This window comes from Asterias rubens, chromosome 13 (assembly GCF_902459465.1).
Source record: "Asterias rubens chromosome 13, eAstRub1.3, whole genome shotgun sequence".
Classification (NCBI taxonomy): Eukaryota; Metazoa; Echinodermata; class Asteroidea; order Forcipulatida; family Asteriidae; genus Asterias; species Asterias rubens.
Window position 1 is genome coordinate 9,418,669 of NC_047074.1, and position 121,896 is coordinate 9,540,564.

General features: G+C 39.2%; 3 protein-coding genes across 8 annotated transcripts; 2 read left to right on the forward strand and 1 right to left on the reverse strand.

The window, feature by feature from the left end:
• Positions 1-20,542: 20,542 nt before the first annotated feature.
• Positions 20,543-30,435, forward strand: LOC117298461 (trichohyalin-like). The gene is made up of 5 exons (XM_033781731.1): positions 20,543-20,868; positions 25,550-25,630; positions 26,161-26,279; positions 26,526-26,748; positions 28,478-30,435. The coding sequence occupies exons 1-5, from the start codon at positions 20,776-20,778 to the stop codon at positions 28,814-28,816; spliced, it is 855 nt and encodes a 284-aa protein (XP_033637622.1). The 5' UTR covers positions 20,543-20,775; the 3' UTR covers positions 28,817-30,435.
• Positions 30,436-31,610: 1,175 nt separating this feature from the next.
• LOC117298462 lies at positions 31,611-48,497 on the forward strand. Its single transcript, XM_033781733.1, has 10 exons — positions 31,611-31,761; positions 33,987-34,159; positions 35,097-35,900; positions 36,877-37,087; positions 38,149-38,390; positions 39,752-40,882; positions 41,207-41,408; positions 43,343-43,572; positions 44,442-44,657; positions 45,834-48,497. The coding sequence occupies exons 2-10, from the start codon at positions 34,008-34,010 to the stop codon at positions 46,498-46,500; spliced, it is 3,855 nt and encodes a 1,284-aa protein (XP_033637624.1). The 5' UTR covers positions 31,611-31,761; positions 33,987-34,007; the 3' UTR covers positions 46,501-48,497.
• An 8,794-nt stretch (positions 48,498-57,291) lies between these two features.
• LOC117298463 (leucine-rich repeat and calponin homology domain-containing protein 1-like) lies at positions 57,292-121,341 on the reverse strand. 6 transcript variants are annotated; one of them, XM_033781734.1, is made up of 19 exons: positions 121,151-121,341; positions 102,199-102,343; positions 91,060-91,186; positions 90,396-90,501; positions 89,197-89,333; positions 87,851-87,972; positions 85,461-85,655; positions 79,812-79,923; positions 77,098-77,310; positions 73,935-74,161; positions 72,265-72,336; positions 70,365-70,421; positions 67,798-68,065; positions 66,804-66,948; positions 64,957-65,069; positions 63,777-63,845; positions 60,674-60,811; positions 58,548-58,625; positions 57,292-57,719 (listed from the first exon to the last, which is right to left on the reverse strand). In XM_033781734.1, the coding sequence occupies exons 1-19, from the start codon at positions 121,314-121,316 to the stop codon at positions 57,603-57,605; spliced, it is 2,607 nt and encodes an 868-aa protein (XP_033637625.1). In that variant the 5' UTR covers positions 121,317-121,341; the 3' UTR covers positions 57,292-57,602. The 6 variants fall into 6 exon arrangements, with proteins under 6 accessions (XP_033637625.1, XP_033637630.1, XP_033637629.1 ...); XM_033781739.1 differs by lacking the exon at positions 85,461-85,655; XM_033781738.1 differs by lacking the exon at positions 85,461-85,655 and having other exon boundaries at positions 79,812-79,926.
• Between the last annotated feature and the right edge of the window lie 555 nt (positions 121,342-121,896).

A 121,896-nucleotide genomic window follows, 5' to 3' on the forward strand; every position in this document is an offset into this window, starting at 1 on the left:
TGCCCGTATGGGTAAACAAAGTTCCACCAATTTATAGGAAATTCCAAGAGAATGTTCACACGATGTCATGTGTTTGTGCACGGAAAGTGTGGTTTTACATGCCCTCATTCTAATGATTTTCCAAAAATCTCATTATGAAGCTGCAAATCCCTTTATTTTCACCCTCAAATATTTGATTGGAAAGGGTAGCTGTCAGCTATGAGTCGGACAACTTCGCGATCTCCCTTATCACAGCCCAACTTCACGCCGTGCACAACGCAAAATCCACGGCGCGTGAGGAGCTCGCTCAAACCTCAGTAATTTACGTAGTCTAACCATATTCTCAACATAAACCTCTTTTGTAGTAGAATACTGGAAACATCAAACAGCAAATGTCATTTAAATCAATGTCACCATATTCAACTTTATAAAAAGGGCTCCGTTTTTAGTCAAAAGTTGTATTTATTGCAAATACAGCCAATTGTGAGCCATCGGTACGAGTCTTCCCATATCTTTACTGTGTAGCTGTGTTTTTCTATACCAACGTTTTTTTATAGTGCACGTGATCACATGTAAACATTGGTAGCGCAATCGGTCTGTCTATTAGAGCCCATGTCATAGGCATACACTACCGCCATCTTGGGAAACCGAGGAGGCCTAGAGTTAAACACAAACATTCAACCTGCCAATCTGGACGCCATGTAGAAGTTTTCATTAAATATAAATATGCCAGGTTGTGTACCGGCCACATTGCTTCAAAATGGTGGTTCGGGCGGTTCTGATCATGCGCATCGGGACATGCATAATATGGGCTATTCCATCTCACGGCCGTACCGAAGAAAGGTTTACCCTCTTGGATATGGGTTAGGTCAACTGGGAACCGGAATCCGGATCAAATTTCAGTTTTTGTTTTGTATTTGAGCTGCTTAAATAAGCAGGAGAAGGCGTTACATTTTTATAAAATGTTTGGGTCCATTTTAATAATAACGCCTTCCTATGTATGACTTTATTATAGTCTGTCCTTAAGATTATAGGTCTAGACCTAAACAGAAACATGGTAACTTTGGCTCTGGTTTCGGTTCCAACTTAAATCTTGTTAGGTCTTATGAAGCCACTATGCAGACAACGCTGGTTTTAAGAAGCATCTACTGTGAGTCAGAGTCTGCAAAAGCCGTTTTTTGAAAAGACCAGCCAGTAGATTGAGCCCTCTCAATTCTATGGGTGCGTTCGTTTAGCTTCCCTGGGTCGACCCCGGTGTGTGGCGGGTTTTTTTTCCAGGACGAACGTGTGCAAATAATTACCCACGTTCGTCCTGGAAAAAAACACCACACACCGGGGTCGACCCAGGGAAGCTAAACGAACGCACCCAATGATTGTAGGCAATAGTATACAGGGTACCCGTCCAAGTGATCTCATTTATGGAAGGCATGACATGCCCCATATAGGGGCAGAGGGTACCCCCCCCCCCCAACCAATCCCCATTGTTCCCGATTTTACCACCAGCACACTTTTGTCCTCTTGAACATAAGTACCCACCCACTCCCCCACCAATTCTCTAAAGAATTCCTGATTTTCCAAGCACACATTGAAGGCAAGATAAATGGGCATCAATGCTGGAAGTCGCCGTTGACTATAATTATGTACGATTTGTATTAACGTATTATGTGTTATTTTAGTCCTCAACTATTGTAAACTGTTTTTTTTTAACTTTAATAAAGTGAAGAGACACGGGGCTGGCTGTCAGTTTTTAGAGTTAACAATAGACCGATTGCGTCACATGACCTACGTGTATAGTGAGGATTGGATGTAAACAAACACGGCGCACTGCAAATTCAGAACTAATTGGGGAGGAAAGTGTGTGTGTCTAAGTGAAAACCACATCTAGAATTGTAGCGCGTCTTGCGAGAGAGATAGATAGAATTTGATTTTCCCAATCTCAGTTTTATTCCCGTCTTCATTGAAACAAATTCTTTAAGTGAATCACAACAAATGTTGGAACACCCAGTTGAGATCAGATACCAGTCCTACTAGTATGCGTGATAAATAATAACAACATACAATAATAAATATATAAAGAAAATTAAATTTGTTTTTTACCCATACACCGATGTGTGTTAGCACTGTTTACTCAGTACTTTCCCGAGTCCTGTGCAAAAAATTATAACAGCCATGTTACTCGGGTGGGATTCGAACACAGGACCCTTGCTATTCTAGAGCAGTGTCTTACCAACTAGACTACCGAGGGTGCCCGAACTACGTCAAGAAATTTAGTAATACAAATTATTTAATCTGGTGGAAAAATATAAAAGGTTACGCTCCGGAAGTGTCAGGCATTCAGGCGCCGGTTCAGTTAATGGCACACACTGGCCCCTCCCCATTGCCATATAGAACCCTTCAGGACTTGCATCCGACCCAGAGCACATCCCCCCCTGCCTCGAACCCTAGCCACTACGCGGGCCCTGTCCCTTTAGGGGAGAAAGCAAGGCAGATCCCAATCACACTGTCCCATCAGGGGCAGCAAAAAGCCTTGAATCTATATTAGAGACAGACGGTATTCGAACCCGGACCGGATGATCCGAGTTACTGAGACAGTCCCATCACCTTGCGCACTGCGCTACAGTGTTGGTGCTTAAAAACTGGTGTTTTCATGGTCATAATCAATAGACCGATTGCGCTCCGTGCCTCACAATACATAGTGGGTAATAAAATGTAAACAAACACGGCGTGCTGCATATAAACGTGCTATGTATAAGAAGACGTCGGATTTACTGTTGCCATTTTTGGCTCAATAAAGACTCAATTCTGGAAATCACTGAAGAATATTCCGGAGTTTGTCATAATATGAGACCTTACCGATGGCTTAACAATGCCCGTATGGGTAAACAAAGTTCCACCAATTTATAGGAAATTCCAAGAGAATGTTCACACGATGTCATGTGTTTGTGCACGGAAAGTGTGGTTTTACATGCCCTCATTCTAATGATTTTCCAAAAATCTCATTATGAAGCTGCAAATCCCTTTATTTTCACCCTCAAATATTTGATTGGAAAGGGTAGCTGTCAGCTATGAGTCGGACAACTTCGCGATCTCCCTTATCACAGCCCAACTTCACGCCGTGCACAACGCAAAATCCACGGCGCGTGAGGAGCTCGCTCAAACCTCAGTAATTTACGTAGTCTAACCATATTCTCAACATAAACCTCTTTTGTAGTAGAATACTGGAAACATCAAACAGCAAATGTCATTTAAATCAATGTCACCATATTCAACTTTATAAAAAGGGCTCCGTTTTTAGTCAAAAGTTTTATTTATTGCAAATACAGCCAATTGTGAGCCATCGGTACGAGTCTTCCCATATCTTTACTGTGTAGCTGTGTTTTTCTATACCAACGTTTTTTTATAGTGCACGTGATCACATGTAAACATTGGTAGCGCAATCGGTCTGTCTATTAGAGCCCATGTCATAGGCATACACTACCGCCATCTTGGGAAACCGAGGAGGCCTAGAGTTAAACACAAACATTCAACCTGCCAATCTGGACGCCATGTAGAAGTTTTCATTAAATATAAATATGCCAGGTTGTGTACCGGCCACATTGCTTCAAAATGGTGGTTCGGGCGGTTCTGATCATGCGCATCAGGACATGCATAATATGGGCTATTCCATCTCACGGCCGTACCGAAGAAAGGTTTACCCTCTCGGATATGGGTTAGGTCAACTGGGAACCGGAATCCGGGTCAAATTTCAGTTTTTGTTTTGTATTTGAGCTGCTTAAATAAAGTATGTCAATTTGTGCCTTACCTTGCCGGCTGGACTTTTAAAGTTGCATTCACCTTGTCATAGGCCGTGTCCGAATCAGCCAACGCGGCTCCTCCTTTGATTTGATCTTCAGTTATGTCCATAACAACACCTTAGAAACAGACGGAGCCATAGCCGCAGCTGCTAATTTCAGGGACGGCCATATTGAATCAACAAAGCTTAAAGGCATAGACACTATTGGTAAGTGTCAAAGACCAGTCTTCTCACTTGCTGTATCCCAACATAAGCGAGATAATAATGAAAGAAAAAACACCCTCGTCGCACAAAGTTGTGTGCTTTCAGATGCTTGATTTCGAAACCTCAAATTCTAAATCAAGTGGAAATACCAATTACTTCTTTCTCGAAAACTACGTCACTTCAGAGGGAGCCGTTTCTCACAATGTTAAATATACTATCAACAGCTCCCCATTACTCGTTACCAAGAAGGTTTTATGCTAATAATTATTTTGAGTAATTACCAATAGTGTCCACTGCCTTGAAGTCCAACCTCTGCTAAACATTCATGGATATGATTTTTCCAGAAGTTGAGATTATCTGTATAAATTTATTTTAACGATTTTCGCCTTAAAGGCAGTGGACACTATTGGTAATTACTCAAAATAATTATTAGCATAAAACCTTTCTTGGTGACGAGTAATGGGGAGAGGTTGACGGTATAAAACATTGTGAGAAACAGCTCCCTCTGAAGTGCCATAGTTTTCGAGAAAGAAGTAATATTCCACAAATTTGATTTCGAGACCTCAGATTTAGAACTTGAGGTCTCGAAATCAAGCATCTAAACGCACACACCTTCGTGTGACAAGGTTGTTTTTTTCTTTCATTATTATCTCGCAAGTTCGATGACCGATTGAGCTCAAATTTTCACAGGTTTATTATTTTATGCATATGTTGAGATACACCAACTGTGGAGGCTAGTCTTTGACAATTACCAATAGTGTCCACTGCCTTTAAGTCGATTTGTAAACAATACTGAATTTACAATTGATGTTTTTTATAACTGTAGAGTATAATGTTTATAACTTATTACAATTTTCTGTTTAGCTGGTATAAAAAGCTATTCATAAATACAGTTTCGCTATTCCTATTGGGGGAGAGCGCGTCACGTGGGTGTGTATAAACCTTTGTTTATAACCAGTAAAAACTGTTGGAACATGGGCGTGGCACGCGAGCTTGCACCATCTGTGCTTAAGACAGTTTCTTCATTCCTAACGGGCGAGAGCAACGGCCGGGACAGTTGACCACTATAGTGCACTAGTTGAAAACCTCTTCACCACACGATTGATACCCTTAGTTACAATTGGTGGAGAGCAAGTCACGTGGGGGTGTTTAAACGGTTGATAATGACCATCTGGAGCTGGTTATAACCGGTTGTTTTCGGATAGCATTTGTGCGGGTTAGCCCACAACCTCGTTCCCAGGGTTGATCGATCTCGCCGTGCCATTTTAGCCCATGGATACGAGGACGCAACAGTTGCTTGAAATCGTAAAGAACCACATACACGTTGTGTTTAATTTCACGATGTCAAAGTGTGTTTAAAAATGTACTTATTTTCAATTCAATAAAAAATTATCTACCAAACGTAATTGTTTTAAGTAAGGTATTGTAGTAAGTGTAAAGTTTAATGTATAGTATGCATGCAATTAGCCAACCGTATAGCAAGTGATGAAATATTCTGGGAGAGAACAATATAGTTAGGTATGTTTGCTTGTTACGTTACGTTTTGATTTCAATTACACAAGTGTACAGAGCTTTCCCCTACTACTTTGTGGACATGAATACTATCCTCGGTCGTAAATTCATGAAGCGTCAGACTTGTTTCTTCTTCTCACTCAGCGATGTTGTTATCACTGTGTTCAAGTGAATTACAGGCACTGGACACTATTGATAAGTACTCAAAATAATTGTCAGCATAAAAACTTACTTGGTAACAAGCAATGGAGAGCTGTTGATGGTGTAACGGCTTCCTCTGAAGTAACGTAGTTTTTGAGAAGGAAGTAATTTCTCACTTAAATATTTAATAATTGAATTCGAGAGCTCAGCCGAGGTCTCGAATTCAAACATCTGAAAGCACACAACTTGTGCGACCACAAGGGTGTTTTTTTCTTCGAGTATTCTCTTGCAACTTCAACGACCAATTGAGTCCAGATTTTCACAGATTTGTTGTTTTATGCATTTGTTGAGATACACCAAGTGAGAAGACATGGTCTTTGACAATTATTACCAAAGGTGTCCAGTGCCTTTATAGACGCTGTTTTTCCAGTACTTCCCCAAATGCTTCAAAGTTATTATGCTTTGTTTTAGAGTGCAATGCCCTACTTGAGCTTTTTTTCTATCAAGAAGTGTGCAAGTCGCCCTAAACCTTTAAAAAATTGACACAGGAACATGCCAGGATGACTAAGGTACAAACTGCATCTCCCTAGCATTTTTTGTTCCAGAGTTATTCCAGAGCATTGCTGAAAGTTTTTAATTGTCCGGGCCTATTTTTTGAATGACCCCCTTATTGTTGGTTGGAATCATGACTGTGCCGTGTCTTTGTATACGTTGTATACACGCACAGTGTACGTCAATTGCTAATGGGTGCCTGCTCGCGCCGTCGCATCTGGCTCCGCCTTAAAAATCGTCAGAGCATTAAGTTTTGTACGATGAAAAAGCCCTTGAACATGGCAATCCTGTGGTGGTAAAATTTTGAAGATTGAGCATGATACTGGGATCGAAATTACCCGTTGTACATTTTGTTTTTCTCTCCGAAAGCTCTGTGCACAAAACTCCCATAGTGGAGGTTGTTGAAATCGTTTCTGAGCAACCCCGCCTACTTGAGCTTTTTTCTATCAAGAAGTGTGCAAGTCGCCCTGAACCTTAAAAAAATGGACGCAGGAACATGCCAGGATGACTAAGGTACAAACTGCATCTCCCTAGCATTTTTTGTTCCAGAGTTATTCCAGAGCGTTGCTGAAAGTTTTTAATTGTCCGGGCCTATTTTTTGAATGACCCCCTTATTGTTGGTTGGAATCCTGACTGCGCCGTGTCTTTGTATACGTTGTATACACGCACAGTGTACGTCAATTTCTAATGGGTGCCTGCTCGCGCCGTCGCATCTGGCCCCGCCTTAAAAATCGTCAGAGCATTAAGTTTTGTACGAGAGGAAAGCCCTTGAACATGGCAATCCTGTGGTGGTAAAATTTTGAAGATTGAGCATGATACTGGGATCGAAATTACCCGTTGTACATTTTGTTTTTCTCTCCGACAGCTCTGTGCACAAAACTCCCATAGTGGAGGTTGTTGAAATCGTTTCTGAGCAACCCCGCCTACTTGAGTTTTTTCTATCAAGAAGTGTGCAAGTCGCCCTAAACCTTTAAAAAATGGACGCAGGAACATGCCAGGATGACTAAGGTACAAACTGCATCTCCCTAGCATTTTTTGTTCCAGAGTTATTCCAGAGCGTTGCTGAAAGTTTTTAATTGTCCGGGCCTATTTTTTGAATGACCCCCTTATTGTTGGTTGGAATCCTGACTGCGCCGTGTCTTTGTATACGTTGTATACACGCACAGTGTACGTCAATTTCTAATGGGTGCCTGCTCGCGCCGTCGCATCTGGCCCCGCCTTAAAAATCGTCAGAGCATTAAGTTTTGTACGAGAGGAAAGCCCTTGAACATGGCAATCCTGTGGTGGTAAAATTTTGAAGATTGAGCATGATACTGGGATCGAAATTACCCGTTGTACATTTTGTTTTTCTCTCCGACAGCTCTGTGCACAAAACTCCCATAGTGGAGGTTGTTGAAATCGTTTCTGAGCAACCCCGCCTACTTGAGCTTTTTTCTATCAAGAAGTGTGCAAGTCGCCCTAAACTTTTAAAAAATGGACGCAGGAACATGCCAGGATGACTAAGGTACAAACTGCATCTCCCTAGCATTTTTTGTTCCAGAGTTATTCCAGAGCGTTGCTGAAAGTTTTTAATTGTCCGGGCCTATTTTTTGAATGACCCCCTTATTGTTGGTTGGAATCCTGACTGCGCCGTGTCTTTGTATACGTTGTATACACGCACAGTGTACGTCAATTTCTAATGGGTGCCTGCTCGCGCCGTCGCATCTGGCCCCGCCTTAAAAATCGTCAGAGCATTAAGTTTTGTACGAGAGGAAAGCCCTTGAACATGGCAATCCTGTGGTGGTAAAATTTTGAAGATTGAGCATGATACTGGGATCGAAATTACCCGTTGTACATTTTGTTTTTCTCTCCGACAGCTCTGTGCACAAAACTCCCATAGTGGAGGTTGTTGAAATCGTTTCTGAGCAACCCCGCCTACTTGAGCTTTTTTCTATCAAGAAGTGTGCAAGTCGCCCTAAACCTTTAAAAAATGGACGCAGGAACATGCCAGGATGACTAAGGTACAAACTGCATCTTCCCTAGCATTTTTTGTTCCAGAGTTATTCCAGAGCGTTGCTGAAAGTTTTAATTGTCCGGCCTATTTTTTGAATGACCCCCTTATTGTTGGTTGGAATCCTGACTGCGCCGTGTCTTTGTATACGTTGTATACACGCACAGTGTACGTCAATTTCTAATGGGTGCCTGCTCGCGCCGTCGCATCTGGCCCCGCCTTAAAAATCGTCAGAGCATTAAGTTTTGTACGAGAGGAAAGCCCTTGAACATGGCAATCCTGTGGTGGTAAAATTTTGAAGATTGAGCATGATACTGGGATCGAAATTACCCGTTGTACATTTTGTTTTTCTCTCCGACAGCTCTGTGCACAAAACTCCCATAGTGGAGGTTGTTGAAATCGTTTCTGAGCAACCCCGCCAGCAACCCCGCCTACTTGAGCTTTTTTTCTATCAAGAAGTGTGCAAGTCGCCCTAAACCTTTAAAAAATGGACGCAGGAACATGCCAGGATGACTAAGGTACAAACTGCATCTCCCTAGCATTTTTTGTTCCAGAGTTATTCCAGAGCGTTGCTGAAAGTTTTGAATTGTCCGGCCTATTTTTTGAATGACCCCCTTATTGTTGGTTGGAATCTGACTGCGCCGTGTCTTTGTATACTTTGTATACACGCACAGTCTACGTCAATTTCTAATGGTGCCTGCTCGCGCCGTCGCATCTGGCCCCGCCTTAAAAATCGTCAGAGCATTAAGGTTTTGTACGAGAGGAAAGCCCTTGAACATGGCACATCCTTGTGGTTGGTAACATTTTGAAGATTGAGCATGATACTGGGATCGAAATTACCCGTTGTACATTTTGTTTTTCTCTCCGACAGCTCTGTGCACAAAACTCCCATAGTGGAGGTTGTTGAAATCGTTTCTGAGCAACCCCGCCTACTTGAGCTTTTTTCTATCAAGAAGTGTGCAAGTCGCCCTAAACCTTTAAAAAATGGACGCAGGAACATGCCAGGATGACTAAGGTACAAACTGCATCTCCCTAGCATTTTTTGTTCCAGAGTTATTCCAGAGCGTTGCTGAAAGTTTTTAATTGTCCGGGCCTATTTTTTGAATGACCCCCTTATTGTTGGTTGGAATCCTGACTGCGCCGTGTCTTTGTATACGTTGTATACACGCACAGTCGTACGTCAATTTCTAATGGGTGCCTGCTCGCGCCGTCGCATCTGGCCCCGCCTTAAAAATCGTCAGAGCATTAAGTTTTGTACGAGAGGAAAGCCCTTGAACATGGCAATCCTGTGGTGGTAAAATTTTGAAGATTGAGCATGATACTGGGATCGAAATTACCCGTTGTACATTTTGTTTTTCTCTCCGACAGCTCTGTGCACAAAACTCCCATAGTGGAGGTTGTTGAAATCGTTTCTGAGCAACCCCGCCTACTTGAGCTTTTTTCTATCAAGAAGTGTGCAAGTCGCCCTAAACCTTTAAAAAATGGACGCAGGAACATGCCAGGATGACTAAGGTACAAACTGCATCTCCCTAAGCATTTTTTGTTCCAGAGTTATTCCAGAGCGTTGCTGAAAGTTTTTAATTGTCCGGGCCTATTTTTTGAATGACCCCCTTATTGTTGGTTGGAATCCTGACTGCGCCGTGTCTTTGTATACGTTGTATACACGCACAGTGTACGTCAATTTCTAATGGTTGCCTGCACGCGCCGTCGCATCTGGTCCCGCCTTAAAAATCGTCAGAGCATTAAGTTTGTACGAGAGGAAAGCCCTTGAACATGGCAATCCTGTGGTGGTAAAATTTTGAAGATTGAGCATGATACTGGGATCGAAATTACCCGTTGTACATTTTGTTTTTCTCTCCGACAGCTCTGTGCACAAAACTCCCATAGTGGAGGTTGTTGAAATCGTTTCTGAGCAACCCCGCCTACTTGAGCTTTTTTCTATCAAGAAGTGTGCAAGTCGCCCTAAACCTTTAAAAAATGGACGCAGGAACATGCCAGGATGACTAAGGTACAAACTGCATCTCCCTAAGATTTTTTGTTCCATAGTTATTCCAGAGCGTTGCTGAAAGTTTGTAATTTTTTTTGAATGACCCCCTTATTGTTGGTTGGAATCCTGACTGCGGCGTGTCTTTGTATACGTTGTATACACGCACAGTGTACGTCAATTTCTGATGGGTGCCTGCTCGCGCCGTCGCATCTGGCCCCGCCTTAAAAATCGTCAGAGCATTAAGTTTTGTACGAGAGGAAAGCCCTTGAACATGGCAATCCTGTGGTGGTAAAATTTTAAAGATTGAGCATGATACTGGGATCGAAATTACCCGTTGTACATTTTGTTTTTCTCTCCGACAGCTCTGTGCTCAAAACTCCCATAGTGGAGGTTGTTGAAATCGTTTCTGAGCAACCCCGCCTACTTGAGCTTTTTCTATCAAGAAGTGTGCAAGTCGCCCTAAACCTTTGAAAAATGGACGCAGGAACATGCCAGGATGACTAAGGTACAAACTGCATCTCCCTAGCATTTTTTGTTCCATAGTTATTCCAGAGCGTTGCTGAAAGTTTGTAATTGTCCGGGCCTATTTTTTGAATGACCCCCTTATTGTTGGTTGGAATCCTGACTGCGCCGTATCTTTGTATACGTTGTAAACACGCACAGTGTACGTCAATTTCTGATGGGTGCCTGCTCGCGCCGTCAGAGCATTAAGTATTGTACGAGAGGAAAGCCCTTGAACATGGCAATCCTGTGGTGGTAAAATTTTGAAGATTGAGCATGATACGGGGATCGAAATTACCCGTTGTACATTTTGTTTTTCTCTCCGACAGCTCTGTGCACAAAACTCCCATAGTGGAGGTTGTTGAAATCGTTTCTGAGCAACCCCGTCTAATTGAGCTTTTTTTCTACTAAGGTACAAACTGCATCTTCCTAGCATTTTTTGTTCGAGAGTTATTCCAGAGCGTTGCTGAACATTTTTAATTGTCCGGGCCTATTTTTTGAATGACCCCAATTCTATGGGTGCGTTCGTTTAGCTTCCCTGGGTCGACCCCGGTGTGTGGCGGTTTTTTTTTCCAGGACGAAAGTGTGCAGATAATTACCCACGTTCGTCCTGGAAAAAAAACACCACACACCGGGGTCGACCCAGGGAAGCTAAACGAACGCACCCAATGATTGTAGGCAATAGTATACAGGGTACCCGTCCAAGTGATCTCATTTCTGGAAAGCATGACATGCCCCATATAGGGGCAGAGGGTACCCCCCCCCACCCCCCCCCCCCACAACCAATCCCCATTGTTCCCGATTTTACCAGCACACTATTGTCCTCTTGTACATAAGTACCCACCCCCCCCCCCCCCCCAATTCTCTAAAGAATTCCTGATTTTCCAAGCACACATTGAAGGCACGATAAATGGGCATCAATGCTGGAAGTCGCCGTTGACTATAATTATGTACGATTTGTATTAATGTATTATGTGTTATTTTAGTCCTCAACTATTGTAAACTGTTTTTTAGAATTTTAAAGAAGTGAAGAGACGCACGGGGCTGGCTGTCAGTTTTTAGAGTTAACAATAGACCGATTGCGTCACTTGACCTATGTGTATAGTGAGGATTGGATGTAAACAAACACGGCGCACTGCAAATTCAGAACTAATTGGGGAGGAAAGTGTGTGTGTCTAAGTGAAAACCACATCTAGAATTGTAGCGCGTCTTGCGAGAGAGATAGATAGAATTTGATTTTCCCAATCTCAGTTTTATTCTCGTCTTCATTGAAACAAATTCTTTAAGTGAATCACAACAAATGTTGGAACACCCAGTTGAGATCAGATACCAGTCCTACTAGTATGCGTGATAAATAATAACAACATACAATAATAAATATATAAAGAAAATTAAATTTGTTTTTTACCCATACACCGATGTGTGTTAGCACTGTTTACTCAGTACTTTCCCCGAGTCCTGTGCAAAAAATTATAACAGCCATGTTACTCGGGTGGGCTTCGAACCCAGGACCCTTGCTATTCTAGAGCAGTGTCTTACCAACTAGACTACCGAGGGTGCCCGAACTACGTCAAGAAATTTAGTAATACAAATTATTTAATCTGGTGGAAAAATATAAAAGGTTACGCTCCGGAAGTGTCAGGCATTCAGGCGCCGGTTCAGTTAATGGCACACACTGGCCCCTCCCCATTGCCATATAGAACCCTTCAGGATTTGCATCCGACCCAGAGCACATCCCCCCCTGCCTCGAACCCTAGCCACTACGCGGGCCCTGTCCCTTTAGGGGAGAAAGCAAGGCAGATCCCAATCACACTGTCCCATCAGGGGCAGCAAAAAGCCTTGAATCTATATTAGAGACAGACGGTATTCGAACCCGGACCGGATGATCCGAGTTACTGAGACAGTCCCATCACCTTGCGCACTGCGCTACAGTGTTGGTGCTTAAAAACTGGTGTTTTCATGGCCATAATCAATAGACCGATTGCGCTCCGTGCCTCACGTGACATAGTGGGTAATAAAATGTAAACAAACACGGCGTGCTGCATATAAACGTGCTATGTATAAGAAGACGTCAGATTTACTGTGCCATTTTTGGCTCAATAAAGACTCAATTCTGGAAATCACTGAAGAATATTCCGGAGTTTGTCATAATATGAGACCTTACCGATGGCTTAACAATGCCAGTATGGGTAAACAAAGTTCCACCAATTTATAGGAAATTCCAAGAGAATGTTCACACGATGTCATGTGTTTGTGCACGGAAAGTGTGGTTTTACATGCCCTCATTCTAATGATTTTCCAAAAATCTCATTATGAAGCTGCAAATCCCTTTATTTTCACCCTCAAATATTTGATTGGAAAGGGTAGCTGTCAGCTATGAGTCGGACAACTTCGCGATCTCCCTTATCACAGCCCAACTTCACGCCGTGCACAATGCAAAATCCACGGCGCGTGAGGAGCTCGCTCAAACCTCAGTAATTTACGTAGTCTAACCATATTCTCAACATAAACCTCTTTTGTAGTAGAATACTGGAAACATCAAACAGCAAATGTCATTTAAATCAATGTCACCATATTCAACTTTATAAAAAGGGCTCCGTTTTTAGTCAAAAGTTTTATTTATTGCAAATACAGCCAATTGTGAGCCATCGGTACGAGTCTTCCCATATCTTTACTGTGTAGCTGTGTTTTTCTATACCAACGTTTTTTATAGTGCACGTGATCACATGTAAACATTGGTAGCGCAATCGGTCTGTCTATTAGAGCCCATGTCATAGGCATACACTACCGCCATCTTGGGAAACCGAGGAGGCCTAGAGTTAAACACAAACATTCAACCTGCCAATCTGGACGCCATGTAGAAGTTTTCATTAAATATAAATATGCCAGGTTGTGTACCGGCCACATTGCTTCAAAATGATGGTTCGGGCGGTTCTGATCATGCGCATCGGGACATGCATAATATGGGCTATTCCATCTCACGGCCGTACCGAAGAAAGGTTTACCCTCTCGGATATGGGTTAGGTCAACTGGGAACCGGAATCCGGGTCAAATTTCAGTTTTTGTTTTGTATTTGAGCTGCTTAAATAAAGTATGTCAATTTGTGCCTTACCTTGCCGGCTGGACTTTTAAAGTTGCATTCACCTTGTCATAGGCCGTGTCCGAATCAGCCAACGCGGCTCCTCCTTTGATTTGATCTTCAGTTATGTCCATAACAACACCTTAGAAACAGACGGAGCCATAGCCGCAGCTGCTAATTTCAGGGACGGCCATATTGAATCAACAAAGCTTAAAGGCATAGACACTATTGGTAAGTGTCAAAGACCAGTCTTCTCACTTGCTGTATCCCAACATAAGCGAGATAATAATGAAAGAAAAAACACCCTCGTCGCACAAAGTTGTGTGCTTTCAGATGCTTGATTTCGAAACCTCAAATTCTAAATCAAGTGGAAATACCAATTACTTCTTTCTCGAAAACTACGTCACTTCAGAGGGAGCCGTTTCTCACAATGTTAAATATACTATCAACAGCTCCCCATTACTCGTTACCAAGAAGGTTTTATGCTAATAATTATTTTGAGTAATTACCAATAGTGTCCACTGCCTTGAAGTCCAACCTCTGCTAAACATTCATGGATATGATTTTTCCAGAAGTTGAGATTATCTGTATAAATTTATTTTAACGATTTTCGCCTTAAAGGCAGTGGACACTATTGGTAATTACTCAAAATAATTATTAGCATAAAACCTTTCTTGGTGACGAGTAATGGGGAGAGGTTGACGGTATAAAACATTGTGAGAAACAGCTCCCTCTGAAGTGCCATAGTTTTCGAGAAAGAAGTAATATTCCACAAATTTGATTTCGAGACCTCAGATTTAGAACTTGAGGTCTCGAAATCAAGCATCTAAACGCACACACCTTCGTGTGACAAGGTTGTTTTTTTCTTTCATTATTATCTCGCAAGTTCGATGACCGATTGAGCTCAAATTTTCACAGGTTTATTATTTTATGCATATGTTGAGATACACCAACTGTGGAGGCTAGTCTTTGACAATTACCAATAGTGTCCACTGCCTTTAAGTCGATTTGTAAACAATACTGAATTTACAATTGATGTTTTTTATAACTGTAGAGTATAATGTTTATAACTTATTACAATTTTCTGTTTAGCTGGTATAAAAAGCTATTCATAAATACAGTTTCGCTATTCCTATTGGGGGAGAGCGCGTCACGTGGGTGTGTATAAACCTTTGTTTATAACCAGTAAAAACTGTTGGAACATGGGCGTGGCACGCGAGCTTGCACCATCTGTGCTTAAGACAGTTTCTTCATTCCTAACGGGCGAGAGCAACGGCCGGGACAGTTGACCACTATAGTGCACTAGTTGAAAACCTCTTCACCACACGATTGATACCCTTAGTTACAATTGGTGGAGAGCAAGTCACGTGGGGGTGTTTAAACGGTTGATAATGACCATCTGGAGCTGGTTATAACCGGTTGTTTTCGGATAGCATTTGTGCGGGTTAGCCCACAACCTCGTTCCCAGGGTTGATCGATCTCGCCGTGCCATTTTAGCCCATGGATACGAGGACGCAACAGTTGCTTGAAATCGTAAAGAACCACATACACGTTGTGTTTAATTTCACGATGTCAAAGTGTGTTTAAAAATGTACTTATTTTCAATTCAATAAAAAATTATCTACCAAACGTAATTGTTTTAAGTAAGGTATTGTAGTAAGTGTAAAGTTTAATGTATAGTATGCATGCAATTAGCCAACCGTATAGCAAGTGATGAAATATTCTGGGAGAGAACAATATAGTTAGGTATGTTTGCTTGTTACGTTACGTTTTGATTTCAATTACACAAGTGTACAGAGCTTTCCCCTACTACTTTGTGGACATGAATACTATCCTCGGTCGTAAATTCATGAAGCGTCAGACTTGTTTCTTCTTCTCACTCAGCGATGTTGTTATCACTGTGTTCAAGTGAATTACAGGCACTGGACACTATTGATAAGTACTCAAAATAATTGTCAGCATAAAAACTTACTTGGTAACAAGCAATGGAGAGCTGTTGATGGTGTAACGGCTTCCTCTGAAGTAACGTAGTTTTTGAGAAGGAAGTAATTTCTCACTAAAATATTTATGAATTGAATTCGAGAGCTCAGCCGAGGTCTCGAATTCAAACATCTGAAAGCACACAACTTGTGCGACCACAAGGGTGTTTTTTTCTTCGAGTATTCTCTTGCAACTTCAACGACCAATTGAGTCCAGATTTTCACAGATTTGTTGTTTTATGCATTTGTTGAGATACACCAAGTGAGAAGACATGGTCTTTGACAATTATTACCAAAGGTGTCCAGTGCCTTTATAGACGCTGTTTTTCCAGTACTTCCCCAAATGCTTCAAAGTTATTATGCTTTGTTTTAGAGTGCAATGCCCTACTTGAGCTTTTTTTCTATCAAGAAGTGTGCAAGTCGCCCTAAACCTTTAAAAAATTGACACAGGAACATGCCAGGATGACTAAGGTACAAACTGCATCTCCCTAGCATCTTTTGTTCCAGAGTTATTCCATAGCATTGCTGAAAGTTTTTAATTGTCCGGGCCTATTTTTTGAATGACCCCCTTATTGTTGGTTGGAATCATGACTGTGCCGTGTCTTTGTATACGTTGTATACACGCACAGTGTACGTCAATTGCTAATGGGTGCCTGCTCGCGCCGTCGCATCTGGCTCCGCCTTAGAAATCGTCAGAGCATTAAGTTTTGTACGATGAAAAAGCCCTTGAACATGGCAATCCTGTGGTGGTAAAATTTTGAAGATTGAGCATGATACTGGGATCGAAATTACCCGTTGTACATTTTGTTTTTCTCTCCGAAAGCTCTGTGCACAAAACTCCCATAGTGGAGGTTGTTGAAATCGTTTCTGAGCAACCCCGCCTACTTGAGCTTTTTTCTATCAAAAGTGTGCAAGTCGCCCTGAACCTTAAAAAAATGGACGCAGGAACATGCCAGGATGACTAAGGTACAAACTGCATCTCCCTAGCATTTTTTGTTCCAGAGTTATTCCAGAGCGTTGCTGAAAGTTTTTAATTGTCCGGGCCTATTTTTTGAATGACCCCCTTATTGTTGGTTGGAATCCTGACTGCGCCGTGTCTTTGTATACGTTGTATACACGCACAGTGTACGTCAATTTCTAATGGGTGCCTGCTCGCGCCGTCGCATCTGGCCCCGCCTTAAAAATCGTCAGAGCATTAAGTTTTGTACGAGAGGAAAGCCCTTGAACATGGCAATCCTGTGGTGGTAAAATTTTGAAGATTGAGCATGATACTGGGATCGAAATTACCCGTTGTACATTTTGTTTTTCTCTCCGACAGCTCTGTGCACAAAACTCCCATAGTGGAGGTTGTTGAAATCGTTTCTGAGCAACCCCGCCTACTTGAGCTTTTTTCTATCAAGAAGTGTGCAAGTCGCCCTAAACCTTTAAAAAATGGACGCAGGAACATGCCAGGATGACTAAGGTACAAACTGCATCTCCCTAGCATTTTTTGTTCCAGAGTTATTCCAGAGCGTTGCTGAAAGTTTTTAATTGTCCGGGCCTATTTTTTGAATGACCCCCTTATTGTTGGTTGGAATCCTGACTGCGCCGTGTCTTTGTATACGTTGTATACACGCACAGTGTACGTCAATTTCTAATGGGTGCCTGCTCGCGCCGTCGCATCTGGCCCCGCCTTAAAAATCGTCAGAGCATTAAGTTTTGTACGAGAGGAAAGCCCTTGAACATGGCAATCCTGTGGTGGTAAAATTTTGAAGATTGAGCATGATACTGGGATCGAAATTACCCGTTGTACATTTTGTTTTTCTCTCCGACAGCTCTGTGCACAAAACTCCCATAGCGGAGGTTGTTGAAATCGTTTCTGAGCAACCCCGCCTACTTGAGCTTTTTTCTATCAAGAAGTGTGCAAGTCGCCCTAAACCTTTGAAAAATGGACGCAGGAACATGCCAGGATGACTAAGGTACAAACTGCATCTCCCTAGCATTTTTTGTTCCATAGTTATTCCAGAGCGTTGCTGAAAGTTTGTAATTGCCCGGGCCTATTTTTTGAATGACCCCCTTATTGTTGGTTGGAATCCTGACTGCGGCGTGTCTTTGTATACGTTGTATACACGCACAGTGTACGTCAATTTCTGATGGGTGCCTGCTCGCGCCGTCGCATCTGGCCCCGCCTTAAAAATCGTCAGAGCATTAAGTTTTGTACGAGAGGAAAGCCCTTGAACATGGCAATCCTGTGGTGGTAAATTTTTAAGGTTGAGCATGAGCAACCCCGCAATACGAAGGCGGGTCAGTTTTTGTAGTAAATCTTGTAGGTGACTCTTGTCTTCTTTGTGTATAGAATAGTATCCTTCTTGTTTAGATCAAAAAGGGGGCCATTGTATTAAAATTCACAATGGTTAAATTGTTTGTTTTGGGGAATATTGATAAAAAAAACATGACTCTTGTCTATTTGTGTACAAAGGGACAATTTCATGTCGACAAAAAATACACAGTTTTGATGATGGTGTATAATAGTGTCCAGTGTCTTTAAACGTGTTCTCCCCATTTACATTGCCGCGCCGCTTTAGTGTGTGGACTAGACCGATTGCGTCATATCAATGTTCACATGTGATCTATAGTGGGTATAGAAAGTTAAATCTACACAATAAAGACATAAATAACCATTTGTGACCCGCTCTAACGAAATGAGGAATGTCTAGTGAATTTCACATTTGCATATTTCATAATATTCCAAACAAGCAAATCTTAATATTTTAAATGAAATAAAAATCAAGATCATACGACCTTCCTGTCTGAACCAATGTGGAATTTTCGACGCCCTTGACGCTTAATTTTACGACCCGTTTTGGAAAACACAAACTCCATAAAAATTAATTTGAAAAAACGCGACGTCTCACACACTCATTAAAATAATATTAATATTTTTGTTTACGATAATGAAAACATCAATTTTTAACCCCCCGTAGTCAGGCAAACAAAATTACCAAAATGAACAAACAACTCAACGAGAAGTTAGATTATAATGTGTAGACAATTTCACCAATAAGTTTGACAATGTTTACCTGAAATTTTAGAGCAATTTGCGTTGATATTTCCAACTTGAAATGCGAGTTTTGTTCCGTCAAGTCAAAACATTGTAAAGACAGCTGTCACTCAGCGCATAGCATCAATCCCCACGGGTATACTCGGCTTGAAGACCCGGGAACATTCGCAATTTCCCCGTGCATGTTTCTCATGATTTTAGCGAAATTTCTTACCCAGCATGAAGTTTAACTGAAAGATTATTCCTTTAACATTCAGAATTATTTTGGTTTGGAACAATTCAACCTTGAAAAACCACAAAACAATGATGGAAATTAGACACTGTTTTCCCAACGTTCGATAAACATTCCACTGTTCCATACGTCGTACGTGTAGCAAAGTTTGTGCATGGTACCCGCGCAGTCTTCGTGTGTACATTGTCGTATTACCAGCGCTGCAACTAGCTATGGCAACAAGACCGGGTCGGGTGATCGGACTCTCACGCTGCATGGATAAACAACGCCTCGGTCTGTGAGCCATACTAAATCTCGCGACGCGGATTTATGAATGGGAGATGTCATCGCTGATAAAACAGGGTTTGCCTTTGGTGACCTTTGAACCCCTTTCAGTGTTGACACATGTTTTTGGTGGCTATATTTAGACACCTCTAATCTTTGGCTTTCCAATGGTACTCTTGGTGGCGCTATGCAAGTTGTGTGAAAAGTTTTGCGACGCTCGCCAAATTTGGTGTTTTCAATGAATGTTCGCTGTCTGTCCCGTGGGATTTGGAACATTTTTGGATAATTACGTCAAGAACATGGCTCAGAAATCGTCTGTTTTTACATCTTTAGTAATCTTTTGACGAAAAGGTAAGACCATTGTAAGTTTAATCAAGATTTAGGCAACCTAAAAGTGTAGTAATAAAAAAATTAAAAAATTCAATAATTTTCATTTATTGTTTGTTATGATTATGTTCGGTGTCAAATTACACGAAATGAAACTTTACTAGACATTCCTCATTTCGTTGGAGCGGGTCACATTTTAACTGAAAACGAAGCCCTTGTTCAAAAGTTGAATGTTGTGATGTTGATTTAAATCACAATTTGCTGTTTGATATTTCACTGAGTTTTCTACTACATAAAAATGATTATTTTGAGAGTATTGTTAGACTATACGAACGTTTTTACTGAGGTTTGAGTAAGCTCATGCGCCGTGGACTTTGCGCCGTGCACATACAGACTACATCGTGTGAACATTCTCGTGGAATTTCCTAGTTGTTGGACTGTTGATTCAACCCATTAATGGCCTTGTTCAGCCACGGGTAAGGTCTCATGTTACAAACTCCTGAATACTCTCCAGTGATTTCAAGAATTTAGGGTTTATTGAACACACAATTGTTACAGTAATCATGCCATCCTAACGCACGTTTACATGCAGTACGCCGTGTTTGTTTACATCTAATACCAACTATAGGTCACGTGACAGACAGAGCGCAATCGGTCTATTGTCCCTCGAGGGCTTAATGTGCAGACACGTTTTGCATTTGGAACGGGTACGTTTGTTCTAACCTTATATATAACCTTACGGTTGTTTTGTGTTAGCATTTTAAATGACACACACAGCGGAACGTTCAAACTGTGTCCCTCGTATTTCTCAGACATGAATCAGCCGTCGGTTGGGACCAACAGTGGCCCCCATGTATGTCCAGTCTGTCGCGTTTTGGTGGTAACCACCTTGGTAACACTTCCGCGTCACGTGATCAAACAGAAGCTTGCACTGCACACACACTGCACAGACCGCTTTTAGGGTACACATAATTGATTGCTTGGTTACGGAGCGCGTAAGCAACCAACACGCTAACACTGTTACAGGTGCCCATGGCAGGTGTATCAAGTTTTCATTCAAGTATCTAGGCCGAACCAAAATAGATCAGTATCATTTTCATTAGCGGTTTTCTCGCCAACGATTTCACGCTTTAGTTGTTGGAGTTTGTGTCCCCTTTCCGAGCCGTCCAGCGACTACAGGGTTTATTTTAGCATCATGCATAAATCTTACCAGTCCACGTTGCCGTGCCAAAGTAGAATTCTCAAGCAGCGATGGGACAAGAAATATTACGATGAGCATATGCAAAAGGTGGGTGAAGTTTTTGTTGTTGTTGTTACAAACAAGTTGAGAAGGGCAACAATTATAATGATGGTGACTTAGCCACCACGAAAGTGAGAAATTTTTATAAATAGTAATAATTTGTTTTTTATATGTTATTGTCGTGTTCAAGATGGTATTGGTATCTTGTACAACAGTTCTTGGACAACAATTCTTAACCATATTAGAGGCTGATTGAATTGAATTAACTGCCCTCTTTCATTGTGGGTTCAAGCCTTGGTACAATGTTAGAACTTGATTTAATTTTACCCAAACAGTTTTCCTTGTGTATGGTTTAATGTTGGAATGTATTTGGGGCTCTGTACTCCTTTTTTTCTGAACTTAGTCATGAATGGGCGCAAATATGACCGATTATGACAAATTTTTTAAAGGAGTACAGCGGCCCAGTTACTGGGTCTATAGCTGATGTAATAAATTGTGTTCTCTGAAGTGGGTGCCGCCTTTCTACTATGACTCGTTCTAGTAGTAGGAAGTATGATGTTCGTCCCACTATCATCTCCAATATCTTGTGGAGACGATAGCGGAACAAACCTCAACCTCAGTTCTAGGAGTAGCCGCTTCCCACCTAGGTTGTATAGTAAACTATGTATTTTATATGGATTCTGAATGGCAACATCCCACCCCCCCCCCCCCCCCCCCCCCCGACAGAGATATTGACGAAAAAGCCAACTGCCAACATAAGGTCGATACCTCAGTTGGCCGGCCAAGGTCAATGGTTAAAATCCCGCTCTAGTCAATATTTCTGCATTCAACAGCAAAATTGAAGAAAAAAAAATTTACACGGTCAGTTTCCCTTGTGGTTTATTATTTGATATCATCCCAAAACAAATAAGAGCGAAAAAAGTTCAGAGAAAAAATTATACCATTACCAAAGTCTACTCCTAGAACTATGAGGTTCATTCCGCTATCGTTAGTGGAGACGATAGCGGAACGAACCTCATAGTTCTAGGAGTAACCAAAGTCTGTACCGGTCTACAAAATATAACAAAATGCTCACGACACTGTGTATATTGGTGTTTGAAGTAATGAAGCTATTTAATATGTGGAAAATAAGGAACAATTAACAGCAATCTTGCCAGTTCAAATGTGTATGAAATATATTTTTGTGGGAGTTTTGGCTTTGAAAAGAGGTGATGTGGTCGCAACATTAGTATAGTCCTACTCTACTCATCTTCAGGAGAAGTTAGAGGAGCAGTACTCCTAGAACTATTTCGGTTTCGTCCGGCTATCGTCTCCCGTAACCTCTCCCGTTACGGGAGACGATAGCCGAACGAAACCAAAATAGTTCTAGGAGTCACGTAGAGGAGCAGAGGATACTGTCCGAAACAGCAAGACCACACACCGCCTCTTTTGAGAGCCAACTCCCACAAAAGAGATTTAAAGTAATTACACTTTCGGTACAGAACAAAAATTAAAAGTTCACAGATTTACAAATAATTTACAGGGTTTAAAGAAGGTAATGGTGAAAGACTTCTCTTGAAATATTATTCCATGCAATGCTTTACTTTTTGAGAAAACATTAAAACAATATCAATTCACGATTGTCATGACACTGCGAAACGTGGGGAAACGAGGGTGGTTTTGTCCTTTATTTTCTCCCGATTCCGATGACCGATTGAGCCTAAATTTTCACAGGTTTGTTATTTTTTATATAAGTTGTAGTACACGATGTGGGCCTTCGACAATACTGTTTACCGAAAGTGGCCAATGGCTTTAATGCGTGGTTGTACCCACAAGTTTACTATTTAGATGGATAATATATTGTTGATTAAAGACACTGGACTCTATTGGTAATTGTCAAAGAAAAGTAATCTCACTTGGTGTATCTCAACATGCATAAAAACACAAACCTGTAAAAATTTGAACTCAATTGGTTGTCGAAGTTGCGAGATAATAATAGAAGAGAAAACACCCTTGTGTGCTTTCAGGTGCTTGATTTCGGGACCTCAAAAATTTGTGGAAAATTACTTCTTTCTCGAAAACTAGGTTACTTCATAGGGAGCCTTTTCTCACAAGGTTTTATAATATCAACAGCTCCCTATTACTCATTACCAATTAAGGTTTTCTGCTAATAATTATTTCGAGTAATTACCAATAGTGTTCAATGTCTTTGAAGTCACCTGGAAGTGGTATTTTTTCAAAATAAAGCTTTTGTCACTAATATATGTGTTTTGATGAGTGGAATGTGAATAAACAGTTAACTAAGGTTTTAAAAAATCAGTTCTTATGTTATTTACAAATTTGTACAAATTTAAGAGTAGACCCCGACCCAAGAGGGCGCTGTTCGTGACGTCAATCGAGGCAGACTTTGCCTGTAATGCGTAGAGTAAACACAATTGCAAAGTACATGTACGGACCATGTCGTGAGTTTGTACGTTTCAAAAACCGACCAGGTGTATTGCTGCTGAATGCAGAAAAACACTTTTGAAATGTACCAACTCACGACTTGGACATACATGTACTTTGCAAGTGTCTTTACTATATGCATTGCAGGCAAAGTCTGCCTCGATTGAGGTCACAAAAGGGGTAGACGGAGTCAGCCCCCCAAACAACTTTATATATTTTTTAAACATATAAATCGTGACAAACAATTACTAAAAAAATTGTTTTATTGTTCGTAAGCATATACTCTTGAAATGTTTGAAAGGAAAAAAATTATATTTCCAGGTGACTTTAAGTGCTGTATTTTGTGCATGTACAGTACCTCTTCAGACTGTACAGCAGCACTTCATCCCCAAACCAATGTCCACATACTCAAAAAGTGCGTGTAAAAATGTTTATGCTTAATAATTTACTTTGTCTGGCTTGGATGGGTTTTGAGTATCCGTATGATCTGAAGGACCCTTTAGCATAGACTTGGCTAACACAATGAAAAGGGAAAGTTGTCGTTAAACTTGCATGTTTGGGATATTGAAATAGTATGTATGGGTTTGTTTTACTCTGAAATGCTTTGGGTAGAACAGGCCTGATACTTCACGGAGGCAACGGAGGCGATTGCCTCCGTTGCCCCTTGTCATTGCCTTGGTGCCCTTGAAATGCTCCAGTAGAAATTTACAATTTCCTCATAGGGTGCCCTTTGCCAAAGAGAAAATGCCTTGGTGCCCTTGCCCTTTCAAAAACGAAGCATACAGCCCTGGTAGAACCATACATAAGTAGGGAATTTATTGATGCTATACACAAACTCAAGTGACAGCTAGACAACACCTTCTGGTTTACACCCTAACTGTGTAAAACATGAACAGTTTTGAGCAGGTGGTGAGAGCTATTAGGTTTTTTCCACCAGGCACATCTTGATTTTTTTCTTAATAACTGTTCGTCACGTTGGTTCTGTTATACTTTCTACTCAATTATGGAGAAAAAAACTGAAAAATAAATACTTATTTTAATTACTTTAGTGCACCTTCTTCTGGCAAAACAGCTACAAGTCAAAGATACATTTATGTTATATATTTTTTACTTTCTAAATAATAACCAACCAAGTGGTTAAGACTGGTGGTTAACCATTGATTAAACAAAACCATTAAAAAAAAAGACAAACAGAAAATAAATCTAAATGACACATCCTGATACAAATAAAACGAGGTGAAAAGGCGGGAAGAAAAAGGTGATTTTTGTAACAAAAAATTAAAATGAACTATAATCAGCATAACTTTTTTGGTTTTCTTTATCGAAAATTTAGATAGGTGTAGATTTACATAATTTATCTTTAAAAATCATATTAACCCTACCATCTTTTGGCTAACAGTAACCAAGGCTGAACAATCAATTGTCGCACAATGTAGGCCTGTATACTACTTGTGTACTACCCAATATGGTACACCAAACCTAATCCATGTTGCCAAGCATTTTATTATTGAAGTGATAATGTAGTGTATGTTTATCTGGCCGCCAAAAGTGTTATCAATTTGCATTCGCCCCCAATAAACCTACCAACATGGCAACGAGAATAAGAACAGCTAAAATACAAACACCCTGTGAAGGCACTGGTCATGATTTGTAATACTCAAGCCTGTATGCTTTGTTTTTGAAAGGGCGAGGGCACCAAGGCATTTTGTCCGAAGGGCACTCTATGAGGAAATTGTTTATTCTACAAGAGATTGCATTTCAAGGGCACCAAGGCAATGACCATTGAAAGGACATGGAGGCAATCGCTTTTGTTGCATCTGTGAAGTATCCGGCCTGATTAGTCAAAATATATAAAAATTATGAGCATTAGAATTTAAAACGGAAAGCGGTTGATAAAGTATAAAACATTATGAGGAATGACTCCCTCTGAAATGTTGTATTTTTTTTTAAATTGATTATTTCTCACCTAACTACTAAAATGATTAAAATAATATTAAAATTATTAAAATATTTGGATCTGAGAAAGACGTTAGGCCTGAAGCCTTTATTTACCGAGGTAGGGATCTGAAAGCACACAAATTTGTGCAACAAGGGTGGGTTTTTTTCTTCACTATTTTCTTGCAACTTTGATGACAAATTGACTCCAAGTTTTGACAGATTTTTTATTTATGCATGTGTTAGAAACTGTTAAGATACACTAGCTGAGAATACTGGTCTTTGATATAATTTAAAAACAAATCTAGTGCCTTTAAGCCCCTTTGTTATTTCTTTTATAAACTTTGTAAAATTTTTGTTTCCTTTTTAGGTCCGATCTGCTCAACCAATGGTCGACACAAAATCCCCAACGACATATGTGCATCTTCACCTCAAACTGAAAAAATTACAAGTAAGTTGACATTTTGAAACTAGTTTTCTTGAGAAACAAAAACAAAACTTGCTGGTTCAGATTTGAACCATCGTAATAAAAAATTGTTTCAATCCATTGGAGACACAAATTAGTTTATGGTGTGAACACAATTTTGATTTTTTTTAAAAGCTTTTTGAAATGAACAACATTAGAGTTAACAGAGGGGGGAGGCAGGTGGAAAGATTCTCCGCTTAAAAATCTTGCCTCCCCCCTTTTCCCAATCAGACCAACATAAATTGACAAAAAATTGACCCATATATATATTAACCCTTTCAAGCACCATTTATTTCAGTGGTAACCTGACCCTGGACACATTAGTCCCTTTTACAAAATGATAAAACAAAGGTCATAAAGTGCCCTCAGGAGTCCTCGTCGTGTTCAAAAAACTGTGGACATGCAATCTTTTTGGGATTTTCATTTTCCTTTTTTTCAGGGATATAAACCGGTCGCTCAAACGGACAGCACAGTTAAACAGCCACCCTAAATTATTACTTTTGTTCTTTTGTTAGCTTGAGGAAGAGCGGCTGGCAATCATCGAGAGAGACAACCGCATTCTGCTTGAGAAGATGTCTGAGATCATGAGAACAACAGGAAGAGTGGATCACAGGAACAACTATGTGCACAGAAGGTATGTATAAAATCTTTAAACAAATTATAATGGTTACACAGTTTACACCCCCATGTTTCGCTCCCCTATGTTGGGGGTATCATGGCCGAGCAGATAAGAGCACCAAACGCAAGCTCTGGTGTTTCTGTTCAGCAGGGTATGGGTTTGAGTACCGGTCATGACACTTAACTATAATTGCTCAACTTATTCAAAATCAAACACAAGATTTCAAAATGAAACTTCTATCCCAATTTCATCTACCATCAGTTTGAACAAAGAGAAGAGGCAGCGAGAACTCTTGCGTGTCACTCGAGAGAACCAGGAGATCTTGAAGCGTATCTTGGCCAGGGAGCCCGAGTACAACCACGAGGAGTGGGCCAGGGAGTGGGAGGAGAACGAAGCTTTCATGGATAACATCGCTCGCTTCCCGAGGAACTGGTGGGAGATGGAGCAGGAGGAGAAGGAGCAGATGAGGAAAGAAGCAAAAGAGGTGAGAAAGGGTGTCTAGTATAGTACCTGCATCGTCGTGCTGTACTATCTTGGTTTCGTTGTTTGTTTGTTTGTTTGTTTGTTTGTTTTTTATTTCCAAATATCACAATAAATAGTCAGAAAACATACAAGAAAAAAGAACAAAGGGTGATAAGAGGAGGGCACCAGGAAAAAGCCTTGGCTTGTACAGAGCCTGGACCCTTGTGAAAAAGTATTAAGTTTCTTTTAGGGTTTTCAGAAACACTTTACTGAAATAATGACTACATTTTCAGAGGGAAAGATATTACAGAAGAAATTGGTCGATTATGAGCTACATAAGGTTTCAGACCAAAATTATACAATGATGTTTTTATCCTTACCAATCATGCGTCAATTTTTATTTTTCGTCTGTGCAACAATCAACTGATTTCTCGAATAATTTATGGCATATTAGAACTATGTTTACTGTTGCCTAGCAACAGACCCGTTATTTGTCATTCCAGTATTGGTACCATTCTTGTGCCTTCCTAGCCTTGCAGCACCCTTAACTGTTTTTGATTTGTGCAATTAAGCTTTCTTTGTGTCTAAAATTTCGCCTAACAAAAAAAACTATGGACGAATTTTGCTGTAATTTGTTCATTAAAGAACGCAGGGGGCTGCATGTGTGCATTGACCGGACTGCTTTGCATTTACGATTTAGTCAGTGAGCTAGACCATTTTTCACTTTAGGTGCAATTAAGCTTGTTCAATGTGATGAATTGTAGCCACCAAGCAAAAACAAACAAAGTGTTTAAGAAACTGTTATCATTTTTAAGAAACATACATTTGTGCAAGGTTGTGAATTTCAACCAGAAAAAAAATCAGAAAGAGAAAGAGAATTTATAGACTTAACCCAAGGCTGTCTCATGAGCTAGTGTTGGCTCTGAAAGGAGCAGGTTTTGTCTTGCGTTTCGAACAATATATACATATACTCAATGTGTGCTGTTCAAAATGTTGCGACGACCACCACTGGCTCTTTTCAGAGCCAACACTTCTGCAAAAGAGATTTAATGATGGTTGTGCTGTAGTTTGTGTAACTTCTTTTTCAAAACTCATGTTTGTTCTTTAATGGTTTAAAAAATATATATATATTCTAAGGATTTGTGTTTACTTTGAGAAATGATTAGGTTTTATGAAATATCTCATGACTAGTATTTAGAATTATTGTTTAATTCCCAGTTTAAGGTTTCCATTTGGAAAAAGATATATTTATATGGAATTATCTTTTGTAAAGTACTTGTAAAAAGAACTTTTGCTTAATAGATTTAAAGATGTTTTAACAAAATATTTGAATAAATTAAGCCAAAAAAATTAAATGGGAAAAAGATAAACATTTTCCAACAAAAAATTAGCAAAAATCTATGTATACAAAATTAAAAAAAATAAAACAACAGCATTCTTTATGTTATTTTTGATTTTACTACTTTCATCTTGTAGAACATTTTCTCATCTTAAGGAGGTATTTGGACAGAGTATTTTGTTTTTAAAGCACTTTTTGGCACTATTTTCAAAGAGAAAGAGAGAAATGCTGAAAAATTGCATACCTCCTTTATAGGTTTCAAATTTTCCAGATTTGAGTTTTGGTAAAATAGAGAGGAACTCTTTAACTTGTCGATGAAATCCATAAATTGTACTTTTATTTAAATTTAATCTTGTAAGAAAGTTACCTATCTGCTTCTTTTTTTAATCCTGTTTATTTTAATTTTTTTCAGAGGAGACGAAAGGAGGCTGAGAAAAACGGAACATCTCGATCAGGAAGAAAATCATCGAGAGCCGAAAGAAGACGAGCGCAGTCACGAGAGGAACAAAGCAGTCCAAAAGAGGAGTCACCTCAAACACCAGTTGAATCCAAGCCGGAGGAGACTCAGCCACAGGAACAAACAACACAAGAACCACAAAAGGACGAAGAACCAGAAGCAATAGAGCAAGACGACGAGCCAGCGACAGAACAGAAAGAAGAGCCGTCGACAGAACAGCAGGAAGAGGCAGCGGCAGACCAGGAGGAGGAAGAGCCATCAACGGAACAGCAAGCACAGCCTGAATTGGCATAGTGATAGACAGGGTTGTAGTGCTTTGTCAGACTGTGCTTTTGTACAAAACCCACCCCTCTGTGTCAGTGTCAGAGATGAATATTATTTTAGCTTGTGTGTTAAATCCAACTACACGCTAGTGCAGAGCATATTTTTATGTCAATGCAGAAAATGTCTGACAAAAAATTGAGCTTTTCACGTTTGTGTTAGGTATGAACCCACACCTTTATCAAATGCAGCATTGGTTTTATGTTTTTCTTGCACAGCGTGTGTGCTTTGTAGTTATTTAAAGCAGCGTAAAATATTACGACTACAAATTAAAAAAATAAAAAATAATATTTATCCTGCAAGACTTATTTTAATTTTTAAAAGCAGTTTTTGACAAGTTGTTACAAAAGCAGTGTCTAAAATCAGAGTGCATACAATTCTGATCAAAATTAAGTCAATCATTTTCAAAATTAATATTTTTTTACTACATAAAAAAAAGGAAAAAAAGAACAGAGTCATATAGAACTTAAAATAAGTGCTTACCATTTGCTGTGGATTACATTGTCTTGCACTTTAAGATTATGGTTGAGGTTTGAATTAAAAACAAATGGTACACAGTGAATTTCTGTTTTGAAATCCTTTCATCATTAGAAGGAATTTTGAAAGGAGTGTGAACATTCCCTCTCATTTTTTTAAGCCCAAAAATTTGTATGGGGAAAAACCCAGAGTGAATTGCGTAAACAAATGTAAATTCCTAAAACAAAACATTGTTCTGTACGGTAGCCTATTGTATTTCCCAGACAACGTACCGTGAAAGCTGTAAAAACAAACTTTATTTACTCGCGATATCTGGATGAAAAATATAGTTGTATCACTGCTAAATCCTCCAAAAAACGTAACCATATTTCTTGAAAAAAGAACATTATGTAGAACGTGAATTTGAAACTGTTAAAAAGCTGTTAATCTCGCTTAGATGACACACAAAACAAAATTGGTGCAGAGATCTGTCGTTCATGCAAGATATATTTTTTGCAAGATCAAGAAGCAGCAATTTTGCATGGACCCAATGGTCTCTGAAAGGATAGATAATTATTGTACAATTGTGTTAGGGAGTGTGTCATAGACAAGACTAAGAATGTTAATGAATGTAACAGGGTACAAGCATGAAGAACACTAAATGGATTTTTTAAAGAACAAAGACTGCATGCTGCAGTTAATCAAAGCTGTAACACACTTTGGATTATACTCTAATTTTCAAAAATTTCAAAATATGGAGCGCTGTTTATCGATAAGCATATCCTATAGTATTTGAACATACTAAACCTCAATAACCTTTACCAACGAGCTTCAAATTTATAGAAAACTGCGTCTCTCACCCTGGTCCAATCTTCTCTATTTCCTAAATAATTGACAACTTTGTGAACTTTGAGCTCATCAATATTTTTTCCAGGCCTGACAATTTATAAATAAATAAACCAATTAAAACTATTGATATTATTACAGAAAATGAAATGTTTCAGACTTGAAACAAGAACATCCAGTCAGTGGCTTTTGTATTATTGAGTATACTTAAATTAATACCTTGGTATTGTGTGTGCAACATTGTATAAAAGTGTTTTTATATCATCAAGATTTAACTTAATAAAGAATGTACAGTGAAATAAATGCTTGAATCTCATGGTAGCATCTGTTGAATCAACACAAAAGCCCTTTTTACCCTATAACCCTTTTCACACTATTGTAACCCAGGGTTGCCCACGGGGAATATTTCCTTCGCTTGTTCACACTATGATCGTTTCCCCTGGTTTGCCCTCTGTCTGCCCGGGCAAACAAGCATACCGGGGAATAGCCACCCCTGTGAAAATGGACCAGTATAAAACGGTTGAAAAAAGAGTCCTGGGATTATAAGTTGATGATTCCAGGGGTATTAAGAGATGCAGTGTGAAAAAGGGCTTTATCTTTTATCCCTAGACCCTATAGCCCTGCTGGGGAGGCCTCTTATAATACTGGACTATTTTACAAGTAGCAATTATTATTTATCTAATTTAACCTGGGGGTTCTGTGCTTTCAACTTGAGAAGATTTGATACATTGGGCTTTAAAGTTGGTCCTATTTAAAGGCAGTGGACACTATTGGTGTATCTCAACATTATGCATAAAATAACAAACCTGTGAAAATTTGAGCTCAATCGGCCATCGAACTTGCGAGATAATGATGAAAGAAAAAAACACCCTTGTCACACGAAGTTGTGTGCTGTTCTAAATCTGAGGTCTCGAAATCAAATTCGTGGAAAATTACTCATTTCTCGAAAACTATGGTACTTCAGAGGGAGCCGTTCCTCACGATGTTTTATACCATCAACCTCTCCCCATTACTCTTCAGCAAGAAAAGTTGTATGCTAATAATTATTACGAGTAATTACCAATAGTGTTCACTGCCTTTAACAGTGAAAAACAGAGGGTGCATGCCTCAGGGAAACTGGCAGCTAATAATAATAGTGTCCAGATGATTATTTCACAAAGGAAAATAGAGCCCGAATTCCATATTATTATTATGACACCTCTCACCACCACAGTGGAAGAATAATAATTATTATTTCAAAAAAGTGTTGCAACATAGTCTCTTTCTCAAGACAGGAATTGGCAGTTTTTAACAAAACCCCTCGCACCGCAGTGAGGTTTTGTACACCGCGGTTTTGTACACCGCGGTTTTGTAACAAAAGAAAAACGCCCCTTGGTTGTTGGGAATACCGCCCTCTGCGGTCGGCCTACTGTTAGGAAGGGGAATTCCCATGATGAGCAACAGAAGCAGACGGAACCAAGCAGCAGACGGGGAGACGGCGCGATGTGGTTCTTTCTCCAAACAAATGGGTGGTGATGATATAAAACCCTAAAAGTCCCAAGTAAAACCGTCTCAATATCTTGTTGGTCTTTTAAGTTTGCTACGAAGGCTAGTATACGTCCACGTAGACATTTTTGGTGAGTTAAATTAATCTCTTCACGATCTAAATCAAGAATAGTTCGAGAGACAAGACTAGTTTTTAGACAGTGCGTTTATTTTTCCGGGGAAAACCAAACCATGATGTACTGTGTAGGCCTAGCAGGGTATCGGAACGTACTATGTCAATGTCATATTGTATTTGTAGGTCATGTAACACATTAGAGCCAGTTATTGGGGGACTGTACTCTTTGTTTCTTTGAAGTGTATCATAATTAATAAGTCGTAACTGGGTCTGTCAAACATCACAATACTAAAACGGCAGTCAGTCCTTGGCAATTTCAGAAGAAAAGGCATTCAGTCTTTTCAGGGAGGAGTTGCATCAATCAACATGATCAAGAAGTCTTTATTTAGTTAAGCAGCAGCCCAGTTTTTACTTTGCAATTTGTTATGTTTGTCTAGCACCAGTTGAGTTCCAGTTGTCTCGTCGCACCTTTGGTTTCTTCAGTTTTGTTTTTCTGATAAGTGATAGCACTTTTGTGTCCGATCTGCACTACACCATGGAGCAATTAAAAGCACCCTTGGCCTAACGTCCTCACTTAAAGGCAGTGGACACTATTGGTAATTACTCAAAATAGTTATCAGCATAACCTTACTTGATTACGAGTAATGGGGGGAGGTTGATGGTATAAAACATTGTGAGAAACAGCTCCCTCTGCAGTGACGTAGTTTTCGAGAAAGAAGTAATTTTCCACAAATTTGATTTCGAGACCTCAGATTTAGAACTTTAGGTCTCGAAATCAACCATCTAAACGCACACAACTTCGTGTGACAGGGGTGTTTTTTTCTTTCATTATTATCTCGCAAGTCCGATGACCGATTGAGCTCAAATTTTCACAGGTTTATTATTTGATGCATATATTGAGATACACCAACTGTGAAGGCTAGTCTTTGACAATCACCAATAGTGTCCACTGTCTATAACGATCCTGCCGAGTAATCAACGTAAACGTTCGCATTCCATTATTCACATAATTTTCTCGGGGATTGTAAGATTAGGACATTAGGGTCTATGGGTATTGTAAAATTGCTCCTGCGCCACAAAAGTGTTTCGTTTGCATGGGTGTAGGTAGTCTAAATTGCCCGGTTTCGTTCCGCTATCGTCTCCCGTAACCTCATACACGTAGACGTACATCTCTCATGACAATAATGAGTCTGCTTTGTTTCTGGTTCTTTTATAAAGTTTTAAATTTGTCAACGCAAATCTCTTTTTATTGTTTTTTTTATCTCGCCAAACTCTGTGTCCTTTGAACTCTCATTGGCCCTAGGGGCGACAGAAAATCCACTCCGCAATCTCAAAAATTGTTTAAAATGAAAAATTCTTACCGTAATTCAGTCCCCAACTACTCCGTTTTACCTCTACACTACAAATGCCAACAGATTCACATTCCATGGCGGCATACATTTTTCTGCGGTGGGTTTTGGTCCTCATGTTTTCCTCACAAATCCGTAATTTTCGTGAAATAATGCAGCTTCCAACGTTAAAAAAATTCCCGTTTTGATGGTTTTCTCACAGTGTTGTCTGTTGTCGTGCGTATGCGTATACATTTGCGTGCAAGACGCATGATGCAAGCTTAGACGCATGAATTCTTGGTCATTGACTGCACAGCGTTAACAACACAATTCGAAATTTGCGCGTCTTGCGTACACACGGCAGACTGTGAGAGTACGAACAAAAATGGGAATTCCTTAACGTTGGGAGCTGCATTATTTCATGAAAATGACGGATTTGTGAAGAATATATGACGATCAAAACCCACCGCAGAAAAACATATGCTGCCATGGAATGTGAATCTGTTGAAATTGGTGCTTTCATGCAGGTAAGATTTGAGTTATGAAGCTGTGAAAATTTTCCGCCCCAGAAATGTACCCTGATGTCCAGGACGTCACTGTAGTACAAAACGAAAGTGTAAGGCCGCCAGGGCTAGTTTACTGTTAGCTTTTTAAAAACTGTAAATTGAATTTGGAATTTTATTTGTTTGAAGAAAACAAATTCAAGGTAGAACAGTTTTGAGACTTTTGGATGATCCTTTTTCATAGTTCTTGCCAGAAGTGCGCATTCTCAGACCTACTAGCGCAGAAAAGGTTTTATGATTATTTTGAGTAATTACCAATAGTGTCCAACTGTCTTTAACGCTAAAAAACTTTGCACTAACGAACTGAAAACAGTTAAGTATTCAGAATATTTGGTTTATTCCTTCCAAAGGTTTTTTGCTTAACGATAAAAATGGCTGAGGCAAGGAGACCTAACTCACGAAACAGAAGGCGACCAAGGAAGAATTCTTCACGTAGAGATGTTCTGAAGCTTTGCACGGCGTATTTGTACCGTGAGGATGGTTGCGAGAGAGGAGAACTGTGTAACAACCTCCACATCTGCCGGTAAATAAAATGCAAATGTTGTTGTTTTTTTTTTTCAGGGGATAAAAACTGGTTTTTTTTAAAAACAATACTTTTTATAGCACTTTATCCACAAGCTAGCGAATTGCGTCCCAGTATGCGCACATTTTGCAGATATGCAAACAAATAAAAACTCTTTTTATATAGATTTTGTAAATTAAAACCATAGAATGCTCCAGGTTGCACAATAGAACTGTTAAAACACTTAGCTAAACACCAAGTGCAGTAAAAAACATTCAAAAGACCTTATTAAATTCAGCATGCTTTGGCCAAACATCCACAAATTTTGAGAGTTAAAGGGTCTATGTAACTTTTGTAGGACAAAAAACACAATGTCCACAGATTTACACTAAACTTACACAGTTTGAAGATAATGGTAGTAGAAAGCTTCCCTGAAACTATTACGTGCTGAGGTGCTGTAGTTTTTGGGAAATGAGTTAAACAATGTCATGAAAATTATTTTAATCATTACCAAACGTAGTTTCATGACATTGTTTTACTCATTTCTCAAAAACTACATCACATCAGTATTTAGTAAGATTTGAAGGGAAGCTTTCCACTATCATTATCTTCAAACCCTGTAAGTTTAATGTAAATCTATGGACATTTTGAAAAAGTACCCAAATCCTTTAAGAGTGCCCTTTACAAATTAAAAAAAAATCCTGGGGAAAACCCAATAGCCGTTGAGTTTTTGAAAATTTGCTTTAGCCGGATCTGAACTTGCGACTGCTGGATGATCATGAGTTTCCCTCGTGGTTTGTTAAATCTTATGGTTTATCCCTTCAAGTATTTTGTTTACCAGTTTTAATGAGTAAGTATATTATTTAAAAAATCATTTACATGTTATGTATGTATTTTTTTTAAGAGGGGAGAAAAAAATCATAAAGCATCGCTTTTTCTTTTGATTGTATATTATTAGATACTATATGTTGAAGCAGTGCCGAGCTGGGAATTCCTGCCGCTTTTCACATGATATGCAGTCAAGACAAATAGATGTCATGATGGTGAGAAGGTATGGTTTTTGCCTGAAAGGGGAAACTCGACGCAAGTTCAAAAGTCTGTTTGCGGCAACGATCAGGTCCCCGAAGGACAGGTCAACAGATGAGTCAGTGGAAAGTATCGCGAAAAATAAACAGCTTAACGAGGACAAATTAATGAATTTTCTTGAGAGCTTTTCCGATATCGAAGAGAAAGCAACAAACGCACAGCCTGCCAAAGTTGTTAAAAAAGAAACTGTAGGTCCAAATACATCTGCAGCTTCCAATTCTTTGGAGCAAGTTCCAGCAGCGAGAACCAGAAATCCGTCTAAGAATGCCAAGAGAAGAAAGTCCACTCCGAGCACTGACCCTCAGGTCTCAGAAAAAGTCTCGGAAAGACCATCCGACGAAAAGACCCCCCAAGTTACAGTTGAAGGATCCTCAGCTTCAGGAGAAGCCTCAAGTCCAACAAGTTCTTCATCAGCTGATCAGGAGCTGATGGGGGCGCCTTCATCTTCCGGGGAAAGGCTAGAGGTCTGCCATTTCTACTTACGAGGAAAGTGCAATTACGATCAGAGGGAACATGGGATCTACGTGCATTGTTTGCAACCATTCCAGTGGCAGATTCTAGATGCTAGGACGAAGAATACATCTTGGCTGGACCTATCCAAGCAGGCCAACAGTCATCTGGAGAAACACTTCTGTGATGTCAACAATAAAGAGTACACTGGGGGAATCCATGTATGGTAAGATATTTACTACTTTTGCTGTCACGGCTGAAATCCTTTTTCGTTTTGTTCTTTTTTTTACATTCAAAAGGAAAGTAATATCCAACATTGATATTTTTACGTGTAAATTTGTTCCAAAATTGTCTTGATGACAAGTAGAGCAAAACAACCAATCTGTGAAAATTTAATCAAATTCAATTCAGTAACATTTATTTCAATGCTGCAATTCATTAAAAAAAAAAACACATTAAAGGCAGTGGCCACTATTGGTATTGTCAAAGACTAGCCTTCACAGTTGGTGTATCTCAACATATGCATAAAATAACAAACCTGTGAAAATTTGAGCTCAATCGGTCATCGAACTTGCGAGATAATAATGAAAGAAAGAAACACCCTTGTTACACGAAGTTGTGTGCGTTTAGATTGTTGATTTCGAGACCTCAAGTTCCAAGTTCTAAACCTGAGGTCTCAAAATCAAATTCGTGGAAAATTACTTCCTTCTCGAAAACTGTGGCACTTCAGAGGGAGCCGTTTCTCACAATGTTTTTTACCATCAACCTCTCCCCATCAACCGTTCCCAAGAAAGGTTTTATGCTAATAAATATTTTGAGTAATTACCAATAGTGTCCCACTGCCTTTAAGTTGAAATTACCCAAGTAACACAGTAACATGAGATAATAAATATATTTGAATCAATAATAATCAGCAGAAAGACAACATTTAGGTTTAAGGTAAAGCAGAACGCTTTTGTACCATAACCTATGGACAAACAAACATAAAACCACGGAACCGTGACAGGACAAAGGACAATGGAAGCGGACAAGACCATATGAGACAAGGCCAACACAACTTACAAGTTACACCTTGGGCATCTGAGTTACAGGGTTGCTGTTGAGGCAGCTTTTGTCCCTTGACAATAAATGAGTAACAATTATAAAAAAATTATAATGGACAAATTTGAAAAATAACATTTATGTCTGTGCTTATTCCTCAGTGGTGAAAAAACCAACTTCATGCACGTCGTTACTGTTACATTTGGTAAACACTTCTCCACAATCCAAGATGGATTCGGCCATGTTTTAGATGTCCGGCGTCTTTCGTCCCTCTCCTCTACTCGGGCAGGAGGCTGGAGGAAGGAATACAGCACTCATTGGATGTGGTACTGGAAGGACGGAACCAAGAAGTGGAGGGAGTACCCTAAACAGGTACATGATTGTATTCATGCCTCCATGCCCCTGGTCATAATTGCCTCAAATCCGGTACTAATTGACTCCGTGCCCCTGGTAATAGTTGCCTCCATGCCCCTGGTCATATATGCCTCCATGCCCATGGCCGTATTTGCCTCCGTGCTCCTTGATTGCCTCCATGCCCATTGCCATAATTGCTCCCATGCCCCTGGTCAATGCCTCCATGCTCCTATTCATATAGTTGCCTTTATAACACCCCTTACAAATATTCTGCCTTTTAATTGGTTTAGAGCGCCTCACATGGTATGTCTTAGTTTTACTAGACGGCGGCTGTGTGATAGTGCATCGTTTGCCGTGTGATAGTGCATCGTTTGCCGTGTGATAGTGCATCGTTTGCGGTGTGATAGTGCGACGACTATCACGCGGCGTGCAGTACCCAGACGTCCTTTTACTCACCTCAAACCCAAGCAGTTGTGCATCTGTGTATCTGAAACACGCTTACAAAGTTTACGAAGATGATAAATAGTCTGGTGGGGTGTTATAAAAAAAATATTGACTACTTTAATCTCGTGCTATGGTGAAAACTACGACTCTCTCGGTGATCCCAGGACGGTTCCATTTTCGCCGCGGGGATCACCTCGGGAGTAGTCTTAATCATAGCACTCGAAGCAGTCAACATTTGTATACTATGCCCCTGGTCATAATTGCCTCTATGCCCCTGGCCATGCATTCCCCAATCCCCCTCGGCATAATTGCCACCTACATGCCCCTGGTCATTTATGGCTCCAATATGCCCCTGGTCATAATTGCCTTAATGCACCTTTTGCCCACAATACAAATTATAAATCTTCCTCTTTGACTCAGGTATGATATTTTTCCTACTATCTTATATCTTTGCCTTCAGAAAAGTGCAAGATTAATATTTAAGAGTGGCTCCCAGGTCAACTGAGTTTTGTGATGACTCCTCTTGGGATTATACCTATTTAATTTTGCTGTCCGATTAATTTTCTGCCATTTGCGATTATCGTTGTTTTGGTTGAAAACATCAAGTCGTTAAACTAAATACTTTTTTTTAACAGGTACCAGTACAGGCTGGTAACCCAGCCTCCTCAAGCATCAACACATTGATATTGGAGAGGAAATATTTGGACTTCATGTTGAAAGGAAAAACGGCCTCTTACGTTTTCACCACGGATGAAGGGAAGTTTAAATTAAACTTCTCCTGCATGGAGCAAACGTGCCTAGCAGATCACCGTGTGTTTGAGGTTGCAAGGAGACCTAATTATTCATTACTAGAGCGCCCTGCCAACAGTACACAAAGGTACACTTGCAAAATGGTTTTCACTATTCCAGTGGAACACCCTCATTTATGACATTTTGTGGCCAAGACCCCAATAGAGAGAAGACAAAGAAGGAGTTCCGATTATCCAATGGAAAACCAGGGGCTGATTTCACAAAGAACTAAGCGATTGATCTCAAGGGCAAATCAAGCGGAGTTGCTTAGTAAAGTGGGATGTCACAATACAAATCGCTTTGGTGATACTGACAATTTGTCTTACAATGGATTTTTGTGGAATGGAGCTCTGGAACCCAATCAGAAATGGACTCAATACCTAATACAGGTAGTGCCCCCATGGGGAATTGGCGAGGAAAAAAGCCACTACGCCAACCCGATCATGGTTAATGAAATATCTGAGCAAATAAATGCAGTGAAAAAAAAAAAACTTTTCACCGCAGCAACTTTAAGGTTTTGGACTCACAAGATCAAAGCTACCATGTTAAAATATTTTGAGGGAGTACCCAACATGATTATCTTCATGTATTAAAGGCAGTGGACACTATTGGTATTTGTCAAAGACTAGCCTTCACAGTTGGTGTATCTCAACATATGCATAAAATAACAAACCTGTGAAAATTTGAGCTCAACCGGTCATCGAACTTGCGAGATAACAATGAAAGAAAAAAACACCCTTGTTACATGAAGTTGTGTGCGTTTAGATGGTTGATTTCGAGACCTCAAGTTCTAAATCTGAGGTCTCGAAATCAAATTGGTGGAAAATTACTTCTTTCTCAACAACTATGGCACTTTAGAGGGTGCCGGTTCGCACAATGTTTTATACTATCAACCTCTCCCCATTACTCGTCATTAAAAAAGGTTTTATGCTCATAATTATTTTGAGTATTTACCAATCGTGTGCACTGCCTTTAAAGTTTTTACGTAAATCTTCAAAATTTTATATTTTCAATCTTACCAGTGGTAATCCCAACCAACAAGGTCAAATTATGAGTGATGTGAGACAAGTGGAGAGGCAGTTGGTCTTAAGTTGAGTAACACCCGTTTCAGACAGGCGCTCTAGAGTCGCGCCGAACCAAATTCTGAATTAAGTACATGAAAAGTTTGACGCCTCAAATAGTTAGGAGCGACTGGACGTGCTAGAAGTCGAAAGATCGACTGTTTCAGTTGCGATCTTGTCATGAGCCTAACCTAATGTAAATGTTAAGAGCGCCTGTATAAAACCAAAATTTAAATGGGTCGACCCAGAGTCGCTTCTAATCTATTTGGTTCGGCGTGACTCTGGAGTGCCAGTCTGAACTGGGTTTAACTCTGAACTGGGTGTAAGGACAAAAACAGTCTCCAAGCAATACTTTAAGTCATGCAAGTTGTTCTCTTTTCTTTTGTAGTGAGGCTGATGTCGATGAGTCATGTGCCAGTAACTTCTCAGCTGACGGACATTCTGATGAGCTCAATCCAGTTGCAGCCCCTAAGATGGTAAACAGAGACGTTGCATCAGTTGAAGACGTAAAGGAGACGAAAAGCCCAAAGGAGGAAACACAACCCAGGAAGGACAAAAAGGAGGAGGAAAGGCCAAAAGTTGCCAACAGCGGTGCTCTACAGTCGGTGAAATCAAGAGCAGTGTGTCACAAAACAACACCACCTGATGTGGCTAGCTTCAGGGGGTCAGAGGGAAACTGCTTGTGTCAACCGTCAGGAGCAGGAAACCCACAACATCTTCAGAAAGAACCGGAAGCTTCGGTGTTTGTGGTTAAGAAGCCAGATGTTGCCACCCCCAAGGACGTAACATGTAGTGCTCTTTCATCCAGGGACACCGACAGGCTACGTGAGAACGTTTTCAGAGGACCTCATCCATCTCATGTCCAAGATGTCGTCAGACCTAAAGAAAAGAGCAAGGACCAACAGTTGCAAGAGGCGAAACCAAGGTGGAATGCCATCGACTATGACCATCTTGAAGCTACTCTGGATAAGCTCAATGATGGAGGTAGGCTATCATCTGAACAAGCAAGCAAGGTTCAAGCAAATCTGACGACACTTGTTGCTAATTTAAAAAAGGAAGGTGCGTGGACACACTTGCCATATTCACTCAAGTTCAAAATCATTGAGGCCCAAAACCTTCATTTAGAGCAGAACCCAGATACCTCCAAGCTTAAGCTCAAAGAAGAACCAAGTTCCTCTGTCTTGCCGAGTGCCAAACATATTTCCTGGAAACCAAAGTCTCCTAGCCCAAGGTCTCTACCAACGACTGCTTCCTCCAATCCAACTGATGGCGCTATCCACCGCACTGGGCATGGTTACCAAACCGATTCAGTCTACATCTGCACCTACTTTCTCCGCGGAAGATGTATATTTGACGGAGACAAGTACAACCACAAGAGGCATTGCAGACAGCCTTATCAGTGGCAGACAAAGGACACACAACGAGGGCAAACTGGCTGGCAAGACCTTCCTCAAACTGAGAACTACAATGTTGAGAAGATTTACTGTGGCGTCAACAATTCTCTTTACAGCTCACGAAGGTAACTAGTAGTAGTTGATAAATGAGGGTGTCGTCCAATAGACCTTAGATGCACATGAAGTCATTTCAGTAGGGCGCCCTCACCTAGGGGGTCAAAAGGAGGTTGATAATTTTGCCAATAATGTGCGCCACGCATACAAATCTGTACGTTTCGATTGTTTCGTCACCGTTTTTCCTCTAAGATGACATCAATGCATAAGGTCCATCATTGACACTCCAACACTGTTGACTTTACATAAATTGTAAAAGTTTTTTGAAAAGTGTTTTGTAGGGTCTGCGTCTGGGTGTTATAGTCCGTAATTGTGTAAATTGTTATCTTCTTCAGCAATGACGGAAACTTCTATTCTGATATGACCATCCAATTTGACGTCATGACCGGTACTTTGGAATGTAGTTACGAGGTTGATGTCCGGAGGCTGGCGACAGTGTCAAGCGTCACAAAGAGTAACTGGGAAAAAGCGTTTTGCATCGAGTGGGTTTGGTACTGGCTGGATGAAACACACAGATGGATCGTTTACTCAGAAAAGGTCAGTATTTGTTTTCCTCCAATTCTTGATGGGAGACTTTTCAGACGCTGGCTTCAGATATAACAGTCCATTTGTTGCTGCTCTGACTCTTACAAAAATATCTTGTGGTTTTTTCTGTGGTACACAAAATACCACAGGAATATTAAGTTCCACTGGAACTCTCAGTATTGCGCGTGTAGGTCTTAGCAGGGTTACTACTAGCTTGAACTATGAAAAAGGACCGTCTAAAAGTCTCCCGTTATAAGAGAAAATTCGACCAAGAACCAAAGCACAGTTTGACTAACTCTGATAGACTAAATCTTGGGGGTGGATGCTCGTCGACGATGGTTGGACTTGTCTTGTGGACCTGAGAGCAAAACAAGTCCACACAGTGAAGGGACCTGATGAAACACTCTGTGGACTTGCACACGTTCACACACCCAGCACTTTGTTGTCACTCCGTGGACATTTCCTTATTTTGTACACTATGTAAGGAAAACCCTACTCTTCAACACTAAAAACACTGAGTGGACGTGTGTAAGTCCACACACAGTGTAGGGACTTGAAACACTACCACTGTGTTGACACTCTGTGGACATTTCCTTATTCTGTACACTGTATGTAAGGAAAATCCTACTCTTCAGCACTGTAAAAACACTGTGTGGACGTGTGTAAATCCTCATAGTGTTTCAAGTCTCTACACTATGTGGATCTCTATCGTTCTCAGGTCCACACTGTATGTATAGCACAGTCAGCTAGTATGTATAGAGGGATTTTTTTTGATGTTGAAGAATATGTGACCCACTCTGTGAAAATGAGTCACATGTCGCCCAATGCAATATTAAGTTATGGACAGTTTAATGTGGAAAATGTGAAGAAGAAAAAAAAGTTTTTTTTTCTTTTCTTCTTTTTTAAAGTGTTTAGTTGCATGGTTAACCTTTAGAACACTTACTTTTAGGCAATATAATGTAGCTATGAATACAACAATTTTGTGATCATACTTATGTCTAGTTTGTATCCTTTTGCACGCGATGGTAGTTTAAAGCCATTGGACCCTTTCGGTACAGAAGGAAAAGAAAAAAAAAGTTTGCAGATTTACAAATAATTTACAGGGTTTACAGAAGGTAATGGTGAAAGACTTCTCTTAAAATATTAGTCCATGAAATGTTTAACTTTTTGAGAAAACGGTAAAACAATATAATTTCTCGTTGGCAAGAATTACGGATTTGTTATAAACACATGTCATGACACCGCGAAACGCGTGAAAACAGGAGTGGGTTTTCCCGTTATTTTCTCCCGACTCCGATGTCCGATTGAGCCTAAATTTCCACAGGATTGTTATTTTATATATAAGTTGTGATACACGAAGTGTGGGACTTGGACAATACTGTTTACCGAAAGTGTATAATGGCTTTAAAATATCATTTTACTTGTAATTCGTTTAAAAAAAAAAATGGTGTAGTGGCTAATTTCAAACGGGAGTAACTCGGCAACGCGATACACCCCAAAGCTTAGACACATACCAAATTACTGCTGCTGATGTGTTCTTTCCAGCCATGCATATAACTCAATTCCTGAAATTGCCTACATCTGACTCATTTTCACAGAGCGGGTCACATGGTTTTTATCAAGTTTCCATTCATGTAGCAAGGCAGAACAAAAGACTGTCCGCAGAGTGTATGCAACCTAGAGCTGAGATGTGATTATATAATAATTATAATAATAATTAGCAGCATTGAAATACGTTCTACTTTGAAGACAAAATCACAGCGCTTACAAGTACAAGAAAATAAATTAAATAAATGAAAAAATTGCCTTTGAGAAATACTCTGATTGAGTCAAAACACGAGGCCATAAACGTCTTGCTGCATTTATACCGCAAGTAATTTTGTTAATTATTAAGTTTGCAACGGCTTATTTAAAAAAGTTTCTCGTTCCATTTGTTTCTGGTGCAGAACATGAAAGGCATCATAGCAGGCATCGACAGCAGCAGTATCGAGCAGAAGTACTTGGACTATGAAAGCAAGCAGGGGGCTGCCAAAATTAACTTCACAGCAGGAGGCCAGCGCTACGAGCTTGACTTCCAGGCAATGCAACAGAAGAACCTACACTACCTTACATGCAGGCGGGTCAGACGGCGACCAAAGTTTGCCAGTATGGAGGAACGAAAACAAGAATCTAAACGGTACACTTTTGTTTTTGTTGTTGTTGTTTGGGGACAATACTAAAATAAATTTTTACCCTAAGCAAGGATCGAAAGTTTAATGTTTTGGTTGGCACAAAGTTTGACAGGGAAACAATTTGGAAGGAGGAAAGTTGATCAACTATTTTTCCTAGGTGTAACTATGACACTGATATGTACAGTGTTTTTGTAAAGAAAAGTTTAAAACAAAAACTTTTAAAACTTATTGCTCGCTACCGACACACTTACAAATTAAGTAGAGGATGGTGTGAGTATGTGATTTTATCTTTGTTAGTGCATTTCAGGGTTTTAAGTTTAAGTCTTTGTCTATGAACTTTGCTCTCAACTCGGGTTGTCTTCTTACACTTTCCAAGAAATGGTTAGAACTTGTCTCTACAAGGAAGGGATGCTAACACATCCATCTTTAGACATTGTCAGCTTAGGAAATGTTCTCTCTGCTTAATAATAATAACCGTATTTATAACGCGCCTTTTGCCAAAGGATACAAAGCGCCAGGTATTATTACTGCAAGGAGTGGGAAGAGACAAAGTTTGAGAAATAAGACCTAATCCTTAGCACCATGTAATGGTGTGCAAGGTGCTGTGACGCAATATGCTGCCAATCCAGCCAGGAGCACCGGGGCGAACCCCTTCTCTTTACGATAAGTGCACTGGGTTCTTTTACATGCGTTTACACAACACATGGGACCAACAGCTTTACGTCCCATCCGAAGGATGAAGCAATGATTAAGTGTCTTGATTAAGGACACAAGTGTCATGGCTGGGGATTCGAACCCACACTCTGCTGATCAGAAACTGATATAGTTTATTTGTAGGAATGAAATGCATTTTATGAACAAATTTTCTCAACAGACACAAAGCTCTGGCAGAGAGAGGTAGTGTCGTGGTTCCGACGACCTGGGACAATCACGGTGCCAGAACGGACGAGGTACTGGTCAACATCAGAGACTTCACCAGTGCTGAATACATCAATATTGCCAACTTGTTTTGGGACACCATGGACGACAAGGCCACGATCATCTCAATACAGAGGGTTCAGAACCTGGAGTTGTGGGAGGACTTCACAAAGTATGTGGAATCGTATGCTATGTATTAACTAATTTTTTGTCTGTCTACATCATTACAGGAAAGTTCTGTATAAAGAATTTCCAAGTTTGGCCACAAAAACTTGGTAACTTGGAGAGCATACATCTTTTTCTTTGAGTGTGTTAACATTGAATTACTTGGGTCATTAACTTGAATGTATGAGCAGTAAATCTGCCTGCGACAATCAGCAGCCCGTAGTCTGTTTATGATCCAATTAAGTCCACCAGATGGAAAAGAAATTACATGGAAATAACAGGTGTGAGTTGCCTGAGAAAAAATCATGTTTTACTTTGGCCCCTTTTTTGAATGGAGCTTCCCAAACACTTTCGTTTAATCGTTTAACCATTTTTTAGTGATTCCAGTGTAACTTGAAAACTGAAACTATGTGCAGGGTACCCATGATCATCAATGCAGGTTTTCTATTCTTTGAGTCGATCTAAGGAAAAAGCTGCAGGGGTCAAAAACTTTCCAAGATTCAAAATAGAAAACCATTCTCGGTCTTGAGGTCACAACCATAGTGTGGTGTTAATAATTCATCATTTGTTTTTTTATATGTATCAATATAAAACACTAGGGGGAACTGACTGTTTTTTTTTTTGTTTTTTTAAGTTTAAGTACCTCAGTGCCCTAGTGCCTCATTACTGCAGTACCTCAGTGCATGCCCCAGTGGCTCAGTGCCTCAGTACTTTAGAACCCTCAGTATGGGAACCTTAAATCATTCTTACCTCAGTGCCTCAGTACCCTAGTACCTCAGTGAAGTCCATCAGTACCTCACAGTGCCTCCTGTACTTCAGAGCTATAGAACATCAGTACCGTAAATCATTGGTATACTCCAGTACCCCAGTATCATAGTACCTCAGTGCCTCACAGTGCCTCACAGTGCCTCCCGTACTTCAGAACAATAGAACATCAGTACCAAAAATCATTGGTAATCCAGTACCCCCAGTACCATAGTACCTCAGTGCCTCAGTGCTTCACTGTAGTAGATCAGTGCCCTAAAATCATTGGTACCTCAGTGCCCCAGTACCTCATTGACTCATACCTAAGTGATTCAGTGCCTTAGTGCCTCAGTGCCATAACTACAAACAAAAGTAAAGTCAACCACTTCATCATTTTCAAATACCTACATGTAGTTCTCTCTACTTTTTATCCTTTTAGGATGAGTGAAAGGATGAAAAAGCGAAAGAGAGGTCAGCCAGTTCTACAGAAGCAACTATTTCACGGAACCCAAGAAAAATACAAGGATCCCATCAGCCGTCAGAACTTCGACTGGCGACTCAGCGGGACCACCGTCGGTACACTCTACGGAAAGGGGAGCTACTTCGCTCGTGATGCAAGTTTTTCCAACAGCTACACATTACCTGATTCCGATGACTGCCGTTACGTCTTTGTGGCTCAAGTCCTAATCGGAGACACAATCACTGGAGACCCCTCATACGTTAGGCCTCCACCTAAAGACCTGAACGATCCACATGGGGAACTGTATGACTCCTGCGTCGATAAGATGAGTAACACGGAAATATTTGTTGTCTTTGAAAAAACACAAGTGTACCCTGAGTATTTGATTAGATATAAATTGAAGTCTCCATCCAGCGTGAGTAATGCGGCTCGTGCAGGCCCACAATCAACTGCTTATACGCCTTCTGGTAGACGTGCTACTGCGAGACCATCTCAGAACTACACAAATCCAAATCCAACTCCAACGTCTTATCAAACCTCTTATGCCAGCAGAAACGCAAGCGCAAACCCAAGATTTCCTCAGACTCCTCCTCCGCGACAGCAATCATCTCCTAAGAAAGAACCATCATCATGCACCATACAGTAATTCAATAAGCGGCGCATTTTCTATTGACTTCCAGTCATTATACCGATCCATTAAGCTGCGCCCCTCTGCGCACGTGTTGCAAGAATCTGGAGCCTCTCCAATGCCATTCTGCACAACTCTACCGCACGCGCCAAGCATACGCGCGCATGACTGTCGGACTTTATTTGACACGACTTTTGGTTGCGAAATGGCTTGTAATTGGTCAATATTAATGGGGCTGAGCTTAATGGATCGGTCTATTGACTCAAAGAGCTATGTTTGTTACGAAGAGAAAATAGTGGTGTAACAACTGCACACTACTATCAGGGATGTGATTTTACCCAGATTGCAGAGTTGGGTTTTTAAAACCACAGACAAATGTAGGTAAGCAGGCTCTGAGCTGGCAAGCTTTTGCACACTGCAAGCTTAAATTACGCTTTTTTTGTGCACTCGCAAGCTTTTTTCAACAACCTATCACACCCTTGTACTCGGTGAATTCACAAACCTTAAAAAAATACTACAACTTTTTACACCTTAAAAGTTTCTTTCTAAAAATTGGATACCCGAACCAGTTGTGCCAAGAGTTTGGTTTAAATGAGATACAGCTGTTTGCAGTTGAACCAAGAAAGTTTGTCTGGAAGGGGGTCTAAACCTGTGACCTTCAGAACTGTGTCGCCATCCTTGATGAAACGTGTATGCGTGTAAGGCTATCATGGGCTGAGAATCATGCGCTGCGCGTACAGTCGTGTGTTTTCCCATTGTTTGTCATGCAGTTTAATTGTGTGACAGCATGCACCATGACAAACATTTAACAATTTGTTCATAAGTCTCACTCTGCCGCAATGTATAGATCGTGCAAGTCTTTTAAAATTTGATGAACGGTACCGTGAAGTCTCACAGCTTTTACGAACACTTCTTGATTTTGAAACAAAATCGTGCACAACGACAACAATTTAATGAGTTGTTCACAAGTCTATATCTCTGCCACAATGTACATTATCCTATACACAATCTGAAATGAAATGTTTCTCAAAATTAGTTTTTGTTTAATCCAAGTGCTTCTCACCAAGTAAGCTATTTGACATTAATTGTTTGAATAGTTACCAACGGTACATATACCCTCCCATTTCGCTGAAAAAATTATTTACATTTGTTCATTATTTGCTGTATATAAAGAGTAAAATATTTGCATGGTCAGTAACAAAATAAATGCTATTGTCAAATAAGTAATTTATATCAAACTTGAAACATTTTAAAACAATCAAATTTATAAGACAAATGTTTGAGCATCAAGTGGTAGCTTAAATTTATAAAAAGAGGATGATAAATTTAGCTCAAAATGAGATTAAGTTACCTACTACATGTAGTTCATAGTATAATAATATTGATGTGGACACTTGTAAAGGTCCTAATTCATAAAGCTGCTTTTAAAGCACGATATGCCTAGGTTGATATTTGACTTTTTCTTTCCTATAATTTTGAGGAAAATTAGAGAGAAATTTGTTTGAATCAAGTTTTGGCAAATTTAAATTGCAATTTTAGGCTATAAAATGATGCAGAGGCTTTACTGATCCCTTTTTTTTTTTGGAGGTTGACTTAGGATTTTAGCCATATTTTGTGGAATATTATTATTCAAAATTGAAAAAATCACAAGGGGTAAGTCCAGCTTGTTTTTCTTCATACTTAAGCTCAAAAATTACTATTCGCAAGTAGGCCTAATGTATGTGCAGAATTGTTATCAAATTTGAGCCAAAAATTGAAAACAATTGCAAGGGGTCAGTCTTGCCTTTGGTTCAGATTTGAGCTTTTTTTAACATGCAATTTAAGGCTCCAAAAAGGCGCAGTGGGCTCTGTTGATCTATCTAGGTATGTTATAAGATTTATTTAGACTAATATTGATACTTGAAAAAATCCAGCTTTTTGGTGTATTTATATTCACTGGTAGCTTGTAGTTTTTTGAATCGTAAGATAAAGTTCACCGTCATTCGTGTAAAAATAAAGACAAATTTAAAGACAAATTTTCTTTTGTTCATGATTGTCAAAGACCAGTATTCTCACTTGGTGCACCATAACATAATATATTTAAAAAAAAAAAAAAAAATCTTGCCTAGTTCTTATATTTTTGAAGAGATCAATCATCACTGGGGAGCATCTTTTGAAGAGTTTCGAAAAATCTCAAGATAATTAAAATAATTGAAATAAATTAAAGAGAAAAGCAATATCGAATTTGAACCAAAAATGGAAACCCCAAAATAAAAAAGAAATCGCAAGGGGTAAGTCCAGCATTTTTATCCAATTTGAGCCCAAAATTGAACAAAATCACAAGGGGTAGGTCCAGCATTTTTATCAAATTTGAGCCCAAAATGGAAAAAAATCACAAGGGATAAGCCCAGCATTTTTATCAAATTTGAGACTAAAAAAATCAAACCATTGCTTGTGTGCAGAATATATATCAAGTTTGAGCCAAAAATATAAAAATATCGCAAGGGGTAAAACCAGCATTTTTATCCAATTTGAGCCAAAAATTGAATAAAATCGCAAAGGGTAAGTCCAGCATTTATTTGAACCCAAAATTGAAAAAATCGCAAGGGGTAAGTCCAGCATTTTTATCAAATTTTAGCCCAAAATGGGAAAAAAAATCACAAGGGGTAAGTCCAGCATTTTTATCCAGGTTGAGCCCAAAATTGAACAAAATCGCAAGCAGTAAGTCCAGCTTTTATTTGAACCCAAATATGAAAAAAGGGGTAAGTCCAGCATTCTTATCAAATTTTAGCCCAAAATGGAAAAAAATCACAAGGGGTAAGGTCCAGCATTTTTATCAAATTTGAGCCCAAAATTTAACAAAATCGCAAGGGGCAAGTCCAGCATTTATATCCAATTTGAGCCAAAAATTGAATAAAATCGCAAGGGGTTGTTATTTCAGCATTTATCTGAGGCAAAAATTGAAAAAATCACAAGGGGCAAAAGTCCAGCATTTTTATTAAATTTGAGCCAAAAATTTAAAAAATCACAAGGGGTAAGTCCAGCATTTTTATCAAATTTGAGCCCAAATAAGACAATAGCAAGTGTTTTTATCAAAATTTTGCCCAAAAATTAAATTATCCCAAGGAGAAAGTCCAACATTGTTATCAAATTTTGCCAAAAATATAATTGTTTTAAATCAAATTTGTGCCAAAAATTGAAAAGATGCGCAAGAAGAAAGTCCAGCATTTTATCAAAATTTAAAAAAATCCGAAAGGGTAGTAAGTCCAGCATTTTTAATTTTATTTTTATTTTTACTGAGAAGTTAAAATCTCAATGAATAAGTCCAGAGTTCGTATCCAATTTAAGCTCAAAATTAAATATAAAAAACCAAGGGGTAAGTCCGGCATTTTTATCAAGTTTTGGCAACATTTTGAAAACAATTGGCCCCTTAAGTACAATGCTAGTATGCTAAGCACAAGTCAATTACAAGGGGTCCAAGCAGACAGCATGTTGACACAACAAAATTAATGATCTCAAAAAGCTCTTCCGATCTCTTCAATCAAATAATGTGTGATTGCTGCGAGTCCCATCACACTTTTATTACTTCATCGACTTAATAATTAAGGTTAAAATTCCATGACAACAGGGCATAAACAATGAATGCATTCTGCCCTCCCAGATCAGTAATTATACAAGAAAATATATATGACACTGTTGTACAGTTATTTGTCTACGGTTCGGAAAATGTACAAAAACCATGATTCCAAATTATGCAAGGCATCGAATCATAAAAATGGGAAAGTCTGCTCATCAGCTGGACTGTTTACAACCAAATATTTGCAGCTATTAGCGTGGTCGTTTATTTCACCGTCTAGCAATCAAAGCATATACATGTTATACACATGTGTTTAAAGGCACTGGACACATTTGGTAACTGTCAAAGACCATTTCTCACTTGTTGGTCGCAACAAATGCATAATATAACAAACCTGTGAAAACTTGGGTTCAATTGGTCCTCAAAGTTGCAAGAGAACAATGAAAGACAAAACACCCTTGTTGCATTACTTGCATAATAAAAGGCTTTAGCTGAAGTCTTCTATTAACTGAATGAGAAATTACCCTGTGTTAAAGACTGTGTTAAAGAGGGAGCCGTTTCTCACAATGTTTTATACTATCAACAGCTCTCAGTTGCTCGTCACCAAAGTAAGTTTTTATGTTAACCTTTATTGTGAGTAATTACCAGTCGTGTCCATTGCCTTTAACACCCCTATGTTTGGACACCAGGAGCTGCCAACTTTGCATCTTGCAATCGGGGAGGTTTTGCGCAAATATCAGGGAGATATTTATAAATACATTCAACATAACGGGAAGTTTTCTAACCAGCAAGGTTTATATTTTTTTTATGAGAGCCTGGAAAGATTGTTTTTTTTTTTTAAGTTCAGGAACTTTCTGCAGAATCAGGGAGAGTTTGCAGCTCTGTGACACCTGGGCCCAATTTCATGGCTCTGCTTACCGTAAGCACAAAATCGGCGCTTACGGAAGCAGGGCATTCTGTGCTCACGGCAAGTGTATTTCACGGGTTAGCGGCGAATTTGGACCTATGCGCGTGCGTACTCCTCATTACTAGGCATTCTAGGCTTACAAGGCTAGCACAGAAATTCGGCCCCTGCACATAAGCGGGGAATCGTAAGCGCAGAATTCGGTGGTAAGCAGAGACATGAAATTTGGCCCAGTATGTTCCAACCCCCCCCCCCTTACAAATCACAAGGGGGTATCTGAACATTAGCAAACATAAAGAGGTGTTGTGTTGGAACATAGACAGTCTCCATATCACAAAAATTGTTTGACATTGAACAATAATTTGTTACTCCACCATTTTGTCTTATTCGCCGTTTATAAAAGCAACTAATAAAGGTTTTCATAACATAAACAAGGTGCCACACTATTTTTGCCAATATTTTTGCCATTCCAAATTAATGGCTGTCGCTAGATCACCACCTCATACTCTTCACATCACCCTAAGCCACAGCCGAAGCTGTCAAGACACAGACAATGTTTTGAGTGGAAGAAAATGGTAATGGCTGCATCAAGGCAATGGCTTCAATCGAAGTCATTTTGTGCATAGTAAAAGATTTGCTTTTCCCATTGCTATAGTTTGATCTGAACTTCTTTCATTTACTGAAGGAACACGGTGCCTTGGATCGGTCAAGTTGGTCTTCGAAAAGTGTTTGTAACCGTTTTTTTTATAAAAATGCATATGGTTGGAAAGATGTTTAAAAAGTAGAATACAATGATCCACACAAATTTGCCTTGAAATTGCGTGGTTTTCCTTTTACTGTGCAAACTAAATAGTCGGCCATTTATGGGAGTCAAAAATTTGACTCCCATAAATGGCCGACCGTGTTAGTCGACGAGGTAAAGGAAAAACCGTGCAATTTAGAGGCATGTTTGTGTGGATCATCTTTCTACACATATGCATTTTATAACAAACAGTTAAAAACGCTTTTCAAAGACCAACTCGACCGATCCAAGGCAACGTGTTCCGTTAAGGAAAACAAGGGTCAATTTAATTTTCCTTAAACCGATTTGTGTAAGCACAGTATACTTCTTACTTTCCTGGGCAATCTCAGTGGTCTAGTTAGTCAAACATCTGCTCTAGATTGGCAAAGGTCGTGGGTGCATATCACACCCGAGTAACATGCCAGTGATTTATTTACAACACTCATGAAAGTACCAAGTATAACGGTGCTTACATAAATCTGTGTAAGGGTAAACCCAAAATTGTCAATGATCAATTCTTACTCTTTTAAGGGAAGCTTTCTACCATCATTACAGTTTGATGTAAATCTGTGGACATTGTGTTTTGTGTCCAACTAAAAGTACCCAGACCCTTTAAAAACTACACAGAAGGTATTTCATGAGTGGCTTGTTTTAAAGGCAGTGGACACTTATTGGTAATTACTCAGAATAATTATTTGCACAAAACCTGAATTGGTAATGAGTAATGGAGAGGTGTTGATAGTATAAAACATTGTGAGAAACAGCTCTCTCTGAAGTAACGTGTTTTGACAGAAAGAAGTAATTTTCCACAAATTTGATTTTGAGACCTCAGAATTAGAATTTGGGGTCTCAAATCAAGCATCTTAAAGCACACAACTTCGTGGGACAAGGGTGTTTTTTCTTGCATTATTATCTCGCAACTTCGACGACCAATTGAGCTCAAGTTTTCACAGGTTGGTTATTTTATGTATGCATATAATGTTGAGATACAACAAGTGAGAAGAACCATATTTGACAATTACCAATAGTGTCCATTGCTTAAAATGGAGTAATCCAAGGCTGAAATATAATCCAAAAAGGTACAGCATTAGTTCATCACGTTTAACCATGCCACAAATTGAAATCATTACGTATTCAATATATTAAGCACAAGTTGTATTTCATTAAAGTTAACTTTACTTCTTTTTAAATATGATTCAGATTGAATAATGAGTGAAATAAATAAAGCAATTATTTACACAATTTATGACCTTCGCTTTTGCATACCTGATTTACATATATCTGTTGTTTACGTGCACATTATTGTTGACACTTCCCATGAAATATGTGTAAATTAAACATCGCGTGTCATTGCCAAGCGTTCTGGCTTACTGGACTCGAGCTCTGGTGTTGTCAGCAGCAGAGTGTGGGTTTGAATCCTGGTTAAGACACTTGTTCTCCTGAGCAAGGCACTTAAAAGCAATGGACACTATTGGTAGTTATTCAAAATAAATGTTGGCATAAAAACTTACTTGGTAGCAATGGAGAGCTGTTTAAAGCATAAAACATTGTGAGAAAAGGCTATCTCTGAAGGAATATAATTTTCAAGAAAGAAGTCATTTTCCACTAAAATATGTGAATTTGATTTAGAGACCTCAGAATTAGATTTTGAGGTCCCGAAATCAAGCATCTTGAAGCACACAAGTTCATGTGACAAGGGTGTTTTTTTCTTCCATTATTACCTTGCAACTTCGGCGACCAATTGAGCTCAAATTTACACAGATTTGTTATTTTGTGCACCAAGTGAGAAGACTGGTCTTTGACAATTACCAACAGTGTCCAATGCCTTTAACCTTACTTGCTCCCTAAAAAATTTGGAAGGTAATGCATTCTGTTCTACCAGCCAGGGTCCTTGTGGATGATACCCATTCTAAGAGCTGCCAACACTTGCATCTTGCAATCAGGGAGGTTTTGTTAAACAATCAGGGAGATATTTAGAATCTTGCTCAACATAATATGGAAAGAGTTTCCATATTCAGGAAGATGTTCCATATTGGGTGCGTTCGTTTAGCTTCCCTGGGTTGACCCCGGTCTTCCCCCAGTGCGTTCGAATAGTTTTGACGTTATTCCAGGGGCTCACCCAGGTCAGCCCCCAGTGCCCTGCTTGTGGAGTGGGTCACTTGGGGGTGACCCGAGGTGCATGGCGTCACCACGAGAGGGCGAGTGTGATCATTCGATTAGCTCCTGTCAGGGGCTCACCCGAGTGAGCACCGCAGGGTCAACAAAGGGAAGCTTTTCGAGTGCACCCAACGGTTCATCAGAATATGAAGGGGGAAAAAATTATTTTCAGGGGACTTTCAGCAGAACTACATCGGATGAGTCGACAGCTCGGCATTCCTTTGGCAATTTTGATCAATATTATAAAATAGCGCCATCCATAAAAGTCGGGGGGGGGGGGGAAGGGAAATTTATCTGAATTTCTCTATAATTAGATTTTCCTTGACAGAATCTGAAAGAATACTTAGTATCTGTGGTGCAAACTTTTACAACAATAAATTACTGTAACACATCATTAAAGTCATAGAAAGTGACTCTTAATGTATTCGCTTATAGAAAAAACACCTTATGCATATTCATTGGATGTACATGTATTCATATTAGGCTGACAGGAAGCAGTTATTGCTCCACCTACAAAAGGTCAAATCAGGCCACGCCCCTTTTTATACAAATTTATTCACAAGTGGTGACCCTTGCCCCACCCCTTGAAAGTGAATGTTCCACTTATTAAAAAAAAAAGGGCAATTGACCAAAACGGGCAATGCTCATTAATATTATTATTCACACAACACGACCTTTGACCCTCAGTTCATGATTGCTCTGCATACAAACGAGCACATCTGACCAAAACAAAATTAATTACATAATTATTCACAAATCAGGACTCTTCCATTCTCACAGTGACTTCTTTCTGCCCACAAAAAAAAGGCCCTTAACAAATTACGTGATGCTCATTCCCATAAATATTCACTTTGATCTTTCAAAGGCACTGGACACGTTTTGGTATTTATTCAAAATATTATTATTAGCATAAACAATTCCTTGGTAATGAGCAACGGAGAACTGTTGGTGGTATTAAACAGTGTGAGAAACTACTCCCATTGAAGTACATGTAGCATAGTTTTTGAGAAAGAGGTAATTGGAAAAAAAAAAAGAATTTTGGATCTGAGAAAGACTTCAGTCCTGAAGCGTTTCTCAGTCATCTGAAATTGTGTTTTTATTTCATTATTGTCGTGCAATTTCGACAACCAATTGAGCTCAAATTTTCACAGGTTTGGTATCTAATGCATTGTTGTTATGAGAATACTTGTCTTTGACAGTTACCAAACCTGTCCAGTGCCTTTAACCTCAGTGCATGGCTGTAAACGAACAAAAAAATAAACCATCATAAAATAAGCGTGCACACACTTAATTAAGGCTTGTATTTCATCTTCCCAAAAAAAAGATGATGATATGTACAGTCATTTACAGTGGTACTTTTATACAAAATGGGGAAAAAAAAGAACAAAACTAAAATTTTGGAAAACAAAGTATGTATAAGATGATTAACGGAATATCTACACCAGTAAGTTTGAACAACCAAGTGGAACATTATATAAATAAAGCAGTCACAGTGAGTTAGCACCTATCAACAAAATATTATTATACTACATTGTACAAGGCGTGTGCAATTATGTACATTTTCACAAAATAAGAACCTGTTTTCATTTTTAGAATTAAGCAATTAAATTAAAGTTCTTTTAAAACAAAATAAACAATCTCCGAGAATGATAGTTATTAGTTAAATATCCAATTTCAACTGAACCCCTTTTTCTTTTTGCTTCGCATGAAATAAACAAAACAAAATAAACAGCAATTACAAAAATGAGCATCTTAGGCTCCTAGAAATCTTTACTTCAAGATATATGTCCCTTACTGTCTTGGGAGATTTACAAGAATGCAAGGTTTACTTTTCGACTTAGGATTTAAAACATTAGAATTTGGTTGAGCAACTGTGATTGTTATAAGTCAATACAAAATTGGAATTTAATCTTCACGGGGGGCAAGGACACGCTTTGAAAAGGGCACCTACTGTGAGAAAAGAATTCAAGCCTACGAGAAACTAGTGAAGGGGCACCAGGGCTACTTGTGTGTTCTACGGGAGTCCGTAGTTAAGCCCGGTTCATACTTCCTGCGAATGCGAATGCGAAGCGAATGTTGACGTCACAAATTCGCAACGAATAATTCGCAGCAGTTGAACTCTGCTCGACTATCTTGCGAATATTGCTGTAAAAGGAGGGTTGTGACGTCAAATTCGCTTTGCATTTGCATTCGCATGAAGTATGAACAGGGCTTTAGGCAGATTTGGTTTCAATTGTACTTTGCGCAGCCTTACACACACATGTATGTTTAACTGGGGTAAATAACTAAATAATCTCCCACGCAACCGGAAGATAGCAGGCTCTTGCATATAGGAACAGAGACCTGGCCACAACTTGGTAGAACGTGACCCTCACAGTTTGGTTGAGCTCATTATATTCCGGTGTCGCGGTCTCAGTTGTCCGGTGTGCTGAAAGCTCCAGATTACCAAATAGGGCAGTATTACGTCATTTCATACCTGCGCACATCAAGCGAAAGTGGTCGACTTTAGTGACAGGCTGAGTCAACTGTTTTGCTCGAGCTTGTAGCTGTCATGGCGACGTCCACAAGAAAATTGTGTGATGAACGAGTGGAGCGTCTACGACAGTAGCAACCACATAATCATGTCTCTAAAGAGCAAGAACCTTGCCAGGCGAAAAAGCACTCATACAAAAAAAAGGTCTCAGAGACTTATTCGCAGCGGCAGTAGAGCACGGGCGACTAACGACCGCAACGACAGCATGCTGAAATGCCCGGCTACGTCATCCGGAAAGCTTGGCTCGCCGGACATCTGAGATAGTGACTACAGCGTGCCGAAGTGCCCGGTGATGTCACCCGGAACTTTGAGCACACCGGACATCTGGGACCGGGACACCGGGTCATACATCTACATGTACATGAATGCCTCTACATTGTATAGCAGTACATGCAGAACCCAATTTCATACAGCTGCTTATAATAACACACTTTAGGTAGCTAAGCACAACATAATTATGCTCACCAAAAAATGGTTACCAGCCACAATATAACCTGTCACATGCATAATTTATGACTGGTATCCGGCTCATTTTTGCGAAGCAGAAAACTGTTAAAGGAACGTTACAGAATTCGTAAGAAAACAAAATCGTGAAGATCACAGATTAACATGTACATCAAACTTACACGGTCTAATGATGATGATAGTAGAAAACATTCCTTGAAATATTTCTGCCTGAAATGTCACATTTTGATGAGAAATAAATAATTTAACTTTGCGTTTAGGAGTTTATTACTCAGTGAGCATTTTATTAATTTTTTGTTATTTGCATCAATGTCATGCAAAATGTGTAATCGGTTTTTCACTATTTTCTCCTGACCCAGAAGGCCAATCAATCTCAAACTTCCACAGGTTTTTCAGTTTACATGTATGCTTACATTGCCAGCAACTATTTTGTTAGCAAAACCAATTCTGTATTGTTCCTTTTAGCAATATCTCCTGCTAAAGCAGCTCAATTAGCCTTGTTGAGATATGGCAGACACTTTAGGAGTGTACTGTATGGTTTGGTTTTGGTGAACACAGACAAATTTACCTAAACCTAAAAGAGTCATTGTACTGTTCGCCATATCTCAAAAAAACATTATGAAATTGGGTCCAGCAAAAATATTGAACTTTGAGTCAAAAAACAAAAACAAAAACAAAACCGATCGACTTTGTTGACAAGGTCCAATTGAAGTAGTTGTATCAATCATACTGCCGATGACATCTTGGGTTGTGTTGTATTAGTGAGTAATGCCTGTACAGTAGACGCAACCTTAACTAGTCCCTTTCCTTCTAAGATATCACCAGCTGTGCATAACTTCTCCTGAGGTAAAAAGAAACAGGAAGGACAATTTTTTTTTTAGAAAACTTCATTCTCAGTCAAAATTTGTTGGGAGTACAAGAGTGCGTTTTCGCGTTTGTAACAAATAACTATTTCTTTCGGCTGAATATGCCATTAGGCCATCGAGCGAAACAGCTATAATGGTAACAGCCGCGAAAAACACAGCTCAGCTAAGAATTAAAAGGTTGTGACAAGGAGGGACCACTTTTCTTTCGGTCACGTCGTCGTTGCTGGACGGCATTCTTGGATCAAATTCAGCACAACCAAATGTCTGCCAACATACGTTTCTGCTTCTTCTTTTTTTTAACCCAAAATGGCTTTTAAATTGCTAGTTGTCACAATAAGCCTATTTGCGAGTTAGATTTGAATAATGTCTGGTACAATGACTTGCTTAGTCACAATGTCGCGCTTACATTTGAATTCCTTAGACTACATAGACAGTTACTATGTCACATGATATTAGGGGCAAGCTTTTGTAGAGCAACCTCTTAATGAGCAAACCCTGGTACCATTGTGTCATACACATCCATTCAGAATCCTGTATGGGTGCTCACCGTCTCTTATGTAACTATGCAAAAGCCTGCCCCTAACCATGTTACATAGCAACTGTCTCTACAGTCTGAGGAATTCAAACTTAAGTGGTAACTTGTGATCAAGTACGTCATTGTACAAGACAACATTCAAATCTAACACGCAAATGGAAGCACGTCATTGTACCAGACGACATTCAAATCTAACACACAAATGGCTTTTTCTTTCAATACACAGCTTTGGTTGTGAAACTTGACAAAACACATTATAATTCCTTACCTCTGTTACTCCCGCCGTAGAGCAGGCCTTCAGGAAATTCTCAACATTCCTCCTACATTTTGCAGACGTCAATTTAGGCTGCAAATTAAAAATAACAATGAGAGTTACAATCAAGGGTTGAGATTCACTGCCGACAAAAAAAAGCCTGAAACTGGGATTCAGATCTTAGGACGTACATTGAAATAATGGCATTTCCAACTTTTCATAACACATAAGAAGAAACAATAAATAAATAATAAACTTGCAGGTACAACCATGTGTAAGTCTCTTAGGGTGAGTGTTGGCTCTGAGAAGAGCCGGTTGGGTCTCGACGTTTCGGGCAGTATACTCTGCTCGTCTTCAGGAGAACACATTGAGTTTTAGGGCCATGTCACAGGGGGCAATTTACAGGCAACCAGTTCCAGGCAATCTCCAAGAGGAAGATTTACATTTCAATGTTCATGTATTTTTCTTGTTGATCATAAGACATTGTTTGAAAATCGACTCATGTGCTACCAAAGTGTTCCTGTAGCATGCACTGCAGTTGGTTGCATCCAAGTTTGCCGTGTGACAAGGCCTATTGACCCAATTCACCTGACGTCATCATCAGAACAATCTTGTGAAACCTCTATTGGTGGGCAATGTCACTGTGCGTTATTCAGTGAAGTGCGCATTTTAGGCGCAGAGCGTTTACACATAAACCTATTGTCAACCAAAATGGTGAGCGTGGCACAGTCGCCGAGTGTGATGTGCGTGCAAGGGGTCAGCAGACACCAAGGAGCTTTTGGGAACAGTATAATGTACTCAGTGCTAGAGAAGTAGATCAAAGAGCCTGACTTATTTAATTTGGAGAAACATATGGCAGTTTTTGTTAACCAGGGCCCCATTCATAGAGCTGCTAAGCACACCAATTTGCTAAGCGTGAAATTTCTTCCTTGATAAAAACAGGACTACCAACCAAATTTCCATGTGATACTCAGGATAAGCAAACAACAGCTGAATACCAGTAACAAGCAATATGAAACGAATAGAAATTTGGTTGGTAATCCTGTTTTTATCAAAGAAGAAATTTCATGCTAAGCAAATTGTTGTGCTTACCAGCTCTATGAAATTGGACCCAGGCAGACTTTTAGCAGAAAATGGTTTGTGTACCTTCTTATCCATACCTCAAACAAGAATGACTAATGTTCAGAACGATAAATTTCAGACTTTTATAGAAGCTCAGATTTGTTAAAAATTCGGGGAAGGCTTTTTACTTTGTGGTTTTATTTGACGGGTTTAAAATAATGCTATTTGTCTGGAAATGCCTTCACTCCTCAGCACCTGTCTACATGTACCCCAACAATCTTCACTCCGTTTATCGTCATCGCGACAGCCGTGTCTGTAAACTCCGTTTATCGTCATCGCGACAGCCGTGTCTGTAAACTGTACGACACAACAACACTTACTCCCACCATGTGTAAGAAAGTCTGTAAACTCCGTTTATCGTCATCGCGACAGCCGTGTCTGTAAACTGTATGACACAACAACACTTACTCCCACCATCTGTAAGAAAGTGGCTGGCCAGGGTGCATTTGGTTATAGCGGCCCCAACCTATGAAATAAACTCCCTCCAGAAATCCGCCAGTCTGACGCAATAATGACTATCAAAAAACTGTTCAAGACCGAACTGTTCAGAGCCCATTGATTTTTTTATTTTGTTATTTCTCTTTTAAGTTCAGCGCCTTGATCTAGTTTCTAGGATATGTGCGCTTAAAGACAGTGTACACTATTAGTAATTGTCAAAGACCAGTCTTCTCACTTGGTGTATCTCAACATATACATAAAATAACTTCGTCGAAGTTGCGAGATAACTATGAAAGAAACAAACACTCTTGTCACACGAAGTTGTGTGCTCTCAGATGCTTGATTTCGAGTTCTAAACTTGAGGTCTCGACATCAAATTCGTGGAAAATTACTCCTTTCTCCAAAACTACGTCACTTCAGAGGGAGCTGTTTCTCACAATGTTTTCTACTATCAACCTCTCTCCATTACTTGTTACAAAGTAAGGTTTTATGGCAAAAATTATTTTGAGTAATTACCAATAGTGTCCACTGCCTTTAATAAGAACTTTGTATTATTATTATTGTTGTTTAGCGGAACGTACCACTGCGGGTGAAGGGACATGGATGGTAGGTACAGCATGGGGGAACACGTTATTCATGAAGTGACACAAGACGACCCCGTCCTCTAGGGCAGCCGGGATGTCATCTGGCAAGTTGACCTTTAACCTTGTCTCAATGCACTGTGGGAAGATAGACAAAAGAGAAGGCTTTTTGGTCATTTATTTTTGTATATCAAATAACAAAAGGAAATGTGACAGGGTAAACAAAGACAAATTTACTCAAGCGGGAATTAAACCAACAACCTCTAGATGAACGTGCCGGCTCAGCACCAACTGAGCTAGCCCTAGATGTTCGAACTCCCTATTTTTGTTTACATGTAAACCACCACCAAGTGGACTTACTGAAAATAACGACTGATTTTCTTCACTAGGCTGGTGTAACACAATAAATTCACCCAGTTGGTTTGAGCCCCGCAACCGATTTCACGAAAGTTTAGGATCAATCCTATCTCGAGTTAGGACGAGTAACCCGTCCTAACTTAGGACGGGTTCAATGCGTCCTACGCCTTTGGATACGGAACTAAACTCATCCTAAGTCCTAAGATTAATCCTAAGTTGGGATGAGTTTGGTGAAATTCGACGGCCGGTCTGTTAATCGAAGGTCGTTGGTTCTAGTCCCACTCTAGTAAATTTTGTCTTTGTTCAACCCCAAATTCAGAAACAAGTCTGGAACATACATTGTACACTGTATCATCCTTGGATAGTTAGATTCACACATTAAAGACATCTTTTAACCTGATGGACAGGGTGCATTAAAACATTAATTTAAACATGAAAGCTATCCACGCACACAAAGCCATGCCGATCATCTGTTATACATGTAACTCTTTCATGCCCCAAAGAGCGGCCACAAAGTTTTCAGAAAGCGAATTGAGGATTCTTGGATGTGATTAGTGTGACATTTAAAAAATAAATTATTATTAGTTTGCATTTTTTTGTTATGTAATTTTTATTTTATCTTAATTTTTTTTTTTTTTTTTTTTTGATTGATTGATTTATTTTATATTTAATTTATTTGGGCGAGGGGTTGTCATTTAAAAACAAAGAAACAAAAAAACAAGTAAACAATTAATGTGTCTTTAAGTTCAATTAATCATTAAATTGGTGCATGAAAGGGTTAAAAAAGGCTCTTAATATCCAAGCATGAATTCTGTTATTCAAGTGAACCGTTATCACACTCCAACCATCTGAGTCCAGTTTCCTACATCCATAAGAACAATGTAAGTTTTTATTGTGGTCTCTTACAATGGGTCCTGACTACTAATTATCTTATTCTATTACATTGATTTCAAGAGCTTTCTTTTGATGGCGTCGCAGTCAGTGGCCATCTTCGGTTGAAAAAAAAGGTGGCCCTCACAATAAGCTTGGGCGATATCACGATATTATCGAATATCGCGATATTAACTTGGAAACGATTTTGATATCGGTCCAATTTGGTTTTAATCGAAATATCGATATATCGCGATATATCGCGATGTATTTTGTAGCTGAGACATCTTGCACCCCATACATGTAGGTTTTGAGTAAAACCAGAAGAATAGGTAATTTCAACACCTCTCTTATGCTATGACTGTCTCTTCTTCAACTTTCACTAGGAGTTTGAAGACTGATGATGTCAAATTTAATTCATCGCGATTATATCGAATATCGCGATATATTGTCGGCGATATATCGTGAATAAAATAAATCGATATCGCCCAAGCTTACCTCACAAGTATTAATGAAAACTTTTCTTCTTGTGTAACTCCAAAATATCTTAGTCGATCACAAGGATGATTTTCTTGCAAAAAAATGTTTTCCCCTCAAGAAAATTGTGCTACCGTAAAATTAATTTCACAGAAGGTTATTACAAGCGGCTAATTTGTGCAAATCACGTTTTTTTATACCACGGGCACCTCCCACAAAATGGTGGTCGGTGTAAACAATCAAAAAAGTCTATCATGGAAAACTGACGGGATGGCTGTGCTGCGATGCAGGCCTGAAAAAACACACACACACACTAACAAATAAAACATAAATGGATGTATCTTATCGAGGGAAAAACCCAATACTTAGAAGAATCTCATCCTTATAATCACCAAATAATGAATAATAACAAATAAAAACTGTTTTCTACGCACAAAAATCTTGTATTGAATGAAAACAAAAATAATAAAATCAAATAAAAAGTGAAAAGTGAAATAAACAAAATACAGTGACCGACATTTAACTCTTTCATGCACCAACCAAGTGCCTGCGCCCAGTTTTAATCCCCCCCCCCAAAAAAATAGTTGTAGAACAATAATAAGGATTGCACGACCACACAGTTTTAAGAGTTGGAAAGAGGACTCTTGAGAGTGCTATTAGGACCTGTTCTTTGGGGGGGGGGGGGGGTCATTTTGATGGATGAATAAACAATTAATATGTCCATATGATCAAATTATCCCTAAGATAAGAAGTTCGATTCGATTGGTAATTGTCAAGGACCAGTCTTCTCTTTTGGTGTATCTCAACATATGCACAAAATAACAAACCTGTAAAATTTAAACTCAATTGGTCGTCAAAATTGCGAGATAATAACTTTAAAAAAAACACCCTTGTCACACGAAGTTGTGACCTTTCAGATGCTTGATTTCGAGACCTCAAATTCTAATTCTGAGGTCATGAAATCAAATTCGTGGAAAATTACCGGTACTTCTTTCTAAAAAACTGCGTCACTTTAGAGGGAGCCGTTTCTCACAATGTTTTATACAATCAACAGATCCCCATTACTCGTTACTAAGTAAGGTTTTATATCGGTTAAATGAGATGCAGAGAAACACATATACATCCTTCTACATAGTACCACTACTCTTACTTTTTGTTTATTTCTTTCGGGGATAAAGAATGGGGAAAAAAAGGAAAAGTTTTACGAAAACCATGGTAACACAAACTTAAAAAAAAAGAATAAAAAAAAAAGCAAAACGCCAAAGTGTTCAAGATGACGTCAAAAGCAGAGCGGTTACGTTGCTCACCTACGTCCTGACAACGAGATGACATGCAAAGCCAATAGCGCAAACAATTGGCACAATGGTGGTGGGTGTGGGAATCATTCTGGAAGACTCACCTTTCGCATTTGCTCTATTGTGTTAAGATCTGACACGGATCCATAACTACTCATCCAGTTGGGTTTCAACTGAACATTTAAGAACGATATTATCAAAAACAACAACAAACAACAACAACAACGACATGCACAGCAAAACAATGGATTATATTATAGGGAAATGCCGAATGACAAAGCATAATTGACAAAGACAACAGTACATGTAGTTCAAGGAAAAAACAACAAACACACAAACAACAATGGCAAAGACAAGCAAAGCAAAACAATAGAAAATGCCAAACGACAAAAAAACAATGACAAAGACAACAGTGATTTGAAAAAAACCCAAAATGCAAACAACCAAGCAACAACAAACATGAGGGACAGCAACAATCACGCAGATAAGCATTAACAAAAACCAGGTTTAACAACGAGGCAATGGACAAAGAAGAAACATTTTCAAAAACAAAGTACGAAACACAGATGATAAGAAGGATGGAGACAGCAACAAGTGTTTCAATGAAAAATGACGACAACAACAGAAAAATAAAGGTGTTAACCACGGACAAGAAACAAGATATAGGGGAAGAATGAAGAAGTAATAAAATGTTAGGAAACATCAGGAAAAGTACATTGATAGAAAAGTTGTCTAATGGTGGAGTAGTTTCAGAAAATGAACAAAATCTAAATCAATACCATTTTGAGGAACATTTGTAACCCATTCACTGGTTTTGCCCGAGTTTGATGGATTTATGATTGCACAGCCAAACCAACCATGCTTAGCATGGAACAAGGCACACCAATTCTATCAGAGTCTACAGGTCTTGCCTGAGTTTGATGGATTCAGTACTGCACAGCTAAACCAACCATACTTAGCAGGGAGCCAGGCATACCAATTTATATCAGAGTCTTAAGATTTTACCCGAGTTTGGTGGATTCAGTACAGACACACCAATCTCATCAGATATTCAAGTTTGATATTATCAAGTCTTGTACAAACACACTATAACCATGCTGGGCAAAGGGCCAATCACAACAGAGCATCAGGGTTGAATTATTTTATTCGGGTACTGCATGGTATTGGCTTTAAGAGGATTAAGGAGGTGCACAGAACCCAAGAAAGTACAGAGTATACAGTGCTTACACACATTGGTGTAAGGGTAAAAACCAAACAGTATTTTTATGTTTTTCAGAATCTCACCTTTCTGAGATGTTCAATGCGATCCATCTCCTCCCTGTACTTATTCATTTCTCGTTTGACGGTGAAGTTTGGCTGAACCTCCCCTTTTGGTTTCCCTCCACCTATGCTGAATGCTGGAAGCAAAACAAGAAACAGAGATTATTATTAATGGTTTATTTACATGTAGTCATCAAGATTTATAAAAGACGCTGTCAGTAAAAAAAACATCTGAATTTTGGTCAAAAATTTACAATTTGGCAGTTAATACAATAAAAAGGTAGTTAAAACGATTAAAAGCAGAAAAACATTAAAATGAACAAGCGACACATGACCCCCAAAATAACAGGTCAAAAGACCAAAAAGAGGGTCACTGCTGACAAAACAAGTCTTCAGGGATCCAGATATTAGGAGGTACAGTGAAATGATTGCATGTCTATTGCTGGGTAACCCCCGACTTATTTTATTGAAAGAAAAATGCAGCATTTTTATTTAAAAAGTCTGAATTCAGATAAAAGTTTGATATTTCCAAAGAGGTACCCAGTGGTCTAGGTTTTCATAAGTATTGTTTATATAGTACATGTAACTCCAGATCTGAGGAGGGGAGGTACACGATGGTACATGTACATTGTAAGTCTATCGTTGGGTAATCCCTGAAGTTATAGATTTTTTGTGTGTAGCATTATTTAATTTTGAGAAAAAGACGGTATTTTGTTTTAACCGCGCAGACTTTAAAAAGTCTGAAATTTCGCATCCCTGCAAGAATGCTGACTAAAAAAGTGAAGCGCCAAGCAGTTACGTTTTTATATATTTTTTATAAATATATAATTACATGTAGTAGGGTACATGTACATGTTGATGGCCTTACAGCTTACAATCCAAACCGGACCTTCTTCAGAGGCATAAAACAAGTACAAACAAATACATATCCATTTATAGAAAAAAAGAGGGGAAAGGGATTAAGGGAAGGATCCAGAAAGAAGCGGGAAAATAACAGCCAATCAAAGTTTTTATTTAAAGGGAAGGTACACATGTACACTATTGGTAATTGTCAAAGACCAGTTTTCTCACTTGGTGTATCTCAACATATGCATAAAAATAACAAACCTGTCAAAATTTTAGCTCAATTGGTCATCGCAGTTGGGAGAAAATTTTGAAAGAAAAAACACCCTTGTTGGACGAATTTGTGAGATTTCAGATGGGAATAAAAGACTTCTAGCTAGAAGTCTTTATTATTTAAGTGAGAAATTACCTCTACTTCAAAATCTATGCTACTTCAGAGGGAGCCATTTCTCACAATGTTTTATACTATTAACAGCTCTCCAATGCTCGTTACCAAGTCAGTTTTTAAGTTAATATCTGTTGTGAGTAATTACCAAACGTGTACCTTCCTTTAAGAAACAATCTCTTTTTAAGAGAGAGAATACCTAACATCACAAGGACGGACAGCCACTACAAGGTGAGGGCTACACTTTTAACCGATTTGGGCTATAAAACCAAATCAACCAGGGCCAAACTACCACCTATATGTACTCATGGGAAAAAAAACAGGGTTACCCCCTTCACAGTACATATGGATGAAACTTGTAGTTTCATATCTACCCATTACATTCCCCTTCATTTTTTTTATGACAGGCAAGCACAAATTTGCAAGCGCAAACGATTTGACCAGTACATGTAAGTCTGCTGGAATTGCATCTTGGATAAACAAAATTGGTGCAATAAAGTCCTTTTTAATTACTCCGCATGAGTCAGCCACACATTTAGTCAGACACACATTTTTAAAAGGGTGAATCTCAGACCGCTGTTAAAGTACAATGAAGGATAATTTACCTCCCAAATTCACAAATGGAACAATCCACTGCACTTACCCGATCTTGGTTTGATGCTGCCAAAGGCCGATCCACTGTAAGACACAGGGGGTGGGGGTGACTTAGCATTGCCCGGGCTTGCTTCCCTTTGGGGGTCTAGGTCTTCTGGAGCGGAAGAATTTTGTGGCGATGGTGGCGTCCGACTCTGCAAGGAAAAAGGAAATAAAACATTATTAAAAATGTTGGACCTACATGTACATGTACTGTCTCTACTGTGTGATAATGACTGGGTGTGGGGGCTGGCCGCCGTGATTGGGCCAAGCGAAAGTGCAAGGAGCCAGTCTTTATCGTGATAAAATGGGGGTAAGAAAATTGTGAAAATCAGCGCCCCAGGCAGATATTTGGGCTCAAATTCCACAAAGCGAGAAAATTCATCGCCAAATAAATTGTTAAGTATTACCATAGTGATTTGTATTGTGAAATCACACTAGACTTAGCAACTAAGATTGACTTGCAGTTAAGATCAATCTCAGCTCTTTGTGAAATCAGTCCCTGGTGTTGTTCACGAGCCTCAAAGTGTGACCTTGCGGACCAATTTCATGGCTGTACTGTGTACAAAGAATTGCACTTACTGAAGCAGGAAATTCCCACTGACGTCAAGCGTATTTCACATGTAGCGGGGTATTTATACTCGTCTGTAATCCACGTTACTAGCCATTCTTCACTTACACAGCTAGCACAGAAGTTTGGGGCTGACGTCAAGCGTATTCCACATGTAGCGGGGAATTTATACTTGTGTGTACTCCACGTTACTAGGCATTCGTCACTTAAGCAGCTAGCACAAAAATTTGGCACTGATGTCAAGCGTATTGTACATGTAACGGGGAATTTGTACTTGTCTGTACTCCATGTTACTAGGCATTCTTCACTTACACAGCTAGCACAGAAACTTGGCGCATGCACGTTAACGAAAACAATGGTGATCATAAGCGCAGAGTTCCATGCAACAGAGCCATGAAATTGGGCACGGATGTTCAGGCTAACCAGCACGTACCTGTACAAAGTTCCTGAGGGCGCTCTTCTGCATCAGCTTCATCCGTGCTTTCTCCTCTTCCTGCCGTCTTCTCGCAAGCTGCGCCTCGTGGCGGCTCTGCGAGATCCCGCTGTCTGGTTGCGATGGCGCCGGAGGCGGCTGCGACGATGGTAGCGACGAGGACGATACCGACTTGATGTTTTCTGTTCGCTGTAACTGCCTGTGACTGTCGTCTACTGACGGCAGCCGCCCATTCGGTAAGGTGCTGGAGTGATTGGATGTTGGTCTACTGTTGGTTGTAAGTTAGGGGGGGGGGGAATGGATCATAATAATTGCATTTTAAATACTTCAGGATTTCTATTTATTTAGTTTGTTTACTAACTGGTTAATGTTTTTAAGAATTTTTACTCCCGTTGATATAATTCCGTATTTTCTTAATTTTTAATTTGTCCATATTAATTTGTTCAGCGCCCTAGAGCTTGTCTACATGATTAGGGCGCTATATAAGTTTTGGTATTACATGTATTATTGGTATAAGTAATAATAACAGAGTGCTTTATATAGGGCTTGGGTGCCTTTTGTAACACAAGACACTATTGTGCACAGATTTCCATTAAACTTACAACAGTTTAAAGATAATGATGGCAGAAAGCTTCCATTGAAGCACTACTTGCTTAGGTACTGTAGTTTTTGAGAAATTAGTAAAATTATTTCAACAAAACAGTATTCGTCTCAGTGAGATGAATATTATTTTAGCATTTACACATTTTTTTTTACTTTCCTGAAAAAATTGCTCCGTGATTTTCACTTTTTTTCTTTCTCAAAAACTTGACAACTCATGAAGCTGAAACTTCTACAGGTAAATTATAATTACAAACATCTTCATTCACAGTGAGTATAAGGATTCATTTCATGGCAACAAAATTTGATCTAAAAAATGTATCAAAAAAGTTTTTTTCATTTTGATTAACTAAGTACATGTAGGATTTGAAACTTTGCTAGGTGCCATTCCAAGCAACCCCAAAATACAGAAAATGTCACCGTGCAATGGCCCTTCTCACACTGTATCTCTTATATGCCTCTCTTAATTTTTATGCATGAGTTAGTACGTCACAATTCTAACCCAAAATGATAATTTTAATAATTTGGGGGGCTAATCATCTTTACCCGCAGCTACATGTACGAGCTGAATTGCACAGGACGCGGCTACAACTTGTTCGAGAAGCAGGCATGCAAGGGCCCCTTTGGCTGCCAGCCATATCAACCCATTATGACCACGGAGTACAGCCAAGATCAAAAGTGTTTGATTTTTCCCAAGGGAGGAAAACCGGATGGTCTGGAAAACCCTCGTGGCACAGCAGAGAACCAACGCACAACTCAACTCACATATGGCCCTGGCCGGGAATCGAACCAGGGTCACCTTGGTGAGAGGCGAGCGCTTTAAGCACAAGCCAACCATGCCACCATGGTGGCGGGCGTGCACCTTTAGCCTTATTTTGGGTAAGAATTATGACGTCATGCATTAATATTATGAGAGGCGTATCCCTGTGGAATACAGCCCTGGGGAGGGGCCCATGAGTTTTGTTTACCCCAGGGTTACCCCAGCGCTCTTTCCCTGTCCCTGCCTGATAGGTCCCTATCTATTTCAAAGGATTCCGGTTGCCACTTTCAAGAACACCCCAGGGTTTTACCGCTTACCCCTACTCCAGAGCAGGCATGGCAGGGGTGGATGTTCCCCATTTGCAGGGGTGGATCAGGGTTGGATCAGGGTTAAAGCGATCCAAGTGTGAAAGGGATGGCTGTTATTCCGGGAATAGAGTAGTGTGAACAGGGCTAATGTTTTCACCAGAACCAATAAAATGTGAGCAAAAAGTTGCAGCCAGAGATTTATCGGCCAACCGAGATTAGCAAAAACACACAACAAAGTTAAGCGTTAATTTTCTGTCATTGTTTAGCAGAGGACTTTTGCCAGAGCTAGGACAGGTAAAGGGTGAATGGGGTCAGGTCCTGAAATTCAGTATTTACAATAAGGTGCAGGTGTTAGTTTTAGCATACCCACAGCTGTGGGGACTTACACACAATCGAAACAAGGCCACCACAAAATGTGTCTGTGTTAACCTGGGTCTCCAGAAAAAGTGAATAATAGAACAACAATAGAAAGTCCAAACAATGTCTGCAAAGTATGTGCGGGTTGTTTTCCCCTTCTGATCTTTCCAAAGCCAGCACAACATCCGATATAACTGTGGAGCTGTTGCTACAAATTGTATTTTGTATTTGTGTTTGCACACATTTTTTTCTGTCCAGTTGTTGCTACAAATAGCTTTGAAACTTTTCCTCAGAAAGATCTCAAAAAGTAGGCAGTACCATTTGAATTCTGTTTTTCTTGTTTTTATGCAGCCTTGATAGCCTCTGATCCTTCCAAAAACCAGCACAACTTCAGGTATACATGTTACTGTCCAGTTGTTGCTACAAATACATGTAGCGTCAAAACTTTTCTCAGAAATACTTCAAGAAGTGACGGAGGAAGCGTACCTATGAATTTCAAGACCTGATGGAAGAGGGACAAAGGGTAGGGAGGTATAGCTTACGTGTAAGGATCAGAAACATTAACCGTCGCCCTCCGTGCCGGTCTCTTAGTCTGCGAACTGAAAGATTACGGGACATAAACTGTTCATAGATTCCATTGCATTCTTTAGTTTGAAGTGTATACTCATTTTGAGACACTTTCTAATGGTTGCACAAAATATACATTCTCACATTTTATGAAATATGGGTGCTACTGATGTTAATGCACAACATCACAAAATAAGGGACAAATATTAAATTTATATCTTTTGATCGAATTCAGTCAGATTTATCATCCAAATTGGGACAAATAATATCTTTCGATAATTGAAACTTTGTCAGGTTGTCTGCATTAAATATACATTGAATAACAAAATAAATCGCAAAATTTAGGAAAATAATAATTTTGGACAACGGAGACACACTGTACTGAATCCTTCTTTAGCGTCATGCACATGCTCACCAAAACAAAATCTTTAAAGGGTGTTTTCTGAAGGCGCTCTGATTTACATAAAAATATACAATCTTCTAATTAGTAGGATTTGAAATTTTGCATGGTGGAAATATGATATGGAAAGGTTTACAGTAACACCATGGAATGACTATCTCTAAATGAACTGGGGTGGCTCTGAAAAGATCAGTATGCTCTGAATCTTCTAATTTTTTACTATTTTATACCACACAAGCAGATTCTTGTGATGGAACGTGGGCCATCCTTTACTTTGACATGTATACTGTTACATGTAAGACGCTCCAAAATCAAATATAGGAGTCCTATATGGATAATTATAGGGCACTTCCAAGCATCATTTCCAAAATATTCATTCCCCACCTGTTAGTCCATACGTGGCAAGAATGTGCCATAACGCAAAAGGTTCTCGTCTTTACAGAGTTGTCCACACTGTATAGAAGTGTTCGTTTTTAAAGAGTTTCACAGTGTGGTGTTGACAAATTTCCATATCTGTTTTGTTTTCATTGTGAGTTTTTTTCTTCTTCAAATGACAAGGATACATGTTTGTGTGTAGGAGTTTTTTGTAAAAAATGTTTAATGCATTTTCTTTTATCTGTTTAAGCACCCTTTAAAAACCTTGACTGTTTTTTCATTTATTACAAAAACACCAATTTGCCAGCAAGAATAAACACATTTCAGATCATCTTAGAGGTACATGTAGAAGAAACAATGCAATAAAAAAGAGATGTAAAGTGTAGGTCTGAATTGGAAAAAAATTAGGAATGTAGAGGGTCGGATATCAAGCAATGAAGTTCAGATATTAGTTGAGAATCTGATGTTTTTTATCAAATGATCAAACTTGGCGCTTTTTCAACCTAGAGTTTAAACCAGTCTACGATTCTGGTGCATGTTGCAATAAACAGGCATGCAACTGTAACTTCACAAAAAAAAAAGGAAAGTACAACATGTCCATGATTTTGGTAAAACTGAGTTAAAAATAAGTAAATCAGCTGTTTCGAGGAAAAGTTGCACGTCTGAAAAAAATAAGCTCCAACATTCACTTGACTGGCGACTTCAAATGGTGCTTGCAAGAAGAAGCTTGACACTTATGGTCACAAGATAAAAACAACGACCGCTTACCACAAAAAAAAATTACGTAACAGAATTTCTTTTAAAACTTATAAATGCGCCAGTTAAACTGAGTTGCATAAATTATACAAATATTTGCCAAGAACATCAATCCCAATAAATGGTCATTCTTAAGACTATTTGAAAGAAAGTTGAAAAGCGGGAGAGTTGAAACGAGTGAAAGTAAGAAAAATATAATGGAATAGAAGAGGGTGAGATGATAATAAGCATGGTCATGATGATGGTGGAGGGCTGTTAGGGGATCCCCCAGAAAGTATAGGCGAGGAGGCAGGTGGCTTTTAAAGCTGGGATGAGAGAAAAGCATGCAGATAAACAACACTTACATCTCCAAGGAGGTCGGTCTTCTCAGGCTCTCGTTAAAGGAAGAGGATGACAAGGGTCTGGGTTTGTTTCTCCTATGAGCAACGAAAGGGGCGGGCAGAAGATGTGCGGAGCCAAGACAAACAGAACAAACAAGCATGCATACAATCAGTCAACGACAGAATCACAGGGTTCATCATTCGATCAATGAAAGTTTGCTACTTCCCTTCTAAACTGTCCCCAATCCCAATTATTGAAATTTGCTCCTTTAAGAAAGGACTACAGATCTTAAAGGCACTGGACACATTTGGCAATTGTCAAAGACCAGCATTCTCACTGGGTTTATCCCAACATACATACATGTATGCATAAAATAACAAACCTGTGGAAATTTTGGCTCAATTGGGCATCAAAGTTACATGAAATTTGTGGGCTTTCAGATGCCTTAGAAAGGCTTCAGGCCTAAAGCTATTTAAAGACTTAAAAGTTGGAGAAAAACATCAAATAATTGAACGCATCTTTAAACCTTTTCAAAGGAGCATGTCTTACTATTTTAAAACCCCCTCCCCCAACCCCAACATTTCAAAAGGCAGAAGCTGTCAAATACTACATGACAGAACGAGGCAAGCGACAGCCAGAAACAAAATTATAAAACAACATTTTCAACACAATTTTACTCACAGCACACAATCACATGGCACACAAGCAAGCAAGATACTGACTTCTTAAAAGTATTGGAAAACTACAAGTAGTGCTTAAGGCTTGGTAACAGAAAAGATAAACAGTTTGCTTTGAGAAGAAGTGACTTGTGTGCATAGAAATACTATGCGATAAGAAGTAAAGTATCAACCACCACACTTGGCAAGAACTTAGCTTTTTTTTTTGCATTTTCCAGAGCTCGCTAAATTGAAACAAGGTCTCTGGAATGTTTTCTACTGGGTGATTATCTCTGTTCTAAAAGTTCTGTCACTTCTAAAACAGACTTGAAAACTTGCTTTCTTTGCATCTGGAAGTCTTTGGAATGTTTTCTATCTGGTGTTTATCTTGGTTCTAATAGTTCTACTGTGCATTCTTGAACATATGGTTTTCTCTTAAAAATTTGTATGTAAAATAAACAAATTGCATATCTGATGAAACTACACCTCCACCGACACGCAATTTGCGCAGAGTGTATCAGCTAGATAGACTATTGTGAATGTAGCTTGTGCATAGAAAGAACCCAGCCGTCGATTTCACAAAGAGTTAAGACTTGTCTTATCTCGAGTTAGGACGAGTAACTCGTCCTAACTTAGGATTAATCTTAAGGTCTGCATGCTACAGTGCAAGGTTGGCACTCGTCCTACATTGGCAGTCCTAAGATTAGTCTTAAGTTAGGGAGAGTTTTGTGAAATCGACGGCTGGTATTTGGGGTGGAACCCAAACTCAGCTGAGCAAGATAGTTCTGTGCGTAGCGAACATGGCGAACTTGTGTACGTTAAAGCTCCCTAGACAATATTCATCAAAACAAGTTGTGAAAGTGCTATATTTTGTTTAAAAAGCTTCATAGCTTTATTACGAAGTGAAAGATCTACTCCTTTTCAAAAAATAACCACAAGACTTTCTTCTCAGTATAAGACACGGAGAAGTCCAGTCCTTTTGATCAGACCTTGGTATCAGTTTCCATAATTCGACCGCCCCAAAAAAGAGTACGTACCTCTCGATGCCCCTACTGCTGTTTGACCCGTTATACTGGAGTGACGTCGTACTACCAGACGGTGACGACCTTCTGTATCTCTCCTGCTCCGCTTCACGCCTTCTCTCGGCTTTCCATCTCTCCTCCTCTTCAAGCTTCCGCCTCCGTTCCTCCTGCTCGTGTCGGATGCGTTCCTCTCTTGCCTTGAGTTTCTGGTCTTCGTAGATTGCCTTCTGCCGTGTGAGTGCCTGTTTGTTTTTGAGAACGGGGAAGAAACATCTGGTGTGTTAGGACCCTGTTACATGGGACAATTCTACATGCAACCAGTTCCAGGCAAGGAGAATATGCGAACAGCTAAGATCATGGGTACAATTTCTTCATTGTGTTGCTATTTTATGAATAACAGATTGAAAACCACTGATGTAGCAGTTATCTCAATGCTATATGCATTTCAAGTTACAATTGACAATCGCTGTGTGAATGGTTAAAGGAACACGTTGCCTTGGATCGGACGAGTTGGTCTATAAAAAGCGTTTTAAACCGTTTTTTATAAAATGCATATGGTTGGAAAGAGTTTTCAAAAGTAGAATACAATGATCCACACAAATTTGCTTCGAAATTGCGTGGTTTTCCTTTTACTGTGCGAACTAACACGGTCGGCCATTTATGGGAGTCAAAAATTTGACTCCCATAAATGGCGGCCCGTGTTAGTCGACGAGGTAAAAGGAAAACCGTGCAATTTCGAGCCATGTTTGTGTGGATCATTGTACTCTACTTTGACAACATCTTTCTAACCATTATGCATTTTATGACCAACGGTTGAAACACTTTTAATAGACCAACTCGTCCGATCCAAGGCAACGTGTTCCTTTAACAAAAGTGCTTGAGTTTGTCAAATACAAGATCTGCAAAGAGTTACTTCATATTTTTACGTTGTTCATTTGGTGTCTTTGTAACAAAGTGTACCCCTGATTGTGGCTACAGGTGCACAAATGCATTCACATTTGAATGTTTACATACTTTTTTAGGGATCGTGAGACATGATTCGAAAAATTACTCATGTGCTACCAAAGTGTTCCTGTAGCATGCATTGCAGCTTTGGTTGCCTCCAAGGTGGTGGAAAAATTGCCTTGTGTGACAAGACCCGTAAGATCAAATGGATGTTTAAACTCTGTAAGACTCGGGGAAACCACAGAGGGTATAGTATACACATAATGAATGTTTATGAGTGCAATGGTGCGAATATGTTCATGAGTTGAAAGATGGAATGTTCTATTCAACGAGGCGGAGCCGAGTTGAATGGAACATTCCAGCTTTCAACGAATGAACATATTCGCACCATTGCACGAATGAAAAACATTCATTATTTGTTTCATATAACATCCAAGTAGAACTTTGTCATTTTGATTGAAAGAAACAACTTTCAAAACAAACAATTTCAACTGTAGAAGCCGAATGCTAGTAATTTTACTATGCCTTCTTGCAGTAACACCTGCTGCGTTACCAAAGACACGATGTTTTTACTCAGCTTTTTCGTTCCATCCGAAAAGTACCATTGCACGCTGGCAGCGTGCCAGCGTGCAATGGTACTTTTCGGATGGAACGAAAAAGCACGGCGAGTGACTCAGCGTGCAATGGTACTTTTATTTGCTATCACGTGACGGACAATCCTCCAATCAAATGGAAAGGATCTGCTTGGGTGTTATATAATGCCTCATAACGACATGCAAGATCAGACAAGATCTTTTTAACTTTAAAAAAGTTGGAACTTCTTCCTTTCTGGGTACTTAATTCAGATATTTGTAATTATAGTGGTTTACTACATTTTCAAATTTGTTGTTTAACCTTTTTCAGTTTAAGTTCACGAGGCCAAAGTCATATCATGCAAGCTAAGAAAGGCAACCTTGTTGTCATGCAAAACAAAAACCCAACATTTTATCAGCTATTTTAAACACATTTTCTTCTAACAAAACATATTTCCTATTTTGTTCAGACAGGCAAGTTTGAAAGCGTTCTGTTTTTTAGAAGGTTATTTAAAAAAAACTCTCATTTTATTCACGAGAGAACACTTTTCTACCAAGATTTCAGTAACAAAGCCAAACATTAGAAATCAACTTTTCAAGATTGCAGAGCAAGAAATATTAGTGTCGCTTTTTGTTTTTAAAAACAAGTTAAGGAAAACAAATAAGTTTAGATAGAAACCATTTACCTTGATCTGTTCTACCAAGTCATGAATCTTTTCTTCACGACAAACTGTCATGTGATCAAGCTTTATGGGTCATTTGTTGGAAATATTAGCATGGAGAAAAACAAGCCAAAACTGACCAACATGGGTGAATTTTTTATTTAATGTTTTACTTTTTGGGGGGGGGGGGGGGGGGGGGGGGAAATTGAAATGCTAAAATATTTTTTAATTTATATTGGAAACTTCCCCTTGATAATAACATCAACAAGTGGTTAATGTTAGCGTTGGACAAAAATGTGCAGGAGTAAGATCAATAAGTACTTGACTTTAGTAAATTTTTTCTGCTTTATTCTTCCTCATCTATTGGTGTTTCTACTCTCACGACTTTTGAACAAAAAGTGGTACCAACATGGGGCTTTACTAGTATTAAAGCATAGATTGTGCTCTTTCCCAATGTATACAAAATATATAAATTAACTGGGCCGACAAACAACTTTTTTTTTGCTTGATTGTATCACAAATATATTCTTACCAACGTATCACATGAACCAACAAATAATAAAAAAAACTCCTCTCGGTCAAAAATGCTGAAAAAGCTCTCGATTTTGTGAAACTTAACACAACTGCCCAAGTCCACTTGCGCAAGGATTTCTTGTGTTAGTGGTGAACAACTTACGCAAAAAAAATATTGTGCAAGTGAACTAACGCAGCTGCGTAAAATTTCTTTACGGCGGCAGATGCCCAAATTTGTCAGGCAGATATACCATGCCAATAAATGGATCCACCGACACATACTCTATGTGACTTCACCTTCGTAAACTCGTATTCACTTTAAAATATTCTTACCAATAAATCACATCAACCAAAAATCCAAAAACTTGTCCCGGTCAAAAAGTTGAAAGACAAATGCCAAGAAAGCACTCCAGATGCTCAAATTTGCCAGGCCGACATGCCATGCCAATAAATGGACCCCCCGATACATACTCTATGTGACTTCACCTTCGTAAACTCATCAGGCTCTTTCTGCGTCGGCGTGATCTCACCGTCTTCCATCACGTCCTCGCCCGTGTCTATGTAATCAATGTCGCCCTCGTTGTCCCCACTGAAGGAGCCAAAGGATTGGTTGAGCAGCTCCTCGCGCTGCTGTCTGTGCTCTTTTTGCTGATTGGCTCGTTCAGCAAGAATTCTGGCTTCTTCGTCGTCGTTGGACGGCTGATTATGAGGCAAAGTTTTTTTAGTTTTAGTACAGCTTTGCAAAGAAAAAGGTTTTATTTTAAGGCACGGGACACTATTGGTAATTACTCAAAATAATTATTAGCATAAAAACTTTCTTGGTAACATTTTTCTTGAGCAATGGAGAGCTGTTGATAGTATAACACTATGTGAGAAACGGCTCCCTCTCTTAAGTAACATAGGTTTTGAGAAGGTAATTTCTCACTAAAATAATAAAAGACTTCAGCTAAAGCTTTTTATTAGGCATCTGAAAGCACAACAATTTGTGCGCCGAGGGTGTTTTTTCTTTCATTATTCGCAACTTCAATAAACAATTAAATAAAAGTTTTCACAGATTTGTTATTTTATGCATTTGTTGGGATACACCAAGTTAGAATACTGGTCTTTGACAATTACCAAAGATGTACAGTGCTTTTAAAGACACTGGACACTATTGGTAATTGTCAAAGACCAGTCTTCTCACTTGCTGTATCTCAACATATTGTATTAAATGACAAACCTGTGAAAATTTTAGCACAATTGGTCATCGAAGTTGCGAGATAATAATGAAAGAAAAAACGAAGTTGTGCGCTTTCAGATGCTTGATTTTGAGACCTCAAATTTCAAATCTGAGGTCTCGAAATCAAATTCGTTGCAAATTACTTCTTTTTTAAAAAACTACTCCACTTCAGAGGGAGCCGTTTCTCACAATGTTTTGTACTTAGTATCAACCTCTCCCCATTACTCGTAAACAAGAAAGGTTTTATGATAATAATTCTTTTGAGTAATTACCAATAGTGTCCACTGCTTTTAAAGGCAGGGTATACTTTGATGTAATTGGTAAAGACCATTATCCTCACTTGGTGTATCTCAATATATGCATAAAATAATAAACCTGTTAAAATTTGTGCTTGATTGGTCATCAAAGTTGCACAAAAATAGTGAAAGGAAAAACACACTTGATACATAGCATTGTGTGCTCTCATAAGATGCCTGAAACTGAAGCCTTTCTCAGATTATCATTTTGGGATGAGAAATAACCTCTTTCTAAAAACTCACGTTCTTCAGAGGTAGCCGTTTCTCACAATGTTTTAATATCAACAGCTCTCCAGTACTCTTCACCAAGTAAGTTTTTAAGATCACTAACTTGTAGAGTAATTACCAAAAGAACACCCAGCCTTTTTTGCCATAACAAGCTATTTGCTTGGAATTATGAACTTTGAAGCAACTTTTATTACTTTTATTTTGCATGCATTCTTCGGTGTTTTCTTTTTTTAAATAAGAGATAGAAGATTTGTTTTGTTAACCTTAAATCAGTACACTGTTTTTTTACATGCTGTCTGCGTACATTACATTAGGGACTTTTCGTTTTCGGCGACGGATGGTTCTGCGACGGTTGTTCAGCTAAACGTTGTCGTTTTCAGCACAACGAAGATTCATCCCAAGTACTGTCGTAGAAATTGAGGGACGACCGTCCTCAAAGCCGACGCATGCGCAGATGACGCCAAATGTCATCTTTACCGTCGCAGAACCATCCGTCGTTGAAAACGAAAAGTCCCTAATATCAGGCTGAACCCCAGGATTGTCCCAAACTGTGGGGCAATTCTGTACCAACTTGTTATATGTTTTGCCTAGGCAGGCTGAATTGAAACAAAATCTGAAGAATTCTGTCTACTTGATGTTTATTTTAGTTTTAAAAGCCTTAAGCCTGGTTTATACATGTACATCCTGCCAATGCACATGCAGTGTGAATTTTGATGTCGAAAATTGGCATAAAATAATGTGCATCAGTTCGCTTGTGCTGGGAAAACAGCCCTATGACGTCAACATTCGTATCGTATGCACATAAAGTATGAAATGTGCACATGAATGCACTCGATTCAGGAGCTTGTGCATGTGGAGAACCCCGACTTTGAGTAAGAAGAATTGCTGCAGCAATAATACAAAAATACAATAGAGTCTGCAGGTTTTAAGTCCATGCAGTATGCACATTATTTAAAAATGTAAAGGTTGATATCTGCAGATGAGATGTTTCATGCAGGTGAACCTTGGTGTCACATTTTCAAACCCTTTACAAAATGTCACATTGTATTGTATACTTGATACTACTCATTTCCCGGTGGGCAGGGGGTGAGGAGGGAGGGCAGAGTTGGGTTAGAGACGTACACGAAGAGTTGGGGCGAGGGATGGGCAAGTTGAGGCAGGAAGGGGTAAGATGGGGTAGGGAGGGGTCGGGTGGGGTAGGAACAGGACAAGTTGGGGAGGGGGGTAGATGGGTCTGGAATCAAGGAGTGGGGGCAGAAAGGAGGAGAGATAGAGAGTTGGGGCAGGAGGAAGGCAAGTTTGGGTAGGAGGGGTGAGCTGTGGCAGGAGGGGGGTTGGCGAGGGAGGGGGGTGAGGGATTTGGGGGCGGGAGGGTGAGTTAAAGTAAGAAGGGGGCAGGAAGCAGGCAGATTGGGTAAAGTTGTAGTTTTAATTGGGGGGGGGGGGTGCTAAGGTACCTCTGTTGCAGACCATCTCTTGTCACCATCTACATATCCCGAGTCGGCTGTCAGCGTTCCTCTTCTTAGTTCACCAATCTTGGCATTCCAGAAGGCAAAATCTTCCACAACACTGCTGAGACAAGAACCAAAGGAGCCAATAAGAGAATGGCAACCCCATCAAAATGAAATGTATTCAAAAATGAAAATGCACTAAAGTCTGGTACATACATTGTACTACCTGTGAATGTGAATGCAATACAAATTTTGATGTGACAATTTTGCAATGAATAATTCCGAAAAGTAGAGCTGTGCTCGAACTGAAATATTTTGAGCTGTGACTTAAAAACTTGTAACCCCCTTCCGCCTTCGCAGGAAGTATGAACCAGGCTTAACTTGCATTTTTCTTCAAAGTTGAGAACACAATTATTTTCAAACACAGTGTGTGACTGAATGTGCATCTTGCCAACTTCCGTTCATACTCTAGGCATGCATAGTGTCATTCAGATCTGCAGTAAATCACATTCAAACATCATGCGAACATATACATGTATACAAATAAAAACCAAGTTATTCACTGTAGCTCGCAAGCCTGAGGAAACCTGTTAACAAGGGTGTTTGCTACATGTATGTGAACCAGAAACACGGGAGTTAAACCCCCAGTCTTCAGCGATACGTGTTTCGGGCTCTTGCCGTGCACTACCAATCTTAGTACGCGGGACCTACGAAGGAAAAAACATTTTAGGAAAAAAGTACCTGGCTCAAGTTAACATCACGTTAAAATACCATTTTATTTTATACCCTTTCAGAGCAAAAAACTTGAAATGTTTTAAAGAGGAATTTCTGCGCCAGCCATATAAATGTACCACCGCTCGCATGGACCCCGTTCCATCCCCGCAAAATTCCCGCGGGGGTGCTGGGGACCCCCACACCCACCACGCAAGTTTACCCGCGAGTGGCTGGTACTGTAAGCTCAATTTCAATGCTATTTAAATTGAATATCATCAGAAAAATTTGTGTACAAAAAAGTACAGACCATCAATTTGAAAGATGGCGTCATCCAAAATGTTTGGACTTTGACAAAAAATTACATTTGGAGGGTATCAAACACAGTGGCATTCTACACCATTATAAAATGAGAATAGAGACTTTTTTTCTGGTGCCCATTTGCATACATGTGTAAGGACTCTATCTATTGGAAAATGAGTGGATCACAAAACTGAATTCGACCTCTTCAAAACAGCTGAACAACTATAACAGATAAAAGGTGAGACCATTCGACAAGCTCAGTGCACGATGGTGACAAACAGAACCATGCAAGCCTGAGTACTACAGACATAAAAGTCAATGGATCTTTTGGTTAGTCAAGACAAGTAAAATGACTGAAAACAAAAGTTACAACTCAGTTTTAAAGTGCAGTATGACGAAGATAAGACTGTATGCCATGAAGTTGAGCAGATACAAAGTTACAACACTACTCAATCTTAAACCAAACTAGAGATGACAGGTGTGGACAAAAATACATAGAACTGCATTTTCTGTATAAAGATGAGTGAAAATTATTTTATTTTTTTTAGTAAAAAAAGATATTATGAGAAAAATTCCGTTGTTACAGATGAGATTTTAAGATTGTAAAGAAATCCTGAAAAAAGCTTGTGGGCCTGGGTTCCAAGTTATTGTGACCCGTAACGTCATAAGTCACGAGGTTCAGACAGGCTCTGACCACAGGTTCCGACAAAATCCTTTTTTTCCCAAGAAATTGTAAGGGCTCGAAGAATATTTCTAGCGAGTCGTGAAATAACAAGCTTTTTTTTATTCAAAGTAAACTAAATCACCTTCTTAAGGGTTTTTGGTTTTTACCACATTTCACTCCTGAAAAACAGCCTAGGTTATTTTTTAATCATTTTCCCAACCCATGGTTTATTTCCGGCTTGTTTTTTTGGAATCCCTTCTTGTTATCAGGAGCTGTGATGAAATCTGAGCTGAAACGCAATCTCAGGGGGTTACAAGGTTCACAGATTCAGTTACCAGTTCAAGTGAATTTTTGTTTCTTTTCTTTTCTTGTACATTTGTAAATCCAAATATTATAAACATAGCTAATCTGGAAGTTACATGTTTAGTTTTGTGTGTGTATTGATAAACATTTGTAGGCTAACCTTTCAATTGTTCCTATTCAGTAAGCAGAAATTGAGACTCTCACACATTTTGTGTTTAGTGTTGTTCCAACATTACAAGTTTGTCTCTCAGTGAAGTTTTGTTTCTTTTCTATCCTTATAAATCCAAAATTGAACTGGGCTAGCTATTGCCCAAGACAGTTTTTGTGTTTGTTGATAAACATTTGTGGGGTAGCTTTCCAACTGTATCTTACACCAATTGTTATCAAAATATCAGTTGGAAAAACAACTTCTTTCTCAATGTCCATGTAAACATAACGTTATGGGCGCTTGGACACACTGTAGTGTGAGGACAGATTATGGTAGAGTAGCTAAAGATAGACAAGCTTTCAAGAGAGTTTTTTATCGTGTGAATGACGGAAATCTATGTGTTATCATGCCAATGTCTTGATTCTGAGGTTGACTGACTAACAGTTGAAATCACCATGCATCACAATGCTACATGTAGCTATCTTTTACGAACAACTTTGTACAATCTCTCTAATTTTGAAGGATGTGATTTCAACTGAAATTTGGCACAGTGTGGATTCATTAATACAAGAAATCAAGAAATATGGTCTATGGACACACAGAAACATTGCAGGCATGGTTGTTAACCTTAAAAAAGGGGGAAAGGGGGGAACCCAAGCAAAAATGGGCTGACCTACATGTACATATGACAAAATGCTTTTTAAAAAGGTTTCTATGGAAATTCTTACTGCTTTTTTTCTTGTGGGCAAAAGAAAATCAGAAATCAGTGTAAAAAACAAAAAAACAAAAACATGTACACAATGTAGGAAAATATCATGCCTGTATATTATGTACATGTGTAACTGGTTAATACATGTACATGTAGGTTACTGTATGCAATATGGACAAGCGATACTGAATGTCAAAACCATACATATGAACATGTACATACTACTGGTAACAATTGACAGAGTCATTTGCAGATAACCCATAGCAGGCAACGTTGTTGGTAGTGGACATACACAAATTGTACAGATGCACAAATTGTACTCATTAATCTTCATGACTATGGTTCGGTTAAAGGTTCTATACAGGATTGGTAGAGCTGACAAAATAGTTGCAGTGATAAATTTGTGTGTGATCAAATACATGTATGTTTTTTTTTTTTTTTTTGGGGGGGGGGGGTTAGATTTTTTATTGAATATGACTTCATTACAGAGGGAAAATTTTCACTGAATTTTTTCCCCCATTTTTCCATAACCAGTAAGTTTTCAGACTAAAACTTAACAACTATTTTTTTCCCCTTACCAATCCTGTATACCTTTTAACAGAGTAAACAAAACAACCAATTTGAAACTTTACATTGGGTGCGTTTGTTTAGCTTCCCCGGTCTGCCCCGCCACGTTTGAATAGCTTTGACGGGGCTCACCCGGGTCAGCCCCCAGTGCCCTGCTTGTGGAGTGGGTCACTTGGGGGTGACCTGAGGAGCATGCCGTCACCACGAGAGGGCGGGTGTGGTCGTTCGATTAGCTCTTGTCAGGGGCTCACCCGAGTGAGCACTGCGGGGCCGACCCAGGGAAGCTCAACGAACGCACCCTAAGTTACTGCTCTAGTTGACATGGTTGAAGACACTTCATTGTACACAACACGAAGAAACTAAAGGAATGTATGTGTTGATGATGGCTGTTCAAAATATCAAAATGCTACCGTGCCAACCAAGGTATATTTGTAAACAAGTGATGTCGCGTGCATGTTGCATTGTCTACAGTTCTATCCAAAATACTCAAATAACATTCCCTTAACATTTCTTTGAGTAAATGGCAGCCATGTTGGACTCTGGTTTTGAGGTTAGTTGTTATATGAGTTCCCAGTTAATTTCTTTGTTTATGTATTTGAATCTAGTGTGTTTTCTCTGTACACAAATTCAGGTGAAGTGTTAATAGCAGAGTTGTGACATTTTAACTGAAACTGCTTTTTATTTACCGTTTTGTTTAACATGGAAATTGCAGGCCTGGAATTTCAAGGAGGCAATGGAGGCCAAGGCCTCTGTTGCTCTTGGCATGGCCTTGGTGCCCCTTCAAAAGTTTCCCATAGACTTTAAGAACTTCTGATGGAAGCGCCCTTTTCAAAATGAAAATGGCCTTGCCCTCTCAAAGATGAAATTCCAGGGCTGAAACTGCATATTTTTCGCAGTTATTTTCCTTTCTATTCCAGCGAAATGCTTGTCTTTCGTGAGAAAGAAGTTAACAAGCATCGTATGGAATCCAACATGGCTGCCCTCCTCCAGTGATGTCACATGCAAATCTACTTATAATGGATGTGTTGTACCTAGGGTCACCATTACACAGGGTGGAATGACTGGAGTCAGAATCAAAGGAGGACTGGGGGGAGTGGGCGGAGCCTCTGAAATAAAAATGGGTGGTGAAATAAATTTAATATGCTTGATGAAAATCCTGTTCTGTATGGAAAAGAGAAATAATGGGATGATTTTGAACCACAAGCAAAATGAGAAATGTGACACTGAAGCTTATGTGGAGTGCGTAACTGGCATCAAACACATTTGCATATGTCTTGATCAAATGAATAAAAATACATGTGTGCAACATAAACAACAAAATTACAGTTATAAAATGAAACACAGACTCCAAATATCTAACCTAAAATGGCCCACATACAAAATTACAAAGCGAGCATTACGGAGAGAGTCACTTCCGACAAAGGTGTCTCAAGAATTTTGCTGCGACTGTTGTCTAATGGTTTAGCCTGCAGGACTTGCAACTACAAGGTTGTGGGTTCGAATCCCACAAGCTAACAGCTGATTCATGCAATTCATAATCATAGACGTTAAACCACTGTTTGTGTGAGAGAGATTTGCTGTTGCCAGCTTGGTGTTTAATATCCCCTGGGAGTCTGCCGAGGTCCCTTCAAGGGGAAGATCATCTAAACACACAAACAAACTACCCATGCTCCTGTCAAACCCCCACCCTGAGCCGTATACTGGGAGAGTTACGAAAACTTGCGATTATAAGCCATTTTGTGCCCCAAAAATGCATGGGTGAACACGGGGTGCCAGACTAGTTGGGTTGTGTTGACCCAAGAAAACTGGTCCCTCTATGTCGAAGCTCTCGCAATACCATAGAGTTATATATAAGAACTAGAGGGCGCACTGGTGATGCTTCTTGCACAAACGGGACGGGACGCAAAGAGACACGCGCTCCATTCTGCTAGCGCGTTGAATATGAAGTACACGTTTGTGTTTATTGAACGCTGACGTGATGCTGTTTTGTCAACTTACAAAATGGCTGCACAAACACATGCTGTGCGATGCCTGTTTTGTCAACTTAGAAAATGGCCGCCTGCGTGCATGCCGGGTCGCGTATATAGGCCAGTGGGCCCTCTAGTTCTTATATAACTCTATGCTCAATACACAGCTCTGACCAAATCGATTAAAGAGCGCCCTCTATCACATGTAGGTCTAAAACTCAGCAGCATCCATCATAACCACAATACGACAAAAAAGCAATTCAAATTAAAAAAAAAAAAATACCTAACAGCGCCGTTAGTGCCCGGGTGCCCCTTAGAGTACTGGGCGGAGAGCGTGGAGGGGCTGAGAACGACCGACTGATGCCCCTGTTTAGTCGCATCGTCTTGGTGATGGTGATGATGGTTGGTGGAGGTGGTGTTGGTGTTGTGGGAGGAGCCAAAGCGTGTGGCTACTTCGTGCGTCGTTAGCCAAGTGAATCTGAGCATGACGAATGGATTAGTTTGGTTAGTTTGGTGCGTGAGTGCTCTTCGAGTCCGCTGGACTAGGGTGATACTTGTTAAGGAATGGACGTTAGAACTCACTCAAAGCATGGAGGCTTTGTTTCTCAAAATAAAAATCAGGTTAAATAAAAGAATTTTTTTATATGATGGTCTTCTGCTTAACAGGCAATTGAATATGTTGAAGATGAGGGTATAACTTAGTAAAACTTAAGTAGGATGTGAAACTTTGCATGGTGGAAGTATAACTACATGTACATGTAAGAGAGGTTTGTGGTAATATTACCATGTGAATATCTCTTTTGGAGTAGTGTTGGTTCGAAAAGAGATAATCACTTGGTCTTACCGCAAACTTCTCCTACATGTCTTGAACAGAACTTAAATATGCAGTCTATGAAATTGTCTAAGAAGTGGTTGAAGTCGTCTTCTGTTTTGGCCACAAACATTAAATGCCATGTTATTATTTACAGTATGAGTGAGATGAGATACATACAGTTAGATGGATATTATTTGCCAGTATGATATGATATAATATTCCACACAGAAATGTGAATGGCCTGTGGGATATAAGATGGTTGCAGACTTGTGATATGAGATTTCATTGCAAGACACATGTTCAACTGCCTGTCAATGAAGTGAGATGAGATACAAGTACATGTACAATGTGTATAGTTGCTGTACAAACATGCAGACTAGTCAAATGACCACTGTGACCCTCAATATGCCGTTCTTAATATTTATGCATGAGGTACGTCACAATGCTAATCCAAAACCAGGCGATGGGCGCAGCCACTGCAAGTGGTGGGGGAAGTGCGCCCATAGCCTGATTTGGGGTAAGAATTATGACGTCATGCATAAATATTAAGCCATATGCTGCGGTCTGCAATGACTTCCCAGCAAGCTATTATAGTATTCCACAAACCCGCACAAATTTTGGTGGATTCACAAAAAAAATTAAAAATAATTGTTGAACTTTTGTTCTTCCCGTTACTAATTTCACAAAAAATCATTGAGAGAACAAAAATCTAATTATTTTAACATTGACTATTCTGAATGGCCCCTGTAAGTGGGTAAACGCCACAAAGCCTAATATCTCATAAGACTGTACAACACACAGTGACATAGACTCCCGAACTGGCTGAACCAAGATTATTGTGATGATGACGTCAGGTAATTTGGGTCAACAGGCTTATTACATTACATACCATGATGACCATGTATTGTATGATTAGCTAATTACAAACTGCCCTTTTTTAACATCATGCGCTGCCTCCTGGCAAAAATAATAAGCATGGTAACGAAGGAGTTTCTAACACAGCAAATTAACACGATTGATCAGTACTGCACAACACAATCACCCGATGCACCTTTATCACATAGCGGCCATCTTGGATTTCAAAACAAACGTCTGTGGAATTCAAACCCGAGGCTTAGATCTACAAAAGACTGGTGCCATCTGGTTTGAGATTCTGGAAGTGACCATTCCCAAGAGGGTGTCTGGGAGCCAAGATGAACATGCGTAGGGATGAAGTGTGATAAAGGTGCATCAAAGCCACAGTTAATAGCATGCAATGTGTGATGATGATGATGATGATGATGATGATGATGATGATGATGATGATGATGAATTTCCAAATAAACTCTCCGGGGCCCAATTTCATAAAGCCTGTAAGCATAAACATTTGCTAAGCACAGAAAACAATTGCTTAACAGAAACAGGTTACAACAAGGTTACAAGGTTGTTGTGACTGGTGCCCCACTCAAATCTCTTCTGCCAACAAGGGCACCTTGCCACCTACCCCTGGGGCTGAAACAGGGTTACCCTCTTCACAGACCGTAAGGATGTAGGCATGGGTATCATCCACTAGGAGCCTGGCTGGTGGAGCAAAATACTTTATTGCACTTAAAAGTGCCTTGCTCAAGTGTCATGACTAGAACACCAAAGCTTGGGTCCGGTGAAATAGACCGCTCGCCCACGACACAACACAATTCTTTTGCTATAGACACCACTGAGAAGGCCCTATAGCATGGATCTCTATGTACAGAAAATCAAACTAAGAAAGCTGCAGTAAGAATTGCGTCTGATTGAAGAAAAGACAAAAACCAATGCCCACCACCTTCAATTCCCCTGAGTACTGTGACTTAGAATGATACGTCTGCCATAACTGAACATACTTAGCGTTATTGAGCGACTGTCTAGACAATCTCTCGTTCTGCTCCTGCCCTCGCCTCTTCTCATCTTTTGTTGCTATGTTACTGAGATACTTGAAGATGTGAACTTTTCCTCTTGTACAGACCTGCATGTATATAAAATAAACAAGGCAGGAAAGATTTGTAACGGTTGCAGGCCTGGGATGACACCAAGGCCACGTACATGGGCCATGGCGTCTGTTGGCCCCCTGGGCTCGATTTCAAAAATACTTCAGATTGATCCCAAGTGCAAATCCATCTTAATTGCAAAGCAAAGTATAGTCACAATATACATGTTTATGGTAATACTGACAACACATCTTAAAGAATTTGGGTACTTTTTGTAACTAAAAAACACAATGTCCACAGATTTACATTAAACTTACACTGTTTGAAGATAATGATAGTAGAAAGCCAACCTTGAAGTATTAGTTGCTGAGGTGCTATACATAGTTTTTGAGAAATGAGTAAACCAACGTCATAAAAATACGTTTCTACATGCTAAAACAATTTTCGTCTCATGATCACTGAGACGAAAGTTATTTTCATGACATTGTTTTACTCATTTCTAAAAAACTACCATCATTATCATTATCTTTAGACTGTTTAAGTTAAGTGTAAATCTGTGGACATTGTGTTTTTTATCCGACAAAAAGTGCATAGACCCTTTAAGATGAATCGTAGTGCTTAGTGAAAACCAGCCCCAGGTCTTGGCCTAAGCATTCCTGTAAAAGTTTCCCATAGACTTGGAGATTTTTCAAATGAAAGCGCTCTTTGCAAAAACAAAAATGGCCTTGCCCTTTCAAGGAGTGGTTTAGAGAATCGGATTCAAGTTCTGGTGGATTCAAGTTCTGGTGGTTACAAGTCATGTCGTGTCCTTCAGCAAGATGCCTTACTTTAATTGCTTCTCTTCACCCAGGGGTATAAATGGGTACCTGCGAGGGTGGAGTTTGATATTGTGTATACAAAAAAGCAACTGGAGCGCCATGGAAGCTCAGGGCTGTATACTCCCCATGGAGATGACAAAGACTAAGGGGATGTTACTGGCCCAATGACCAGGGCACTGATGTAAAGCGCATTGATACGTGATTTTGGCATGAGCTAGATAAGAACTAGTTATCATCAGGGGTGATATTGTACTTCATGGAAGCAACACAGTCGATTGCCTCCATACCCCCTGGTCATTGCCTCGGTGCCCTTGAAATGCTCCAATAGAAATTTAACAATTTCCTCATAGGGTGCCCTCTAACAAGGATAAAATGCCTTGGTGCCCTTGCCCTTTCCAACATGAAGCATACCGGCCTGTATCAGTATTATTATTTGTTGCTCACCTGAGCTGGCGGCATCTCCAGAGGATTATGGTCCAACTTTAAGACGTCCAGCGAGTGGATATGACGATAAGAGGGTGGGATGAAACTGATCTTATTACACGACACGTCCAGCATCACCAGATTCAGCCTGCTGATTTCTGCAAAGACAATATAAGGAAACCAATGGGGAAAAATGCTAAATGAATGATGGAAACTAATACTAATACAGCATTTGTAAGGCGCACTTTCCTGTTAACCATTCAAAGGCGCCGGTTTAGAAATAAAGTTTAAGTATTGTCAATATGTTTGGAAAGCAAGCATGAACAAGTGTGTTTTTAAGTTTCAGCTGGAAAGGAGTGTGCATTTGTCTGAATTCCAGAGTCTCGGTGCTATGCTGGAAAAGGCCCTGTCCCTGTAACTAGCCAAGCGAGTTCGAGGAACATGAAGCGTATTGCTGATAAACAAAATCCACAGCAATGCTTGGGTGTGATTCAAACCTACAACCTCTGCCATTATAGAGCAGACGTCATACACGTACCCCCAGGGCCCAATTTCAAGGGATACCAGTTACAAATTGAACATGCGACATGGTAGTTTGGCTGGTAACCTTACTCTGGTAGGCATACTTGTGTTGTGCAGAGCTACTTTCTGTGCTTAAGCAACACCATGAAATAGGGCCCGGGCCCTGACCACTGAACTTGGGGGAAAAATTCATTTCAGAAGGCTTTTATAAAACTGAAGGGCAATTGTATAAACACATGTATACAGACTGGTGTATGTAATTTGGCTGTCCTGCTGTTTGTTTAATACAGAATGCCTTACTGAGCCGTTAAGCTGTGCATGTCAAAACCCAGCATGACTTCAGTGCCTGACAAATGACAACAGTTCAGGTGTTAAATGAGATTTAACTTTCTACCACCTTTTTCTGGTGATAAATTCCTTTTCTGTGTATTTGTATTATCTTAGTAGTTGTACCTGGGCTGACAGGTTGACAATGAGCAAGTACGCCCATCACTCTCTCTGTACATACATGTACAGTAGTCCAAAATCACGAAATCTTGCTTACTAGAGTCAATTTCACTTGACTCTAGTAAGCAAGATTTCGTGATTGGGGACTACTGTATGTATAATACATGTAGGCAACTGCAGAGAAAAGTATTTGGACATTGAGAAACAGTCTAAAACAACTCATGTGAGGGTGCCATTGTTACTGTAGTTACCTTCTGGTAAGTGGACTAGGTGGTTTCTTCTGAGGTTGAGCTCCTTCATTGACACCATGTCTCCGATCTGCATCGGTAATGTGTCTAATTCATTACAGCTGGCATCCTGCACAAGTACAAATAAACAAATTATTTACAACCTGTATGAATAATACAGCTCTATAGACCCAATGCAAAACGCACAATACACGCGCTTCTCCTGCCCGCCTTTTCGGGGGTCAAAGTAAGCACAAAAGGATGGTACACATGTTTACACACCAAGGTGGTCATAAACACATGTTGATACCATCCTTTTATGCATGTCTTTACCCCCAAAATGGCAGACAGTGTGTGTTCTAATAAAACAGTAGATGAAAAAATTGCATTCTTATTTTGATTAGTCTCCTCTCATTTTGATTCTAGTCTGGATGTTCCCCCCAGTTTGTGTGCTTAGCAGCTCTATGAAATTGGGCCCTGATGTCACACCTTGAGACCAGTGAAATAACCAAAGATCTGCTGTAGAGCCCATTGCATAATCACCTTTGACCTCGCATCATTTCACAAGGCTTTAATGGCTTTGGAGATTCACAGTTAAATCTGATGTACATGTCTATACATATAAAGCCAACACCTGACCTCATCCTTTAGGGATAAGGACAGGGGACCAGTCTATTTTGATACTTACTAGATGCATTAACGTCTTCATCTTTCCGACTGCAGGGGGTAACGCTACTAACTTATTATTGCTGACTATTAAGACTTCTAGGTAGATTTCACATATCTCTATGGGTAGAGCTGACAGTGAATTCCGACTGCAAAAAGAATATGAAAAACACAAAAACACAAAGTTAGAGATTGTCAAGTTAAAAAAAGATTTAAAGAACAGTACATTTAGAACTTTAAATTAAAAAAATTTACTCTCAGAAATTTACCAGTGATTTGACAAACCTTTCAAAACCATTCAACTAAGTTATTTACAAAATACATTATTGTATCTGTACATGTCGAGTTGGCAGCATTAATTAATAGTTTTAAGTGCCTTGCTTTACTACACAAGTGTCACAACCACCAGGGATGTGGGTTTGAATCCCGTTCATGACACTTGTGACCTTGAGCAAGACACTTCAATTAAATTGCTTCACTTCACCCAGGGGTATAAATTGGTGCCTGGGAGGGTAAAGGTTGATACTGTGCTTGAAAAAGCCTTTGGGCATGTTGGGGCACTATGGCAGCCCGGGGCACTATGGCAGCCCAGGGCTATCTCCCCAGAAAGATTTCAAAAATGTAAAGCACAATTGATTGTAATGCAGAATGCGCTTTATAAGAACTAGTTATTATCAGGCCTTGATTACACAAAGGTCCCGAAGGCCATGGCCTCTGTTGCCCTGGTCTAGGCCTTTATGCCCCTTGAAAATGTTCCCATAGACTTTCTAAAGGGAAGTGCCCTTTGCAAAATGAAAATGGCCTTGCCCTCTAAGATAAAATTCCAGGTGTGTATTATTATTATTTTGTGTGCTTCTGTACTCTATGGTACAGGTAAAATCAACCAGCAAATTTTCACGTCACTCAACTCTGTCAAAAGTACAATACAGCGTGACTACAGGCATGTAAAAAAAAAAAGGGGGGGGGGGGCAATCTGGGTTCAATCTAATTAGATCTCTACAAGCAAGTCAGTTTACACCTGTATACACAATCATAATTCACAGTGTGTACAGTGAAACACACATGGCATGACAAACTTCTGCACTTCCAATTTTGGACTTGTCCACCAGCTCACTGGGAACGCTGATCTCCCAGTTTTTAAAGGGTCCGCACGACACAAAACACGTCCACAGATTTACATTAAACTTATATGGTTTTAAGAAAATGATGGTACAAAGCTTCCCTCAAAATATTAATTGCTCAGGTGCTATAGTTTTTAAGAAATGAGTAAAATAATTCATGAAAATAATTTTTCGTCTCATTGAGACGAAAATCGTTTTAGCATGTACAATAGATTTACACGACTCTCCTGAAAACATTGCTCTGTGATTTTAATTTTTTGTCCTCAAAAACGTGACGACTAATGAAGATGTAAATTTTATTACATACATAAGTATATCTTTATTTACAGTGGGTAAGGATTCATGTCATGCCCAAAAACTTGATCTAGAAAAGGTAGCAAAACCCTTTAACCAAACGCATGACGCTGGACAGAAATAGCCAAGGAGTGATTTTCCAGATGTACCAAAAAATCCGGACAGCTCATGGACTCCGCGACAGCTTCATCATCGTGCCATAAATACCTGGGCTGCATCCAGGGAAAAAATAAGTGCCAACGGGAAAAGAATAACTGTGATCAAAATGATTTATTTGGACAGGATCGTTCAGAGGTGGGAAATGTCAAGGTACAGGAGCCTGTGTTTATTTGGGAAGATGTTTTTAGCAGTCACTAGAGGTTTGCATGATGGACTCTTTTTAGGTGTCTCCATTAAATGTTGTGAAGTGCTCCAGAAAATTAACATACTTTTTCAGGCCCTGCACTTCACTCTTGAAGGGCACTGCAAATTTTCCTTCTGGTTATGTAAGGGGCACTCTAAATTAGTGAATTTGTATTTGAGCTTTGCAAAGGGCACCACAGCAAAAGCCCCTGGCACAACAGCAATGCAAGACTTTTGAGACACTGGTGGCAGCAGACATAATCATCCCTTTTTGCAGCCTTGAGCGTGCTCGCATATATATATGCTCAGTATTGCGCACAGAGGTCTGAGCATGCGCATTAGGCATTTGCCGTTTACATTGTAACACAGCTAGCACAGAAATTTGGCTCTTTCTTAAAACAGTAAGCGGAGAATGAAGACCCTAAGCGCAGAGTTGGACTGTAAGCAGACGCCATCACATCGGACCCTAATGGCAGTAAACGGGATGGCAGTAAATGGGAAGGCAATAAGCTGTGCCTAATCTTGCAGGCCTGTACATGTATGCTTCGTTTTTTGACAGGGCGGGGAAACAAGGCATTTTCAAATCTCCTTGGCAAAGGGCACCAAGGCAATGACCTGAGGCACAGAGGCAATCGCCTTCATTGCCTCCATGAAATATCAGGCCTGATCTTGGGCAAAAATTTGCAAATTTAAGGAATCATTGTCACAGAATATTCATCTTTTGGCATACATGTAAGGCTACATGAACATTTTACAGATATTGTGTAGCTGAAGTACAATGTACATTGTACATGTACCAGCAACTCTTACTGTTTATTTTTACCATACATTACAAACACAATCGAACATGTTATTATGTTTGCATGATGTCATGGATGTAGTCAAATTAATTTCCTGTTACATAAATTAGCGAAGCACAAACTTGGGCTACATGTTTGTACATGTACTCTGTGTTATGTTACATACTATATGTTTATAATTAAAGGCACTGTTTGGTAATTGTCAAAGACCAGTGTTCTCACTTGGTGTATCACATCATAATCATAAATTAACAAGCCTGGGAAAATGTGGGCTCAATTGGTTCCTCAAAAATGCAAGAAAATTATGAAAGAAAAAACACCCCCGTTGGACAAATTTGTGTGCTTTCAGATAGGACTAAAACTTTTAAAAGACTTCTGGCTAGAAGTCTTTTAGTATTGTAGTGAGAAATAATTAGTTAATTTCTCAAAAACTACGTTAATTCAGAGGGGGTCGTTTCCCACAGTGTTTTATACTATCAACAGCTCTCCAATGCTTGTTACCAAGTCAGTTTTTATATTAATATTTGTTTTGAATAATTACCAAATGTGTACCTTCCCATTAAAAATTAAAAATAGTTATTCTCTTCAAGTACATGTAGGTCTAACTTTTACAGGTATAATATTTGGTCCTTGAGAAAAGGTAGGAACATTTTATTGAGTACATTGAAGCGTAAAGAAAGGAGTAGGACATCTTTAGCATCACTCTAATATCAACTGTAGCCGGAGCTGTAGCCATCAATTTGGATACAGCTGTGGTATCTTCTGACTGTTTCTGCTGATAAGCACTGACAGGTGAATTGTGGAAATTTACGACCACTCAATAAGTTGAGTGCTTTTTTTTCTTCAACATCCAGCAAAAAAAAAATAAACAACACTAAAACACTTACTTTCCGTTGTATCTGAGTGTACAGTAAGGCCAGTGTTTTTAGCATAGGGTCTGTAAACTTATGATCTAACAGGTTCAAATAAACAGCACTATAACACTATTACTTTCAAATGTTTCTGAGTGTACAGTTGGGCCAGTGTTTGTAGCATTAAGATCCGACTCGAAACCTCCAGCACTGATGTCTACCATTTGAGCCTTTGAGAAAGACTCTGCTAGGGATTAAAACGTCAGGCCATTAACCAAACTACTTTTTTCATGTTGAAAATGGCAAATGACATTTGCAAAAAAAATAACTATTGAAAAGCCAATTGAAGATATTTGACAAGAAGAGCACTCAGTGTCAGTTACTGTCAGACTGGTTACTGTTGACAGTACATGTATATAGGTATCTGTACCTAATCTGTGTCTACATGTACCTCATGGTATTAATGTCTAAATCAGTTATCATCAGCTTCATCTGTCAAACCATTAGATAATGTATGCAGGCCTGATACTTTACTGAGGCAACGAAGGCGATTGCCTCAATGCCCCCTGGTCCTTGCCTTGGCGCCCTTAAAATGCTCTAGAGACCAGTAGAAATTTACAATTTCCTCATAAGGGGGACTGCCCTTTACCAAGGAAAAATGCTGTGGAGTCCTTGCCCTTTGAAAACGAAGCATAATAATGTTTTATGGCATTTCCTCAATTACAGTTTTCCTCAAACCCATGTTTAAAGACAGTGGACACTATTGGTAATTGTCAAAGACTAGCCTTCACAGTTGGTGTATCGCAACATATATGCATAAAATAACTAACCTGTGAAAATTTGAGCACAATCGGTCATCGAACTTGCAAGATAATAATGAAAGAAAAAAACACCCCTGTCACACGAAATGGTGTGCGTTTAGATGGTTGATTTCGAGACCTCAAGTTCTAAATCTGAGGTCTCGAAATCAAAATCGTTGAAAATTACTTCTTTGTCAAAAACTATGGCACTTCAGAGGGAGCCATTTCTCACAATGTTTTATACCATCAACCTCTCCCCATTACTCATCACCAAGAAAGGTTTTATGCTAATACTTATTTTGAGTAATTACCAATAGTGTCTACTGCCTTTAATAAAGGGATGATGCACACACATAGTGCAATACGTAATACAAATGTAAACAAACTCTATTTTTTCTTATTTTCCCCTTTTTTTTGCATGATGTACAATACAATGTAGTTTTGGGGTTCAGGCCTTGTGTTTTTTTATGCCTTCTTTAAAGTAATGTCTGATGTAGTCCACTTGGCAAGTAATCTGTACAGTTTACTTGCCCCCAAGAAGTTTTAGTAGCCCTGATTTCAAACACGTATTGTAATTAATGTATTTCTGATGTATTAACCTTTTAACACAATGTATTATTCACATCTGAAAAGGGAGAAATAGGCCTATGTATGTATTGAGCATTCTTAACACGTTGTACCTTGTACAGTATGTGTAGGTTGTACAGCTGTTAGTAGCCCACCGGACAAGCTTCATTGGGTGACAATGATAAACCATAGTCAGAGAGGAAGATGGACATGTACAATGTATGCACAATAATATTGACAATGACATAAAGACAATCAACATGTAAGCCTCCTGACTGGGTTTTCCCCCTTCTCAGTAATGAACATTGTACAGTCAGGATACAAACACATCCGCAATGGGCACTTCCCTTTAAAGGGACACGCCGGCCGAATTGGGCTATTTGGGCTACAAAATAGACTAAGAAACGAATTCAACGGTCTTCCAGGAATGAAGAAAAACAGTCCCTAAAAAAAATCATCAAATTTAGCCGTTTTTAAGCATTTTAAAACAAAAACGAAGGTCGCGTGATTGTTCTAACCAAAAAGTGGTACAAACAATCACATGACCTTTCGGGCTAGTTTTACTTCCAGCCGTCTAAAAGTAACTTACCAAACCAAATTCAAATCTTTTTTTTTACAAAACTATTGACGAGTAATTGACGAAAAATATCATGTATTCAACTTATCGCTACAAAATGTATGTAAATAATGGCGAAAAATCTAACGTAAGATTCCCATTCAAAGAGTCAGTGTAACGGAAGCTTGTTATATGGCCCCACGGCGTGGAGCAATCGGAACGTAAGCCTCGGGGCATGTCACACACCGCACATGCTGTGTCTCGTGGGGGGCTGGAGGTGTAATCCCGGGCGCTATGAACTCCCAGCTTGCAGGTCTCGCCGTGAGCTTGGGAGGGGTTGGGAGCCAGACATCAGAGTACATGTTTGAGCATTTGGGTTTGTCCGTTGGTACACCTCGTGTCGAATCCGTTATTTCTTATGATCGCAACATTCCAATATTATGCTCTGTTTTGTTTCATGGCTCCTAATTTCTTTTTGCTAGGAGTTTTCAGGTAACAATACAAAAAGATTGATGATGTCAAAACGTAGGAATACCGAACTTTGTTATTGACAGTGTTTTAAGTAGCTTAAAAAATGTTTTAATGAAGAAGAAAAAAAAGGTTTTAAAAAAAACCCGGAGCCCCCGATCGAAAAAAGAACAGGTGAATAATAATTTTGTATAAAAGGTTGAACAAAAAATGATTAAAAATAATTCCCTCAAAGCATAATTTTGTCAAACAAATATTTTTTAATTCTGTGAATGAAGTGTTATTTTTGAGATTGTTGAGGTATTGATTTGTTACATTCCAAGCTACGCAGCTACTCAGCTACGCTTACGTTCCAAGATATCCAGCTACGCTTACCTTCCAGGATATGCTTACATTCCAAGTTTTGCTTACATTCCTTCTCAAGTTACGCTATAATTACAAAAGGTACGCTTTCAATCCTGAGACAAGTTACGCTTACGTTCCATACGCAGCTACATTTACATTCCAAGATACCCAGCTACGCTTACGTTCCAAGATATGCTTACGTTCCAAAAGATAAGGTTACGTTCTAAGCTACACAGCTTCTCAGCTATGCTTACATTACCAGATACTCTTAAGTTTCTTCAAGTTACGCTATAATAACAAAAGGTACGCTTTCAATCCTGAGTCAAGTTACGCTTATGTTCCACCATACGCAGCTACGTTTATGTTCCAAGATACCCAGCTACGCTTACGTTCCAAAAGATATGGTTACGTTCCAAAAGATATGGTTACGCTCCAAAAGATATGGTTACGTTCCAAGCTACGCAGCTACGCTTATACAATCCATATGTATACATCGTTTAGGTTCGTTACGCTATAATCAAAAATTACGCTTTCAATCCCAAGTCAAGCTAGGCTTACGTTTCAAGATTTGCAGCTACGCTTACGTTTCAAAATACATTCTCACAAGGACGCTTTTGAATCCCTCACGATTCCCTCCCTCCCCCCGGAGTGCGCGCAGTTTGTTTAAATAAGTGCTTAAGCTAGCAACCGCTCGTGAAATAGGTTTACGCTTAAGCAAATGATTTTGCTATGATTTTAAAATGTGCTTACCGCTAAGCAGCTCTATGAAAATTGGGCCTATGCACTTGTAAGCTAGCTAGCATATTTGGCTGATATGTGTACTTAGGGCTTTTAGGTACGAGTTAGATTTGTTCATCAAAACATGGAAAGATTGGTTTACTGTATCTTCAGGGAAATTTTTGCAGAAAAAGGGAGAGTTGGCAGTTTTGGTAATGTCAGAAAACAGGCTCAATAATGAGGCCCCTAGACAATCCCTTTAAAGTCCTCTGGAATGTCATGGTAATCCAATCAGACAATGGGCAAATAATAGAGACATCTCTCTCCACTGACCCCCCAGAGGCAAAAAGAAGAGTCAATACTTTAAGGGTAATTGGATTATCAAGCTAGGGATAATGGGGGCTGTGAGGTCAGGGCAGTTTCTTCTTAACACACATCTTACTCACTCATCAAGATTATTATGGTTGCCAAATATTTAGACAATCTGGGATAGGGAAACAAGTGTGTAGATTTGTTGTTGTTCAATCAGAGCATGGAGCTACATACATTGTACATGTATGATCAGAGTGATGTTGTGATTAAAGGTACATGTACCAGGTCTTTGTTTTTTTGCGCTTCAAGGAAGATAACAAAAGTCACCTATGAAAGTTTTGAGGAAGGTTGAACTCTTCAATTGGCGAGTCAGATTCGGCAAAGAGGATTCAAGAAAAATAGGGTAAACACAAAGGTGGATCAGACACAGCAATCTAATGTGGTAATTTCCGGTTTTGCTAGGATTGACAGGTTTCTGATTGTCTTTTTGAAATATAAGTGGAATCAGAGCTGGATCAAAGGCAATGGACACTATTGGTAATTGTCAAAGACCAGGCGTGTATCTCAACATTATATGCATAAAATAACAAACCTGTGAAAATTTGAGCTCAATCGGTCATCGAAGTTGCGAGATAATAATGAAAGAAAAAATACCCTTGTCACACGAGGTTGTGTGTTTTCAGATGCTTCTGCTTGATTTCGAGACCTCAAATTCTAAATCTGAGGTCTCAAAATCAAATTCTTGGAAAAATTACTTCTTTCTCGAAAACTACTTTACATCAGAGGGAGCCGTTTCTCACATGGTTTTACATGTATACTATCAACAGCTCCCCATTACTCGTTACCAAGTAAGGTTTTATGCTACTAATTATTTTGAGTAATTACCAATACTTCAAGCACTGGCGAAAAAATGACACAAGATCTTGTTCTACTAACGTATGCTGGTTCCAATACAAATGCCAGATCTCAATTGATCCACATTTCTGGATTGAGAGTAAATGGACTGCTACAGTCTTGTTGATTTTTCACCACATTTCAATACCCGACAGCGTGGGTGAATGTTTTCCATCAAGAAAAAAAGTCCTTTTATGTGGAGAAATCAGTGGGGTCAACACCCTGAACCCTTGCTTTCATAACTGAGACATTAAATCACAACCCGAAGGCTTGATTACTTTGCTTAACAAAGACCAGTTGAAATGTCACTTGCCATTTTCAGAGGCAAGTGTGACAACATAAAAAGGTGTTTCAAAGCTGTAATGTAAGTAAACTTGTCTGTGCAAAGGTGAAATTTTCTCATTTTAAAGAGGACTTTTGTACTCAATTCTGTTTAGATGATCTTCCCATGAAGGGAACACAGCAAACTCCAACGAGGGGATAGGCCTATATTATAAACACCAAGCTGGCAACAGCTGATCTCTCTCACACTAACAGTTGGTTTAAAGACACTGGACACTATTGGTAATTGTCAAAGATCAGTCTTCTCACTTGGTGTATCTCAACATATGCATAAAATAACAAACCTGTGAAAATTTAAGCTAAATCGGTTGTCGAAGTTGCGAGATAATAAGGAAAGATAAAACACCCTTGTTGGACGAATTGGTGTGCTTTCAGATAGGAATAAAAGACTTCTGGCTGGTTGTGTGCATTCAGATGCTTGATTTCGAGACCTCAAATTCTAAATCTGAGTTCTCAAAATCAAATCCGTGGAAAATTACTTCTTTCTCAAAAACTATGTCACTTCAGAGGGAGCCGTTTCTCACAATGTTTTATACTATCAACCGCTCCCCATAACTCGTTACCATGGTTGTAAGCTAATAAATATTTTGAGTAATTACCAACAGTGCCCACTGCCTTTAATGTCTATGATTATGAATTGCACAAATTAAGAAACTGTAAGATCAAGTAACTAGATGTAAAAACTTGCTCTAGTCATTGTGAAATCAGCAGTTAATGGCTCGGTAGGATTCGAAACCTGGCACAAACCTGTGATTTAAATTCCTGCAGTCTAAAATTGAACCACTTGATCACGTTGAAAGATTTTTATCAGAATTATATTCAATAGGAAAACACGGCTTTTCCGGTTGCGAGTTCACCGGCCTGACACTGAAATAACTGGCCTCTAGACTGCAGTCTGATGTTAATTTCAAGCCCCAATACATGACCATGTGTACAAAAATAAAACATATTGACCCTATACATATTTTTGGTTTACAAAATGTTTGCGACCTGAATCTTTGTAATTTGGTTTTCAGAAGTGAAAACAAATAAATAAGAATGAGAATGTTTCTGTTGCATAAATTCAATTACACATTGTATTTGAAATTTCATGCGATGAGGCACACAAGGCCTGGAATTTTGATCTTATTTATAGGCAAGGCCATTTTCTTTTCTTCCGAGTGAAATTCTAACTCCATTAAAAAATCTAAATACAGAATCGCCAAGGTCTAGACTGTGGACAAGAACTCAATTATTGACTTTGACATTTGGAGCTTGTTACAGAGGGACGACAATGTGTTCAATGTGTGTGTGTTAACCATGGGGTTCTAAACAGAATTCATAGGGTTTTCAGGCCTAAACCTTTTGAGGAAAAAAGGGGCAGGCTGCTTTGGATATATGCCTTTATCAAAATTTCTGGGGGCAGCCAAGGACTAACTCACAATGACTCAAGGGGCACTGAGGCCAAAAGAATCAACCAACTTAATTGAGAATATAAAAGAAGAAACGTAGGCCTACACGCTAGTTAAGATATCCATGATGACAGGTTCATTTTTCTAAGGGTAACGCGACCAACTCTGCACCTGCAGGGCATTGCGGCCACATTGGCCCCCAGGTAAGTTTATGGCCAGGAGGTTTTATGATCATGTCAAATTGTTACAAAAATTGGAAGTTGAACAAATAAGGAATCCTGATTGCTAATTTGCAGTGACCCCCCCCCCCTACATTAGAAGTTTAATTTAAAAAGGGTGACAGGGTGTCCAAAAGCATCACAAACATGGCTTCCAAAAATGACATTGAAAAATCCTCTTGCTAGTAATGCCATGGTGGACAATCATTTAAAATGTGTACAATGTGTACATGTCAGGATTCTCTCTGGGCACAAGCTAGCGTATGTGGCCATTATGCATGAATGTTTTACCTATACGCCCACATTGCGACCGATTCAAAAGAGTATGTATAATTGGTTTTTTTTTATCTTAACAGCAAATTCAACAAATTCATAAAGATATTTAACCATTTAGAATGCCCCTGATTACAAAATTGATTTTAAGACAAAACACCAAGTAGAAAACATTCCAGTGACCTAGTTTCTAATCAGCATGCTCAGGTCAATGTTCCAACCTGTCCAGAACGACCCCCAGTTGTGCAAAAATGCAAGGGACAACCCTGTACGCCTACGCAATGCAGAAATTTAGGTAAAAACATCAAGCCTGATACAAATACAAAGTCACAACATTGCAACGAATAATTCGGAAGAGTTGAGCACAGTTCAAATCCTCTAAAATAACTGCAGCAAAGACGGAGCTGTGATGTCGTAATTTGTATATTACAGGGAGTATGAACCAGGCCTATAGACATTGGACACTATTGGTAATTGTCAAAGACCAGTCTTCTCACTTGGTGTAAACATCTCAACATGCATAAAATAACAAACCTGTGAAAATCTGAGCTCAATTGGTTGTTGGAGTTGCGAGATAATAATGAAAGAAAAAACACCCTTGTCACACTAAGTTGTGTGCTTTCAGATACTTGATTTCGAGACCTCAAAATCTAACTCTGAGGTCTCGAAAACAAGTTTAAATGGAAAATTACTTCTTGTTCGAAAACTACGTTACTTCAGAGGGAGCCGTTTCTCACAGTGTGTTACCATCAACAGCTCCCCATTACTCGTTACCAAGTAAGGTTTTATGCTAATAACTGTTTTGAGTAGTTACCAATAGTGTCCACTGCCTTTAAGTCTGGTTAAAATTCCTTACATGTAGCTACTCACCTTAAATTTAAATATGTAAGCATTAGTAACCTAGAAAACGACTCTGGAACGATTCTGATGGCATTATTGTAACAGTTTAGTCTCTCCAAAGAAAGATATTCGCACACTTCATCCGGTACTTCTGTAAATCTGTTCTTTGAAATATCTGAAATGGAAGATGGAAGAAAAGAGAAGGAAACAAAACATTAGGCTACTTTAAGTGAAGCCAGAATTTATTTTAGATTATGTCCATGTAGCAATACTCTAAAGGTCAGGTCATAGATGTAGATTGGTATTGTGTCATACAGTTTACCAGTCGGCTGTCGCGATGATAAACAAAAAAAAGATTGTTGAGGTAGATTGTTATAGACAAGATTATTTAAAGAAAGGTACATTAAAAGTCACAAGTGAATGTTTTCAGCTGAATACAGTGTCTATTTGCTGGGGGAAAAATAGAAAAATACTGTCACGATGTTTACTTTTGAAGGGTCGAATCCATTTCACATTAAACAAGACGTCAACAGGTAATGTACCAACCACATCCTCACCACAGCATTTGTGAACATACATGTACTGTACACTACCCTCAGAAATCTGAGAACCGATTCATGCATACATTTTTTCTCAGGTTCAATGTATGTTTTCGAATAAGAAAATATCCAAAACATATTGCTTCGAAGGGCAATCCTTTCTCAAAATAGTTTATACTACAAATCAACAGGGCCTGCAGTTCTCACCGAATTAGTTTTTATAGTCATTCAGTTTTGGGGTATTAACCAACATGTATGATGAGCCTACCTTTAAAAAGTTTTATCATCATTGCCAGATGGATTGACGGAAAATAAAATTTAAAAAGTAAGGTGCATTTCCTTTTGTATAAGTTGTATGTTTTTTCTATTGGCAGCAGTCAGATGCAACTTTTTAATTTGCAAAAGAGGAGGATAACGATGGCTCAATCACTCATGAAAAATCAGCTGATCGTGGTATAGACGGGCGCTTTTGTTATTGACTAACTTAGGCTTGGTGGTCAAGGTACCATGCCAACGAAAAACAGCATGCTGCCCTATCAGTCGATGATGTCATCGTCAGCCAAGCACCCGTGCAAGGAAACCATTCTGTCTAATAGTTGACTTTTTCGTAATGTGAGATTTGGATTAACGGTGGAAATCGCTATATCCTGACTGGACTAGGAACGATCCAGTCTCGGTTTAAACATTTCCAGGTAGAATATGAAATAATCTATCCATACATATTAATTGGGGACTGTTGCCGGCGTTCATAACGAGAAAATTTGCCGTGTTTTTGTGACTTGTTTTCTCCGTTTTTGAAGCCATTTTTCACGTATAAATTTCTCTATTTGAAAATTGAGTTGCACCGATTTTTTTTAATACATAACGACAGATATGCTCTTTGTCTCAATTTACTGGTACATTATTTTGGTTGAGACCTTCCAGAAAAGGCCGAAAAAGACTGAATTTCAGAAGCCCTTTGTACTAATTAGTATTCAAATCGAGGTCACGCATGAAAAATCACGCCTACTCGCGCAGATAAATGACAAAGGAGACTTATTAAATCGAGTGTTCTACGGGTGGACTGACAATGCATGCATTCTTGAGTCCAGACATTGACAACCACCTACAATGTACATGTAGGAAACTGTGACTACTGCAGAAATTTTTCTCAATGGTTATCCTTTTATGAATACCCATGTACGTAGGTCGATTATTGAAAACCACTAATGCACAAATTATTTAACACAAGTTTGTTCATAAATAAATCTTCCAGGTGTTTGTCAACTAAAAAAGTCAAAGGTGTTTCATAAACCACGTTGGTTTTGGAGAGTTCATCGCCAGTTTAACCCTTCAATTTATATTACAATTATGTACAGTGTACATGTACATTGTATGCATGGTGGTACTGCAGCACGTACATGTAGAGTGCCAGAGTAGACTACAAAGCTATATTGACCCATTTCACCTGACGTCATCATCAGAAAAATCTTGAATGCGCCATACTAGTGGGCAATTTCACTGTGCGTTTTGATATTAGCTCTATGCTGCGCGTTATGCAGTGAAATTGTGCATTTTAGGCGACGCGGCGTTGATACACGTAAACCTAACTGCCCACCAACATGGTGAGCGTGGCATTGGTCGCCGCGTGTGATACGCGTGCAAGGGGTCAATAGGCATAATATTCTTGGGGGAAAAAAGCAAATTTTATTGAGTGAAGCGATGACCTACTTTACACATGGTGTAGGCTTTTTAATAGCCTATTTAATCACAATTTTTAAAATTTTTTCAAGGGCAAAAGAAAAAGGAGAAAAAAAAGGAAATAAGTCTACAAAGTAGAAAGAATCACATGCCAACTTGGATCAGAAAACAGCTAAAAACAAAGTTCATGTTTTATCAGGGTGGTTTTACTTTTCTCAATAAATTGTTTCAAAGGTACTTTGAGTTGCCAAAATCAGACAATTTGGAATCTGCTTTTGGGAAGTACTATGTGTACAAAAGCAACGCACAGTAGTTGATGCATTGCAATATTTTGAATTACAATCGTGGCCTTGTGTCACCCTTAGGAAGATTCAATTTATCAACAATGCACCCTCAAGGCATATCCTTAATGAGGATAAACTCTGGGTGTCAAGAGACCAAGTGGCTCAAATTTACAGATGTTCACATTCATTAGAGTTTGTTTTGCACCTGTACCCATACTGTTTGTATACTAAGGTATTCTGGTAATAATTGTCACAGACAAGGGCCCAACTTCATAAAGCTGTTTTAAAGCAGAAAATACAAAGCAGAGAAGGGCCATAGTATAACAAGAATTATTTTTCTACGATGTTCTATGCACAGTTCCATGTTTGTCACAGTAAATCAAATTGGGGGAAAAAATACTGTTTCCACAAAAATTGTTTTAAATCGGGTGCATATGATTTGTTACATCAACACACACTGTATCAATGCATCTTACAATGTATTATAAATAGACAGTGTCATGTTGTGTATACTACACACATCTTGATGGGGTTTGGTCACTATGGCAACAGAGATCCCTAACAAGCCACTAATTTCAACAGATTCACACTCCATGGCGTCATACATTTTTCTGCGGTGGGTTTGGTCCTCATATATTCGTCACAAATCCGTCTTTTTCAACTGCACAGCGTCAACGCGCAAACGCAATGCAAGATTGCGCGTCTTGCGTACACACGGCAGACTGTGAGAGTACGAACAAAAATGGGAATTCCTTAACGTTGGGAGCTGCATTATTTCATGAAAATGACGTATTTGTGAAGAATTATCACGATCAAACCCACCGCCGAAAAATGTATGCTGCCATGGAATGTGAATCTGTTGAAATTATTGGCTTCTTGCAGGTAAGATTTGAGTTATGAAGCTTTGAAAACACCTAATCCAACAAGTTCGTAAATGTAGGCTACATTGTACATGTACTTAACCTATGATGCAACATGGCTGATGACGTTAAGCCCCTAGTATAAGGAAGTATCAGTCAGCCGACTCGATCCCTTAATATAAGATTTCAAGCATGCCACGTCTGAAATAGAACAAGGTGTGCTCCATTTGGAGCATGATTCACACATTATGTCTGCAGTCTGCATTTAGGCTTTCAGGTCTTTTACAGCTGTCTAGGGCTGTCTAGGGCAGGCACTTCTCAAGAAACCTTTTTGTTGGATTTCAGTCACTTTATGGAAGCCGTGTCTGCATGAGCCTCTTACCTGCCGGAATTCTTGTTACAATACCTGCACAAATTTATAAATTACATGTACATAACATCATACCATGGAGCAAGTTTATTGCTCCATGATCATACATTGTACAGTACAGGTACAACCCTATAGATGTTTATTGTACAGTCGTGTGTTAACTCACTACAGTTTATTTGCATGTTTTTGTTAGTGAGCAAAACACCGTGTCTAAATCACATTGTAGGCTACAGAAGCAGATCAAAGACTTATTTATTTGAGAAAAGTGTAGCATTTTATTTAGTTTTTTGTTAACCAGCCAGAATTTGTAAGTCTGAATTGAGATTTAAAAAGGTCTGAAATTCTTAAATCCCAGGCAACCATGACAACAAAAACATCCTTGGCCAATTAAAATGCACCTGGTTACTAGACCAGGGGTACGTTCCACTCGCGCAAACGACTCGCAACTGTTCGCGCAAACGTTTTGTTGTCTTTTGAACGATTGGTGCGTATACGCGATGTCAACATGGTGGCGCCCTGAAATGAAGATGGCGCGCACCATACGTATTTTTTTTTTACTTTGTTTTTGCTGCAATAGTCCTCTTTTTGACACCATTACATCAACTAATTAACTTTGTTTTTCCAAATCTGCATTATCATCCACCGAAAATACAATGTAATTATGTTTGTGACAAAGAAATAATACCGTATGCTTGTCCGCCATTTTAAAAACCACTCGCCAACACCTCCGAAGTATGTTCGCCTAAAGTTGCCAACGTTCGCCAACGGTGGCAGCGAACAACTCGTTCCACTTGAAATTGTTGGCAAACGTGCGCAACTGTTGGCAACGTTTGCGCGAGTGGAACGCACCCCAGTTAGGTACGGTACCTTAACAAAAGCTTACAGCACAAGGTGTGAGATGTACATGTACTACAGACAGTAGAGTGTACTACAATGTACATTACTGACTTCACATTCATGTTGTAATGTACACATGTCAGCCTACAATTTTAAGATGAAAAGCTCTCAATACATCTAACATACAATCCTTCGTACATCACGCCTCATCACGCCTCATCGATGACTCAGCAGCCTATTATCACTTTCTTCAATCCTCCAACAGTTCAACTCTAGACTTTCATAAGTCTCTCACAGCTCTTTCCAGGTCTGACATCATTTATCAACCTGAGTGTAATTATTGCTTTTGCTCTAAAACAAGAGGACTGTATATTTCGTAGCTCTCTATGGTTTTTAAAAGTAACGTTATTTCTACAGTATTCTACATCATGTAAACCAGGCCCAGAATTAAACGTTATCAATTTTTTATCAATCAGATTGGTTTTTAGGTAACTTTCTGCGCCATTGAGGAGAACAGCTCTGCTACATTGTGCGGTCACAGCAAATCTACACTTAGCGCCATTCGATTGTATACGTACGCTGACAATTATTGTTTCAATGATTTGGGGTGTTGTGCCTTAAGCCCTGTTCCTACTTCCTGCAAATGGAAATGCGATACAAATGTTTACGTCACATATTCGCAACGAATAATTAGCAGCAGTTGAGTTGTACTAGACTCTCTTGCAAATACATGTATCGCTGCGAAAACAGAGTTGTGACGTCAAATTCATGTCAAAATTGCATCGCATTCGATAATTCACATTCGCAGGAAGTATGAACCAGGCTTTACACGCAGGACAGGAAAACATGGGTGCATATTATAAAACATGTGGATTAAACATAAGCTCACACATCACTATGTCACTGAGTACATCATCCTACAACCTTTTCTGTCTGTGGACTGCCATGAATTCATCGCAAACTAATTGAGGAAGACAGTCCTGAATCACAATACAGTTGGATTAAGGGCAATTGATAGAGGGGTTACACAAGGTGTATGGTCTGTGGTGATTGAATGAAAACAACTGCTGTCCCACTATGTTGATAGAGTGATATGGATAGTGGATGGAAGAGGTAAGAGGTTTACAATGTTCACATCATGATGGCGTGCTTGGATGAAGCATGGAGGTAGGATGATGGAAACAAAACTTGAAAGTTTGATTTTTTAATAACATTCAACAGGACTTTGTCATCGGATGTACATGTATGTAAGAAGGTTAAATTCTACATTGGGAAAACTTTTTTTTTCTGAGGTAATTCTAGCATTGAAAAAGTAAACAAAATTAATACTTTTTTTTTTTCCCCCAGGCAACAACTTCTATGCTTCAATTCTCTTGTTACTTGGACCAACTTTTTTAATGTGCCTGTAAATTATGTACAGTAAACTACATTACAGGTGGGCTACCTGCACATAAATGTTGTACCTCCACAACAACATCATTGTACTCATGTCACCCACCACCAAGCAAGACAAGCCTACTTTCTACAACAAGTTCTGCCAACATCGTTTGTTTTATTTAAAGCACTACTGCACATTTTGTTTGAAATCAGTGGTCCCAACAGAGAGATGGGCCTTGGTTTACTTTATAAATGCAGTATCCTGTGTACTACATGTACAGCTACTGTAAAGTACAATATGTGTCCATTCTGTTTGTACAACATTGTACCATGTTGTACGTGGTCACAACATGAAACCATGGATGAATCCCACCTTTACTGCACAGCTCATGGCAACCTTGACCCTAATTTGTTGATAAATTCCAGACTTCCCCACTGGGAAATGATCATATACACCCTCAGCATTGCACATGTTCACCTGTACAGTACTTGTTTTGCAGAGATGACCTTATTTAAAGCCCATCATAGCCACATCTACCTTACCTACAGTGTACATTTTGTACACAATGGAGCCTGCAATGTACTACACTGCCAATGACCATTGTTGCAAGGCCACTATAATATAGCACCTTTTTAGCAGCATCATGATACTTTTCTTAGCACAAAATTATGACATTTGACTTGTCCTTACTTTGTACAGCCTAATGTACAGGGTGAAGGTGTTTCACAGGCATACAGCCAATGTACCACCAGGGCTGTATGCTTCGTTTTTGAAAGGGCAAGGGCACCAAGGCATTGTTTTCTTGGTAAAGGGCACCCTATTGATGAAATTGCAAATTTGTTCTGGAGCATTTCACGGGCACCATGGCAATGACCAGGGGACACGGAGGCAATCGCCTTCGTTGCCTCCATTAAATATCAGGCCTGTACCACTGACTGTTATTACATGGAGAATTAGGGAGATTGCTTGAACTTTCTTGTCACTGGACACATTTGTACTCTTGACATGCTCTAAGATTCCTAGAAGGAGAATCCAGCCATGCAATGTGTAATATTAACCATGCTGAGATGACACTGACATTACATTGACATGTGTTCAAACAGTACCATGTAGACGTTACACCATACTGTGTCACACTCATTCTTCACACCATGTGGTGTACATAGTACATCAATCTCAAGCTACATGCTTTTTAATATGCACAAAAAAACATATGTGCAATTGTGATTTGCAATTGCATTTGTACAAAATATATTACAACAAAATTCTCTACACCATTATACCATGGAGCTACACGTACAGTACGTATACTCGGTGAACGACTTTTCTTGTATTTAAAGGCAGTGGACACTATTGGTAATTACTCAAAATAATTATTAGCATAAAACCTTTCTTGGTGACGAGTAATGGGGAGATGTTGATCATATAAAACAATGTGAGAAACGGCTCCATCTGAAGTGCCATAGTTTTCGAGAAAGAAGTAACTTTCCACGAATTTGATTTCAAGACCTCAGATTTAGAACTTGAGGTCTCAAAATCAACCATCTAAACGCACACAACTTCGTGTTACAAGGGTTATTTTTCTTTCATTATTATCTCGCAAGTTCGATGACCGATTGAGCTAAATTTTCACAGGTTTGTTAATTTATGCATATGTTGAGATACACCAACTGTGAAGGCGAATCTTTGACAATCACCAATAGTGTCCACTGCCTTTAAAGCAACAAAACACACAAACTGTATCAATTGCTCACAATTCCAAAATCACAAATTTGCGGCTGACAAGTAGAATAGCTCCCGGGCTACCCGGGCGCTATTCTTTTTGTCATGCGCATTTACCATGTCAGCCATTCCGTGGTATTTGCGCTTCATAGTAAAAAATTAAAAATTGTTATCGTTGACGTTTTTACATTTATTTTGAAACAAGAACACCTACATGTAGTGCTTCTTCTTCTAAAAAGACTTTATACAAATATTCTTTATTGTTTTTGCGACAGCCTTGGGAGTAAAGGGTAAAAAGTGTACACAAAAGTCTGAAAAATCCTTGAAATTCAGGTTTTGAAAAAAAAATCATGAATCAATAGATGTTCAGATTTAATCATTATGTATAAACAACAAAGAGTCATTAGTAAGGACAGCCAAAATTAAATATGCCTTTTTGAACTATTAACTTTTGAAAAATGGGAGTTAATTTTTACCCTCGTTTTACTGTCACGCGAGTCACAAAAAAAAATGATTATAGTATTTTTTCTGTTATAGACCCTCAACATTTTTTTTCTTCTCTCTCATAATAGTGGTCTTTTCAAAGGGTCTTTCAAGAATTAATTAGTTTTTTTTACCTAGGCCTTCTACCTAAACAAAAAAAAACACCCTCGAGTTTGTCACGCGAGTCACGGCTAATGCACTTAATGCACATGGTTAGCAAAAGCAACCAAAGTATTCTGGGGATGATGTCTATGGAATGTTACCAAAGCACCCCCAGCCCACTGGAACATACTACTATGCCCCTGAATTTATAATTTTTCATTAGAACAATGAATTATAACAGTGTACAATTGTAACCTGGCACACTGTCAGCAGATCATGTTGAACTACATACACTGCATACTGCACTGTACAATACGCTCACATCTGCATAATTTACCTGCATTATTTAAATAATACAAGGAATGATAAACTTAAAACAAGAACAAACAAAAATATTTGATGAAACTGGGTATTTTAAGACAGTTATTCTTAAGTTAGATTTGGAGGGGGGCATCAATAAAGAAATTACTTATCAGATTTACGTGTACTCAGCCTAACACAGTCTAATGCCATTAGAACTTGACACCAAAACCAAGCGTAGTGAGAAAAAAGTCCTTTACCCAATCACAAAACAATATAGTAATTTCTAGTAAGGGTTCTCTCTATGGGTTTGAGTGGTTCTGAAAAGAACTGGTGGTTTAACAACTCAACGTTTCGACCAGACAGTGTTGTTAAACCGCCAATTCTTTTCAGAACCACCCCAACATTACCATGTTTAAGTCAAAGCCTGTTCAGATAATTTTTCCTTTAAATGTTGTTTCAGGCGTTTCTTCCTTTTATGAAAAGATTCAATTTCAAGTTCTGAGTGTTCTGAATGAAATAAAATGTTCTTGTTATGCAGTATCCTGTTTAGTTATTGTATATTTTCTCACTTGTCACGCGAGTCACAAACTTCTGTCACGCGAGTCACGTTGCATATTAACAAATTTTCAATTTTGTAAAAACTTTTTATTTTGTACTTTTTATAGTATAATATAGTTCTCTTGTACTTAAAAAAAAAGTGATCTGTAACTAAAAAGTTCCTCTGAGTTCTCACGACTGGGCAATGGCATACATGTACAGGGATGCAACACCTTTCATTTTTTGGCAGTCACGCGAGTCACATTTTTGGAACTCCTATAAAAACATGATACCTACACAATTTGTTTTCCTTTTTTATTTTTTGTTATAGGGCTCTCCACTAAGTTTATATAAATTGAGTTACATGAGAGCCATGTGTTATATTTTGGAGTATAGATCTTTCAAAAGTTGGAAAACCAGTGAGATTGTCACGCGAGTCACAATGGAATGGCTGATGTGCGTGATTACTTGCGTGTGCGCTTGGTAATTATAACACCTGGCACGTGATGATGAATGGACCAGTATTAGAACTCAACTCTCGGTCATGAATTTGTATGAGGTTTAAGAATAGCATATTATGCAGCTTCAATATTTTGGTGTGTGTCAGATCACCTCATTAATAATAATAATAAATAGTAAAGAACACTTAATAGAGTGTCGGTATCCGCCTCAGGAAGGCGCTCATGGCGCTTGAGGAGAGAAAGACAAATTAGGACTGAGGATTGTGTGAGTATGCTTGTCTGAACAGGTGAGATTTTAAGTTTGTCTTGAATGTTGTGATGGATGGAGATGATTTGACAGTCAGTGGGAGTTGGTTCCACACCGGGCTGATGCTACAGAAAAAGACCTATTGCCCCTAAGAGTGGAAGTTCTGGGCTGATGAAGCATCATGAGCTCATTAAAATGCAGTCTGGTTGAAGGCCACACTCTTTCTTTTCTCCTTCAGCTGAGTGACCCTTCTTGCAAAATCTTGTTGAGACACCATTGTTTGTCCAGAGTCTACTAAGCATACAGTTTGAGGTCAAGACCCCTTCAAGTGAGACTGATCCTGGTTTTAAGAGGCAATTAAAGGAACACCTTGCCTTGGATCGGTCGAGTTGGTCTTTGAAAAGCATTTGTAACCGTTTGTTATAAAATGCATAATGGGTAGAAAGATGTTGTAAAAGTAGAATACAATGATCCACACAAACATGCCTCGAAAATGCACGGTCGTCCTTTTACCTCGTTGACTAACACGGTCGGCCATTTATGGGAGTTCAATTTTTGACTCCCATTTTGAGGCAAATTTGTGTGGATGGATCATTGTAATCTACTGCATTTTATAACAAATAGTTACAATCGCTTTTCAAAGACCAACTCGTCCGATCCAAGGCAACGTGTTCCTTTAAAGTGGGCAATACAAACCTGGCATACAGTGAATGTACACACACACACACACACTTCCATCCTGCAGTTTTATAGGCCTACTACATCTTGAAATACTCTGGAACAAATTTCTTAAATAGAAGTGCCCTTTACATGTACCAAGGAGAAAATCCCTTGGTGCCCTTGCTCTTTCAAAAGACAAAGCACCAAATTGTAAAGGCTAGTACATTGTAAATTTCAATTAAGATTGTATTAAGGAAAGAATGGTTTGCCAAGCAAAACAAGCAGTTCTCCTTTAACACTTGCCCACTGAACACACGATGCAAGCTTTACAACACCTGAATCAGTCAAAATTCACTCAAAGTGGTCCAGCTTGCAAGTTCAGTGTTGAAAAGCATCTCCATTGAGCTTGAAAAAAAAACCTCCATATTCACAGTTTTTATTCTCAAACGTTCTGAGCATCAAACCAGTGGAGGTCTAAGTAAATAAAGCAAATGCCGCGGGGCAAATAACTCAACGAGTTCACAAAGGAGAATACTTTGACTATAAATTGCACATTGTAAAATGGTAAAATAGACGCTATTCAAGGTGAGAATGGATGAAAAATTTCACCGGGCTTCTTTGATTGAGTGGATTATTCAAGATTACAGTGACTGATGAGTGTCTGCGAATGGACAAGTGAATCTAGCGAACAGACTGATTTGCAAACTGTAGACAGTATGTACATGTAAATTGTTATTTGTGGCTTTAATCTGGTACCCAATGCGAAGAATAACAACAGTGTGGTTTCCTTCCTCCATTGAGAGTAAGGCCGTGTCCGAATTGGCGACTTCGGCTACAGCTACGGCTAGATCAGCGCGTCTGTCAGTGTTGAAGAATAGCAGACACGCACGCCCTAGCCGAAGCTGTAGCCGAAGTTGGCAATTCGGACACAGCCTTAACAGTACTGACTCATTGTAAAATCTGCCTTTTAAAAAAATCCCTCCACAGTTGTTGAAAACAACCATTCTTTACAAAACACATGATGATGAGTATACCTACTGTTGGTGCTTTTTTCCCCCACAATCTGAATAAGCCTTACATCAGTGTATGTAACTTGTACATTTATTTGCCTTTAAAGGGCCTATATGTACTTTTTTTTAACACAAAACACATGTCCACAGATTTACATTTAACTTAAACAGTTTGAAGATTATGATAGTAGAAAGCTTCCCTCTAAATTTAACTTACTGAGGTGCTGTAGTTTTAGAGAAATGAGTAAAACAAATAATTTTCGTCTCAGTTTTAGCATGTAAAAACCTATTAACCAGTTATGCTATGGTTTTGGTATAATATCATAACTGGTTAATGGGATTTTACATGCTAAAATAATTGTTGTCTTCTTGAGACGAAAATTATTTTGTGACTTGTTTTACTCATTTCTCATAAACTAAACAAATAATATTTGAAGGGAAGCTTTCCACTATCATTATCTTCAAACTTTGATAGATTCATAGACAACGTCCCCCTTAAAAACCATTCTCAGTCTGCACTTAAAAAAACTCCCAGCAAGTTGACTGCCAGTTCCCTGACAGGGGGTCAGACGGTAGCCAGAGGGGAAATCATCCCATGCCCCCTCAGGGGGTTGCTAAATTCTTGGTGGCGGACTACCCTAGGAAGCCTGTACTGCAGCAGAGTGGGTCATAATAAGTTTTGTACAAAACAACTTCATTTACCCTAATCCTTTGGAAGGCAAGGTTTGACAGACGACTAATAATCCTGAATCATTGGCATGTTTAATGCAATTGAATCATTGCTTTGCTAATAACGTTGTACTAAAGAATACATCACTTGCAGCAGGGTTCTCCCCAGGATTTCAATAATTTCAGGAGCCATACATTGTTACTTTAAAGGACCTTCTTATTTATGTAAGAACCTACATGTACCATTAATGTACAAAGCATGTATAACATCTTGACATCCCCCTGCAACCATGTTTACCACTTTTGTGTATTGAATGACCGTTTTAACAGTCATTCAAAGTACTACATTGTAATACATTGAATTCTGTATTCAGTAATGTAATACAAAAATTATACATTACAATGTAACACTTGTGAACAAAAAGCAAGCACACACATTGTGCACTGTGTGCAAAAACAGTGCCACTAAGGTTGTAGGCCCCTATTCTGTAAAGCGCGGTTCATCCTGGGAATGCGTTACAAAATTTTAAGTCACGAAATTCACAACGAATAATTCGCATCAGATGACTTGTGCTCAACTCCTGCAAAACACTCGCTGCGAAAACAGCCCTGTGACGTCAAAGTTCATTCACATTATTAGATTCGCAGGAAGCATGAACCGGGCTTTGGTCTTTCATGAGTTCAAACTTTGTTGGTACTTTTTTGTTTTTTTAGGCCTACATTCTTTCTCTATGATTGTACCATGGAGGTAGATTGTACAATGTACATTGCCAAAACCATGTTAAAGACACTGGACACTATTGGTAATTGTCAAAGACCAGTCTTCTCACTTGGTGTATCTCAACATATAATGCATCAAATAACAAACCTGTGAAAACTTGAGCTCAATTGGTCATCGAAGTTGCGAGATAATAATGAAAGAAAAAACACCCTTGTCACACAAAGTTGTGTGCTTTATGATGGTTGATTTTGAGGCCTCAACTTCTTAAAATCTGAGGTCTCAAAATCAAATTCGTGGAAAATTACTTCTTTCTCGAAAACTGCGTCACTTCAGAGAGAGGAGCTGTTTCTCACAATGTTTTATACCATCAACCTCTCCCCATTACTCGTTACCAAGTAAGGTATTATGCAAACAATTAATTTGAGTAATTACCAATAGTGTCCACTGCCTTTAACACCTGAAAAAAACACAATCACAAACACTTTAACGGATTCCAATCTTTAAATACGCAGTCTACATAATGATCATCTCTTCTTGCAAAACACCCAGGTCTGGTGTCCCATATCACTCAGACAAATCTAATTCCACACCATGGCATACCGGAAAGGATGATGTCATAGCAATGCACCACTTTAATTGATTGTAAAAAAAGGCCAACGTGGAGGCTGCAGCATAAATACAACATGCACATTTGCACTAATTATTGTCTCTGCAGTCTGTGTCAGACACATGTGTGTGGGCTGAGGCTGTATGTTGGAGTATAGGATGGAGGGTGTTCCCCAATGAGTTATGACTAATCAAAGTGGTATGTCATGTGCCGGTAAAATAAACTATTCATGCACTGTCGTCTCTACAGTGTAATAGCGCTATACAAGCACTGTATATTTTTATTATAATAATTAGTAGGACTGGATTTATACAGCGTCCAACATCAAACCAGTCACTGAGCGCTTTACATAGTAAAAAACATCAGTACAAACCAACAGTGTATACATTGTACATGTAGTTGTCTCCACATTGCACATCATGTAGCATCAATTCACTGTCAACAAACTACATTTTCATCGATCTTGTGCACATAACAAAAAACGTGTCTGAAGAAAATCGAGTTTGGAATTGGACACTGTTGTTCAAACTGCTGCTTCAGAGTCTGCTGCCTATTTTGAATTTTACTTCATTTCCCTAGGACAAAAATAACTTTAAATTCGTACAAAACTGGTTTGTTTTCTTTCTTTTCTTGCCACTATAGCAGTAGGCCCCTAATTAATTCCGAACTTATGTGAAAATTTAAAAAATTAAAACTTTTGCCTGCAGAGGTCCCCATAGAGGTCACTTTATGAATATGCAAATGTCACACACGCCAGCACTACGCGCTATAGCGCAAATATATTGCTTAAGTGGTGTATCAACTATCTAGACAAGTAGGTCACTTTGTGAAATTACGAAAAAGCAAATCTAGTGATTTGTTGTTTTACTAATTTAAATTAGGATAATTACACAACTATTAAGTTTGAAACTTGCTGCAGTCGTTAACAGCAATGAATTATCTTAAATAATTAGAAAAAAATATATATGGATATATATTTTTTTTACACATGTTGCAAAAATGTGTGATTTTTGTCAGTTAGGCATGTTACATGAACTGTACGTCAGTTCATGGTATGAGCGACAATCCACTAAATTTAATTTCGTGTACTAGGCCCCTATATTGGCATATCGCCTTAATGCAGTGAGTTTGTGACCTTGTACAGTTGTTGCACTACACTTTAATTTATATTAGTCAGAGGAAGAAATCTTTGACCAAGTTCCTGCTTATAATACATGTCTGAGCATTGTACAAATCATGGTGGTGTAGTCCTTCGTTCATTTGCAGTCATACAACATCACCCTTAAATAATCACTATTCAGCTGACATTATGTACACTTTACAGGGAGCGCCGGGGAGAAAGTTTGAAGTCATTTTTTTTTAAATAAACCACTGTGTCAATTTACAGTTCCTGTTTTCATTAAACAATGACTCTTATAAAGGATCCACCTATGTCAAGACCAATGAGTCCAATTTTATAGGGCTGCAAAATAGGGATGTGCTTTACCAGTGAACTAATGTACATGTAGCCAGCACTTGCAGTAATTTTCACTGGTCCCCAGATGTGTAACTACATTAAAAATAGGCCAGCATCGCCGCGGACCAAATCTTTCAGGAGAATGCTGCGGCCTACAGTTCAAGCCTACAAATAACCCATGACACCAACAGCAAATGCCGTGGTGCCCTGTGCTTTTGCTGTGGTACCCTCTGCCATGTTCCAATACAAAGTTCCAAATACACTAACTGTACAAATTTTCCCCCGTAGAAGGAAAATTGCCCCTTCAAGAGCAAAGTTCAAAGCCTGATAGTTCACTCTCTCACTAAACAAATGCCAAATTCTGCTTTCAACGTACAGACATGGCAGAAACCCCTGCAGAAACTCAACAGCCAAGGGATTGTCATTAGTCACTGAAAATCATTACACAAAAACGCTAATTTTGCGCCCGTTAAGTATTATAAACAATTTTGCGAAGAACAAATAATTCAATTACTCCTCAGCTGTATTTCTTGTAATAACAAATCTTTGTTTTGACAGCTTTGGGGGCATCCTGTGTTGGCATGGGAACACCTTCACAATTGGCTGGTCATTAAAATGAAATTGCAGGAAATTGAGTCTGATGAGAAATGTTTGATTGAATTTTGGAGAGAAACTGGATAGCAAAAGATATAATTGTTCAAATCCCTTTAAGTACAGTAAAGAGTCCCTAAAACATGTTTTGGATACAATATTCAGTTAAACTGAATTTAAGTAGGCCTATACGGTACAGGGAAAAAAATTAAAGAATATTTTTATCAAATTTATATGGACAAAATGCATGGTACAAAACCTATTTATTCAATTAGTTCTCTGTTGTTTTCTGCCGCTTTCTGTGTATATATGCTTAAATCTTTAATTATTTTAATTTGTAAAATTGTTTTTTATTTTTAAGCGCTTTGAGGCTTTGTGTGTGAAGTAAGCTTGGGCGATATCACGATATTATCGACTATCGCGATATTAATTTGGACACGATTTCGATATCGGATCGATATGGTTTTAATCGAAATATCGAGATGTATTTGCTAGCTGAGACATCTTGCACCCCATAGGTTTGGAGTAAAACCAGAAGAATAGGTCATTAGAACACCTCTCTTATGCTAGGACTGTCTCTTCTACAACTTTCACTTGGAGTTTTAAGACTGATGATGTCAAATTTCATTAATCGCGATTATATATCGAATATCGCGATATATTGTCGGCGATATATCGTGAATAAAATAAGTCGATATCGCCCAAGCTTAGTGTGAAGCGCTATAAAAACTGTGTATTTTTATTATTATTATTATTACATTTTGTGTCGGTTACTTAGTAGTGTAACTATTTTTGTACATAGTGTGTATGTCAGAAGGTTTTCATATATGTACATTGTACAGTGTGTAGGCCCTATTACACGTAAGGTACACAAGTTATGGGCTTATAAATACATAGCTGATGTCACAGGCTCCAGCTGCCAAGTGTTTTTTCTTGAATTGAAACATCTGTTTCGCACATTGCTGTAGTATGTACTGTAGTACCCATAGGTTTCTCTCTAATTAGTGCGGTGACCCAAATCTATGTATGTACGTAGCTCTGTGTTATAAAAGATTTACTGGATAGTTTTATCCCTAAAAATACACTTTACTCAAAGTTTTTGAATTCAGGACAATTTGTTTAAAGCCAGTGGACACTATTGGTAATTGTCAAAGACTACCCTTCACAGTTGGTATATCTCAACATATGCATAAAATAACTAACCTGTGAAAATTTGTGCTCGATTGTTCGTCGGAGTTGCGAGATTTTATAACTATGAAATGAAAAAACACCCTTGTCACACGAAGTTGTGTGCTTTCAGATGCTTGATTTCGAGACCTCAAATTCTAAACTTGAGGTCTCAAAATCAAATTCGTTGGAAAATTCTTTCTCGAAAACTACGTCACTTCAGAGAGAGCCGTTTCTCACAATGTTTTATACCATCAACCTCTCCCCATTACTCGTCACCAAGAAAGGTTTTATGCTAATAACTATTTTGAGTAATTACCAACAAGGTCCACTGCCTTTAAAAATAAGTTAACTACAATGTACAATGTAAGTTCAATTGCAAGTGTCCATTTTACAGAGCAATGACATTGTCCATTGTCCATAAAGAAACACATTTCAGCCATTACAAAAGCAGTGGTCAGTCCTGTAAGGGCATGGCATCAAGTACAAAGGTCACTTGACCACCCAATCAATGGCAGCATTTTAACAATATTTATTTTATTATTTTATCTGATTTATTAATTTGTATATCACTTGAAGTCAATAAAAAAACTGATAAAGCAGCCATGTTTTTTTCTTTACAGTGTATGACAGGTATAATGTACATATACATGCCATGTGGCCCTCCTCCAGAACACAGACCCCGCCCCCACCCCAAACCCTCCAAGTACAGTATCACTATCAGTGATACTGTACTACATGTATCAGGCCTGCATAGTCCCGTTAAAATAAAACCACAAACAGCATGGTTGACCCCAAGGTCACGGGATGTCTAATTCACCTGATGAAGCAACAAGAATACCTCTGAGGTCACACAAGACTAGGTAACTGCATGATCCATTTGTGCCCATTACAAATGGAATGTTCCTGTCTGTGTGTTGAGGGGGAGGGAGGTAGGGGAGGAGCAATGTAATGCAGAGCTAACAATATACTTCCTATAGATGGCATTAACGCAGGACAGGTACACGTTACTTATGGGTCATGATCATGGTTGGGACACCCATGTAGAGCTAAACCATGGTTTAACTGATTGTCAAGGTCAGAAATGAACCAGGAAATTTCTGGCATGATGATTGCGTTTGTGTAGAATTTTAACAGTTGTTGATTGGGGATTCGAGCCAAGTAGGTTTAAGGTATTAAACTTTGAATATACAGCCTGTCCTAAAAATATTACAGTTTAATGTAAATCCTGTGTGTTGTTGAACAAAAATATACAATCAGAGTTAAACTTCTGCGAGTATTGATTGAATGAACCTCATTGTGGCCTATATTGCATCTCTTCCTGTGCCCCCCCCCCCCCTCCACAACCACCCACAGCTTGACCCCATTTCACAAATCTGCTTACCTCTGAATCCTGTGAATGTGATTCAGTACCATTTTAACAATGTCAAGTATGATTCTAGCATAGGATTCTTCATTAAACAGAGCCATGAAATTGGGCCCTGTCCCAACCCAAAAAGCCCATTCACATGACTTCCAATAATTGAATTAATAAAATTCTAAGAAGTAATTGATAATTTACGATATACATGTGATTGTACAAGTAAATTTACTTTACACATGTAAGCAAGCGCTTGATAATTTATAAACCAAATAATACGCACAAACATACATTCTATGACGTTGTTACTGTACGCAAACTTGTGTACATAATAAAGCAAAACTTATTCCAAAATTGTACTCTGTTGGAATGACCTGTGTACAAACATCTAAAACTGAAAAGTGAATTATGAACACTGACATGTCATGTGCCATCATGATGCATCCATACAAATTAAATAGGAATACGTTCAGTCTAGGTGTCACATTCTGTCATTTACAATTCCATTACTTTCAATCAACATGAGACTGCAATAGGACAATCATTGGTCTAGTCACATGGTTCAAACAACAAACCAAACCCATGAACAACAACACAACAACAACAAGTGACTCAAATCATGGACAGACATCATACATGTGACACACAATATATTCAAATTTGTCACATGCCGTGTCAGAAAAAAACAATCACTTTATTCCTGAACTGGAATCGGGATCTATGTAACAGGTTCAATTAAAAGCATATAAACTACAAACATTCCTTCACAATTTACGCAGCTGTTTAATTGGTCTGTCTTCCATGCTATCCACCAGTTGTCGGTTGTCAGTTGAAAGTACACAAAACAGGGTTCATTCAGTCCAACAGTGGCAAGTGCATTAACAAAACACATCCGAGAGAAGAAGAAAACGAACACCGGTCCCACTTTTATAACTCACCTACATCCAGCGTATCCATCAAATCGAACTTATCAACACTCTTAGGGAAGTCTCTCATATTCCTGCCACCTAAATTCAATATTCCAGTCATGTGAGCATCTTCCAAGACCTTTTCTAGGGAGCGCAACTGGGCCCCTCCTAGATGGTGCGAAGTGGGGATCGCCATTTTGCTTTGAATTACTGCATGGATGGATGGGTCGCCCACATCCATTTACACACTAACGGGGATTTTGTGCACGACAGACGAACCCGGAAGGGCTTGGCGGCAGAGGGCGCTGTTTATATTTTAAATTAGAGCACTTGGTTTATTTGACAGGTGTTTGAAAAATATGCCAGTTTACTCGGAGGTTTTTTTTTCTCATAGGCCGTGTCCGAAACGGCGACTTTGGCTAGAGCTACGGCTAGATCGCGCGCGTCTGCCTATTCTTCAACACTGGTAGACGCGCTGATCTCGACGTAGCTAGCTGTAGCCGAAGTCGTCGTTTCGGACACGGCCTTTAGTTAGGCAAGTCTGGTTATAGTCAGGTCAAGACAAAGCACAGAATTGGCAATCCGTATCCTGCGACCACTTTTTAAACTTATTTTTACAACAAGAAATATTTGTTTTTGGTTAGACACTGTTTTATTTTATAAAGAATGAAAAAGTGGCGGCAGGATACAAAAACTTTTTCTTACTGAAATTACGAAAAACAAATTAATTTGATCGTATAAAGGGTAGCTCACTGACTGTACACTAACAACATGGA

Bases quoted from the DNA above. Each gene is read 5' to 3' on its own strand.
- LOC117298461 (XM_033781731.1), top strand. From the start codon at position 20,776: ATGCATAAATCTTACCAGTCCACGTTGCCGTGCCAAAGTAGAATTCTC. The intron at 25,631-26,160 runs GTAAGTTGACAT...TTCTTTTGTTAG, and splicing joins TCAAACTGAAAAAATTACAA to CTTGAGGAAGAGCGGCTGGC. The intron at 26,749-28,477 runs GTGAGAAAGGGT...AATTTTTTTCAG, and splicing joins TGAGGAAAGAAGCAAAAGAG to AGGAGACGAAAGGAGGCTGA.
- LOC117298462 (XM_033781733.1), top strand. From the start codon at position 34,008: ATGGCTGAGGCAAGGAGACCTAACTCACGAAACAGAAGGCGACCAAGG. The intron at 35,901-36,876 runs GTAAGATATTTA...CTTATTCCTCAG, and splicing joins ACTGGGGGAATCCATGTATG to TGGTGAAAAAACCAACTTCA. The intron at 37,088-38,148 runs GTACATGATTGT...TTTTTTTAACAG, and splicing joins GGAGGGAGTACCCTAAACAG to GTACCAGTACAGGCTGGTAA.
- LOC117298463 (XM_033781734.1), bottom strand. From the start codon at position 121,316: ATGGCGATCCCCACTTCGCACCATCTAGGAGGGGCCCAGTTGCGCTCC. The intron at 102,344-121,150 runs GTGAGTTATAAA...CTTCCATTTCAG, and splicing joins GATGGATACGCTGGATGTAG to ATATTTCAAAGAACAGATTT. The intron at 85,656-87,850 runs GTATGTTCAGTT...CGTCATGCTCAG, and splicing joins CAGTCGCTCAATAACGCTAA to ATTCACTTGGCTAACGACGC.